At 34.0% G+C, this 144,074-nt stretch overlaps 5 protein-coding genes across 10 annotated transcripts in view; all 5 read right to left on the minus strand.

Moving 5' to 3' along the window:
* Positions 1–4,872, minus strand: part of egfl6 (EGF-like-domain, multiple 6) — a 23,333-nt gene extending 18,461 nt beyond the window's left edge. For 2 of the 3 annotated variants that reach the window (XM_058786820.1, XM_058786818.1), the window contains exons 1-3: positions 4,767–4,872; positions 3,462–3,528; positions 194–535 (exon numbers count right to left, since the gene is read on the minus strand). In XM_058786820.1, coding sequence (XP_058642803.1) covers positions 194–264 — 71 coding nt within the window. In that variant the 5' untranslated portion in view covers positions 265–535; positions 3,462–3,528; positions 4,767–4,872. Of the gene's footprint in view, positions 1–193; positions 536–3,448; positions 3,529–4,766 lie in introns of all 3 variants that reach the window. The other variant, XM_058786819.1, reaches the window with a different exon arrangement.
* A 35,102-nt stretch (positions 4,873–39,974) lies between these two features.
* Positions 39,975–41,610, minus strand: tmsb4x (thymosin beta 4 X-linked). The gene is made up of 3 exons (XM_058786824.1): positions 41,449–41,610; positions 40,551–40,663; positions 39,975–40,462 (listed from the first exon to the last, which is right to left on the minus strand). Exons 2-3 carry the CDS (start codon positions 40,648–40,650, stop codon positions 40,428–40,430), a joined length of 135 nt encoding a protein of 44 aa, XP_058642807.1. The 5' UTR covers positions 40,651–40,663; positions 41,449–41,610; the 3' UTR covers positions 39,975–40,427.
* Positions 41,611–43,152: 1,542 nt separating this feature from the next.
* On the minus strand, positions 43,153–49,889 carry LOC131546817 (toll-like receptor 8). The gene is made up of 3 exons (XM_058786816.1): positions 49,591–49,889; positions 46,053–48,674; positions 43,153–45,285 (listed from the first exon to the last, which is right to left on the minus strand). The coding sequence occupies exons 1-3, from the start codon at positions 49,591–49,593 to the stop codon at positions 44,836–44,838; spliced, it is 3,075 nt and encodes a 1,024-aa protein (XP_058642799.1). The 5' UTR covers positions 49,594–49,889; the 3' UTR covers positions 43,153–44,835.
* Positions 49,890–51,824: 1,935 nt separating this feature from the next.
* Positions 51,825–56,127, minus strand: tlr7 (toll-like receptor 7). Its single transcript, XM_058786815.1, has 2 exons — positions 55,821–56,127; positions 51,825–55,109 (listed from the first exon to the last, which is right to left on the minus strand). The coding sequence occupies exons 1-2, from the start codon at positions 55,827–55,829 to the stop codon at positions 51,969–51,971; spliced, it is 3,150 nt and encodes a 1,049-aa protein (XP_058642798.1). The 5' UTR covers positions 55,830–56,127; the 3' UTR covers positions 51,825–51,968.
* Positions 56,128–56,496: 369 nt separating this feature from the next.
* frmpd4 (FERM and PDZ domain containing 4) lies at positions 56,497–115,577 on the minus strand. 4 transcript variants are annotated; one of them, XM_058787842.1, is made up of 17 exons: positions 114,978–115,577; positions 92,478–92,597; positions 76,910–77,070; positions 76,450–76,552; positions 76,149–76,194; positions 75,236–75,340; positions 74,570–74,677; positions 73,224–73,355; positions 72,952–73,071; positions 71,406–71,542; positions 68,384–68,510; positions 67,270–67,359; positions 66,083–66,265; positions 64,552–64,678; positions 62,974–63,942; positions 61,596–62,666; positions 56,497–58,146 (listed from the first exon to the last, which is right to left on the minus strand). In XM_058787842.1, the coding sequence occupies exons 1-17, from the start codon at positions 115,016–115,018 to the stop codon at positions 58,142–58,144; spliced, it is 3,645 nt and encodes a 1,214-aa protein (XP_058643825.1). In that variant the 5' UTR covers positions 115,019–115,577; the 3' UTR covers positions 56,497–58,141. The 4 variants fall into 4 exon arrangements, with proteins under 4 accessions (XP_058643825.1, XP_058643827.1, XP_058643828.1 ...); XM_058787844.1 differs by lacking the exon at positions 114,978–115,577 and adding an exon at positions 77,888–77,957; XM_058787845.1 differs by lacking the exons at positions 92,478–92,597; positions 114,978–115,577 and adding exons at positions 77,888–77,957; positions 90,297–90,356.
* Positions 115,578–144,074: the final 28,497 nt, after the last annotated feature.

Here is a 144,074-nt window from a genome sequence, read left to right on the forward strand (position 1 = left end):
TACTTCAGATGTTTCTCCTAAATACCTAAATAATCTGACATGCATCTCCTCTAGAGCTGCAGAAAAGATCTCAACGATGTCTCAAACTAAAGTCTGCAATCCAAAGTCAGAGATCTCAATACGAGCATTAAGGTTGCTTAAGTTTTTTCCACAACAGAGGCTGTTTAACTTCAAGAAGGAGAAGGTCACTTACCTGTAATCTGCAGATCCTGAGGAGAAATAAAGCAGGAATGACAGAGCGCTGATCCACGCCAAATGATTCATGTTTTAAAGCAATCCTCTTTATGTCCGCGCTGTTCTTTTCTCTTCTGTTTGCGTTTCCTAGTGTGATTGCAGGATAAAGTCTGCAGCGTCTGTCCTCTCGTCTCTCGAGTGTCTCGCTGAAATTCCAGATGTCATTGCGTTGAGTGACAGAAGGGCTGGAAGTCTTTTGTGGGGGTGTTTCAAACATCTTCTCTCTGAAACTCAATCTGTGACGTCTAGATTGATGGAGTCACGTCAAACATCTCACTTCACGCTCCAGGAGAAAGAAAACCTGCTTTAAGAGATATTCAGAATGAAAGAATACACTCTTCTGAATCATGAACGTGAATTTGAATCAAATTAGAAACAGCATACTGGAAGTTGAATTTACTTAATGGCATTTTAAAGAAATGTGACAGTCATAATATAGAGCAATTTTTTTTGTTTTATGACGAAACTATGAATTTTGACTAATTATACCCATTTTCAAATTGATATTTTTGTATTATATTGTTGATATACTGTTATAGATTTTGTTAATATTTTAAATGTTATTTTTATATTTTCTGTTTTCACTTTAAGTTTAGTTAAAGTTTTAGTAATTTTGTAGTGCATTCTTGTTATTTTAGCATTAATTTAATATGTTGATATGTTTTTTTTTTTCATTACTTTTTATTAGGTTTAGTTTAGTTTTAGTTATTTTATACTTTCTATTTGCACTTTAATTTTAATAATAATAATAATAAAAAATAATATTCCTGTATAGTTTTTATTAGTTTTATTAAAACTAATAAAATATAATTTATTTTTAGTTACTTTTTATATATTTCTTGTTTTCACATTTTAGTTACAGTTTTAGGAATTTTGTTGCGTGTTTTTGCCATTTTAAATAGTTTGTTTATATGTCTATATTGGCTTTTTATAATGTTTTAGTTATTTTTTCTGTTTTCACTTTGATTTTAGTTAAAGTTTTAGGAATGTTGTTGTCAATTTTATCATTTTAGTAGCTTTTTTTTATGTGTCTCTATAATTTTTATTTTTAATTAGTTTTAGTTTATTTAGCTTTGTATACTTCAAGTAAACGAAAATGTGAAATTTTACCTTGAAAACTTGCTGAAATAAATTAAGTTTAAGTTTAATTTTATTTCAGTTAACATTTCAAGTAAAGTTACTTCTTTGTTAAGTTACAATGTTTGAATGGTTTAAACGTCCCCATTTTAAAGATTTTGTGGAAAATCGTCAGTATCCGCTCTGGTGTCGGTGGTGAAGTGAATTTCTCGCTCTATAGTGGAGCTGAACTGTGTTTGGGCTTGTCGTGAGCAGCTGGAACGCTCTTTGAAGTGCTTCACGTGATTATTAAGTCTCAAACCTGCCAAGTCGTTCAAGAAAAGACAATATCCATCATTACAGTAATTTTATGCTTCTAAACCCCTGCATCTCCATGTGAAGACAACGAACATCTGGTCAAACCTGACAGAGCTCTGACCCTGAGGAGAAGCTCGGTAAGGCCACAAACACTCACACAAGTGCACAAACACAGCTAACAGATGACAGGCGTGTGGTTCTGTTGTACATACTTACATGTGTTCCTGTGTTTCTGTGGCAGAAACAAACCTCAAGCCTCAAGGGGGCGGCAGAGTTTCCTTCAGATGCCATTTAACCAGATCAACATGCTGATGCTTTCACTAAGATTTTAGTTGCATTGTTTTTCTAGGCCTATTTTCTAATTCTGAAAGTAAAACAGCTTCCATATAAAGACTTTAACCACACATATTTAGTCTACTTATATGCCACTTTTAGTAGCTTGTGGTAAAAATCACCATTAATTGCATTAAAAAAGAGCTACTGTATATTCTGAAGCTCTGTGTAACGTCAACTTTTGCATTTCATTGAAGAAGGAAAATAATATGTGGCTGAAATGAATGAATGAATGGCCACTTATTGTATAGCTGACAAGACAGAATGTCTCATTTTCTTGATGTACTAAAATATCTAAAAGTAAAACTGAACTAACTATATAAACATTTAAAAACAACAACAACAAAAAGTAATAAAAAATTATAAAAAAATGCATAAAAAAATTAAACCAACAAAATTAATAAAAACAAGCTAAAACGAAAAGAAAAAATATCAAATTGACTAATTCAATACATTAATAAAACTACAATAAGAATATGTCATACATATAGAAATATATACATTTAAAAACTAATGAAAATATATTAAAAAAATTATGTAAAATATAAAACAAAAAAATAATTCAATGTTATTAAGTAAAAATAAATAAATAAGATGGTTACACTTTATTTTAAGGTCCAATTCTCACTATTAACTGCTTTAATAAACTCCTAATTTGCTGTTTATTAATAGTAAAATTTGGCAATGGGGCAGGATTTAAGGATCAAAAATAATGTCATTCAGAATAAAGCATTAAAATGTGCTTTATAAGTACTAATAAACAGCCAATATGCTAGTAATATGCATGCTAGTTAATAGTGAGAATCGGTCCTTAAAATAAAGTATTACCATAAAAACTATAATAGTGGACCTTTTTCAGTTATCTTAAAATAACATTGTAGAGTTGCTTTAATTGAATTAGTTTCATGACTGATGCATTTTTCAGCACAGAAAAAGTCTGTATTGTAAAAAGAGCTATAAATAAATGTGACTTGACTTCCCGAGGTAGTAAATGGTTATGTATTTTAACAGCATGTTGTGAGGTGAATCTGGAACACAGGGCCACATGCAACTGCAGGTTTTCTGCTTAAATGTCCTGCAGTCGTGAGTTTCTAATGCTTCTTTGTCAGACAGGATGTTTGTCGGCTCCTCCGGGCAAAAGCAGTTTGTCTGACAGGAGATTATTTCACATCATGGGGAGGAAACAAGCTTGAATTCGTCCCGGAGCTTGAAATGTTATCAGCCTGCAGAAATATGCTGATATCTGAGACTCGACACAAAGTCTGAGCGCCTCAAACAGATAAACGTTCCTTCGCAAAAACACAACTAAACACTAAAATTAAAATAAAAACATAACATGTAAAAATAAAAACTAACTCATATTATTAAGAAAACAATGGTAGTATCTCAATGACACTTTAGTATTATTTATTAGGTGGCTAAAAAGCAAAGTGACAGTGAAATAATTTCTCTGCAGTAATGTCAGGTTAAGTGCCTTGTGCTGGTGAAAGGGCAGAACAGTGCTGACCTCTGTAACTCACCAGATCAAAGGTCACCCTCATGTGGGATCAAACACTTGACCTTTGTCCTGTAGCAGGAGGAACCGCCCTGTGCAAAGAAACCAAATGAAGCAGAGCTTATATTCACACTTTAATATAGAGGTTTGACATTAAATTGAAGAAACAGTTCACGCAAAAGTTAAAATTTGCTGAAAATGTGCTCACCCTCAGGCCATCTAATGTGTAGATGAGTTTGTTTGTTCATCAGGTTTGGAGAAATGTGTCACTGCATCAGTGTCTCAGCAATGGATGCTCTGCAGTGAATGGGTGCCGTCAGAATGAGAGTCCAAACAGCTGATAAATACATCACAATAATCCACACCACTCCAGTCCATCAGTTAACATCTGGAGAAGACAAAAGCTGAAACAAATCCATCATTAAGACGTTTTTAACTAAAATGCCTGTTTATAATTCATAATAACGCTTCCTCCAGTGAAAAAGTCCATCTTGTCTCTCAAAATCCAGTCACATATTTGTTTAGAGTTGTTTTGGTCTGCTTTGGCTTGTAAACGGTGCTTGATCTGTGCAGATTTCTCTCCTGATTCAGGCAAGATCACTTTTTCACTGGATAAAGCGTTATTGTGGATTGTGGACGCATAGTTTAGCCAGAAGCAATGCTTTGAAGTTAAAAGCGTCTTAATGATAGATTTGTTTCTTATAAACATGCAGCTTTTGTCTTCTCGAGATGTTAACTGATGGACTGGAGTCATGTGGATTACTTGTGGATTATTGTGGTGTTTTTATCAGCTGTTTGGACTCTCATTCTGACGGCACCCATTCACTGCAGAGCATCCATTGCTGAGACACTGATGCAATGCTACATTTCTACAAATATGATGAAGAAACAAACTCATCCTAATCTTGGATGGTCTGAGGCTGAGCACATCTGCATTTTAAGGTGAACTACTCCTTTAACAAAACTACCCTGTTGAAAAAACCATCATATGCTGGTTAGGTAGGTTTTGAAGCATAGATGCTGGTTTGAGCTGGTTTAAGCCGGTCTTGAGCAGGAGCTAGTTGCTTAGGACAAGCACATGACCAGCTAAGGACCAACTTAAACCAGCTCAAACCAGCATCCATGCTTCAAAACCTAGCTACCTAACCAGCATATGATTTTTATTCATTTTTATTTTTTCAAATATCTAACCTGTTTGCTAAATGACGAAATGCTCTTTTGTTTTAATATGACTTAAATCCGTCCACAAGGGGTCAGCAGTGACAAAAGGTTATTTTCTTATAGTGCTCAGCAAGTCTATCAGAGTTTAGTTTATCGGGTTACGTTTTACCTCAGAGCTTCCGTTCTTCATGATAATCTGTGGAACAAATTTATCTTAAATCCCCTAGAAAACTACAAAAAAAAAGACAAAACTAGTCTCAAATTAACAAGACAACAGAAAGGCTTCCAACACTCGTGTTTTATTGTCATTGCGAGTGGAATTTTACCAGCGATCTCTGACTGAATTCGTGTTTGTTTACTTCTGGTCGCTAGAGGGCTCCCTTTGTTAGCATCATGTTTGCTATGAGGAAGTATCTGTGAGGAAGAGGAGGAGACGTTCAGCCTTGGCCTTCATCGAGTTTAAAGTCGAACGAGGAAGGAATGTGGCAGAAATGAGCATGTTCATTCATTAACCATTGTGTGTTTTCAGGAAGCAGCAGTAGCAGGAAGGCTAATATGTTTTTTTTTTCTGTCGTAGCTGACATTTAAAACTAGCGGCACATGCTAATGAGCCTCTTGAGAATAATTAAAACATGTAAAGACTCACTCCAGAGGAGAGAGAAATCACAAAGGACATCTTTGACTGTTTATCTGTGAGGGATTCACTAAGAATGAAGTGCATCTGCTGATAGTGTTTATTTGCATATGCAGTGTTTTAGCACCCAATTCACTAAAGAATTAGTGCAAATGAGGTAACATCACACCCCAGAAATGAATGCTAAAGAGTTTGTCATCTTACAGACCAGTTCTGAGTGGATGACATTGATCTGACTTTTACTGGGACTGTACAGCATTAAAATAATAGTTCACCCAACAATGAAAATTCACTCCAAATGTATTTCTCCTTAGGCCAAAGATGTAGATAAGTGTATTTCTTCATCAGTTTGGTGAAGAAATTTAGCATTGCATCAGTGCCTCAGCAATGGATGCTCTGCAGTGAATGGGTGCCGTCAGAATGAGAGTCCAAACAGCTGATAAATACATCACAATAATACACACCACTCCAGTCCATCAGTTAACATCTTCAGGAGACAAAAGCTCAAACAAATCCACAAACAAGCTCAAACAAGACTTTTTTTTATTTTTATTTTTTTATGTCAAACCATTGCTTCTGGTTAAAATATGAGTCCATTATACACAATAATGCTTCCTCCAGTGAAAAAAATCCATCTCATCTATCAGATATGGAGAATGAATGAATAAATGGATGGGTCGATAAATATAATCCACCAATCCATTTTCTCATTCATTCTCTATACCACTTCTCCACTTCATGAACTTTCACATAGGCTACTATTTTTAATTTACTGCAAGCAACACATTTAGTAACCTAATGTTATGTTATGAGTAGAATCTTTAACTTACAATGTATAACCAACATTATTTCATATAGTAACTGATTCCAGTAACTGATAAAATAACAGTAAACATATCAAAACATTCTTCTAGCGAGACAAACTTACTTGTGAAATAAAATTGCATGATATATAATTTAATTTTTTCAGAGGGCATAGCTTAAGTTGCGTATATTTTTAGTGAGGTTTATGCTTGAAACATAAACAACAGTTTGCCAGTGGGGTACAAAAAATCTATTTAAGATGCATTCACCAAAAACGAATATCTCAATATGTACTTTTGCTTCTCAATTGAATTTCTCGCATTTTTAAGGACGGTTTTAAACAGTTTTATTGTAAAATGAGATTAAGCCAATGATTTTGCAGCGATCAGGTCAGTGTGGCAGTGAACGGCTGTCAAACCTCCCACTCGAGCAGGATGTGGTCATGTCAAAACTTTCGAAATAACTCTATACCCTTATGGCCGCCTCTCCTTTTATAGGCAAAGACAGCGAGAGGCATTGTGTCTTTATCAGTCACGAAGCAATGCTCATCCTGCAGTCAGTCAGTCAGTATGGCTCCTGGTACATCATCAGGTCTTTAACTGCACAGCATTATGTGAACAACTGTGTTTAAGAGAGCTGCACACTGAGATCGTATTACTTAGTTATGTCTCAGATTCCTTGGGAGAAAAGGAATTTGTGGATGATCATTTGATCTTTGATGAGAAATCAGAATTTGATTGAGTTTGAGATCTCATGTAGATGCAGACATTGAAATCTCTTCTGAATCACCTCAGAAACTCTCTCTATTTGCTCTCTATTTAAACACACTGCTCTATAGGGGGTGAATTCACTAAAGTTGCATCACTTTTGCACATGGTATTTTTAAGATCATTTTAAGATCATTCTCATTGTGACAGTTTTTTTTTTTATTACAATTTAATATATTTTCACACCAAATTAATTTCATTTCATGGCAAAACAATCTTATTAAATAGTAATACACTACTTCATAGTATTTAAACAGCATTTATACTATTTGTGTACTTAGTATACTATACTATTTGTGTACCAGTGTTGCCAGGGTAACGGCACAAGTGGGCTATTTTGAAAAAACAGTCGCGGGAAAAATTACAGAGCCGTGGGTTGCGGTTTTTTGGGCTAATTTTATAATGTACAAAGTGTATACAGACAAATAAAATAGATCCTTTTACTAATGTGTATTATACTTGTAATGTATCCCTGGCAACTTAATGGTGAGGCGGTTGTAACATCACACAGCAGAAATAAACATGACAACAGCCACTATAGATTATATAAGATAATAAACACACGATTACTATAGGATATTTGTATGTGATTTTCTTGAGAGAATGTGTACATCTGAAATGCTAATTTGTGCAGCGATATAAAAGGCTATAAACAGCATAATTTAACAACAGTAAATGACCAAATTGCACATGTGATCGCAAAAGGAAGTTATTACAAACACTCGATGGTGGTTTGAAGTGAGTTCTGAGTAAAAGTGTACTATTAATCTCATAAATTGTCTTATGAAGCATGATGCTAATATTAGCTCTAATGCAGCTGCAGAACAGGTCCAGCTCTTCTTCTTAATGCATTTTGTCATAATACTTCATGTAAGGTCGCAAGAAAATGTTTTTTTGTATTTATTTAGAAATACTTTTGATAATAGTTGGGTAAATGTATACTGGGATTGAAGCGATGTGTCTTGGTAAACATTTTATTGCCAGTATAAAGGCTGATAATGGCTGAATAAAAACAAAAGAATAATAAGGATTATGTCTCATACCTGGCGGAAGTGTTTATTTGAACACATTTACAGGTAAATCCTAGTATTTTAAATTTGTGATTAATCATGATTAATCACAGTCCGTGACTGTGATTAACGCGATTACATTTTTAATCGATTGACAGCACTAATATATATATATATATATATATATATATATATATATATATATATATATATATATATTGCAATGTATAATTTTACATCATTTTATTTTAAGATAAATGTTACTATATGCAATCATTTAAATACATAATAAATCAAATTAATAAATGATTAAAAATAAATAAATAATAAATGTATTATGTATTACAGTATTTTATCAGTTAAAATTATTTTAATTAATTATTAAAATTATTATATAACAAAATAGCATTAAATATATGTATACACAATTTTATTATATATAATACAATTTTATAAATAAAATTAGACTGCAATGTATAATTTTAAATTGTATTCAAAAAATTTAAAAATTATTACATTTAAAACAATTATTATAAAATGATATAATATTGTATGCAATCATTTAAATAAACATTAAATGTACCATGCATTACAGCATTTTCTTCCACACCATTATGCAAACTCTTCATCTACAGTATTTTTTCTCTTCCAGCTCAACAGTTTGAGGAGAATCTGACTCAGCATGTTAGTTAAGCTCTCAGCATGTTTATACCGAGCCTCATTAATAATAACACATCCGCTTTAATGGCACAGACACCTGAAGGAAACTCTCTTATCACACTAGTTAGCATTTTCAGTAGAACCGCAGATGCCGCTGGGCCTTTTCTCTAATGTTTAACCATATTCTCCAGCACACCTGAGAACAAAGCCCTGTTTCTCCTGTGTGACTGCAGGAAGCAGCGGTTCATGTGAGGGTTACGCAGCTGAAATCCTCTGTCCGGCGAGTGTGTGTGTGTGTGTGTGTGTGTGTGTGTGTGTAACGGATGCATTAGGACGAACACACAGACAGATGGAGCAGCAGACAGAAGAATCTCATGCCCTTCCCCCCCGTCCACTGTTATGCAACACACTTTCACTATGAGCATTATGAACCAGACATATGGGACAAAACAAGGAGATATTATACTTTGTTTTGTATCATTTTCTGGTTATGAATGCTGAATTAGCATGTGAATATGATTTTGATCATAAGCATATCCAGCGGAAAAACAGAATGTGCTTCCCTAAATATGCATAATGCATGTCACATTTGACCACAAAATAAAACAAACATACAAACAAACAATAAATAAATAGAAAACAAGAAAAGTTCATTTTTGTTTTTTTTGAATAAAGAAAACAAAGTTTATTTTTAGGACCATTAAGATTTTTCATCATGACGTTATTGTTTTAATGAAAATTAAGTATAAGTATATATATATATTTTTTTTTTTTATATATTTTTCTTATTTAAACTAAAAAAGTATTTATACACTACAACATTTATATGGCAGTATTTGTTTACTATTTTTAATAGATGTTGATTTTATTTAAAAAATAATAATAATAATAATAATAATAATATATATATATATATATGTACAGTATTTTATTACAGTTAACAGTTATATATATAATGTATTTTTATAAATGAGATAATGAGATACCATTAATTTTATATAATAATATAAAATATTATATGTAATACAAATGTAAAAGACTCATGATACAAAAGTAAATATTTCAGAAAAAAAATAATAAATGCACAAAATGCAGTTATTTATATATTTTGATATTTATTAAATACAATACAATATTATAAATATATTTATATATGTTTTACCAATTGTTAATTATTATATTATTAATTATATATTATATTAATTATATATATTTTCAGATTTCTTTTTTTTTTTTAATATATTTCTTATTTTTTATAGTAGTTTTTGTGGGGTGAAATGTGACCTGGACATTTCTTCTGTGAGATTTTGTCAGATATGAAAGTCTTCATGCTAATAGATTTCAGTGTCATACTCTCACACCTCCTTACTATGGAAGGTGTGAGAGTATTCTCTTACTATTCTCTTGCACTAAAGTGCTGCTGATGTCTGCTAAAATGACCAAACATGGCTGTAACTGTTATTTAAAACACATCACATGGTTTCTACAGCAGTATAAGCTCAGTCAGCGCATTGAGTCTGTGTGTGTTTCTCCTCTGCGAATATGATCATTAAACTCAAGCCTGTGTAGAAAACATAGAAAACAGCTATTTTAAATTCTAATAATATTTCACAATTTTACTGTATTTTTGCTATTTATTTTACCGTACCTAAATGCAGCCTTGGTGAGCAGAAGAGACTTCTTTCTAAAACATTAAAATTATTCAAAACTTTTGACTGGTATAGTTATTCGGCAAAAGTCTAAGGCAGCATCTCGTGTTTCTTATTTAGACACTTAGGAGAAATAAAGGCCTCTAACCTATAAAGCTTGAGAGGAAATGGCTCTGTTTCACAGAAATGACATCATTATTGACCAGTTCCATTTATCACTTCAGTATAACCTTTTAGGCCTGATCTACTTCAGAAGACCATCTGCTGGATTCAGAGATGTTTATCCATGAACACTTTAGTGATCTGTCTGACAGTTATCTGGCTATTTTCTCACTGTTTCTGATTTTGATCTGGACATGAACTTTCTTTCAGAATGAATATTTACATTTCGCCTAAATGAAGTTAGCTCATTGCTTTATTATTTAGTAGAATGAAGTATTTCAGTGTGTTTTTGTTTTTCTGAACCTGTTGTCACTGATGGTTTTGCTCCCTCCAGGTCACTGGAATGTTTTCATTTTCCTCCCACATCCAGTCGAGTCTTCATGTCCTCACTGACAGACAAACGAGCGAAGCACATCCTCTTCATCAGGGTGTTTCTCTTCTGCAGCAAGAACATTTCAACATGGACATGGGAGATTTTTGTGAGAGGTTAGGGGTCATTTTCAAAGTTCAACACTCATAAGAGTGGATTTGTTCACCAGGCGGCCATAATAAAAATCATTAATAATTAACATCTTACCCTTCAGGAATGAGACCACATATAGATCACGGTGAGACAGATCCACCAAACAAATCACAGCTGCTGGAATCTAATGAGAGAAATGAATTGAAATTAGTTCATTAAAATTTGTTAAATGTTATTTATTTTCAAAGAAAGTAAATATGTAATATTTTAAAATAAATAATTATATATTAAAATACAATTATACACACACACACACAAACAATTATTTAATTATTAAATGTTATGTAATTTAAAGTACTTTAAAATCATAGGAAGTTAATATATTAAATATTTTAAAATAATTAATTATATACATATATATTAAAAAGCAAATTTTTTTTTAATAAATGATAGGCTATATATTTTTTTAAATATATAGCAATAAAAAGTGTGTATGCATCACATTTTTATATATATATAATTATATATAATTAAATTAGTTATTATTATTTTATAGTTTTTTTTTGTTGTTGTTTGTTTTTTTAAATTATGCATTCTTAAAGAAAGTATATATGAAGTATATATATATTAGTTTTTAAACATTTTATATATACAGTCATGGCCAAAAATATCGGCACCCTTGGTAAGTATGATCAAAGAAGGCTGTGAAAATTAATCTGCATTGTTAATCCTTTTGATCTTTTATTTAAAAAATGCATAAAAATTTAATTGGGTAATAAGAATTTAAAATGGAGGGAAATATCATTATGAAATAAATGTTTTTCTCTAATACACATTGGCCACAATTAGCGGCACCCTTTTATTCAATACTTTTTGAAACCTCCACCTCCAGCTCTGACTTTACTCCTATAATGCCTGATGAGGTTAGAGAACACCTGACAAGAGATCAGAGACCATTCCTTCATCCAGAATCACTCCAGACCCTTTAGATTCACAGCTCCATGTTGCTGCTTCTTCTCTTCAGTTCACTCATGTTCTACAGGGTTCAGGTCAGAGGACTGGAATGACCAGCAGAAGCTTGGTTTTGTGCTCAGTGACCCATTTTTGTGTTGTTTTTGAGGTTTGTGTTTGGATTATTGTACGGTTGGAAGATCCAAACATGGCCCATTATAAGATTTCTAACAGAGTCAGTCACTTTTTTAGTTTCATCTGAGCATAGAAGCCAGTCCCATTTGAAGTTCCAGTGGTGTCTGATAACTGAATATGCTGGAGTTTGTTTTTGGATGAGCGAGGAGAATATTTTTTGAAACCCTCCCAAACAACATGTGGTGATGTAGGAGATGTTTGATAATTTTTTTTAAGGGTTCCTGACCCCGAGACTCAACTATTTTCTGCAATTCTCCAGCTGTGGTCCTTGGAGAGTCTTTAGCCGCTCAAACTCTCCTTCTTACCGTGCATTAGGACGATATAGACACACGTCCTCTTCCAGGCAGTTTCCTAACATTGTATGTTGATTGGAAATTCTTAATTATTGCCCTGATGGAAATGAGAATTTTCACTGCTCTACCTCTTTTCTTAAAGCCACTTCACTAATTTGTGAAGCTCAATTATGTTTTGCTGCACATCAGAAATATATTCTTTGTTTTTTCTCATTGTGATGGATGATTCAGGGAATTTGGGCTTTGTTTTCCCTCCTATTTATATTTCTGTGAAACAGGAAGCCATGGCTGGATAATTTCATGTTCATAATCACCCTGGAGTGCTCAAAATTGTGAATATGAATGGTAATATACTTCAGAGAGATTTTACTCATAAGAATTTCTAGGGGTGCCAATAATTATGTCTAATGTGTATTTGAGAAAAAAACATTTATTCCATAATAATATTTCCCCCCATTTTAAATTCTTATTATCCAATGAAAGGTTCGATTTTTGTGAATTGTTTAAATAAAAGATCAAAAGGATTAACAATGCAGATTAATTTTCACAGCCTTCTTTTTATTTACCAAGGATGCCAATATTTTTGGCCATGACTGTATATATATATATATATATATATATATACACACACACAGTGGTGTGAAAAAGTGTTGGCCCCCTTCCTGATTTTTTTTATTTTTTTGCATGTTTGTCACACTTTAATGTTTCAGATCATCAAACAAATTTAAATATTAATCAAAGATAACACATGAAAACACAACATGCAGTTTTTAAATTAAGTTTTTTATTATGAAGGGAAAACAAAATCCAAACCCACATGGCCCTGTGTGAAAAAATGCTTGCCCCCTAAACCTAATAACTGGTTGGGCCACCCTTTGCAGCAACAACTGCAATCAAGCGTTTGCGATAACTGGCAATGAGTCTTTCACATCGCTGTGGAGGAATTTTGGTCCACTCTTTTTTGCAGAATTGTTTTAATTCAGCCACATTGGAGGGTTTTCGAGCATGAATGGATTGTTTAAGGTAATGCCACAGCATTTCAATTGAATTTAAGTCCAGACTTTGATTTGGCCACTCCAGAACCTTAATTTTGTTTTTTCTTGAGACATTCAGAGGTGGACTTGCTGCTGTGCTTGGAATCATTGTCCTGCTGCGTAACCCAAGTGCACTTGAGCTTGAGGTCACAAACTGATGGCCGGACATTCTCCTTCAGGATCTTCTGATAGAGTGCAGAATTCATGGTTCCATCAATTATGGCAAGTCATCCAGGTTCAAAGCAGCCTCAGACCATCACACTACCACCACCATGTTTGACTGTTGGTATGATGTTCTTTTTATGAAATGCTGTGTTGGTTTTACACCAGATGTAACGGGACACAGCTTCCAAAAAGTTCAACTTTTGTCACATCAGTCCACAGAATATTTGCCCAAAAGTCTTGGGGATAATCAATATATTTTTTTGCAAATGTGAGACGAGCCTTTGTGTTCTTTTTGGTCAGCAATGGCTTTTGCCTTGGAACTCTCCCATGGATGCTGTTTTTGCCCAGTCTCTTTCTTATTGTTGAATCATGAACACTGACCGTAATTTAGGCAAGTAAGGCCTGCAGTTCTTTAGATGTTGTTCTGGGTTCTTTTATGACCTCCTGGATGAGTCGTCTTTGTGCTCTTGGAGTCATTTTGGAAGCCCAGCCACTTCCTGGGAAGGTTCACCACTGTTCCAAGTTTTCTCCATTTGTGGATAATGACTCTGACCGTGGTTCGCTGGAGTCCCAAAGCCTTAGAAATGGCTTTATAACCCTTTCCAGACTGATACATGTCAACTATTTTGTTTCTCATCTGTTTATGAATTTCTTAAGATCACGGAATGATGTGTTGCTCTTTAAACATGCTTCACTTTGTCAGACAGGTTCTATTTAAGTGATTTCTTGATTCAACAGGTCTGGCAGTAATCAGGCCTGGGTTTAGCTAGTGAAATTTAACTCAGCTTTCTAAAATAATGTGGTTAATCACAGTTCTTTCATGATTTAATAGGAGGGGGCAATTAATTTTTCACCTAGGGCCAGGTAGGTTTGGACAGCTTTTTTCCCTTAATAAATGAAATCATCATTTAAAAACTGCATTTTGTATTTACTTGCATTATCTTTGTGTAATATTAAAATTTGTTTGATGATCTGAATCTTTTAAGTGTGACAGATATGCAAAAAATGTAAAAATCAGGAAGGGGGCCAACACTTTTTCACACCACTGTATAGATAGATAGATAGATAGATAGATAGATAGATAGATAGATAGATAGATAGATAGATAGATAGATAGATAGATAGATAGATAGATAATATTTAAATATTATAATATTTCTTTATATATTTTTTTAATCATTTTTACATTTTGATTTCATGTTGACTTTAATGTCAGTCACTAACATCTCGCATCTTGAAAACCCAATCGATTGTCACAATGTGTAATATGTTTTTTTGTTTTGTTTTTTTAACGGTTGACCAGTCAAAGCTGTTTTTGTGAGCCATGGCTGACATTGCATGGCCCTTTTTCACTTCCTAATTTAGCCTCTAGTTCTGCAAACTGCAACAAAGGTGCATTTGAGCGGCGGCTGACAATCAGGAATACATGCAGCATTATCTGACATTTATAGGTCAGGTTCTCTGAACTGAGCTTCTGTTCAGCTGCTGAATGAAATGACAAGGATTCTGCAGTCTTTCATTTTGAACTCATGTGTGCAAATACAGGAAATAAGCACAAGTAGGAGGAACAGAAAAACACAAACACTCACACAAAGAGCGGAAGGAGGAAGTTACTGTGCAAAATAACTTAAAAGAATGTGTTGCAGGAACTTCATGTGCTCAGCTGGGGGCCGACACTGTTCAGAGGTGTGAGATATATATAAATATGCATGTAGCTTGTCATATGGTCTCTCTCTCTCTATATATATAGGTTAATAATTTAAATTTAATTAAATTAATAAATAATGAAATAATTTTAATTAAATGTAATTTAACTGTGTGTGTGTGTGTGTGTGTAAGTAAATGTATAATAAGTTTCATTTTAGAATACATTTGAAATAATTTTAACATTTAAATGAAAACAAAAATACAATTATTTTAATGACCTATTTATCGAAAAATATCAAAATAATAATAATTTACATTAATTGTTTATTAACTATAAATAAATAATATATTAAATAAATAAATAATTGAATAATTGTAATTAAATACATTAATATTAATATATATTTTGTTGTTGTAGGTCTTGTTTTCTCTTATATTTTGTTAAAAAGTAAATGTATTACATGAATTTAAGAATTAATTAAAATTATTAATAAATGTTAATTGAATATTTTTAACATTTAAATACATAAAAATAAATTGAATTACCTACTTGTTTAAAAATACAACAACAACAACAACATTATTATTATTATTATTATTAACTGATTATTATGAGTAATAATAAAATTAATAAATAAATAAATAAATAAATAATGAAATATTATTAATTAAATTAACACAATTACAGCAATGGTTATGTTGGCTTCAAATATTTAGTTCAAAATGGATCTAAATAAAATCATTTAGGAAAATATTTCCTCCAAAATAATATTGCAACACCGTCATATGTTTGTTTTGTGTTTCCTCATTGTTTTAGTGTCTTGTTTTCGTGACTCACAGACAGGAAAAATACAATAATGACCTGTGCAATAATGACCTTTCTGAACTGGAATCTCAGATGGCAATGCGTATTAGTAAAACTTTTTCTTAAAATGTTTCAAAGAGCATTTGAACTAAAGATAAAGAGGCTTGTGTGAGTTTTATATTTCCTCCACAGAAAGAGATACAGGAAATGATGTCATCATGACTAAAAACACCATGGCTGTTCAAATCTGACAACACCACATTTCCTGCGGCCTGAAAACTCGACGTGAGATTCAGAGCAGCTGTGAGCGCAGGTTTATCGACTGCTGTTTAGACAGCTGGATTCGGGAATGAAAACCAGCCACATGCAAAACCTGATCATGATCATTTGAACTTATTGCAATAATATGTGCACTTTAATTCAGAAAGCATGTGGCCATTGTGGCTGCCATCATTGCATGTAGTATTTTTGTGTCAGATGCACTGGAAATGAACATATCAGTCATTTGCATGTTTCCTGTGACAGACTGCATGTCATGCAAAAGCCACAGACTCTTCTAGAAAACTTCATCATTGTCTTCTGCTTCTCAGATTGAGACATCAACAGCAAAAGACTGGTTCACGAAGTTTAACTTTGTTATGTCACCTTGTGTCTAGGTAACAAACATCAAGCACATACTGGTTTCCCAATGTCTGTTTAATTGAGAAGATTGTTGTGCATCATGTGATCTGATGTATTCATGACAGATCTGAAGCATTAGACCATTAGTTAACGTTTAACTTGCATTTCACTGATCTTTATTTCTCAACACCTAAAATCATGCACGATACAGATGTCGAGTGAAAAGGTGTTTTTCGCCTGCAAAGACTGAATGCTTGATTGCGTGTCTCATGGCGCCAAACCACATGACTTCCTGTTTGGCACACTCATTAGCTCTTCAGATTCCCTGTTTGTGCTACAGTTGCTCTGTTTCATGCTCATTATACAGTATGCAGTATATTATGAGTATATAACATGCATTATATTATAAGCATTATAATATGAGTATATAACATGCATTATATTATGAGCATATAATATGCATTATAATATGAGTATATAACATGCATTATATTATGAGCATATGCATTATAATATGAGTATATAATATGCAATATAATATGGGCATAGGATATGCATTATATTATGAGTGTATAATATGCATTACATTATGAGCAACATGCATTGTATTATGGGCATAGAATATGCATTATAATATGAGTATCTATATATTATGAGCATAGAATATGCGTTATATTATGGGTGTATATATTATGCATATTACAATGCATTATATTGTAGGCATATAATATACATTACATTATGGGCATAGAATATGCATTACATTGTGAGCGTATGCATTATATTGTGTACGCATAACAAGCATTTTATTATGGGCATCAATTATGCAAATATATTATGAGCATATACAACCTGTATTCCGGAAATGTTGGGACATTTTTTAAATTTGAATAAAAGGACAACTAAAAGAATTTCAAATCACATGAGCTAATATTTTATTCACAATAGAACAAAGATAACATAACAAATGTTTAAACTGAGAAATTTTACAATTTTATGCACAAAATGAGCTCATTTCAAATTTGATGTCTGCTACAGGTCTCAAAATAGTTGGGACGGGGGCATGTTTACCATGGTGTAGCATCTCCTCTTCTTTTCAAAACAGTTTTAAGACATCGTCTGGGCATCGAGGTTATGAGTTTCTGGAGTTTTGGTGTTGGAATTTGGTCCCATTCTTGCCTGATATAAGTTTGCAGATGCTGAAGAGTTTGTGGTCGTCTTTGACGTATTTTTCATTTAATGATGCCCCAAATGTTCTCTAAAGGTGAAAGATCTGGACTGCAGGCAGGCCAATTCAGTATCCAGACTCTTCTACTACGAAGCCATGCTGTTGTAATAGCTGCAGTATGTGGTTTTGCATTGTCCTGCTGAAATACACATCGTCTGGAGGGAACCATATGTTGCTCTAAAAACCTTTATATACCTTTCAGCATTCATAGTGCCTTCCAACACAAGCAAGCTGGCCATACCGTATGCAGTTATGTACCCCCATACCATCAGAGATGCTGGCTTTTGAACTGAATGCTGATAACACGCTGGAAGGTCTCCCTCCTCTTTAGTTTGGAGGACATAGCGTCCGTGATTTCCAACAAGAATGTCAAATTTGGACTCGTCTGACCATAGAACACTTTTCCACTTTGAAACAGTCCTCAGTCCTCAAATGAGCCTTGGCCCACAGGACATGACGGCGCTTCTGGACCATGTTCACACATGGCTTCCTTTTTGCATGATAGAGCTTTAGTTGGCATCTGCAGATGGCACGGCGGATTGTGTTTACTGACAGTGGTTTCTGGAAGTATTCCTGGGCCCATGTAGTAATGTTAATGACAGAATCATGCCGATGAGTGATGCAGTGTCGTCTGAGGGCCCGAAGACCACGGGCATCCAACAAAGGTCTTCGGGCTTGTCCCTTACGCACAGAGGTTTGTCTGAATCTTTTGATGATGTTATGCACCGTAGATGATGAGATTTGCAAAGCCTTTTCAATTTGACGTTGAGGAACGTTGTTTTTAAAGTATTCCACAATCTTTTTCTTTTTTAAACAAATTTGAAATGAGCTCATTTAGTGGATAAAAGTGTAAAAACTCTCCGTTTAAACTAGTGCTGTCAATCGATTAAAAAATTTAATCGCATTAATCACAGTCACGGACTGTGATTAATCATGATTAATCGCAAATTTAAAATACTAGGATTTACCTGTAAATGTGTTGAAAAAGAAATGCATGACAAACTAGTTTAAGGAAACAGTACCTTTCACACTTCCGCCAGGTATGGGACATAATCCTTATTATTCTTTTATCATTATTCTTTTGTTTTTATTCAGCCATTATCAGCCTTTGAACTGGGAATAAAACGTTTACCAAGACACATCGCTTCAATCCCAGTATACATTTACCCAACTATTATCAAAAGTATTTCTAAATAAATACAACAAAACATTTCTTGTGACCTTACGTGAAGGATTATGACAAAATGCATTATGAAGAAGAATCGGACCTGTTCTGCAGCTGCATTAGAGCTAATATTAGCATCATGCTTCATAAGACAATTTATGAGATTAATAGTACACTTTTACTCAGAACTCACTTCAAACCACCATAAGAGTGTTTGTAATAACTTCCTTTTGCGATCACGTGGAATTTGGTTGTTTACTGTTGTTAAAATATGCTATTTATATCATTTTATATTGCTGCACAAATTAGCATTTCAGATGTACACATTCTCTCAAGAAAATCACATACAAATATCCTATCGTAATCATGTGTTTATTATCTTATATAATCTATAGTGGCTGTTGTCATGTTTATTTGTGCTGTGTAAAAGCCTTAACATGTATGCTCTGCTGAAACTCACGTTGTTTGATGTTACAACCGCCTCTCCGTTTTTAAGTTGCCAGGTATACATTTCAAGTATAATACACATTAGTAAAAGGATCTATTTTCATTTTTATTTGTCTATACACTTTGGGCGGCCGCGGTACATTATAAAAGTAGCCCAAAAAAACGCAACCCATGGCTCTGTAATTTTTCCCACGAATGTATTTTCAAAATAGCCCACTTGTGCCGCTGCCCTGGCAACACTGGTTCGCTGTACCCTCTTCACACAATGATAGATAACCTTCGGGTTGTATATTATGCATTTAACAAGAATTATACAGGATTATGGGCACATAACATGCATTATATTATGAGCCTATAATATGCATCATATTATGGGTGTACAGTATATATTATGCATAACAAGCATTATATTATGGGCACATAATATGCATTATATTATGAGTGTATAACATGCATTACATTATGAGCATGATAGAGCTTGTAATATATGCTCATAATATAATATGCATTGGCAAAAGATCATTTTAAATGGAAAAAGTAAGCATTTCATGTGCAAATCTGTAAAAATATGCGTAATAGAACACGTGCATTATGCATTACTGAAATTGGTTAAAATGTGTTACTGTTAATGCAAGATAATATCATCCATATTCATATGAAAGAGATCATGAGGGAGGTGTTGTTGATTACATGAAAGTGTGTTTATTGGCATATAATTCACAGATCTCAAGGTTCCCGTCACCCTTCTAGCAGATTTAAATGTTATACACACAACATTTGATTACGTGTTCAGCCATGAATAAAAGCACAGTCACATCAAGAATGATAACTATAATGAAAACTATATTAGCATCCGCATCACTGGACCATAATGATGTGTTAATTATAAGTGTGCACTTCAGTTTTGTTGTCTGTTGCTTTAAATAATTGAGCTCTTTAAAGTCAGATGGATTTAGTTAAGTTTTAGTCATTTTAATTTTAGTTTGTTGTGGTTGTTTTTAATTCCATTATTTTATTTATTTATTTATTTTTTGTATGGTTTTTGTTTGCAGGCACAAAACACCTTTTCACAATTTTCTTTTAAAATAATTTTTGTAATTTTTTTTGTAATTTTTATTTTTTTATTTATTCTTCATTAAACTAAATAAAAATAAGTTTAATTTTTATTTTAAAAAATTTCAAGTAACAAAAATGTATGGGCATAAATGGGCCTCAAGACTGCATTTTTCAGAACGAATCTGATTTTTTGGGGAATCTAAAGTCTCTCCATCTTAATCAGCTCCTGATGTTCAAGAGAGCTTCAAGAACTCAAGGTAAAGCCTTCAAAAAACCTTTAAACCTCAAGTCTTTCTAAACCTTGAGGAACTTCTCTAGTAACTTCAGTGCTGATGTTTGGATAAAGCAGAACTGTGTCTGTTTGCAACTAAAGTTCCTCTTTGTCTTTAGCCTGTTTTTTTTTCTCTCACATAATGTGATAAATCTAAGCACTCTTCACACACTTTAATTCTGTCTCTGTCTCTTTCCACGTGAGAATATTCAGTCTTCCAGAACTCTTAGAACAAGAGATGATTGTGTGTGCGACTCTGATACGAGAGCAACATTCCTCATCTGGAAAAAAACACTAATGCTAGCCGACTTTTTTTTCCACCCCCTAATATGGTGAAAGGCCTGCGCGGCAGTGAGATAGTTCAGTGCTTACATCACCAGCATCAGCGCTCTGGAGTGAGGAATTCTGGGGGAAAATGTGTGACGTTTCTCTGAAAACAAACCCATTCCAGTCTTTTACAATAGATAAATATTACAAAAGCCACAGCACCTCCCTTATTTATGCCCTTATAAGGGACTGATTTTCACATTTTAGCACTAATTGTACGGGAATGTTATGGATTACTGTGGAATAGATTTAAATCAATGGTGCTGAGAGGATCAGGCTTTTATTGGCTTTAGATGGAAGCATGATCAAATTCAATCACAATTGTCTTTTTGTGTTTGTCTCTATTGCATTGTATAAAACTATCTATCTATCTATCTATCTATCTTAAAACAGGCAGAACAAAGCAACTACACACACACACACACACACACACATATAGTTTAACTAAAATTAAAATTAAAATGGAAAAACTAAAGAGCAAAAACTAATAAAGGTATCTCAATGATACTAAAATAACACTGATTTACATACAGTGGGGAAAATAATTATTTGATCCCCTGCTGATTTTGTAAGTTTGCCCACTTAAAAACAAAAAAAGAAGGGTTTCTCATTTTTATGGTAGGTTTATTTTAACTGACAGAGACAGAATATCAAACAAAAAATCCAGAAAAAAAGCAGCATACAAATGTTAAAAAAAGATCTACATTTTAGTAGGTCAAATAAGTATTTGATCCCCTACCAACCAGCAGGAGTTCTGGCTCCCACCGAATGGTTATGTGCACATGTGGAACACAGATTAGTCCTGTCACTTTAAGAAGATACTCCTAATTTCAGCTCGCTGTGTGTATAAAAGACTCCTGTCCATAGAGTCTGTATCTTCCATTCCAACCTCTCCACTACCATGGCCAAGATCAAAGAGCTGTCAAAGGACATCAGGGACAAGACTGTAGATCTGCACAAGGCTGGAATGGGCTACAAGACCATCAGCAAGAAGCTTGGTGAGAAGGAGACAACTGTTGGTGTGATTATTCGGAAATGGAAAAAATACAAAACAACCATCAATCGGCCTCGATCTGGAGCTCCGTGCAAGATCTTGCCTCATGGGGTAAGGATGATCATGAGAAAGGTGAGGGATCAACCCCGAACTACACGGGAGGAGCTTATTAATGATCTCAAGGCAGTTGGGACCACAATCACCAAGCAAAACATTGGTAACACACTACGTCGCAATGGATTGAAATCCTGCAGTGCCTGCAAAGTCCTTCTGCTCAAGAAGTCACATGTACAGGCCCGTCTGAAGTTTGCCAACGAACATCTAAATGATTCATAGAAGGCTTGGGAGAATGTGCTGTGGTCAGATGAGACCAAAATTGAGCTCTTTGGCATCAACTCGACTCGTCTTGTTTGGAGGAAGAGAAATCTACTGACTATCACCCCAAGAACACCATCCCTACAGTCAAACATGGAGGTGGAAACATTATGCTTTGAGGCTGTTTTACTGCTAAGGGTACAGGCAAATGGACGGGGCCATGTACTGTAAAATGTTGGATGAGAACCTCAGCCAGAACACTGCAGATGGGTCATGGATGGGTTTTCAAGCATGATAGTGACCCGAAACATACCGCCAAGGCAACAAAGGAGTGGCACAAGATGAAGCACATTAAGGTCAAGGAGTGGCCTAGCCAGTCTCCAGACCTTAATCCCATAGAGAATCTGTGGAGGGAGCTGAAACTTCGAGTTTCCAAGAGACAGCTAAGAAACCTTAATGATTTAGAGAGGATCTGTAAAGAGGAGTGGACCAAAATCCCTCCTGAGATGTGTGCAAACCTGGTGACCAGCTACAAGAAACATCTTACCTCTGTGCTTGACAACAAGGGTTTCTGCACCAAGTACTAAGTCATGTTTTGCTTGGGGGTCAAATACTTATTTGACTTACTAAAACGTAAATCTTTTTTAAACATTTGTATGCTGCTTTTTTCTGGATTTTTTGTTTGATATTCTGTCTCTATCAGTTAAAATAAACCTACCATAAAAATGATAAACCCTTCTTTTTTTAAGTGGGCAAACTTTCAAATTCAGCAGGGGATCAAATAACTATTTTCCCCACTGTATCAGGATCTGTAGTCTGACATATTCAACAAGAAAAGGTTATTCGACAAGAAAAAAAGTATTACAAGTGTTTAACATAACAGAATCGAGCCATTTGATTGGATGAGAGGTTCTGAAAAATAAGAGGAATTCATAATGTCGGCTGAAACGAAAGCCGTTTCAGATATCATGGTTAAAGATTATGTAGACAAGCTCTTGTTTAATTTGGAATAACGTGCACCGATTAGACATGCAATCTAAGACTGTGAATGTGGATTATGAACACAAACAGGGTTGATTTTGTTTTCTTGTTGACTTTAAAAGCAGCTCCATTAGTCTTTGTCAGATCTGCACAGAACCAGCGGCCAACAATTGAGCCGCTCATCATTCATAACACTCTACACGTCCCTCATCTATTCATTTATTCAATATTTTGATAAAGATTTAAGTTTCCAATAAAAAGTGAAGTACTCCGTGTTCATTTGACACATCTTGCATTGTTAAAATCCCCAAAATCACTGCAAGAAATGCGACAAAAGTCGGCAGGTTCTGTTTTTTGTGAAAGTGGAGAATTAAATGACATGTTACTGAACACCGCCCTTCAGTCCCTTCACAATGCTCTGGTAAACGTGTTGTTCTTAAAACCGTTATACATGCTTCACTGGCATGAATCAAATCCTTTCCCTCTCTACTTAGTGTTATGAATGGGTTTTGATTTCAGAATAAATCCAGGCGTCATTTGACTCTGCCTTTTCCATTTACAACCAAAACTAAGTAGATCAATAATAGGGTGACCAGTTTCACAATGTGTCTCTTTTCCCACAGTGAAACAATATTTATAAGGTATATATTTATACAGGTATATGAAGAGTTCAGATGCAAAAGCCTCTAAGTGCCGCCTGAAATTCTCTTCTAAAATGAGCAATTTTTATCAGGCTCCTATATATATGTTCATTTATTTCACCTTAATTGCATAGGCAAGGACATATACATTGACCATAAAGTGAAATTACTGTACCCACACATAAGAGCCTGATGAAAATGCTCATTTAGATGAAAATTTCAGATGGCACTTAGAGGCTTTTGCATCTCACTGTATGTGTGTATATATATAAAAGGCAACTTAAGTGCACTTAAAGAGAGACACTTTCACGGCTGTTTCTTAAAACATTTAAGTGCACTTTGTAAAAATATATGTCCCCGTTTCATCTTTTAGGTTCACTGACTTGTTTTTAGAAAGAAAAACATTCCTTTGCCAATGCAAGATGATTGCAGATGATTTGCAGTGTACATAATTGTATTAGATGTACATTTGTAGAGCACTTTAAATCTTTATATATATATATATATATATATATATATACTATATAAGGTAATGTAACATTAAGAAAATAAAAGGCAACTTAAGTGCACTTAAAGAGAGACACTGTCACGGCTGTTTCTTAAAACACACTTAAGTGCACTTTGTAAAAATAACGAGCAGTCTACTTGCTTACAACTTAACCACACGCTTTATGGGCTTTTTAAAAATTTTCTTCAGTGCTATGTTGTTTGAGTAAAGTTTACAAACCGTGACTGAGTGAAATGTACTTGAGTATTGTAGGGTAAACTTAAAACAATTAAGTAGAAATTACTCATCAAACTCTACCTGGCCACGTTAAATTTACTCCTTTCCTTTACTAATTTTAGATAACTTAGTTAAGTTTATTTTACTTAATTCCGTATTTAAAGTTTACTTAAAAATATGCATGCAAAAACTTGCGAAATAAAAATTAAGTAAATTCTACTTCTTATTTTTTCAGTGTATATATATATATATATATATATATATATATATATATATATATATATATATATATATATATATATATATATATATATATATATATATATATATATATATATATATATATACTAGGGTGCATCAAATTTGAATGGGAAATTTTAATTTCAAAATATAAATTTGGCTGGCATTGCATTTTGTTCCAATTAACATAAAAATTACTTTTGCAAAGTTTTGAGGAATTCCACTGAGATTTAGGGGTGCCAACTAACACATGAACTGGCGAAATTTCAAAAATTTGCAATTTTTTGTGTAATTGCCAAAAGGTTGACCTGGAAATGTTGAGTACAGTGAACTTTTATACAGTAACATGTTCTATAGGGTTATCAAAGTAAAAGTTGTTTGTTTGCCCTTTGTGCAACTTGGGCATTTCTCAGAATTCAACTTTCAAGATTCTCCATTAATTTGTCCTATAGACAAAATGAATGGAGGTCAATGGGACATGTTCACGTGGTCTTACCCTGAATTTTGTGCAGCAGTGATGGATGTCGGACACACATATAAAGTTTAATTGACTTTATTGTTAAACACAAGGCGATACTGACACACTTAAAAGAACAAACCCTCTCTAGTGGCTAACTCACTGGCAACTAACAGGGCCTAAATGGTAAGAGCTGACACTAACTAAACTTAAAACTTAATTGCTCAGTCTGTGCCAGAGTCTGCTCCAATGAGCAACATCATGTTAATTTACTGTAACAAATACAATGCTACTCTCAATAAACATGAGACATCTACAGTGGAGTACGGAAAGTATTCAGACCCTCTTAAATTTTTCACTCTTTGTTATATTGCAGCCATTTGCTAAAATCATTTAAGTTCATTTTTTTCCTCATTAATGTACACACAGCTTTCCTAATCAAGTCCAATCAGTATAATCAAACACAGCTGGACTCAAATGAAGGTGTAGAACCATCTCAAGGATGATCAGAAGAAATGGACAGCACCTGAGTTAAATATATGAGTGTCACAGCAAAGGGTCTGAATACTTAGGACCATGTGATATTTCAGTTTTTCTTTAATAAATCTGCAAAAATGTCAACAATTCTGTGTTTTTCTGTCAATATGGGGTGCTGTGTGTACATTAATGAGGAAAAAAAAAATGAACTTAAATGATTTCAGCAAATGGCTGCAATATAACAAAGAGTGAAAAATTTAAGGGGGTCTGAATACTTTCCGTACCCACTGTATACACTGAATATGACATTGTCCACTCTAGAATACTGTTGATGTTAAGCTATTAAGCTTAGCTAACATAGATAGCTAACTGTGGTTGGCAAACTAACGTTAGCTAGATATAATGAGCACCAAATACCTATAAATATGACTTAAATGACTTATGATAAATAAGTATACAAAGACACAACTACAGATATGATAGTAATATGTAATAATACATACCCAACACAGAAAGATCACCTCAAACAGAAAGATCACCTCAGTTTTCTTGAGCTGTAGTATTGTTTACCTCAGATCTCAATGGCGACCATTGAGCACTGTTAACCACTTTATCCAACAAAAACAGATGTGCGGTGGCACCCCTAAATCATCATGTACTGGAAAAATATTTTGCATGTGTTGTTTCTACATATATTGGAACACTTTTAGCACCCAGCCATATCAAAATTCAAGAATTGTGTTTTTTGATGCACCCTAATATATACACTATATGATGTAATGTAACATTAAGAAAATAAAAGGTAACTTAAGTGCACTTAAAGAGAGACTAAACTAAAGCACATGTTCTTGATTATACAGTAATTTATCTTGATCATGTTATTTGATATTGCATGACATTGCAAAATTAATATTTTTAAAAGTACTACATTTCAACTTCATTGTTACGAATGTGCAATTAAAAAAAGATTTAAATACATGACATACACATTTCAATAGAATTGAACAAAATATTAGTTTACCATAAATGTTCAGCAGTACGCTTTGTTTCAAAGACAATATAGAAGTTAATTGTGAATTTACATATAAGGATGTGCTTAAGTCCTACTTAAGTGTGTCAAGAAAGCACTCAAAACTAATTGCATTTAATATAAATTTAAACTACAATGCATTTTAATATATTGTAAATAACATGCAATTAACTGTGTGAAAACATTACATTCAATTCACACAAGTATATTCTTTTAAATTATATTATAAGTACTATTTTTAAAAGTATGCTAATTTTTGCAGGTACTTTCTCTCTTTCTTTCAGCAAATCAGCTTTCAAATCACTTTGAATGTGGCTCACCCAATCAGAATTTAGATTTAGTTTTACAAAGTTCTTTTTATCTGCTGTGATCAGACTGGAAAATATCACAGTGAGCTTAAAGTATGTGCATGATAAGCCAAAGCTTTCATTTCAAAATGTGTATATTAATGACACACACATCTCTTTTTAGTAACTCACAGTGTCATATGATAGCAGTGAACAGTCATTTGATTTCTTAATTGTTTTTGCTTCATAATACCATAAGACTAGCTAAACATTCAGTATTATGGTGTGAATAGGCCTCTTTAAAACTGCAGATTGGTGAAAGGTTGCGATGATTTTCCCAGGAATGGCATTGCTGTGGAATGATGATTGTATTTTAATCTGGAGAATACGGACACGACTGTTTGGCAGGCAAAAAAAAAAAAAGAAAAGAAAAAAAAAGTGGTCTATTGCATAAGCAACAGCTTGACTGGCTGCTGTAGTGAAATGCCCGGAGATTTAGGTCAGAACCTCAGAACAAGGTACTTTTGTGGTTTGAATGCTAGCGTCAGTCATTCAGCTGTCATGAGGCTAAAAACAAAACATTACAAACAAAGATATAGCTTTCTAAGGATATTTTGACCTTTGACCTGTATGAAGGTTTTTGATGCTAACAGACAAGGGGACAAAGGGTTATAGGTTTGATGTTGGTATTAGTGGGGACATTTTCTTTGGATTGTTTGAATGAGAATATAGGAAAATATAACTTACTTAATTTGTTTCCTGCTACCTAGATTTCACAATCATAAACAAAAATCTGGCCCTAAGTCTCTCTTTTCTTTATTCAAAGTTGATCTAGACAAGTGCATAGAAACTATCAAAAACTCTGTTAATCCTAAAGCAGTGAAAACGGCATCTCTATGTGTAAGGTAAAAAAACAAAACAAAACAAAACAAAAAACATGGTAGGTTAGGTAACCACATTTATTTCAGTAATTTAATTCAAATTGTGAAACTCGTGTATTAAATAAATTCAATGCACACAGACTGAAGTAGTTTAAGTCTTTGGTTCTTTTAATTGTGATGATTTAGGCTCACATTTAACAAAAACCCAACTCAAAATCTCAACAAATTAGAATACTTGGTAACACTTTACAATAAGGTGTCATATGTTAACATTAGTTAATGTATTAACTAACATGAAGGAACAATGAACAGTGCATTTATTACACTATTTATTAAACTTTGTTATTGTTAGTTAATGAAAATACAGTTGTTAATTTTTTTATTCATGTTAGTTCACAGTGCATTAACTAATGTTAACAAACACAACTTGTGATTTTAATAATGCATTAGTAAATGCTAAAATTAACATTAACTAAGATGAATAAATGCTGTAGAAGTATTGTTCATTCTTAGTTCATGTTTACTAATGTTGTTAACTAATGAACCTTATTGTAAAGTGTTACCATACTTCATAAGACCAATAAAAAAAAATTTAGTGAATTGTTGGCCTTCTGGAAACTATGTTCATTTACTGTATATGTACTCAATACTTGGTAGGGGCTCCTTTTGCTTTAATTACTGCCTCAATTCGGCGTGGCATGGAGGTGGTCAGTTTGTGGCACTGCTGAGGTGGTATGGAAGCCCAGGTTTCTTTGACAGTGGCCTTCAGCTCATCTGCATTTTTTGGTCTCTTGTTTCTCATCTTCCTCTTGACAATACCCCATAGATTCTCTATGGGGTTCAGGTCAGGCGAGTTTGCTGGCCAATCAAGCACAGTAACACTATGGTCATTGAACCAGCTTTTGGTACCTTTGGCAGTGTGGGCAGGTGCCAAGTCCTGCTGGAAAATGAAATCAGCATCTCCATAAAGCTTGTCAGCAGAAGGAAGCATGATGTGCTCTAAAATTTCCTGGTAGATGGCTGCATTGACTGTGGACTTCAGAAAACACAGTGGACCAACACCAGCAGATGACATGGCAGCCCAAATCATCACTGACTGTGGAAACTTCACACTGGACTTCAAGCAACATGGATTCTGTGCCTCTCCACTCTTCCTTCAGACTCTGGGACCTTGATTTCCAAATGAAATGCAAAATTTACTTTCATCTGAAAAGAGGACTTTGGACCACTGAGCAACAGTCCAGTTCTTTTTCTCCACAGCCCAGTTAAGATGCTTCTGACGTTGTCTCTGTTTCAGAAGTGGCTTGGTAGCCCTTTTCCTGAAGACGTCTGAGCGTGGTGACTCTTGATGCACTGACTCCAGCTTCAGTCCACTCCTTGTGAAGCTCTCACAAGTGTTTGAATCCGCTTTGCTTGACTGTATTCTCAAGCTTGCGGTCATCCCTGTTGCTTGTGCACCTTTTCCTACACAATTTCTTCCTTCCAGTCATATTTGCATTTAATATGCTTTGATACAGCACTCTGTAAACAGCCACACCTTTCAGTAATGACCCTCTGTGACTTACCCTCTTTGTGGAGGGTGTCAATGATTGTCTTCTGGATCATTGCCAAGTCAGCAGTCTTCTCCATTATTGTGGTTTCAAAGAACAAGAGATACCCAGAATTTATACTGTAGGGATGGTCATTTATTCAAACTCAAATGTAAATATTCTAATATTTTGAGATACTGATTTTTGACTTTCATGAGCTGTAAGCTCTACTCATCAAAATTAAAACAAACAAAAAAAAACTTTTGAAATGTTTTACTTTACATGCAATGAATCTAAAATATATGAAAGTTTCACTTTTTGAAATAACTTACAAGAAAAAATTAACTTTTTCACGACATTCTAATTTATTGAGATGCACCTGTACGTGCTTTTTAAAATCGCTACAAAATCGCTTCAATGTTGAAATTCGAAAATGAAACGCTTGAACTGAATAATGGAAGTCGTGAGTTTGAATCAGAGCGGTTCCAGCGTAAATGACTCACTCAATTGATTCTGTTTGTCTGTTCCTCCGCTTTTCGTGTCTTCAGTCATGTTTACACGACACTGTCAGTACTACTACTGGCTTAGCTCACTATTTTTATGACATTAACTGAAATAAGTGAAAAAAGTATGATGTTTACAATTACAATAAAAATATTTCAGTTCAAACATGTTCAGGTGAGGTAACCCGTTTAATGCTAACTAGTGAAACACTCCATTAATATGACGAGCTGCAGCTCAAAATACATGTTAGAGAAACAACGTGTGTTATGATCGCGTTTGTAGCTTAATTCACTATATTTGAAATAGTTTGAGCTGCAGTTCAGTTGCTGACAGATCAGTAGGACTTCTCCAGATGTTAACTGATGGACTGGAGTGGTGTGGATTATTGTGATGTTTTTATCAGCTGTTTGGACTCTCATTCTGATGGCACCCATTCACTGCAGAGCATCCATTGCTGAGACACTGATGCAATGCTATATTTCAAGTGATGTAATGCAAATTTTCATTTTTTGGTGAACTATTCCTTGAAGATTTTCAAGAATGAGATTTTTAGAATGTTCAGCAGTCACAAAGTAGCCAGCAGTGATGATATCATCATAAAATTTGCACCGTGAGTCTTGTTTTCCTTGCATATGCAGCCATCATGACACTTTGTTGATTCTTGTGTGCAATGACAAATGCTGCGAAACAAAACAGCAAGATATTAGTAAGTTTAAGGTCATGGAAGAGCTGATGACTGACTGACTTGAGCGAAAGGCAAAGATATTTCCACATGTTTTGGGTTATTTTTAGAGCTCGTGAGAGACAAAGATATTTCACATGATGAGTTTAATGCTATCAGTTCTTTTGGTCAGGGCTTTATTATCAGTTTTCCCATGAATATGTTCTGGAAAAAGGAACATGCCATCAGAAGTCTAAACAAACATCTTTCCCCTGAAGAATTCATGACCAGATGTGAAGTGTGGTTTAATTTAGCTGTGCAGGAGTTTCCTTTTGTCAGGAACTGATGCACAACCACCCACTACACTGTTTACAAATGCTTCATGTGTGAAATGACATAAAAGCAACAGTGTAGCATAACAAGATCACTGTTTTCTGGAATTGAAGAGGTTGTGATTAATTTATAAATGACATTTAAAAGTGAGTCTAATTTTTTAAAACGCCATTATGTCTATGGAATATTCATTATTGATTTTTGTTTATTAATATTTAATATTTCTGAGCAGACCTCTGAGCAAGTAATTTAAGTTCAAGGAAAATGAACAAAAATCATTTTGATTTGGTTGTTTGTCTCTGTTTACACTATTCTCCAAGTCTCCATACTGTTAAGTTTTATGTATTTATTTATTCACTTTTTAACGCCGTGCCAGCATCAAGGCTATTTTCATGGTGATCTCTGAATAAATTATACAAGGTATACAATTAACAAAAAAAGAGTATAAAATGTATAAAAAGACATTTCAGATGTACGTTAAGTTTTATGTAAATAATGCAGATATACAGCTTAGATACTGCAAGATAACTGATTAACCAGAAAACCATCTCGCTTTAAAAAGACCAACTACAGCTTAATGTTATCTAAAAATGCAAAACTATCAATTGGAAAACCAAATTTGGAAACAAGAAAAGCAGCCATTTGTAGATGACATAAAAAAAGTGAACTTACATTTTAATTTCAGATGGCCAAAGTCCATTTGAGTTAATAGAGCGCAACTGCGACGCCCACTTTTCAGAAGTCCTGGGTCACATTCACTTTCTCCAGAGGGATTTCAGAAAGCTCTTCAATAAAGAGCTCTGATCCATTAAACCAAAGCAATGAATCACAGATGAATCACAATATTGCAAATGCTGATTTTAAACAGCCTAAGAAAATCAGGGAAAAAAAAAAAAAACATTTTATAAGGAAATGAAACGATATATAAAGAAAAATAAAAAGCAATACATTTTAAATATATTGCATAACATTTATAAGATATTGTGTACTTGCATTAATGGAAAGTAAAACACTTTAGATAAGAGGGACACATGCTGCATTTGTTCATGTTAGACCATGAATTTCTGATCTGGGATCTGTTACTTATTCTTGGATCCAAATGTGACATGTATTGAGATTTCTGGATGTCTGACGTGAGCTGCAGTTCTTCTGGCTGACTGCAGCCTGTGGAACTTCCTTTCTTGGCCCTCATTATAGAAACCTGAGAGTTTGTATCTCGATGAGCACATGCTGTTCTTCCTGTATTTCAGGCTGAATGTTATCTGCATTTTGACTATACTGATTCAGCAAAGATGCATTAAATTGATCAAAAGTTACAGTAAAGACATTTATAATGTTACTGAAAATCTCTATTTCCAATAAATGCTGTTCTTCTGAACTTTCTATTCATCAAAAATCCTGAAAAATAAAATGCATCACAGTTTCCACAAAAATATTGGGCAGCACAACTGTTTTCAACATTGATAATAATCAGAAATGTTTCTTGAGCAACAAATCAGCATATTAGAATGATTTCTGAAGGATCATGTGACACTGAAGACTGGAGTAATGATGCTGAAAATACAGCTTTGATCCCAGAAATAAATTGTATTTGAAATTTTATTCACATAGAAAACAGTTATTTTAAACTGTAATAATATTTGCCATTTTTACAGTATATTTTGATCAAATAAATGCAGCCTTTATGGAAAAAAAAAAAAAAAAACGTACCAACCTCAAACTTTTGAATGGTAGTGTATGTGGTTATCTATGAATATAAATGATTAATGTATGAATAAACATCAAGTTCTGATAGGCTTTGATCATGCATTTTCTAGTTCAGTGTGGACAGTCATTGTGTTACACTAATTAACTATATTACTAGGCAAAAATCATTATGATTATTAATATTAATAAATATAGCTATTTATTAAACATTAGTAGATTCCATAATATTTCATTGTTAAAACAATAGAATTTTACATGAAAATGTCATTTACGGGATGGCCACATTTACTGTTGCTCAGCGAAATTTAGTCATTTCTACATTCAGGAAAATTTCGAAAAATTTCAGCACACAGATTTCACCCGTGTTCACACAAATTTGTCAACCCAAACAACAGAAAGATGCTGGGTTTGAAAGTGGCTGCAACGTGTGAGCTGTGCTTCTTGACAATAGACAATGGACCTTTTTGGCAGCAAAACCGCGCTGAAATGTCGCTAATGTGAGCGTACCTTTAGTCAGCGATGAGCTCAACACAGATATCAGTATTATCTGAGCGCGTCTGCCTGCTCTTACAGCAGCAGCCGTCACAACACTGGCAGATGGCAGCTCAGCACCCGCGGGCCAAAACCGCTCACAATCACTGCTCAGTGTGCCTGACGACACACGCACACACACACTCAGCTCAGCGTGCCTGGCATTAGCTTTCCTCTGCTGACACATTTGTTCAAAACCACACACACACACACTTTATAAAAACTAGTGAGCTGCCTTGCTGACTACCGCCTACATAGGGAGCTACCTTCAAAGGGAGCGTTCTAACTGATGGAGAATATCATACAAATCACCAGAGTTCTCTTTTGGAACATGTTGGTAATACGCTTATGATGCTTGAAATGTTCCCTAGGTAGACAGCTCACTAGGTTTCGGAACAGATCCCTTATAACAGATATACAGCAACCCCTCTCTTTCAGGGCAAGTAATTTACTGAATACAGTCTGAGAATATGTAAGGAACAATAACAGTGACTGTTGTGTGTTTTTGGCACATACAAACACACTCAAACGCACTCAAACGCCAACACACACATTTCTTTCAGTTAGCTCTATTTCTATGGACCGTCTGCTGGTGTGAAAGAACAGATTCATTCTTTGCCAAGCAAAGACGTTCATATCTAAATCAGCTTCAAAATCACTAAGCCCTCACCATTTACCACTAGAATTTGGATGATTTTTGTAGACTTGCTGACAATTAAATGCATAAATACATTTCTATATGTCCAGCCTCTGGCACTCAGACGATTGAATGATTATAAAAGCATTGATTTTTAATTAAAATATGGATTAACATGCTTTAAATCTGCAGCACTACTAAGAGTAGAGAAGAAACACATCACGAGAACTGTAGTGAACTACCGGAGGTCAGAGATCATCTATTTTAACTGGTTTCCTCTCAGATGCGGCTATTGTTACCAGCTGTGTGAAAACAGCAATATTTAAACCTGCCCTGTGTGTGAACATGAAAAAACATGCAGAAATAATGGTAGATGACTAGTGGTTAACAACAATATCACTTATATAACTATATATATATCTTGTGGACTCACATTGAAAGAGGTCCCACTTATTACACCCAAGCAACCACCAGGACAGCCCAAGAAACACCTACAAAAATCCTACAAACTACCTAAAATATAAAACTGTAGCAATGGTTAAAAATGCCCTAGCAGCAATCTACAATACAATACCCCGGCAACCAAAAAAATCCTAACAATGCCTATAAATATCATAGAAAGCACCTAGAAAACCCTGTATAGCAACACCCTAGCATCCACTCAGAAAACTGTAGTAACACCTAAAAGTGCTCTAGCAACTATCTAATGTAGAATACCACAGCAACCACCTAGCAACACCCTAGAAACCACCTAGAAAAACCTTGCAAGCCACCATATCTAGAGATTCCCCAATGAACATCTTAACCACTTATAAATGCACCAAAAAACACTGACTTTTTGTGGCAGTCTTGTTATGCATAAGCAGAAAACGTAGAAATGTAGTTTGTTGTTGCTGGTAAAAGTGAAGTGTTTAATCACGCAGTGCTGTTTGAACCCAGTATAATGTCAGCTTCGCCAGTGGTGTGAGTCTGGTGTGTATCTTTGCAGTTCAGTTTGGTGGCACGGAAATGATACACTGCAGCTTTAATAGTGTTTACAATCTCATAAATACATGAAAACAATACATGCTCTCATTATGTGCCCACAATCACACAACACTCCCAATGTCCTGCATTATCAGATCAGAGCATCTGGAGTTCACATGCGTTTCTTCACTTCTTTGTGTATTGTATGAAATCATTTTTTCACTGCAATGGCCAAAATGTGCATGTTTTTTTCCATTTTTATCACCGTCATTTTAAAGACTGGTTTGCAAAGCCTCAATAAACAGTTGAGTCAGTGCAGACCAGCCATAAGACTTTCTCAACCAAAAGCCTCTTTAAAAGTATAAATGTGATATCACTTACTCAGTGTTTCCTGTGGAAGCCCATATAAGCCACTGAATGAAGAATAAAGTTTACATCTCACAACTATTATTATTTTTTCAGAATTGGGAGATATAAACTCGCAATTGCGAAAAATAAAGTCGGAATTGAGATATAAACTTGCAATTGACTTTTTTTTCTTGCAATTGCGTGTTTATATCTTGCAATTCTGACCTTTTCTCAGAATTGTGTGATACAAACCTGCAATTGTAAATTTACACTGAACAAAATTATAAACGCAACACGTTTGTTTCTGCCCCCATTTTTCATGAGCTGAACTCAAAGATCTAAGACTTTTTCTATGTACACAAAAGGCCTATTTCTCTCAGACCAGCCACCCAGACAGCTGCTGCAACAATCGGTTTGCATAACCAAAGAATTTCTGCACAAACTGTCAGAAACCGCCTCAGGGAAGCTCATCTGCATGCTCGTCGTCCTCATCGGGGTCTCGACCTGACTGCAGTTCGTCGTCGTAACCGACTTGAGTGGGCAAATGCTCACATTCGATGGCGTCTGGCACTTTGGAGAGGTGTTCTCTTCACGGATGAATCCCGGTTTTCACTGTACAGGGCAGATGGCAGACAGCGTGTATGGCGTCGTGTGGGTGAGCGGTTTGCTGATGTCAACGTTGTGGATGGAGTGGCCCATGGTGGCGGTGGGGTTATGGTATGGGCAGGCATATGTTATGGACAACGAACACAGGTGCATTTTATTGATGGCATTTTGAATGCACAGAGATACCGTGACGAGATCCTGAGCCCCATTGTTGTGCCATTCATCCACAACCATCACCTCATGTTGCAGCATGATAATGCACACGGCCCCATGTTGCAAGGATCTGCAAGGATCCTGGAAGCTGAAAACATCCCAGTTCTTGCATGGCCAGCATACTCACCGGACATGTCACCCATTGAGCATGTTTGAGATGCTCTGGATCGGCGTATACAACAGCGTGTTCCAGTTCCTGCCAATATCCAGCAACTTCGCACAGCCATTGAAGAGGAGTGGACCAGCACTCCACAGGCCACAATCAACAACCTGATCAACTCTATGCGAAGTGTGTGTGTTGCACTGCGTGAGGCAAATGGTGGTCACACCAGACACTGACTGGTTTTCAGACTTTTTTCCTCACAATTCTGACTTTTTATCAGAATTGCATGATACAAACTTGCAATTGCAAGTTATAAAGTCAGAATTGCGGGATATAAAGTCGCAATTCTGACTTTCTCGCAAATTAATTTATATATCACGCAATTCTGACTTTTTCTCACAATTGCAAATTTATATTTCAATTCTTTTTTTTTCACAATTCTGACTTCTTTTCTCGCCACTGTGAGTTTATATCTCGTAATTCTGTCTTTTCACCGCAATTCAGAATTTTTATTTGCAAGTTTATATTTCACAATTCTGACTCAGAAAAAAGTCAGAATTGTGAGATAAAAGTCAAAATACCTTTTTATTTTTTATTCAGTGGCAGAGACGAGCTTCTATAGTTCCCTATATGCCATCTAAAAATACTTTCAATGCTGTCAAAAAGCTGCAGATGTCTGATAGCCTCATCACAATGAAACTGCTGACAGAAAAGGCACAGCATAACCATAATTTGTAATGCTTCAGACCCTGTGTTTCTCCCAGTCAGGTGTGTCTAATGTTTGCTCAGCGAATTAGCGTTAAAAATTAACAGTGACCAGCTAACCAGTATTTTAATGTTGACCAGTGGTGGATCTTGCTTCAGGAAGTTGCAAACAAAAGTGAAAACACACAAACAGAAGCAAACCATCACTAAACAACTTAATGGTAGCGCCTCGACATTATCAATAACAATTTGGCTACAGAATCCTATAAAGTGAGATAAAGAAAAAGAAAGAAGAGAAATAAAAGAGGAAGAGGAATTTGTTTATGTATTATGAAGCACATACAGTCCTAATTGTTGATATCATAAAAGCTTGGAAAAGGGCAAGTACAAGAGTTATAATCAGTGTCTGTTATCATAAACACAAGCTAAAAATAAACCATAAACATTTAGAGCTATGTGAAAAGTCCCCTAGATGGTGAGTCCAACAAGATGTTTATGTATTTCTATCATATCACTATTTTTCATGCCATAGTAACATAGAAAAAATTCAAGAGGCCTTAGCTAGATATAGTTCAGCTCTTTTGTGTTGCTGATGGAGGTAAAAGTGTCCAAAGGCAAACTGAAGGAACATTAGATGTGGTAATTCTGGATCTGGCAGATTAAAACACCATTAACAGCTCCAGATTAGTGCTTATCCACTTTAAATGAGGGCTTAATGATGCTAATGCTGCTTGAACAGACTTGCAGGAATATTTACCGTTTGCTTCCAACTTTATGCTCAATTTGAATTGTAGTTCGACTACAAGCTTAAAGATACAAAGCAAAGGTTTGATAAAATGTAAACTCATTTAAAAAACGATTAAATCTGTGTATCACAAAAAGACTGAATCTCTCTTAAAAACGTCAAAATTCACATTTCATACCAAATCAAAAGAAAAATAGAAATGAATATGGATATGGATAAAATATGGATAAATAGACTTAAAAGTACATTTTACAAAAGGGGAAGAATAACTATTTTGAGGACTGTTGGAATTTCAATGCATTATAACATTTATACAATTGAGACAAAATAACTAAAACATCAAACATCAACATCAAATCCCCATTATTATAACGCAATTAATGCAATTTATAATTCTCAATTGTGATTCTTATTAGACTCACTGTAATACAATATATTTTAAAGTAAATATGTAATTGCACATCAGTGCAAACTAATCTAACTAATGTCATGTGACTTTCAATTATGTATTATTCATTAGAAATAAATTCTTGTTTTTGGTATAAAATGTGGTTAACAGTCATAAGAAAAACAGTTACATTTGTAATGTTCTTTAAATTATTATTATTATTTGATTTTTAGCTGACTGACAAAAAAAAAAAACATCTAAAAATATCCCATGGAGTGATGTTGAAGGAGGGACCACACAGAACACCTTAGCAACCACCTAGAAAAACCCTAGAAATGCCTACAAACATCCTAGAAACCACCTAAATATAACTCAGCAACCATATAGCAACACCCTAGCAACCACCCAGAAAACCCTAGCAACACCTACAAACATCTTAGAAACAATGTGCTTGATTGCCACAATGCAAACTTTAATGTTTTTATTATTTTATTTTTATTTTTACAGCTAAGTCAGAATTCTTTCTTTCTTGTTCCTGTTCTTGTCAGTTTTGTGAAATTCACTCCAACAAAATATAAATCAGAATTGTTAAATATTTAAACCTCAAGAGTTGAACCTAATTATTAAGTTCTAGTAGGTAGGTAACGAGTTACACTCGTCACTCATGAATACATCTTCAAGGCATCGATACATCAATAGTTAGTAAATACATACAAGAGATTATAGTTCATATTGTACAGTGGTTGAAGTGTTTTTGCACTCAATCTTTTATGATGTGCAATGATCTTCAGAAAACCTCTCCAAACACAAGGAAAGCGTTTGTGTTCAGGGAAGCGTATACTGATCTGGCCATTATCAGCAGTTCCAGAGTTCAGCAGATATTGCGTCTGTCCTTGACGACTATTGACCGAGTCCTGGCATGTGCTCAAACAGATTCGCTCCGGGGCTCTTTTATGGGTCAGATGAAGTCACAACATGCCAATGTGGGTCAATAGTGGCCAACATTCACTTAACAGACAAGAGATCCTACGAAGATTTGATTAGAACTGATAAGACTGAGCTGCAGGAAGAGTTTGAGATTGTCCTTGTTAATTATTTAATGACTTAACTCAGTTTGTTTTGCTATCTAAAGTTACAAATGCTGTACTTTGTGTAGATGAACTTCTGAAGTTCCCACAAAAATGGAAATAAATACACTCATACTTACAGTACACACATAAAGGGGCATATTTGTATTTTTTTTTTTTTTGTAGATGTAAAGCCTTAAAATTGTACATTTGTAATTTCCAGGCCTCGAAAACACAAAATTATTAATTTAAAAATGCAACTACTCTTTTCTGGTCATGCTCAGCTCTAAAATGTAGAATTGGCTAAAAATGATCTTTGAGTAGCTAAAATTAATTTCACACGTAGGTCTGTATAATTTAGTTTTGTAATCTAAAGATAAAAGTGGTGTAATTTTTCCTGTAGATATTCTTCCCACGGCAATGGAAAACCTGAAAATTGTACTTTAGTCATTTCCAGATCTAGAAATCACAATAACTAATAAAAAAGGGCAGATATTCTTAGTTGATGCACATTTCTCTGGTCATGCTCAGCTCTAAAATATTATAATTGGCAAGAAAGTTTTTTTTTTTTTTTCGGTATATGAAAGGTCTAAAATAAATTTTACATTTAGGTTTGAATAATTGAGTCAGTTTTGCTATCTAAAGTTAAAAGTTATGTACTTTTTTTTTAGATATAAAACTTAATTGTACTTTTTTGTAATTTAAAAGCACAAAATAATTTATAAAAAAGTAAAATATTTTTAGTTAATGTACATTTTTCTGGTCATGCTCAAAACTAAAATCTATAACAGACTAGACATTTTTATTTTTTAATTGCAAAAAATACCTATTTATTTCTCTGTATCCTCATCTAACAATTACAAACAAATTTATCAAATTAGTTGAATTCCTTCAACAAGCCGACACGGCTGAAAGCGAAAAGCACAGAACAAACATTTAAAAAGATGTCCATCTGAATATTACAGATTTTTATTTGCATTACAAAACAAAAAATTGTGCATTCCAAGACGTCAACATACAAAAAAAACACTGCATGACTTTAAAGCATTTGAGCAAGTCAACCAAGGTCACAAGAGATGTTACAAGAGTGAGTCTCTGTTACGTGTCACTCAAACTCCTAGCCCCACCCCCTCGCCACTTCTCAAAGCAGTGAAGCTTCACGCCAGGCTCCGCCGCCTCCTCATCCATATCAACAAACTTCATGAGAATAATCAGTGGTGCGCTTTACAAAAAGAGGAGTACGTGGGCACAGAAACATAGGGCTTGTACAGACGTCTGCATTTTTTTGGTTGTCCAATCACAATGCGACTTAGGTCATATTTTTCCGTTAAAAGTTAAACAGCGAGAAGACGTGAAAAAGAAGGCAATGTGGAATGTACAGTGCATAGAAGTGTGCCGAGCGAGTTTCATGACGAACCCGCCTGTTTCTCCTGTTCGATGGCTGAAAGACAAGAGCAGAGTGTTATTTGTTAAGCCTCGGGTTTCACCGTTTTATGTGCATGCCTCAGAAAATGTGTGAGAAATCGTACTTTCTTTAGACGGCAAAGGATTTTTCTCCTGAGTTTCTGTTTTCTTCAGCTTGGTTTTGTCGAAGCTGGTCACCTCCTCGAGATTTGGCTTGTCAGACATGTTTGCAGTGGGTCTGAAATCAAATGACAGGAAATGGCTTGCTGTTAAGGATGACACACACACAAAGAGACAAATGCACACAGACACAAGGCCTTATGACTAATACAGAGGCATTCAACATTAATATTCATATTAGTGCACAGCCAATGTGGGCTTTTCCAATCCTTTGTTTCCCTGATCTGAAGTATTTGGTGTCCTAATGTAACAAAATGCACTTAAATGTGCATTTCAAAGATAATTAAAAAATGCAACAAAAAGAACAAAAGCTAAAGTCTTGCTTTAATGCGATATTGTAATAGCTGGTCAAAGGAAACGCTGGTGTTGCATCACAGTCTTGAGTATTTGGTATGTAACCACCGCCCTTTCCTGCTCATTCTCGCGCACATTTCACTTCATATCAACATTTCTCTCTGTAAAAAATCATTTTAGCTTTTGCAACGATCTGAGCATATTTGCAACTCGCATTTATGCAATATTTCCCATTTTGGCGCATTGAATAAAAACTAATCAAGCTCATCATTCCTGAACAAAGAAACTACAAAGAAACCTCATCTATTGTCTCTGACAGATACATCCTAAGAATCACATTTTACATACAAGATATTTAAATTGTGTCACATTTTCTAGTCGTGATTGTAAAACGGATGCATTTATACTGTGGTGCATTTCGCCAATTATGCATAAGAGCGAAACAAGATTATAAAAATGCATTCGGATTGACATTATAGACTATAACCTAAAAGATAAGTAACGATATATTCGTGCATTCTAAAAGGGAAAAGCGATTGTCGTACTCACCAGAGTTTGTTGTAGTTGAAGTGGTTTATTCTCCAGCGGATGCAGCAGTGTGAAGAAAAGCGCAGAATCACTGGATTTATAAGCAGAGATATGCAAATCACGTGACTGACGTCACCAGACCGTTAGACGCATCCTAACTTCGCCGATTCCCTAGAAATATTATAAACCCACCAACTACATAACAAGAATAAAGCTTTTAGTTGAGAAACATTGGAAACATGCATGTATTTGAGAATTTAGGCAGTGAGAAAACGCACGAGGACCTGAAGTGAACGCCCTCCGAGAGCAACGCTGCTGTTGTGCGACAGCGACATCTGGTGGACAATCACAATACAACTACACAATCTTTAAATAAATATATAATCAGAATTGTTCTTTTTTAACGGAAAAGTTTTTATTTTTCTATTGGACAAAATTCAAGTACAAACATTTATGGCATACTTCTACTATAATAAATATTTTGACATGGGGAAACGCAAGAAACTAAAAGCTCACAAGATTACAAACAAATATATTATCTTTCTTTTTTTTTCTTTTTTGGATATTTACCCAGTAAAGTCAGTTCAACAAGACCAGATGCAGCAAAAATTGAGCTGTAAATTGATTATTTTGTGGAAATACTGCAAAACTCCTGCCTTTTGTCAGGCTAATAAGGCTAAACACTCTTATGGCTCTAAATAAATGAATGAATGAATGAATTAATTAATGAAGCGTATTGTTTTGTGTTAAGTAGGCCCATACACCAGACTTGTACTGTATAAAAGAAACCGTATTTTAGCTGGCAGGGAAGGAAAGCCGATCTAGACTGTAACAGGAAGTGTGTGTGATCAGTTCCTGTTAGCTGCTAGCAGACTATTTAGAGACATTCGAGCAGTTCCTTGCAAAATTTGCTGTGCTTTTTCATCATGTTCTGATGAAAATAGGAAACAGATGCTCCTTGTTAAATGTTTCTTTGCATCTCTTTTATTGAGTGTGTGTTTGCAAAGAGAAACAACGAAGTTTGAATTGGATTTTTTAATTGTTTGTTTTAATAGTTTGAATTTACATTTTTCAAGATTTTATAAGTGATATTCTACCTTTAAATAATGAAAACAAGTAGGCTATAAAATATTAGTGACTGAGTCAAGGATTCATATTGTGCTGCTCCTTTTCACTTTCAATTTCAAATGCATACATTTTGCTATAAAAAATGACTGGAAATATCCAGCTTTTTAATTTTATTTATTTATTTATTTATTTTAAATAAAAGTGAAACAGATGCTCCTTGTCAGAAAGTCAAAAATACAACAAACTAATGAATTAGTGAGAGTAAAGGATTAATCTTGTAGTCATGATAGTGCAGCCCCTTTCCACCTGAAATTCAATTTTACAATAAAAAAATAACTAACATGAAAATTTCCTGTGCTTTCTCATAATTTTATGATGAAATATATGAAAATGGGTGCTGTTTGTTGCTCTTGCTTGTTTGTGCAAAGGGAAATAATGACATTTGTAATGGACTTTTGTTTTAATGGTTTGATTTCACAAGATTTTACAAGTGAGTTTGTGTTTTAGATTACCCAAAAACAACAACAACAAAACTAATATATATACACACACACACACACACACACACACATATATATACACACATAAGTACAAAAATAAAATAATAATAATAATAATAATAATAATAATAATAATTAAAATGAATGACCAACTGAAAGATTGATCATGCGAGTCCAGCTCCTTTCCATTTGAAATTAAAATTTTACAAAAAAAAAAAAAAAAGAGACTAACAAGTAAATTAGGAAAATAGATGCTCCTTGTTAATATTCCTTCATATCTTCCTATGTGTTTGTGTGCAAAAGAAAAAGTTTGGTTTGAATGTTAAATACCTTTGTTTCAACTGATTGCATTAACATTTTACAAGTTAGATTTTCTTTCAAAAATCTCTTAAAACATTTTTCTCTGTGCATTGTACTGTTATGGATGTTTGTTATTTTGTCTATTTTTATTTATTTATTTTTCATAACTTAAGCAACCATGGATTTTGGAAAGGCGCTATAAAAACTAATTATTAGTAGTGTACAATGAGGCTAAAGGCACACCCTAAAAAAAAAAAAAAAATGTGCTTTTCACTGCGCCCAAAGTGTATATGACTGCAGAAAAAATATATACCTTTGTACTGAACATTAATGGAGCAACAGATTTTGTGTGAAAATAAACCACACAAGTCGTTTATTTTGTTTAAAAATCTTATAAATGTATGCGGTGGCAAGAGGGGCCTATTACCCCACACACAGGGCACACGGTATCGATACAAATACTTCAGCTAAAATAATGTTTTGTTTAATAATGTCTAAGTTAATACTTGTTCAAATAATCACTTTAGCAAAGTTTGTACTATTTTCTGCTTATTTTGATAAATATAAACTAATTATTGTTCAATAAATATACTGTCTTTAAAATATGTTAATATAACACATTTTAAAATACAGAAACAAAATCATTTTAAAAAGTAATGATTCTGAAAGCATTGAAGGAGATTCAATAATAATTTAATATATATTTACAGTAGTAACAACAAATGATATTTTATTATATGATTAATATCATGTTTTTAAATATGATGGTTTCATTCTAAACATGGTGATTATCTCTAATATGGACACATACATAATATATATGATATTTACCACCTGAATCCAACCATGTCATGTCAACAAATGGAAAAGTCAGCGATCTATTAATGATCATGTTAATTACTTTGAGAACAGAAGGGGCGCCTATTACCCCAAATACCATACTTTTACATATTCTTTTGTTATTTAAAAACTGTTGCTTTAATTAAACAAAACTGAAAATCGTAAAGAAGACCTTTGTCTTAATAATATATTCAATAGTTTTAGCGATTCTCATTTGCTACTTAAATTTACAACATTTTAAAAAACATCAAATATTAGATCAAGTACGCACAGAATCAACTTTGCGCTGCTGAGCACGATCGCGTCAAGGATCAGACAAATTTGCACGTGCATCTTGAAAAGCGGATGTTTTGGAAGGAGCTACGCCAAGTTTTTCTGCCATCTAGTGGTTTAGAGGAAAATAATATCAAAGGCACCTTTTACCTTGGGGCGCCTTTAGCCCCATTCTACCCTATTATTTTAGATTAAATGTGCAGAAAAAAAATTTATTTTCTGGTGCAAGTTTGTTTACTTTTGTTCTTTGTTTTCACTTTATCGCCTACAAAAATCTAGAATAATAAAATATTTCATCGAGATTCATGCTTTCTACTATGTGAATTGAATCTATGCAATTCACAAATTGCCACAGGGCTCTGTTTCTGTAACTAACATGGTATTAATTTTGTTTCTATAGCTCAAACCAGTTTATGCATCATTCCTCCTACATAGTGGTGAAATATCTGCTGTAGAGGTCGCTGTAAATGGCCTGGTTGTCCACTCGTATGGCGTTGCGCAGCGACTGCCAGAACCAGGCCTCGGCGGAGGGCGAATGCGGCCACTCCAGAATGCTGCGCCCGCAGAGCCGTCTGCGCAGCCGCAGAAAGTGCGAGTTCTGCAACACGGGCTCCAGCAGCAGCAGCACGATCACGTCCTCGTTATCCTCCAGAAGCCTCTGGTGCGCCAGGAAGATGGCCAGCTTGAAGGAGCCGCTGTTCACGTAGCGCTCGGTCAGGATGAAGACGGTTTTGCGGCTGTGCTGGATGCTCTGCGTCAGACTGTCCAGAATGGGAGAACCGGGAATCCAGTCCCGTTCCTCCAGGCAAATGGGCAGGAATCGCTCGCCTTGTTCCTCCAGCTGCACTCGCAGGTGATTGAGCACCCAGTCGGACACCTGCAACATCGACACTCATTGAACTGAACTGAATCAACACTGAACTGAATCTAGCTGAATAACGACACTGTTGTCTTCTGTAGAGCTGCTGAGTTCTGGACTGAACTCGTTTTATGATTGATGAACTTAGTTATTGAACTGAGCTGAATAATGACACCCATGCAGCTAACAAAATATGTTCTAAAAACATTTTATTTCCATTACATTATAAGAACGTTATTTCTGAATGTTCTCAGACATTTTTGAATTATTGAAAAAAAAATTTTTTTCTTGTTTATGCAAAGGTTAGCAAAAACATTAAGGGAATGTTCCACTTTATAATTTTTAAAAAACATTGGAACACTACTTCGAAAAGTAGTAAATAGTAAAGTTAAAAAAATTAAAAATAAAATAAAAACCTTAGACGAACAGCCAACTAAAACATTCCATGAAAGATGCATGAATAATTTGAGAACATTAATAAAGACCAGATAAGAACATTTAAAAATGTTCTAGGAATGTTTCAATAACATTATCATTAAGTTATGAAAAATATTATGTCCAGATTTTAAATGTATTAAAAACATTTTTTCTTGGTTTTGCAAACAGTATTAAATTAGCAACTTTTGAAAAGTTCCGAGAACAGTTCATGTTAGTTGGGTTTACATCAAAATTAAAATGTGTCTCATATTTAATGAAATTTGCATCATTGATTCTGTTGTTTTCCTGTGTATTATTTTGTTCTGAAACTATCTGCATTGTGTAAATGCAAAATAAGGTGACTCAACCTGTGTGTCCTTGGTGTCGTAGGTGATGAAAGCATCGTAGATGCAGCTGTCAGAGCTCAGTTGCTGATACCCAGTAAATCTGGCTTTCAAATAGTAGAATAAGTAGGAAACGTCCCAGTAGAACAGGTGCATTGCGACGGCCACAAAAGTAGTGCAAATAATGCAAAAAGTGGAGAAGAAGTACGCCAGAAATGCCAGCTGGTCATCAATGCATTCTGTAATTTTGAAACCTATCACTGCTTTACCTTTCCTCTCTTCAGGCATGGCACACGTCACTGCAGTCACCAATCTGGGGAGCTTCACTTTAGTCTTGTAAATCCACAGAATGAATTCAAGCAGGTTGCATGTGCAGTGGAAAGGGTTGCCATAGAGCGACAGCGTCTTTAGATAAATCTCGGCTTCAGATGGAAATGTGGACTGGTTGATTGTTATGAGGTAGTTGTGGCTGAGATCAAGCCTCTCTAGGTTTACCGCTCCCTGGAGGAATCCACTGGAAAGCTGGTATATTCGGTTGCGCTGCAGATCAAGGAACTCCAAAGAAGGAACATCATTTGACAAGTTACTAGATATTTTATCGATGTTGTTGTTACTTAAAATGAGCTCTCGGAGATTAGGGAATTGTCTCAACATTTCCCAGCTAACGTTCGTCAGGTGATTGTGGCTTAATTGCAACCTTTGAATGGTTCTGGGAAGATTTTTATAAATCCTAAAAGGGATCTTCTCAATATAGTTATAGGATATGTCAAGATAGGTCAGATTGGTCAAGTCTTTGAACAGCCTATCGTAAGTTCTGTCTTTCAACCTCCACATCTTGCCGAGGCTATTGTGCTGGAATTGCAGCTCTTGAAGAGACTTGCTTGACATGGTTTTGGTGGTTAATGTATAGATGCTATTGGAGCTCATATTTAACACTTTCAAAGAGGGCAAATATTTGAGAAAGTTCAAATTGTGCGTCACACCTTGCACGGTGAAGTAATGGGGGTTGTAACTAAGATCTAGCACCTCAAGACTCTGTAACTCTCGGAAAGCATAATCGTATGCCAGGTCAATTTTGTTGAAGGACAAGTCCAGATATTTGAGGTCTGGGAGCGTTGTGAATTCAGATCCATTGGGAGCCGTGGCGAAGCCATTTCTTGAGAGATTGAGGCAAGATATGTTCCCGTAAAACTGAAACTGTTCAGGGGAAATTAAGAACAGGTTGTTTTTGCTGAGATCCAACACACGACCGGTGGCATAGCACTCTGGTTTTACAAGATTTTTTGGATCGTCAAACAAATTTCCTTTAGGATAAGGTTCTGACATGGAAGGCATCATGGATGAAGATTTTAAACCAACGCCTGCATCTTTATGCAACTCTCCATTTACGGTCACTGGGTAAAGTCTGTTTTCTGAAAGATAGATTAGTTTCACATGTTGAAATTTTTCAAATATGCTTGCTTGTGCACGGACAATAAAGTTTATTCCTACATCCAACACCGACAGATTTTGTAAACCAAACAGAGAGCCGAAGGTCTCGATTTGGATTTCTTTAAAAACCAAGCCTCGAAGGTGCAGCGTCCTCAGCGAGGTTAAGTTTGCAAAGCTGGGCGATAGTGTAACTGTGTTGGGGTAAGCCTTGAGAGCGTAGTTAAACGAGAGGTCGAGTTTTGTCAGCAGTGGCAGATTATTCAAGAAAACATTATCTTGAACAGCTTTGAACAAGAAATTAAACGACAGGTAGAGTTCCTCGAGCTTTGAGATATTTGCAAACCAAGTAGGATCGATTTTCTCGATCGAATTCCCAGCGAGGTGCAGAATCCGCAGCTTTGGGAGGCCGGCAAAGGCTCGTGGATGAATTTCAATGGAAACATTTTTACACGGGATGCATGGATATGGAGCATTGTGACATCGTGGGCAGTTCCCTTGGATTTTTAGACTTATCAGATTGTCGAGTCCTCGGAAATCATGCTCTCCGACGTACGATATTCTGTTTGAAGCAAGCTCAAATGTCATCAATGAAACAGGTAATCCTTTGGGGACTTGAGTTAAGTTGTTGTAAGACAAAGTAAGATGTTTCAACCTGGTCAGGACAGAAAAACTTCCGTCTTCTATATGATAATATCTTGAGCAAGGATTCCAGTAGTAGCAGTTTCTCGAAAGGTAGATGAGTGACAGATTTTGCACATGCCTGAAGGATGTTGAGTTTAACCGGGTGATCTTGTTCTCAATCAGCTTTAGTTCTCGCAGATCCTTTGGAATATCTTTTGGTACGTCCTTTAGACCGATCCCGTTGAGCTCCAGTGTACGTAGCTTGGTCAAATTCGAAAACACCCTGCCGACAAACAGAACCTCCCTATTCTTATTGAGCCAGTTTAGATTTAGATTGGTCAGATTCACCAGGTCTTGAAAATCTGCTGCTGTTAAGTTCTTGATCTTGTTCTCAGATAGATCAAGGTAGGTTGTGTTCGGTAAGAATGCTGGAACCTTTTTGAGTCCACGTCCATGGCAGTCGACCACAACTGTCATTGTGGTTACATTTTCATGTATATCGCAGGGTTGAGTCTTCAGATTCGTCGTGTCCTTTTGACAAAGGGCTAGTGTGATCTTCAGTGTCATAATGAGCCAGATGTCTAATTTTATCACCTGTGGGATATGAAACACAGAGCTGTTAAACGGCATGGAGCAATATGAAAAATTGTGACAAAAACATTTTTAGCTTATTAAATTATTAAAATGCATTTTTATGTGCATGACATGCAATTGTCTTTGTAACCATGAACAGCATACAAAATCTAAGAGCAAGGCTTCTAATTTTATCACCTGTGGTATGAAACAGAACTGTTAAACAGCATGGTGCAATAGGACAAATTGTGGCAAAAACATTTTTAGCTTGTTAAAACAACAGATTTTTATGTGCATGACATGCAATTGTCTTTGTAACCATGAACAGCATATACAAATTATATATATTTATAATTTTATCATGCTATTATTACAGCAAATTCACAAAACATTTTGGTGAACTATACCAAAATGATTAAAGCAATGCATTTGTATGTGCATGACATGCATTAGGTCTTCGTAACCATGAACAGCATATATAAAAGTCTAAGAGCAAGGTGTCTAATTTTATCACCTGTGGTATGAAACAGAACTGTTAAACAGCATGGAGCAATACGACAAATTGTGGCAATAACATATTTAGCTTGTTAAAACAATGCATTATTATGTGCATGACATGCAATTGTCTTTGTAACCACATACAGCATATACAAAAGTCTAAGAGTAAGGCGTCTAATTTTGTCACTGATGGTAAAGCGAAATTGAGCAATTATCATTGCAAATCAACAAAACATTTTGGTGAACTATACCAAAATGATTTAAGCAATGCATTTTTATGTGCATGACATGAATTTGTCTTCATAACCATGCCATAATGCCATAAACTTGAAAAAAGCTCATCTCTTTAAAAATCAATTATGTATCATACATAACAATGAATAACCATATAGAAAAGATAAATGTTAGCTCATTAATTGAATGAAGTGCACTTCCTTACCATGGTAGCAATGTCTATGTAATGTCCAGGTTCAAGCTATGCAATGCGTAGAGCCAAAATAAGCGGCGTCTGGTAATGCACACACAGTTGCATTTAGGAAACAGGAAGTTTTGGTTTAACAGTTAAAGATTATTTTAACACTAACAGCTCTAAAAGCTGCTTTTGATCGCCACCTGGCAGTCCACTAATATAAATGGTTCAGTTTCTGTTTAATGCTGTTTGTTTTATGTTTTTTTTTTCATTAGTCACATCTTACTGGTCGCTGTGTGGATCAGTGCAGCCACAAAGATGAAAGTGGTTTCGTCAGTTGCCAGAATAAGTGAGGAAGTTCTGCCTATATTGTTCCTTCTTGTCTGTCACAGATCACATGCACATTTACAAACGTTACAGGGACCCTCTTTAGAAATCAAAACTGGAGGAGTCCTTCTCTGTATACCCCCAAATCATAATTTAATTTCAAGACACAATCCCAGCGTTTTCAACATCAGGTATATACTCAGCTTGCTTCATTATTTATCTGTAGTTCAAGATATGGAAACATATTTTAAAGGTGAAGTGATTTTTTTCAGTGGTAAGAACAGTTTCCCATATCAAGAATCACTATATGCCACTGCAATGTGCAGCGTCACTGTAAGTCAAACATTTTGTTTGAGTGTTATTTTTAGTGGTTCCGTTTGTTGACACTTCTAACACAGAAATTACACACTTTATCTTTATAACTTGAAATTTAATAAACAGCATTTTTCTAAAGTTATGTATTTTGGCAGAACAACAAATTGCCTATTTGCATATTCTCTGTGAAATGACACTAGTATTATAGCATATAAAATGCACTTGTATAATGGGGATTTCCACTATATATGATTATGATGAAAATTTAGTAACACAAAGCCTTTATGCATAATGCATTATAAAAGCATTCATAATGTACATTGTAATGAATTATATCTTGTCATAAAGTGTTTTGACCAAAGTTAAAATGCATTATAATATTTGCAAATTCCTTGTTACATTTGAAATTGGTCATATGTTTCAATGCATTATACTTTAAGGTGTAACAATGAATAGATAAGTATTACAAGGTTTTAAAACTGTGGTTGCAATTATTCATGAGATCATTCCGTGCATTACAGGGTGCATTACAAGGCAAAATTAATGCATTAAAATACTTTTATAATTAATTATATTTTAAGGCTTCAGGTGCTACTGAAAATTCAATTCTTATTATTTAGGGCACTGTATAATTCAACTATATAACTCTTTTTACCTTCATTAACACATGCACATATATTCTCTGTTTTTGTGACATTATAAAGAAGTGAAATTGTTATTTTACCCATAGATCAAGGCTACGTATATCATTAAATATATATCTAAGAATATACCGTTTTTGTTTCGTTACCTCATATTTAAGGCAATGACACGCTGCTGTGGTTTTCTCTTTTAATCACTTTCATACCGGTCCCACGAGGACCCTGGGTAACACGTCTTTGGAGACCAGGGGAAAAGCAGATGCCTCGCAGTGTTTCATTTTTTAATAAACTGAAATATACTTAAATACTGTACATTGATTTCTTAGCATGAGATTCGAAAATCCTTTGTTCCAGAAAAACAGCAATTTCTAAGATATAATGATGGAATTTTAGTTTGGATGACAGGATTAATAAAAAACTTTGTAATTTAAGACTACAATAATTTGACCTGGACAATTAAAACCAACATTACAACAACAACAACAAAAAAAAACATGATTAGCATCCTGATTGTTGAAATGACTGTAAGGATTTACAGTAAGCATAAAATTACTTAAATTAGCATAAACTGCTACTACATACTACTAAAATAACAAGCTAAACCTCAAATAATGTAAAACTATATAAACGTTTTTTTTAAAAAAAAAAAGACAAATCAGACAAAATTAAAACTTTAAAATTAAAATTAAAACAGGACCTAAAAATAAATGCTAATTCAAAGTATTAATAAGCTATAATGGTATTGTAATGATAATAAAATAACACTGCTATGAGTATTTATTTATAATAATGATACTAATGATAATAATAATAAAAAAATGATCAATAAAATAAAGTATTTGTAAAAACATTATTATTATTTTCATAAAACCTGTATACATAATAAAATAAGCAAAATGCTGTTTTAAATGAAGCTCAATCAAGTCAACTTTCCAAATATGTCAACTACCAAGGAATGAAAGTGTATGCGATCAAATCCATTGTTATTTTTATTTGTAGTTATATGGACAATAAAACAAAGTCTACCAACATTAAATTAAAGGTGGTTTTGAGGAAGAAGCTTTCAAATGCAGAAATAAAGTTAACGCTTCAGATGTGTCAGCGAGTCCATGGAGTGTGTCCCAATCACAGAGTTTCCTGGAAGAGTGTGTTGTATTGCTGACTCTCAGTTGCCATAACACTTCTGAGACTGAACCAGAAGTACCTTTGCGCTTGAGGGTTCCTCGGCCACTCGAGAACTGATTTTTTATACAACCTCTTTCTCAGTCTGAGGTACTTGGAATGACAAGGTATTTTCTCCAAGAATATCAGTACGATAACATCATTCCTTTCATCCATGAGTCGCTGGTGGGCCAAATAAAATGCTGTCCTGAAGCTGCCGCTCTTGATGTATCGTCCAGTCAGAATGAAAACAGTGCGTTTACTCAACTGTATGCTTTGGGAAAGGTTTTCAATGAGGGGACATCCAGGAACCCAATCCCGCTCTTCCAAACAGAGTTGCATCCTCGGGTCACCCTTGTCTTCCAGTTGAACGCGAAGCTCTTGCATGGCCCACTCGTGAACAGCTGGATCAGTCGTATCGTAGACAACAAAGGCATCGTAGACAGTGCTGTTGGAGGAAAGCCGACGGTATCCCTTGAGTTTGGCCAAGCAGAAGTGGTAGATGTACCAAACATCCCAAAGAAAGAGATGGCTGGAGATGGTGAGCGTGAGGATGCTGAGAATCACAGATGTCAGTAAAATGCAGAGGATGATGGATAGGGAGTTGTGTTGGCAGGCCTGGATGTTGAGGAAAATCACACTTTGACCTTTTTGGGCACTTGGTGAAGCGCAGGTGACGTCCATTGCAAGGCGTGGGATGTTCACAGACGTCCGGTTGATCCATCGGACAAACCACGTGGCATTGCAGGAGCACACAAACCGGTTGTTGTTCAAGTAAAGGGTCTGCAACTGGTCTATAACATTTCCCGGGAAGCTCGACTCATCGATGAACTGGATGCGATTGTAACTGAGATCCAGGACCTTGAGGCTGAATGCATCCTTGAGAAAATTGGGAGTCAGTTTTACAATGTTGTTCTTGTGTAGAACCAGAGTTTGGATTGATTTTGTATAGTTAGACAAGCATGCAGGAACATCTGTCAGGTGATTCCCACTGAGGTCTAACAGCTTTAGGTTTTTAAGGTACACAAGGCCCTCCCAATGAAATGACTTTAACCGGTTGTCAGTGATGTACAGCTCTGTGAGGGTGTCTGGAAGACCTTCAAAAACGTCTAGTGGGATGAAGTTTAGGTTGTTGCGAGAGATATCAAGAGACTTCAAGGCCAAAAGTTTCTTAAAGTAGTTGGCATACCTTGTGTCTCCGTCTCTCCACAACATATCAAGACGGTTGCCTTTAAACTCCAAATGCTCCAGAGAAAAACTCTCCATTTCCGTGTTGGTAGATGTCGAGATTTGATTATCGTTCATGATTAATTTGTTCAGCTTACCCAGGTTCTTTGTAAAATTCAGCATGTGAGTTAAACCCTCAGCCACAAAGTAATGGCTGTTACGGCTGATATCCAGAACCACCAGGCTGCTCAGTTCCTGAAATGCTGAAGAGAACATCAAATCCAAACGATTGTCTGAAAAGTCTAGATATTGTAAATTCTTCAACTGGACAAACTCAGAACCGTTCAAACTCTGGCTCATGGCGTTCCCAGAGAGATTTAAACAATTCAGCTCTTCAAAATCCAGAAATCTGGAATGAAGGAAAAATATGTTATTCCTACTAATATCCAACGTTTTCCCAAAGGAACTACATTCGTTGTTGAAAGGACTTGAAATCCAGAGTTCCTTGTCCTTGTATTTGCAGCTGCGTGCATATTCGTCATAAAGGAAATAGTGCATATCCTTCACTTCTCCATTGTGGTACTGTGCACCTTGCGACATTGGAGAACTATAATGGTTTTCTCTGTGGTTAGAAAGCAAAGTTTCTCCTTGAGAAGGCATTGAGATTTTGTTGTCGGACAAGTTGATGATTTTGAAGCTTTTCAGGTTCCTCAGGACGCTGAGATGTGCTATCTTTATGAAGTTTGTGCCGAGATCAATGAGCTCCAGTTTGTTCAAATTAGCCAACGGTTGGATGTCTTCCTGCTTGAGTTCTTGAAAAACATACCCTCTGATTCTTAGGACCTTCAGAGATTTAAGGTGATGGAATGATCTTGAAAGGTTGAGGGATGTAGGATACACCTGGAGCTCGTAATTGAAAGACAGATCCAACTCTTCCAGATTAGGCAACAACGAAGGAAAGGAGGTGCATGTTATCTCTTTAGCCAAAAAGTTGCTCGAGAGGTCTAGAAGACTAAGTTGAGTCAGGTTTTGAAACCACTCCAAAGGGATGTGTGTTAAAGAATTACTATGAAGCCGAAGAGTCTTTAGGTTCTTCAGGGTCTTGAAGGAGTTTGGATGTATCTGAAGGGGAGCATTATTTGGGCATGGAACGCATGGGAAAGGTGCATTATAACAACGTGGACAATTCCCACTCAAGTCCAGTATCTCCAGCTCCGTCAGGTTGTGAAAGTCCATTTCTGTTATTGTCTGAATATTGTTGTTGTACAGGTACAGCTCTTTGAGGCTGGATGGTAGTTGGTGGGGGATGTAGGACAAGTTGTTAGACTTCAGAGAAAGCAAAGTCATCTTGTCAAGCTGCACAAATGCATCCTTTTCGATATAATATGATGTGTTGCACGGGTTCCGGAAGTAGCAGTTCTGGCCGAGATACAGTGTTTGGATATTCGTCAGTTCTGTCAGATTCTCCTTAAGGATTGAATAAATACTATTGACCTCGAGACTCAGAAGCACTATGTTGGGAGGAAGGCCCTTGGGTATGCTGGACAGTTGGTTGCCATCCAAATAAAGCGACTTGAGGTTCTTTAGCTTCCAGAAGGTGCCATTGTCAATCGTCAAGCTCTGGGTGCAGACGCGGTCTTTGGGTCCGACCTTGATTGGTACGCAGTTGCAGCGCAGGTCGATCTCAGTGATGTTCTGCAGTTTGTGAAACGAATCATTCGTAATATGGGGTATGTGGTTGATCGTTAGGGTCAGGTTGGTGGTATTCGTTGGGATTCCCAAAGGAATTTCGGTTAGTTCTCGTTCAGTGCAGTTGACGGTGACCTCACTCCCGTTACTAACCAGAGAAACGTCACACTTCAGACTTTTGGGGTACCACTCAGCTGCATTCAGCAAACAGATGAGACCAGCAAAGATGGTGAATGTCTTCTCTGTCATCTGACAGAGGAAGATGGTGTGTGTTAAAACGTAGAATAATGATAAAACAATAGACTCATGAGTCTACATACAGTAGGCTAATTGTCATTCACAAACTTTACACATTTCTGCTCATTATGCACTCTCAGAAAAAAAGGCAAATAGCTGTCACTGGGGAGGCACCCTTTCAAAAATATATACATTTGTATCTTGTGTACCCCTAAATTGTGCATATTTGTACCTAAATGCTACACATTACATTTTGAAAAGGTACCATAAGGTACCATGTATGAAGTATGCTTTTTTTTTTTCTTTGTGAGCTGTGGCAATGGATAATGATTATGATGGTATTATGAGCTTTATCTGTGTTAAATTACATTTAGCTGGATTCAGATTTATGACATTAGCTTGAAAAATGACACAGATCTTTACATAACCCTGTTTAACACATTTTACATGTTTACAGTGACTACATACATGTTCCCCCAAATCAGTGCACAAAATGTAAAAAAAAAAAAAAAAAAAAGTTTTAACTGATATTTCTGGCATAGTTTTACATTTTAATAAAAATTTTCAATCATTCAGGAAATAAACTAACATTTTATGAATGCATTAGCTGCATATTAAGAAAAAACGCACTTGCAGTAACTACCTCAGTGCATCTTTGTTTTGAGACAATCACAATATGAGAGAGATGAATACTGTAAATGAAATAAACATTCAATTACTCACCATCATCATCAGACCTGGGGTTCTTTTTTGACGTTCGTGACTTGTTGTTCGGTACTTTTGCTGGTTTTTCAAGTTGCACACCCTGTGCTACTTGAAGAACAGGTGTTATTGACCAATGTTAACCCCCCAATGTTGTAAAAAATTACAAACAAAAGTGAGAGTGGGTATATTTAAACGTAACTTCCCCTTGAAAACAAAGTTGTTCTGAATCTTTTTCCTTGTAATTCTGCAAAGTGATTATATTACCAAACTACAACCTATCAGCATTGTTATCTTAAATTTGTGTGATGTATAATGGATGAATTATATGTTATTAGAACAATATTGCCACTGAAACACCACCATAAAGAGGAACATCATTACTTTCATCCTTTATCTCAAGGGACGAGTTTCTGTACTAGAGATTAAGCAAAACAATGTCAGGGGTTTGCTCAAGTTCTGCTATGATTTCCTCATAAATGAAAGCAAAACCAGAAAAAGTGAAGCACTTCAATTATGAAATGATCAAAAATATTCTCTCTGCCCAACATAACAGTTGCTTCTTCAGCACACAAGTACAGGCAGAAAAATTGAGAATAGAAAGAGGAAGAACATTTCAAACAATGTAATTCACATGCTATTTATAAATTAATTACTGGCATAAGACAGGAAATAAAATGACTCACTAAGAAAAGAAAGACGAGATCACAGTTTTCAAGCTGAAATATTTAATGAAGATGATTCAAATAAAATACATTACGATTATTATTTAAAGTCAACATGAAATCAAAATGGACCTATTTACTTTCTTAAATTACTTTCCTGGTCTTACTGTGAACAATTCTTAAGTGCAGGTTATTCTAAATAAATAATAATAAAAAAAAAAAAAAAAAGTAATAATATTTCAGCAAAGCGTGGTAACTTCACCTCAAAAATGATTTATCAAACACTCTCTCCAGCAAATCATGGATAAAATTCTGTCCTACACTTTTCTTGAAGACATTACACTGGGAAATACATCAGATGACAGTAGTTAAAATCGATTGAGAACGACGCTTCATGTTGACTTTAAATTGTTTAAGTAAATGTATGCATTAGCCAGTCAAATAAGAACAGCAAATGAAACGGTGCAAGTTGAGAACAGAATTACAGTTTACAGATCATATAGTGGCTTAAATTGATCTTATTTTTGAATGTGAAGCTCTTCTGGTATGAAGACTAAAATAAACACATGGAACAAAACGGATGCGTCTATCAGGTGCTGTGATTGATATATATATATATATATATATATATATTGTCTTTTAAAAATTCTATGTATTGTAGAATACTTCCTTTTCATTTTACATATTACACAAAATATACACAAGCACTGTTATCACAGTGGATCGCAATGGCCGGATTATCTCGATCTTCATGACAAACGTACAGTATGCGTGATATCATATGGCTTTACTATGGCTAAATAAAAGCAGTGATTTTCGACATATGGCCATTGCTGCAACCAAATAACAGCGTACCGAATGCTAATTAAGTTTTGCTTTGGTCATCAAAAAATATCTTTCCAAAGCTTCCACGCAAAGTAAATAAAGTGACTTCCCGAATCGCTCCAACTAGCGTTTCGAAATGTCCTTTTGCTGCTTAACAAAAAATCCTCAGGGCATAACCCGCACATGCAGTCTTAGAGAATGTGGCTAAACGAGACATATTAAGTGACCAGTGCAAGAATTTCTCAGAGCAATGCACAGTTCTTATGCCTGGATTGTGTGTCGTCCAAAGGAATCAGGAGATGGACTTGCCTTGTTCCAATGCTTGTTGTCTTAAACTTGTTTTCTGTGCTGACTTCTGTAACGTCAAACCATCTGTCATTCGCTTCCATTTCAGAAGATTAAAGTCAACAAGAAATCTAAATGTTATCCCATTTACTTTCTTCCTCATTCCAACTCCTTCCCTCCAACCATTCTGGCACAACTTTTCAAATCCAGTTCTGGCGGATACATCACATTAATGGAAGCCAAATGGGTTTTGGGTTTCATGTTGACTTTGGGAATGACAGTGTTGTAATCGGCTCTTTCAAGGGTTGATTGGGTGATTACGACCAGTTTCCATAAAAAGTGTCAATGCTCCCTGAGCCAATAGTTGTCTTATTAAGATTCCTTTTCTGCCTCCCTGAGGCAACCAGAGCGGGGGTCATTTGAGGCCAAGTGCAAGAATAAACAGGGAAGCATTCAAGACCTCCGATCACCTCTGGTTTGGCACATAGGAAACTGTGCTATGGATGAATATGGACATATTGTGAGAGAAGACGATGATTCTTCCGTTTTATCTCCATCTGCAGCATGCTACACTGGGGGAGGAAAAAGAGAGGGACATATTAGTCGGCCAGTATTCAGTCTCATAATTTCATGCTTCAGGATATCTGAAATCCCCTCAAAGTTCCTGCTCATCCTGATTCAGCATGATAAGGTAATGACTGAAATGAATGACGTCAATGATAAGCCTGGGCAGGATACTTCGGAAACGTTCTACACAAGGCTTAATGTTCCAAATCAGGAAATTCTAATTACTTCCTAAAACTTAAAATCTGCAGAATAGTAATTCCTGATTTGAAGGTGAAGTGGTCCATGTCTGCGCCACTAATGGTACTGTATAGTAGGGGTGGGCGCTATACTGGTATTAACGTGACTACCGGTATTATGTTGTGCCATGATATGGATTTTGCTATACCGTGAATACCGTTATATATTCATGGATTTCATTGGATGGACAAACTACTTGATCAGAGAGAGAAAAAGAGATGCCCCGCTTGATCAGACATAAATCAGAACCGGAAACGAACAATAAATATTTTTTTCTACCTAATAGATTGTGTTTTATTAATGTCTACACCTAACCTAAACCTACCCATACAGTAATGCAGATACATAAAATATTGTTGTTCAGCATGAGAAAAAAAGACACAACATTGATGTTCACATGCGCAGTAAGCCCTGGTAGGAAAATCTGACGGGTAGGATAGTTTTTGCTCCAAACACACGATCGGCTTTTCGGAACTGCACACAAACTGGATTGCAATAATTTCCCAAAATGTAATTTGTGTGGCAATATTACTAAGTCTGTAAACGGCCATTAACACAGGACAAAGACGCAGGACACGGACACAAAGAGAGAAAATACTGTAGGCAGGCAGCGCAAGATCACTGTTCACAATACTCGAAATATAGGAAGAAAAATATAAATAATGAACTGGGGGCAGGGGGTTAATATTAATGAGCATCTGAAGGGATCTTTCTTCAGAAAACTTTAGAAGGCATTTTCTCATATTCTATTTTTGCCTTAGATCTAGAAATCGTGTTTTGTTTTTGTTTTTTTCTAGTTATACAAGGTTAAAATGCATATTTTGCCTGTAATTTAACTAAGGTCTACTAAAATGTGATTCCATTTTTTTTTTTATTGTCATAATATCTATCTATATCGTCTGGACAGTGGAAAATATCGTGATATGAATTTTAGCTCATATCGCCCACCCCTACTGTATAGAATTGCAATCTGACTTTTTTTTGCAGAATTGCAGCACACTGACTCTGAGGAATGAATAGTTTCACTTTTAATCAATATTAAACAATTTTAATTCATTTGCACTGCTATTTTCACAACACAAAACCACTGCACCCTTAAATGTAGTTAGCTACTTTTCATTACTAACTAAAAGTGTAGCTAACTACATTTTAAAATGGTAGCGGAAGGGAGAGTTCACCCAAAAATTAAAATTGCCATCATTTACCCATCCTCATGTTGTTCCAAACCATTTAGAATCCTTTCCTCTGTTGAACACAAAAGAAAATATTTTGAAGAATATGGGCATTGACTTAGTATTTTTTTTCCATACTACGGAAGTCAATGGCTACCAGCAACTGTCTGGTTACCAACATTCTTGAAAGTAGTAAATGACAATTTTACGTTTTGCTGAACTACCCTTTACCTGCAGTTTATCTACTTTTAAGTTAAATGACAATACTTATAAACAGTATTGACATCCCCTTGAACTTTTTCATTTTTGTTGTTTTACTGCATTGAATCAAAGTACATAATCTGGTCAACAGAAAAAAAGTGAAAATACATCTCTATGCAAGTAATCTACAATAATTAGCATTATATTATTATTTAATATAACGTCAGATTTCATCATTGGTGCAACCTTTTTATTGTATGTTAAATAGCTTTTGTGTACTCAAGGACTTTCAATTGATTGTAGCATATATGAGTCAGCACTGTGGAAGACCATGAAGAAAAAAAACCTCCACGCAGCACTATGAAACAGTAATTGAAAAGCACCAGGCAGGGATTTCCATGTCATTGAGCTTCCCTTGGAGTAGCAGTTAAATCGATAATTAAGAAATGGGAAAATATGACACAGCAGTAAATGCACCAAGAGCAGGGCGTCCTCAAACTGTGCGTCATCGTGCAACGAGGAGACGAATGAGGGAGGACACCAAGAGACCGATGTAACAAGCTCCAGACTGTGCAAATAACAACTGCTGCTGCCGCTGAAGAGAAGCTACTGTTAAAAATGTCATGCAATATCTCGGATACAGATATGCCAGAAGACTAACCTATCAGACTAAACAACATGTTAATGTATAACCAGAAATACACCATATCCACAGTGAATCATGCTGTGAGGATCCTTTGAAGGTTTTGAGGCTGGAGGGCCAAATGAATGCAGCAAAATATAGGAGTCAGCAAGACACCTGGAACTCAAGGAGAATCAGATTTCCAGCAAGACCACAAACACAAAGCCAAAGATACACAAGAAAGACTTCAAAACAACAACATTTATGTCCTTTAGTGGTCAAGTGTTTAGGGGCCAGTTGCACCATCTGGGTGCAAGTTACAACTTACCCTAGTTTTGACTACTGAGTACTAAGTTACAACTCACTGTATGCACTACAAAATGTTTTTCCATTGCACTTGTAAATTTAGTTGAAACAACTATTCATAAACAAAATATTTACGGAAGCCTCCAACCAGGAGTAACGGATGGAATAAAATATCGGACTGAATTGTATCAATAAGCTCTTGTTTTACCTGACAAACTTCAATTCTTTAGACATACAGTATATGATAACTTTGACATTTAGACTTGTTTACATTTCAAGAGAGATGACATTATTTCAATAGATCTCTTTTTAATGGCTCTTCAACACAAACCCAACATCATTTATGCTCTCTTTGTATGAGTATTTATTTATTCATTCTTATTCATTTCAAATACAGTTTTATGATAGAGTAGTATTATATTTCAGTGGAACTGTATTTTTACCATTAGTTACACAATGCAAAAGTTTATACTTACGCAAATTATTGTTTAATAACTGTTATACATGTTTACAAAGAAATAGGTTTCACTTTGAGTTGATCAAATCCTAGATTCCATGTTGTAGAGAAATAAATAGCCAAGGGGTGTGAATACTTTTTTTTTTACAAGCACTGTATGATCAGCTTACAGCTTGAAAGGCTAGTTTTAGGGAAGTTTCCCCAACACTATGTGGGACAATTAGTCGAATTAGGTTAGCTTCAGTTTGAATCCAGACGAGGGCTACAAAAACCCTTAACTTGCTCACCAGCTCTAACTAAATGTTAAATGATTCAGATGCTGACCAACAATGTGAGTCTCTAACTCCGCATGGTCAAGCTTTGCAGTTTCTACATAGCAAAAATGAACAGATAGATAACGGTGTCATTAGGTTAGTTAAAGATCACATTTGACAAGTTAAACTTTCAAGCTTGCAGTACCTGTAGTTTCTCTGATCTTGGGCAACCTTTGGCATCCCTCTCGGCCTGACTCTTGGCCAGCCTGTCCGTGGTGCTTCCGCAAAAACGTTCCATCTACGTTCTGATTTGGATATCCGAGACCTTTCAGAGAGGACTCTCCATGCAGATGGACGCTATCCACCGTGCACAGAGGAGAGTCCATTGGCGTCACGGAGCTACTGCTTCCCGTACTGCAGCCGGCATCGATGGACGAACACTGGGAACTCTGGAGGGAATGAATTCCCTCGCTCTGTAAAGACGACATCCTTTTGGACAAGTGGTACTCGTATAACCGTGTCACTTCTTGTTCGGATGAAGCTGCCTTGCTCTGTTGATGTTCATTCCGGGCTCGTTCAATCATAAATTGTTCTTTGGCGGGGGAACTTGTGTTCAAGTCTATCGAGTCCTTCAAACTAACTTTTTGGGTTACCCTGTCTGCATGCGACGGACCGCCGTCACCAACTACCTCAGAGTAAATGTGCTCTTCAGATTTATTATTCAGAATCATATGCAATCTTTGATTGCTTTCTTGAAACGCATAAGACATCCTTTCCAAGTCAAAGGGACCTGAACGCTGGGAATCTCGTCCATTGAAATTGTTGTACATCCCAACAAGATCCTCTGATTCTGTGATGTTCATCTGACGGGCTTCTGCTTGGGCGCTCAATTTCATCCCACCATCTTGCTCCTCGATCTTCCCCTGCGGCATTCCCATCATCACGTCCCTGTGCATTTTGTTGAAGTAGTCCGTCAACGACTTGGTTTCCATTGTTTCTGGCTCCATCTCGAAGTGGTCCGAACGGAGAGTGGCAACCGCGGCAGACTGGGAGTCGTCTAGAGACGCCCGGACCTCACACGGCACCAGTCGAAACTCAGTCTCCTCTTCTGCTAGAGTTTGGTACCCTTCGGCTGTGGCTACTAACATTTTCAGAGAGTTTTCGGAGAGTTTCTGAGCTGCGGCCAGCTCTGAACTCTCCGTCATTTCGGATGAATTTGTCTCATTCCCAGAATCAGAAGAGGACTCGGGGCTAAAGGACCGAGATATTTCTACACCTGTGTGTCACAAAGAGACAAACATTTTAGCCATCACACCATACACACGTATACTTTAAAATAGTTTATTTGTACAAAACGTTGAAGGCTATGAAATGCAACAAATAAGAACATAAATAATGAAATACATGAACAAAAATGAACCACAAATCATAATGAGATCACAATTACATTTCTAATAAAACAAATGCACACACAATACATGGGGTTTGCATTGAAGACAATGGAATACGGAGAAACAAAACCAAAATAAAGGAATGGCTGGAAGGTCAACGTCAATGAATAAACGTTACAATAGTGTAAGAACCTGAACTATTGTCCGATTGTGGATGAGACTGTTCCTCGGAGGCCGCCAAGGCCTCCAGAGCTTGTAATGTGGAGACAACAGCGTCATTGAACACTTCCTCGGTCCCACCGGCCACTTGCGTCGGAACCGAATCGATCAGCGACACAGGGATGTCGTTTTTTAAGCCTTTTCGCTCTTGGTGGTCATCTTCATCCGAGCTATCCCTGAACCCTGGTGGTGGAGCGGCGATCGCCAAGTTTAGAGACTGCAACAGGTCATCGCTGTCCTCCTCGTCGTCACCCTCTGGTGGCGGCGGAAGCGAAGTGAGGTCAATAATGTCGTCGCTAGATTCCGAGAGTGACAGGAGAGAGTTCGCCTTGTCCTTCATCTCCCCCATCATCATCATCATGTCCTCCTCGCAACTAATGTCGTCGTCGTCCTCGGCGTCATCCGTAGTCTCGGCGTAGCAGATATCGCGCAGCAAAGGCTCCTCGATGCCTTCCGTCGTACCGAAGATCTTAGCATCGCCGTAGACCATGTGGGAACCGTACTGGAAGCCATCGACCTCCAGTGACGCTTCCAGTGGCTTGTAGTCCTTCTGTTGCGCATACATGTACCGGTGCTCCTCCAGCACTTCTGGGATGTCCTCCATCAGTCTTTGGTATCCCAAGTTCTGAGGGTTCACAGAGTCCAGCGGAGGATCACCGAATATAAAGGACACCTTGGCGCTTCTGGGCGACTCTTGAGGTTTGCCTTTTGGGACACTGAAGTAGGGCTGAGGATGCATGTGGCTTGCTCTGCTCGCCCGCTCAGCTTTCTCGTCCCCATGCATGCGATGCTGCAACTGGTGCATTTCAGAGACAGTGGGGGAAATATCAAACTCTCTTCGCCCACAGATGGCGTATTCGGGGTGGGGCTCGTCACATGCACTGCAGGAACCGTAATTCCAGTCGATTGCTTGGTAGTTGTGCTTGACCCTTGAGTCTTGTCCTTAGACGTAAACAAAAAAGGAGAAGATGCCGTTGTCAGCATGTTATTAAAGTATCAGATTCACAACAAAACAATTTAAATAAGGGGATTCTTAAACTTTTTGATTCAAATGACCCCCACTGTCCGATGTAATATTCCAAATATTAGCCAAAAATATCCCATTATATTGGACAAAATATATCTGTCTGTAATTAAGACAAAGCTGGCTGTTTTCAAACTCTTTATTAATAAACACCAGAAGTATTGATAAAGTATATTAAATTAATTTAATCATGGTTGATTTTGTGATTACAGAAGTTTCAAGAACTGTGTGTTGTTCAATAAAATAGTTATTGAAGTGGAAAAAGAATAATGATTTGAGTTTGCATCTTGCATGTTAATTAATTTAGATTTTTTAAAATATAACAATAACTTTTCATTTGTTAACATTAGTTAGCATTTATTCTTCTTAGTTGATGTTAATTTTAACATTCATAATTTGTTATAACAAATAAATAAAGTTTGCTGATGCTAAATTGAGTTGAGAACCACTGCCTTAAAAAATAAACAAGCAACTATATCAAGCAGACAAATGAATTGTTATATTGTTATATATGTGCATGCTCTTACCTGCAGTGTTACTGTTGTTCGCCATGTTGAAGATGGACCTCCGTGAATCGACCAGCAGCCTGTAATAACCAGCAGTCAAACAGGCCAGGTTCATAGCGTCACTGGATTCCATTATAAGTGTGATGGGCTACAGAAAGAAATGCATAAATAATCAGTAAATACAGCATTAAGCTATGGGAGGCTGCACAATTTAAATGATTTTACGGTAGCATCTGCAAAAACTGTTTTTCAATCAATATTTACATTCATTAATATTAACAGTTTTTAGTTCATGCTTGTAAAGCAATGTAGCAAACTTAACGTACTGCATGTATTGTCTTATGCATGCTTCATTTTAAAAAACATGTGTCAGTAACTATGAATTATTAATTCTTTTTTTTTTTTATAAGCACTGGATGAAAGGGATGTTGAACTGTGTGTTACCGTATATACAACTGGTGTAATGCATGTGGTAAACAGTCAGTAAATAGTATTTTTCAATAATTTATTAATAATCAAAATAATCAGCTAGGTAATTTTAACAGTTTTTCGTTCATGTTTGCACAGCAATGTAGTAAACCTATTATAGTGCATTTATATTTTCTATTGTATTCATTGCCTTAATTATCCATTTTATCAAATGATTAACTATCAATCAATTATTAATTCATGTTTTCATAATAAGCATTGGATAAAAAGGATGTTGAATTGTTATGTGTCCTTTATGTTGTATACAATTGGTGAAATGCATGCGGTAAATAGTCAATAAATAGTTTATTTATCAATAATGTATATTTTCAATATGCATTTATTGACTTATCTATCTGTTTTATAAAATGAAGCATTCAAATGTCTGAAAATATGAATTATTAATTCGCATTTTCACAATAAGCATTAAATAAAAGGCATGTTGAATTGTTATGTGTCTTTAATAATTTATACAACTGGTGTAATGCATGTGGTAAATCGTCAATAACTGGTATTAAATGATCAATGATTTATTAATCATCAAAATAATCTGTCATATAATGCAGTTTTTAGTTCATGTTTGTAAAGCAAACTTAATGTAGTTGTTTTATATTTTCTATTGCATTTATAAAATGAAGCATGTAAAATGTCTGTAACTATGAATTATTAATTCATATTTTCAATATAAGCAATGCATAAAGGGATGTTGAATTGTTATGTGTCATTAATACTGTAGTGAATAGTGAATCGTTTAAATTGATCAATATTAATAGTCTAAATAACCTGCCATGCAATATTGTTTTAGTTCACACACGCAAAGCAATGTAGCAAATTTAACATATTGCATACTGACTTAACTGTTTTATAAAGTGACGCATGTAAGTGTAAATATGAATTATTAATTAATGATTTCATTATCACAACTGGATGAAAGGGATGCGGAATAAAAGGGATGTTGTCCTCAATGCTATTATGCAATTCAACTGTGGTAATGCACTTAAAATATTTGAATGTTATCGCATTAGATGGAAAAATATTAAACTGAATGCTTTCTGCAAACAAATGATGTTTTTATCCATCGCACCTTAACATCCAGGACATGAAGCTCCACTCGCACGTTCCTTTCATCCTCCGTGTACATTTCGATGCGGTTGACGTGGCTGAAGTCGGCCAGCAGCGCCACCAGGTTGGTTTTGGTGTTGATGACGTGACTGATGCCGTAGCGCGGCCCCACCAGCAGAGTCACCTCCGTGTGTTTCTCTCCTTGCTGTCAGATCACAAATACAGCGGTGTGAAACAGCTGCTTCACACGCCTTCAGACTATATGTACTAAAACTATATATTTACATTAATACTATGTATTTTATAACAGAGGGGAGTATATGTTAATGTGAAATCTATAATGTTTGCACAGTGCTCAGTAAAAAAATATTTATCCTTGATCTGTCAACTTTAGTTAAATACAGCAAATAGCATATGCATTTTTTTTTAACAAAATAAAGTCATTAGAAATAAAGTTCTCTTTACTGAACAGAAATAGCAGCAAAACTTAAAATGAATAAAAAAAGATACAGAAATCTATATAGAAATCATATGAAAAATAATGCTAGGAAATGAAAATACAGTGGAATTACTTTTGATTTGTTTATAATTAAAAAAAAAATTTGAACAAGAAAATTATTATAAATCATTAGAAATAGAAATGTATCTTTACTAAACAAAATAATAGAACTGCAAAACTAAAAAAATTAATCACAACCTCACATGCTAGAAAATGAAAATAGTGTGAATGATTATTGATTTGTTTATAATGTTACAATTATTTAACAAAAAAATAATTAAAATCATTTGAAATCAAGTTCTCTTTGCAAAACAGAACAGCATCATTTTAAAATAGTTCACATGCTAGAAAATGAAAATATAGTGTGAATGCTTGATTTGTTTATAGTTTTATATTTAAAAATAAAATATTTTTAGAAACCATATTTTCATTACAAAACAGAAATAACAGCTAATTTAAACTAGAAATTATTAATAATTAATAAACTATAATTAATTTAATTTGAAAAAAAAAAAACATTTAAAAAAAAAAAAAAAAAAATAGTAATAGCAGCAAAACTAGAAAAAAAAAAAAAAAGACATACTTCATATGCTATGAAATTTAAATGCAGTTTATTCTGAAATACACCTGAAGCTTTAAACTCTGGATCTGCATTGAAAGGCCTCAGCTGCTGAAGTAATGACTCTGTGAATGAGTGTCTGTGCACTTACGACCAGCGTGGACTTGAACACTTGTCCTCCGTACAGCCTGAGATCACTCAGATATTTCAGGTAGTGGACTTTCGCCTGCAACGCCGTCAGCTTCAACACACAGCACAAATCCCAGCAGAATTAGGGAACAGAAAGTTTAAATCACAGAAATAGAGCACTCTTTATTCCTCTTTTTGAAATGTGCCTCTGGGAAAAACAAGTTCAACTAGGTTTATTTGCAAAGACAGTCTGTGCTCACAAGATGCTTTAAATCACAATACTAAAGTGCAATGCACTATAACATAAAATATAATGTAGTACATTATATCTGATTGTTTATTACATTTTAACCATTGCTTTAATTTAATGTAATATTATATATGCTTATAGTTCACATATATTCTAAAAAAAATCATACAAAATAAATTTTTTTTAGCATATTCAGTATGATACTGTATATAAGCAGATATAAATATAATTAAATTACATGTATATACACACATTATAACTGACTTGCTAATATAAATAAAAATTACTACATATAAATAACATTAAAATTATAACATGCATATACATGCATTATAACTGACTTGTTAATATAAATAAAAATTATACATATTTATTAACATTAAAATTATAACATGCATATACATGCATTATAACTGACTTGTTAATATAAATAAAAATTATTATACATATTTATTAACATTAAAATTATAACATGCATATACATGCATTATAACTGACTTGTTAATATAAATAAAAATTATTATACATATTTATTAACATTAAAATTATAACATGCACATACATACATTCATTTAAAACAGACTTGATATATAGAATATTTATATATGCTTATAAAAGCTAAAAGTTTAAAAGCAATATATAAATAAATATATAACGTATATATTTAACTACAAGTCTATTTATATATGCCAAAAATGTTTAAATAAAGTGTTACATTCAACAACATACAGTATTAGTCTTTGCTGTGATATCTCGTGAAATTTCACTGGTGCTCCTAAAGCGTATTATATTATGCATTGAAAAATCTGGATTTTCAAAGGCAGCTGAAAAGATCGATTTTAATTGCACTTTTCATATGTACATCAAGCTGTGAAAGTTTCTTTACCTTTTTGCCTGGAGGCACCAGGTTCTGGTTGGTTTTCAGGATGTGTGTGAGCGCTTTCTTGATGTTCTTCTCTTTCATGCTGGACAGAACCGCCGAAGGCAGAAACTGCGCCAGACCCCACTCTTTTCTATAAAGACACGGCGGGAAACAAGAGCTTTCACGCTGAATTCAAACACTCTTCACAACAGTCAAACACCTTTCATCTTTTCTTCTCAGGAACCGCCACCTGAAACTTTTTACTCGCTCGAATCAAACCCAAATCATTTTCTTTATTTGGTGAAACAAATTGAGAAGGTTAGGAAGAACATTTGAGCTTCTGCTGTCCATAAAATGAGAAAAATATTTGTCAAAGTTGTAAAATAAAGATTATTGGAGTGCATTTTTTTCAAGAAAATACTATCAGTCTTTTGTGTACTTCAGAATTTCACATCTAACCCAGTTTTACTCGCAATTTTTAAAATTATTTGTGGACTTTACTAGCAATTTCTACAGAAAAGGATTAGGGCCAAGCAATAATAAAATAAATAAAACCATCTAGAGAAAAAAATAGTTAAATTTCGAAAAAAATTCTAGATAAAATGTTGAGAATAAACATTAAATTGAGAATAAACTCATTCAATTACGTGAAAAAAGTCGAAATAAAATGTTGAGAATAAACATTAAATTTTCATAAAATTTTAAGAAAAAAAAACTTCTTAAATTTAGAGAATAAAAAGTCAAGAAAAACACACTCGTGTCATGTTTATTTCATTTCGTATTATTCAGTGTCTGCAGTGGCGGAGGCTGGAGAGTAATCTGCTGGGGAGTAGCGTATGATGATCGACTGGGTTCGAGTCCATCTTTTGCCAAACTCGCTTTTCTTCTTTTCTCATCACATATCTCTTCGGAAAAGTGGAAATCAATTGCTTAGCGAGTGTTTCATAATAATGTATTAATTAGGGGTAGGCAGGCTATAGGGAGGGCTTTGCTGTACCAATAAGGCAGCATTGTTGTTAAAATCAATGTTATTATTGCATCCTGTTAATGTACAACAATACTGAGGTGCAAATAGTATCTGCCACTATTTATAAGCATAAATAGCATCTAATTAGTTACTATTTACACTTATTACAAAGATCTGATACTTTTACATAACGTAAATAGAGTGGCTATTTTCACTTAGTGTAAATAGCACATATTTAAAATGCTGCTGTTGTCAATTAGAGTAAATAGTACATATAACTATTTTCACTTTAAATAGCATCTATGACAGGGGTGTCCAAAGTCCGGATGCCGCGGCACACATACGGCCAGTGGCTGAATTTCAAACGGCCCAAAGCTTGTCTATTGAAATGTAGGCTGTTATATGTGGCCCGCCAATCAAACTTTACAAATCATGCAGTTAACAACAATTTGATAACTCATATGCGCTGTCATTTCTTTAGTGCACCGAAAGAGATATGTGATGAGAAAAGAAAAAGCGAGTTTGGCAAGATGGACTCGAACCCAGTCGATCGTAATCTTGCAGAATCGTCCACGTTATGCATCGATGCAGTAATAGACCATAATCGATTATAGCCTATGACGTTATTCACATATGCGCTTGTCACATGAGTATTAAACATGCACTCTCCATTTTAAAATCTGAGCTTGGCTTTTCTCCGCATATGGCACGTGTGTGCGCTAGAGACAAACGCGGCGGGCTTCACTGCACAGAATATGCGCTGTGAGACATGTGCATTGCTCGACAGTAGTGTGTGCTTCCACTCACTGTTTTTTTAGTCTTACTTTAGATATGCTTTCATTTCTGCCGTTTGGAATTCAGTATGTATTAGTTGCACTAGACTCACGTACTGACAGACTTTCGCGTGCACTTTGTGTTTGTTTGTCCTGAAGCTCGAGGCTGCGGTTAAACGCACTTGCATCTACTTTTATGATACGAAATTGATGTAAACACAGTCAGTTATGTTTTCAGAACATGACAAAACAAATCTGTGCATTAGTGTGAATGCAGTCTATTAAAGCTGCCAGTGTCTATGATCTCATCAGTAATAAACAAACAGCAATAATGCTGAGGAAAAAAGAAAAACCTATAACTATGATTATCTGTAAACTTTCAATACTTAAAGCACTCCCAGATACTGAAAGTGCTTTTTCTTCATCACTTGTAATTTTTCTCGAAATTTAACAACTTTTTTCTCGAAATTTAATGAGTTTAATCTCAAGATGGTTTTATTTTTTTATTATTGCTTGGCCCTAATCCTCTTCCATAAATTTCTGAGTGAAATTTTTTTTTTTTTTTTAAGTGTACAGTGAAAGTTTCTCACCATAAAGGACCAAAAAGCACCAGAAAAAAAAAGCACTGTATTTTCTGTTTTCATTTTCATTACACTTTATTAGTTTTTATTAATTGTTTTGTAATTTAGTTTTAATTAATTAGTTTTTATTTGCTTATTTTTCCTTTTCATTTTAGTTTGTTAGTTTCAGCAATTTTGTTGTGCTTTTGTCATTTGTATTAGGTTTTTTTATGTTCATATAGTTTAGTATTTTTTTTTCAGCTTTAGTTATTTTAGCACATCAAGTTAAATTACATTAAAATAAGAAATATTCAACTTGCTGAAATAAAATAATTTTTACAATATTTTATTCCTGTTAACATTTATTTTATTTCATTTCAAGTACAATAACATTTATAATAAATAATAACCCTGACTTCTAAGTCTACTTATATGAAGTTATATGATAGTTTTTTTTTTTTTTGCATGGAACAGACTAAAATTTAATCTTTAACAAATTTTAAGTGCTTGACAAGTAAAATACATTTCTGTAATGCCTGTTAGTGCATATGGACTACTTTAATTTTTTTCCTTTAGAGAGTTCGACAGTCACTGCAGAAATAAAAGCTGCATGAAGACTAAATAAATTTTTTTGTGTTCCACAGAAAAATAAATAAATAAATAAAATCAACTCCATACAATTTTAATAGTTGTCTGTACTACTCCTTTAATAATTGTGAGCACAGACATGAATGTTGAACACTCACTCAATGTATTTCAGGGAGACTTTCTGCGTTTGTTTGGTGCTGAGCGTCAGGATGTACATCTGAAGAGCAGCCAGGCGAAGCGCCGTGTCGTATTTGAGCTCAGAGCCGAAACGCTCCTGCACCACATCCTTACAGCTCTGCATTCAGACGAGCAGAGAACCAGAATTAACACACAGTGTCCTTTAGCAGACATAACCTTTCTCTCAGATGTGACACACTGAAAGGAACAGTTCAGCCAAAAATGAAAATCTGATGAAGATTCATTCACCTTCAGCTCATTCAAGATGTAGATGAGTTTGTTTGTTCATCAGATTTGGAGAAATGTAGCATTGCATCACTTGCTCAGCAATGGATGCTCTGCAGTGAATGGGTGCCGTCAGAATGAGAGTCCAAACAGCTGATAAAAACATCATAATAATCCACAAGTAATCCACACCACTCCAGTGGACTGTTTTGGCTTGTAAACTGTGCTTGATCTGTGCAGATTTCTCTCCTGATTCTTTTTCACTGGAGGAAGCGTTATTATGGATTATGGACTCATATTTTAGTTAAAGTCTTCATGATGGATTTGTTTCAGCTTTTGTCTTCTCAAGATGTTAACTGATGGACTGGAGTGGTGTGGATTATTGTGATGTTTTTATCAGCTGTTTGGACTCTCATTCTGACGGCACCCATTCACTGCAGAGCATCCATTGCTGAGACACTGATGCAATGCCACATTTCCCCAAATCTGATGAAGAAACAAACTCATCCTAATCTTGGATAGACCTGAGAGCGAGTAAATTTTCAGCACGTTTTCATTTTCGGGTGAACCATTCCTTGAATATTAATCCCAAATTAATACAAATACAAAAGTTAATACTGGACAACAAACAACATTTTGCTTCACTGTTTATACTGCATTAACGCCAACTATATTGTAAACAATATATACTTTTAAAGTGATGCATCTTCCCTTACTATTTACAGTAGCAATTTTACATGCATATGCTGATTATTTTGTATTACACAGTTGCACAAACATTGGATGAAGTTAATGAAGCACAAACATGAGGAATGTAAACCTGATAAACAAACAAACTGTGAAAGAAATTCAGGTAACACTTTACAATAAGGTGTCATTTATTAACATTAGTTAATGTATTAACTAACATGAACAAACAATGAACAATGCATTTATTACACTATTTATTAATCTTTGTTGATGTTATTTAATGAAAATACAGTTGTTCATTGTTTATTCATGTTAGTTCACAGTGCATTACCTAATGTTAACAAACACAACTTGTGATTTTAATAAATCATTAGTAAATGCTGAAATTAACATTAACTAAGATGAATAAATGCTGTAGAAGTATTGTTCATTCTTAGTTCACGTTTACTAATGTTGTTAACTAATGAACCTTATTGTAAAGTGTTCCCGAAATTCATTATAGGTTTCTGATATATCAGGCTGAACAATATAGAGATTTTTTCTGAGGAAGAGAATGAGAAAAGACTGAAAACTAACGTCCATAAACTGAGCTGAACGTCACAGACGTGTTACCTGAACGTAGAGGTAATCGAACGCCACAGCGTCTCTCCTGAGAAGATCCACCGGATCTTTTGGAAGGAAGCTGATGCGGAAAAAGCACTTCATCTTATGTGAGCCCGGCCTTTGGGTCACCTAAAAAAAAAAAAAACAGGAAATCATGATCATTTTTCTCTGTACTCTGGCTATCTATTCTCTCATCATATTTAACTGCTTGAAGATTCAGCATAATTTCTTTTTGTGTGTCACTCAGATTCAGTAGCGGCTCATTCACCAGCACAACAAACCTGCGTTAGCATCTCCTGCTCGTGCAGAAGCATTAGCTTTGTTGCAGATCCTTCCATCTTGTGCTCCAGCATCAGAGAGAAGTGCTCAATGCTTTTAATAGACAGCTTCTCTTGCAGGGTCAGAATAACATCCTTTCAAACAGAAGAACATCTTTGTTCATCATGTTCAACACCACCAACATGTGACTTAGTGCTAACGTCATTAGAAATGTTTGAATAAATAAGCATTTTATATTATATACAGCACTGGGTAGATTGCTTGGAAATTGTAGTCCATTACTGATTACAAAATTGCATGATGAAAATTGTAGTTAGTAACAATCCATTAGATTACTCATTTTAAGTAATGTATTCGGACTACTTTTTAATCACTTGTTTATCACACAGATTTGATTGTTGTGTACAATGTAGATTCCATTCTTTGTTTTCAAGAACATGAAGTGCATTAAATATCACATTACATCAGTGTTTCCCAGACTGGAATAGAGAAAAGAGGAATTACAGAGAATCAATAAATTATGAATAATTTACTGCCATTGTTTGGATATGCAGTCACGCAATCCATAAAGTAACTGTAATCTGATTATGATCATTTTAAAATGTAACAGTCAAATTACAAGCAAGTCAGAGTATTTAATTTTGAAATTAATATTTGCTTTCGTACATAAGTGTACACATTTGTACATTTTGTATAGTTGTGTAATATTAGACTTGTCAGTTATCGGTTTTCAAATATGTTTGGTTTACCTTTAAATTAATATTGCATAAAATGCGCTACTATTTAAAGGTTTGAGCTCGTTAAGATTTTTTGGGGCTCACCAAGGCTGCATTTATTTGATCAAAAATACAGTAAAAAAAATAGAAATATTATTAGAATTAAAAAAAAATTCTATGTGAATATCTTTTAGAATATAATTTATTTCTGTGATGCGCAGCTATATTTTCAGCATCATTACTTCAGTCTTCAGCGTCACATGATCTTGAGAAATCATTCTAATATGCTGATTTGCTGCTCAAGAAACATTTCTGATTATTATCAATGTTGAAAACAGTTGTGCTGCACAATATTTTTGTGTATATTTTTCAGGATTCACAGATGAATAGAAAGTTCAAAAGAACAGCATTTATTTGAAATAGAAATCTTTTGTAACATTAAAAATGTCTTTACTGTCACTTTTCAAGTATTTAATGCATCCTTGATAAATGATAGTATTAATTTATTTAAAAAAATAAATTTTGCTTGCTACAATAATATTTTATTGCATCATATTTAATGTATGCACAGCAGTATTTTTGCTGATGTGGTGCATCGGGGGTAATTTGTAAATACTGCAATGCTAAAATACCTTAATGGAGGTGTTGCAGTCAAACTTAAAGGACTTTGTTTGTCCGTTTTCCAGATACACCTTCAAGACGTTTGGCATGAAGAGCAGAGAATTATCCTTCACAGTCTCCTGCGGATGAAAACACTCCGTCATGTTTCTAATATCTCTGAGCTGCATGAATAACATAACTAAACTGGCTTTTATCTGTTCACTGATCTGTCAGTGATTCACATCCCTGCGATGATATCAGCACAAAACACATGCGGCTGCATATTTTTAATCATTAACCTCTTGTTGTGCCACTAATTAAGACATACAGTATGCGAATGAACACTGATTTATGTAACGTGCGTCTTCATAATCTTTCATCACAATGCAATAATTTGCTCCAGAGCTAAAATCACTTCCCGGCTGACGACATCAATCCTCTTATTCTAATCACATGACTCTATTCTGGTGCATAACGTCCACTTTTCACAATCCAATCAATCTCAGATGATTATAATCAAACCCTACAGTGCTTCTCACTGAATATCTGGTTCCTCTCAGAGATGTCAGATTATGGAAGTAAAATGGGTTGTAAAACACAATTTAGATCTTTAAACTTAAAATAAACCCTTTAAAACGGCTGTAAATACTGTAATATATATCATGCTTTTTAAGCAAAACGTGTCATTTTTCACTTACAGGTACTTGTCCGTTAATAATGACTTCTTCAGCAAAGCGCACTTTGACCGGATTGGATTTCAACTTGGCCTTTTTAGCTGCACTGATGAAGGCAGATTTGGGCGACTGGATGGGAATAACAGAGGAACAAAAGCAGAGAAATTACTGAATATCAATGCTATCGAGTCATTATCTTCTGCCTGAGAGCTCAGCCAGAAACTAATAAGCAGATCCAGATGGAATCCGCAGCAGGGTTATTAACGTCAACTAAAACCATAAAAAGAGAAATAGTTTTGTTCCTTGACATAAAATAAATGTTAACAGAAGTTATCTATCCATCTAGTAGCTGAAATAAGTTGAAGTACTAAAATAATTAAATTAAACTAATATATTTAAAAAAAAAAAAAAAAAAAAAATACAAAATTACAAAAGACACAAAACAAAAATGGTGCCTTGGCATCTAGTTGAAATAAAACAAGTTTAAGTATTAAAATAATTAAAACTAATAAATAAAAGTGGATCAAAACTATATGAACATTAAAAAACCCTAATAAAAATGGCAAAAACACAAGAAAACTAAAAAATGGTGCCTTGGCAAATAGCTGAAATAAAAAGTTTAAGTTTAAATACTTAAAATTATTCAAACTAATACAAATTAATAAAAACTACATAAACATTTTTAAAAAATTATAAAATAGTTTTGCTTGTATTTGTCACTTTTATTAGTGACAGATATAAAAATTCAACAAAAAATATATTATAGTATAGTATAGTATATCACTGATAAAACAACATAAAATAACTAAAGTAACACTGATCTGCAGATGTTTTATTAGTGTTTTCTCCATTGAGTTTGTGGACTTTAACCACAGTCTCAAATTAGCCAAAATATGGACAAACTAACGTGCAAAACATAGTCAATATGTAGACTTACAGGGTACGGCTGCACCACGGTCAGGATGATAGACTCCTTACAACATCTGCCAAAAATAATGGGAAAAAGACATTAAGATTATGAAATTCTCTAGATGGAATCAGGGATTGTTTGCAAAACCCTGATCTAATACAACGGCATTCAGACATCTGACTCAGGTGTTCATACTCATTTTGGGACCACAGTATATACGGTTATTGTAGACAGAAACTGCTAGTCTGTCAGCATGTAACGACTTCAGGTGAAAAACACATGTAGTAGATGAAGAGCGACACAGTAACCGGTTGATGGAGTTCAGTACCTGACCAGGTCAATGACTCGTTCCCGTGGAGCCGAACTCACAGCCTCTTCATTTATCATCACTATTTCATCTCCTGGGATCAGCTTCCCTTCTGAAGGCCCTCCTGCACATTCATCACACACGCACACATCACATTTGTGTTTATATTATATGCATTTTTGTAAAACAATGAACATCATGCACCACAATAATGCACTTTTCATTTGGCCATTAAGTTTCCTATCATGATCCTTTCTTGTCGTTACACAATATAGATCAATAGCTTGGGGTAAGGGTCAGTTTGTTTGTTTGTTTTTAAGACATAAATACTTTTATTCAGCAAGGATGCATTAAATTGGTCAAAAGGCGAGCAGAAGAGACTTATGCTTCCCGACTAGTTTCTTAGTCACACTCATGTTGTATGAAATGACTCAATTGTATGAATACATGCAGAAGAACCAGTCTTGGTTAGCTGGGATACCTGGAGTAACCGATCGAACCACCACTGGTTTCTCGCTGCCTGCCACGAAGCCGAAGCCGAGCACCGGGTCGCGTCTCATTTCCACCTTTCGCGGTGCAGGAGGGACGAACTTATCCACATCAACACGCACTTCCTCCAAAGAACTTGACTGCGAGAGGTGACTGAAAGACAGATGAGGATAAAGATCAAATTAGTTCAATGTTAACATGTACTCAAAACTGACTGCTTTAACCCTGTACAGCCTGACATACGAAATATAAATATACAAAAAAGATCATTTTTGAAATTGAATGGTTTATAGAACCTTTATACTTTCTCTTTCTCTATAATACACAAGTTTGTGCATGTCTTTTTGTTGAGTATCATTATTTGATCCACACTATAGATGTAGTCTTCGACACTATAGCTCATGACATACTCATAGATCAATTACAAATCTATATGGGCATTCAGGGACAGGCTTTAAGATGATTTAGATCCTACCTGCATGACTGTTACCACTTTGTTTATTTAAATGGGGAATCATCTCAATTAACGTATGGAGTGCCACAAGGATCGGTCTTAGGCCCTCTGCTATTTTCAATAAACATGTTGCCCCTTGGTAATTTTATCAGAAAATATGGAATTAGTTTTCATTGTTATGCTGGCAATACTCAGCTATATATTTCAACAAGACCTTCTGTCTTTAATGGCTCATTTAGACTGACATATTTAGAATATGGTGGGGAAAAAACAACTTGAATTTATTCAGACACTCAAACTGAACAAAAATATTCAATTTGGTGCAGATTCTGATATTTATATGGACAAAAACTGATGAAATTCTGATGCTTTTAATGTAAATCAATGAGATATGTATAGCAGCTACTCACATAAAATGATATAAATTAGTCATCACTCTATATCTCCTATGCTCAAAACATAATGAAATGCAATCCAATGATGATTGAGAGATTGATGATCAGATTTGAGACTCACTGATTTTTCAAAAAAATGATTCATGGAGAATCGGGTAAAGCAGAGCTGCTTCAGTCCAGTAAGTGTTCATCTGGAAAGATTAAAGTTATTTTTACTTGATAAAATCAGTAAAGATTTGACAGCAAAAAGACATGAAGTTGATGATTGATGATGATAATTTAGAGGCCTTAGAAATTGACTTCTGATACAGCATGTAAGATACAGTATGCAGAAAGCTTGCAGTTTCCATCAGGTGTCCAGATTACACAACTCTGACTGACCTCGTTCATAACAGCAACATGTGAGACGCAAGGTTTGACATTCTCCATTAAGACACAACACAGTGGAACTGAACACAATAAAAGCCATGGAAATGATCGGCCTCCACGGGAACATCTATGCTCCGGCTGTCACAGTTCTCAAAGCTCCCGGGAACCGTAATTTAGTGGGAGGTGAACAATGACTTTCTAGTACAAAAGGTTGATGGGAGAAAGTGCTACAAGTGAAGAAACTGCTGCAAATGTTGATGACCCAGTTACACACTGTAATCATTCAAAACTGTCGGCTGGTACAGTTGAGTCACCACACACTTCAACACGCCATATCATCTGAGATGAGAAGAACTGGATGCAAAGGCACAGACTACTCGAAAAATGTGGAGATGCTGTCTGAACGCTCTCATATTTCTAAGTATGGTTGAATGATGTATCGAAACCAATTTGATTGTGACAGTCATAACACGAACTGATGCGACAGTCATAACATGAAAGCTGTGATTGTATTAAATGAGCATGCATGAGCTGCATGTAAATAAACAGTGCCATGCATCACTCTCAAACATGCAGTGCATATGTGCATTCGAGGCAAACCGCCAAAATAGAAGCTTGGTTTAATGTAATGTTTAATGAAAATGAATGAAGAAATTAAGACATGATTATTAGTATCGTAATTTTACAGTTGTAACAAAAAAATGTAAAAAATTAAAATAATAAATAAATATATATATCTCGTATATCTCGTACAATAGTATTATTACAGAAATTTAATTTAAACATTTAAAAATTCATATTTTAAGTCTTACTAAATATTTTAGGTCATACTTTTTTTAATTTACAGTACATTAGCAATGTTGAAATATATTTCTTATTTTATTTTTAACAACAGTAAAAACCAAGTTTTAGTCAAATTGAATGTTTTTTAATTTATTTTACAATACTTTAGTATTGCTGCAATATATGTCTTATTTACTTTAAATAATACAGTGTGAATCATATTTTAGTCATTGATTTTTCTTTTACAGTACATTAGTATTAATGCAATATTTCTTATTTTTATATTTTTAATAACTGCAAAACATGATATTTTGTAGTCAAAAACAGCGGGAATATGTATAATATTTATTAATTTTGCCTTTAATTCACGTTTGAATTATTTCAGGAGGACATTCATTTTTGCTTATGCGTAGCAGAAGCAGTCCCAGTTAATTAGTTAGTGCACATTTAGTGTATCGTTTATGAATAACACCTTGTCTGGAAACACTATGCATTGGTTTATGAGATGCATACTTGTGCAAAACTACATTTCCGAACATCTTCTGCAGGTGCATGTGAAGTAAAACACAAAGCATGATTTACACACCTAATGTACTATAGCTTTACCTCTTCATTTTCTTGCATCAGTGCTAAAAAAGCTTCCCGTCATAGTCTGCCTCTGAACAAAACACAGCCTATGGTCTTTATGTGGAGCTCGGTGTCCAATTATCTGTATTTTATCACTCAGCATAAGATTTTATTGTGAATTTAATAGCATTATGTTTCCACGTTCCGCTCAGGTAACCAGCAAATGGCCTTTACATCACATCTTCTCGCGTTTCACTAATCTAATCGCCGCTAGTTGCTCAGCTATTGCTCACTCTTTATATCATCTTGCATTTGTTGGTCTGTGAAGCGTGAGCTCTGTGCACGTCGTTAGCTAATTAAAGCCGTGGGCTGGAGGAGGCGGCGAGGAAGCGCCATCATTCTCGACACATGTTCCAGCGCACCGCGAAGGGCTACAATTAATCTTTCAAGCCACGGTGAGAGCGCGAGAGGTCATGTGTGCGCAGCATGAGATGATACTCAATGCAGCTACAACAAATCTGTAAAAGGCCATTAGTTCACGAACAGGTCTTTGTTTAATAAATCTAGGATGGTGCAACACTAAGGTCAAGGGTTCACTTCCAAAAGAAATGCATGTATTGATGAAAAGCAGTGGGTGATTTGACCAAAATCTTTTGCACTAAATGTTTGTATTCCAAAAGTCAAGCAAGTCTTATAGCTGATATACACACACACACACACACACACACACACCTATGATGCTCAGCTGAATCCTGTAGTAATTCAACAAGTTGCAACATTACTTTGCTACATTAAAGCAAGACAGGTGAAAATGATATGGTTCAAATAGTTTTATGGTTAAAAATTACAAATAGATATCATATTTTCCCAATTTGATCAAATTACATTAAGACAAATGTTTTCTATAACAGGTTTACTGAAATGCTTTGTTTAAATAGTTAACTAAAAATGAAACAAACATTTTCGTTACCTGAAATAAAATAAACATTAACTCATTTAACTAAAAAGTTTTTTTTTTAAACTAAAATAACTAAAAACCCTATAAATTACACAAACACACATACATACATGTATATGTACATCGTATATACACATCGTGCTCATAATTGCAGATGAATCGCCTGCGATAATGAAGGTGATATAGCGTAGCTTATCAGTGAACTACGGCTCTGTGTATTAAATGCCGCTCCATCTGAAAGCACATGTTGGAGATTTACGACTAATCACGGAACCGGCTTTACTGATGAGATGCGCATGACAATCGCATGCAATATATCGTGCAGCCCAGACATATAGACAAAAACAAAAACATGCAAACATTACTAAAATTTCAAAATGAAAATGGATTCAAATATTACGATACTTAAATGACACTGCAAATTAGACATCATCTAATCAAATATGTAGTTATTTATGCAGTAATTTGCATAAATCTGGATAAAGCAGGTTCAAAATTCATTTGATTCTGTTGACAGAATAAAGGTTTTTAAAGAGAACTTTAAATTTCTCTATTATGCCTCTATAACTCAGAAAACACTGTCAACAGCTAGAAAAAAAAAAACACAGTTTCACCATGTTTTTAGGAATAAAATGTTTCATAATTTAGTCCGAATGATACATAAACCCCTCAGTAAAAGTCTTCAGAAGATATGTAAATTCTGGTTTATGGCTTTATGTAAGTGGCCTCTAAAGATATGTAATCTACAGGTGCAAATAGATAAAGTGCGATAAAAAACACCTAAATGTGTATTCTGGATGTTTTTTTCTTTCCACTAGCATAAAACGTCAGCATGTTATGGAAGCAAAATAGTCTAAAATTTCTTTTTTTTTTTCCTTGTCTTAACATCTTGATTCGTTTGGGACGCACCCCGCTCTGCATTATTGACATTACTCCATGTTTACTCATCTGTCTCAGATCTAAGTGAATGTAAGCAGTACAAATTGACATTTCTACCATTGCAAAGTAAACACTGTCACACCATCCGGCCATAATAAAGGTATACCTCAAACGCACTGTAAATCTCTCTGGATAAATGCATCCACCAAATGCATGAATATTAAATGCATTCATGCAGCAATGACCAAATTATCCAGGTTAATGCTGGATGATGGCAGTGAGGCGAGAGCTGAGATAAAAATATGAATGGGATTTGTGCCATCACTCATACATACAAACATATGGGATGCAGGAAACGCATCGCCTTGACTTCAGCCACGACCAGCTGCTATAGATGGCCGGCGTCCCAAAGTCTTGAGCACTGCGGACACTGATGACCAGTGTAATGTGTGTGAAAGGGTCTAAGCTTTAAAAGGGTGTTTTATTGTTAAAATCATCAACAGGTGACTGAATAGCTGGGATAATATTTTATATTAAAACTAAGAGGAAAACTACCAGTCAAAAGGGTTTTCATGTTTTTTAAAAATAATTGTTATGCTCTCCAATACTGCATTCATTTGATCAAAATACAGTATAAATTGTGAAATATTATTACAATTTTAAATAAGTGTTTTCTATTTGAATATATAGTAAAATGTAATTTATTTCTGTGATGTGCAGCTGTATTTTCAGCATCATTACTCCAGTCTTCAGTGTCACATGATCCTTCAGAAATCATTCTAATATGCTGATTTGGTGATCCATTATTATTATTATTATTATTATTATTATTAGTGCTCAATTATTAATGATGCTTCTTATTGTCAAATGTTGAAAACATTTTTGCTGCCTAATATTTTTGTGGGAACGTGAGGTTTCAAAATTTTTAAAAAATGAAATGAATAAATAAAATTAAAAATGCCCACGCTAAATGAAAAACAAAACAACAAATTAAACAAAAATAAATACAAAAATAAAGTAATCTGACCTGCGTTTGTGTGACGTCTCAGATAGCAAATGTGACCCTGGACAACAAAACCAGTCATAAGGGTCAATCTCGAAATTGAGCTTTATACATCATCTGAAAGCTGAAAAAAAAAAAAGGGTGCAAAAAAAAAAAAAAAAAATCGAAATACTGAGAAAATCGCTTTTAAAGTTGTCCAAATGAAGTCCTTAGCGATGCATATTACTAATCAAAAATGAAGTTTTGATATATTTATTGTAGGAAATTTATAAAATATATTCATGGAACATGATCTTTACTTAATATTCTAATGATTTTTGGCATAAAAGGAAAATCAATCATTTTGACCCATACAATGTATTTTTGGCTATTGCTATATACCCGTGCTACTCATGACTGCTTTTGCGGTTCAGGGTCACAAATTTTAAATTAACATGGAAGCAATGTATCTTGTTTAAAAGTATTGTTTATTTGCAAAAGACAAAAGAAAATTGATGGTTGCACTGTCATGCAATACCTTCTTTAGATCTTAAGCACTCAGAAGAAGGTTGAGCAAAAATCTTAAGAGTTATTTGCAAACTAAAACATAAGCCAAAATGTAAAATGCAATAGAAATGCATCCATGATATGAAATCGAAAACCAAAATGCTCATGCAAAGGACTAAAATTAAAAATTGAAAGTATTAAAATTAACTGATTATAATTAGCAATAAAATCAGGTGAATTATACATGAACAAAGCCTAAGTAAAAACCTACCGAATATAGATGTGAGTAAAACTACGTTTTGCCTGTAGTGTCTTGCTTTAAACAACATCTTATAAACAAACCAAAAAAAAAATTCATTGCTCCAACTGACTAAAATTAACTGATTGAAAGCATTAAAATAAAATGACTATGAAAACTATTATAAATGTGTTGAATGGGCAGCTGAACAACTCAAATCAGACGTATATTGTTTCTACCTGTTAGACGGTGTGAATAGAGCACTAATGATCTGTGATGATGATTATTGGTGATTTCTCTGACTGTTGTCTGAATTGATGCAGCGATGACTCACGTCATTATTCTGTCTCATTCAACCGACTCATCTGAAACATTCACAAGACAAAAGACACACAAATCACGCGTCCCTCGCAGGAAGCAAACGACAGCCGAACAAAAGAGCACATCATGACTAAATGCCAAAGCAAACATGCAAAACTCAATCTGAATGCTGCTGCTGAGAAACGACTTTATTAACCAGCAGGGAGCAAATCTGATCAGGCGCGAGAGCTCGATAATTGCGTTACGTGAATTATTCCGGTCAAAAGCTCACGCTAACTGCTTCTGGTTAATGGAGTCTCTGTGAAGGTGGACATTACAGCATCTCATCTTACCTGACCAATCAAATTAAGCAGGTGAGGTGACTGCGAGACGCTCTTACAGCTCTTAGAGCTGTCTATCGGCTACATAACCAGCACCTTAACTCCAATAAAACCTCATTTGAAACACTCTACATAAGCAGCGATCCTGTGCATTATAGGAACAGACTGAAGCACACGTGAAACCTGATGCATAATTGATTTCAATGCAGTTATTGTTAGTTAGAGCCAAGTTAGTAAGTGTAACACTTACAGCCTTTATATATATATATAATGCATTACAAAAGTATTTCAATGCATTAATTAATGCAACTTATAATGCATTGTGTGCGCTCACAAAAAAAAAAAAAAAAAACTGTTATAATACTTATCTATTCACTGTTACAACTAGACAGTGTAATGCATTAAAGCACATGACAAACAGCTGATCTCAATATTATAATGCATTTTAACTTGTAACAATTATTTCAGAAAAGATGCATTACAAATGTACATTATGAATACTTTTATAATGCATTATACATAAAAGTAAGGCTTCAAGTAAGATGTTATCCAAAACTCCAAAATAAAATTCACCAAATGCATCCAAAAAGCTCATGCAATACACCAGAGGTCCCTGAAAGTTTCAATGCGAAGGGCCAAAAATAAAACATGACTGATCATGGTCCAAAAGTAAATGCTGCATTATAGCCAAGTATATTAAAATATATATTTTTAAAATGTTTATATTATTATTGTTGTTTTTTCATTTTATGCAAAAATAATTGTAATTATATACATATACACATATATATGCTTCAAAGGTGCATTTTCCCCCTCTTCTTGTGACATGGCACGGTGGGCCAAAAATCGATGATCGTGGGTTAAAAGTAAATACTGCATTATATTAAATAAATTAAATTAAATGTAACATTTTACAAATAATTAAAAATAAATAAATAAATTTTTTAAATGTCTGAATTATGTTTCAAATTAAACTAACTTGTGTTTTATATTATTATATATTTCAATGCAAAAATAAAATAAACAAAAATAAATAAGGCACAATCGGCCAAAAATCAAATCAATCATAGGCCAAAAGTAAATGCTGCATTATATCCAACTACTGTATATTATATCAAAATTGATTCAATTTTCAACATTTTCAAATAATTAAAACAAAAACATTTACAAATTTTATTTACATTTGTTATTATTTTTTAAGTTAAATTTACTACAATGCAATAAATAAATAAATAAGCTTCAACTGCATTGTGTTTTTTTTTTTTTTTCTCCATATTTTTTCTCCTTTTCTTGCAATATGGCATGGTGGAACAAAAATCAAACTTGACTGATCATGGCAAAACAACATAAGCAAATGCTGCAATCTATATTATATTAAAATGTATTAAAATTACCATTTTCATTTTACCATTACCAGTTTTACATTAAATTCACCTTTTTTTATATTTCAATGCAAAAATAAATGAAACAAAACTTAATACAAAAATATAAATGTGCTTTACAGGCATGGTTTTTTTTTTTCTTTTCAGTTTGTTTTCACTTCCTCTTGTAATATGGCACGGTGGAGCAAATCAAAGGTCATTACAGGTCAGCTCTGGCCTGCAGTCGCTGGTTTGTGCATCTTTACACACCTTTCTGAGTACTTTCTGTTGATGTGTTAAAACGCTGCCAACATAGCTGCCTACAAGGTTTTGGAGTGAAGCCCGTGTGTCTCTTATGTAAACTGTGGCGTGTTTATTTGATCAGCACTGTAGTGTTAAATGATAGCAGAAACCCAATGCACAACCATTTCATTTCCATTTTCAAACCGCTACCGACACGAACAGGGTTTGAAAAATGTCCTACTTTACAAAGACTCCAGAATACGTAAGCGCTCTAATTTCTCTCTATACTCTAATTATAAATGGTCCGCTGCACTAATAGAGAAGGATTGCAAGATTTAAAGGAGGCGCTGATCCAGCTGGCCCAGATCTGATCTCTCTTGTTACAAAACACTAGAAACAAGAGCCAGAAACAGCAGATCATCTCACTATACTGTAAATTAGATTTTGACAAACAGAATTTTGCTTTGTTTTCTACAAAGTTATGTCTACGAAAAAAGGAGAACGTAAATTTTTGCTTTTACATGCTGAAATGGTTAAATTGCACAAAATGTGGCCAGTTGGCTTATACAATTAAAATAAATTTGATGTAGGATTCGATTTTCATTTAGATTGCCAGTAATTTCACCACAATTGCAAAGAAATGGCAAATTACATTGGATTAAATGTGAAATTTTGAATTTGAAAGACTAAAATAGCATTTTCTTGTAAAACATACTTCAATAATCCTTATTTACGACTTGAAAAAATCATTTTTTACAATGTCTGCGAGTCTCTTCCAGTCTGTTGGTGGTTTTTGGCAAGAATAAACTGCATTGAATACAAGATTTAATGCCAACTGTCTAATATCCGACTAAGGAGACTAATAAATTACACATTTGTGACTCAAAACTGCATGTCACAAAAACGCTGGAGTTTGTGTGGGATCTCAGAGAGCAAACCTTATATAAACTTAGGAGCAATGTATCTTGTGGCATTGAAAAAAAAAACTTTGCTTTTATGCAGAAACCAAGGATTATTTTGAGAATGCACTGAGAATGGAAACAACATCATGCACAATTCATTTTAAATCTTTATAATCAGCATTCAACTAATTGCTTAACTATAGTATTACTACAACTTAAGCTAAATATGTATTTATGAAATAAAAACTATAAGCATTGTTACAAATGACTAAAGCCGAACTGAAATTGAATGTGAGGAAATCATTATGATGCATAAAACTACAATAGCTGATATTATAAAAGCTGTAATGAGGACCAATTGTGGATTTCAAATGTCAAATATCTGCATAAGGACACTAATAAATCATACATTTTAGCGCAAAACTCTCGATTGCATGTCAAAGAAATCCTGCTTACAAACAATCACCGGAGTTTGTGTTGGATCTCTGAGAGCAAACCTTATGTTAACATAGGAGCAATGCATCTTGATTCACTGAGAAAAAAAAAAAAAAAATGTTGCATGCTGAATGTGTAAAAGGCAATGAATATTTTGAGATTGCACTGAAAATGTAAAAAGAGTGTCATGCAAAATCCATTCCAAAACGTAATAATCAGCATTCAACTGATTGATTAACTATCATTACAAACTAAAACCTAAGCTAAAATGTGTCAAATATCAGAAAATAAATGTCACATATCAGACTAATGAGGAGACTAATAAATTACACATTTAATAAATGCAAAACACTCAACTGCATGTCACAGAAATCCTGCTTACAAAAAAGCATTTTGTTTGGGATCTCAGATAACAAATGTTAAATCAACATAGAAGCAATGCAACTTGTGGCAATGAAAAAAACATCACATATATGCAAAAGTTAAGAAATATTTTAATGATTGCACTGAAAATGCAAAAGGTGTCATGCAAAATTCATTTCAGATCTTAATTCTGAAAATGAACTGATTGCTTAACTATAAATACAAACTTAAACCTACGCAGAAATACCTAAATATTAATAAGAAATATATCTATGAAATTTAAACTAAAAGAATGATCCTTGAACTGAAATGGAAAGAGAAGTTATAATTTATCATTGATAATTTATTATAGTTTTGCTGATCATAATCATTTTGTTATAAAATAAAATAATTGTGATCAGAAAAACTATAATAGCTGATAAAAAAAAAAAAAAAAAAATAGCTGCATGAGGACAAGCTATAATGCCAAATGTCAAACAGACTGAATAAAACAGACTAAAAAGAGACTGAAATACTATTTTCTTGTAAATACACTGGCATAATCTTTATTTACGACTTAAAACACATTTTTGGTGTTTCTTGGCAAAAAAATAAATAAAAAAACTGCAATGAGGACCAGATTCAATGGCTAAGAGATCACACATTTACAAGCAAAACTCTTTTTAACATAAAAGTAATGTAGAGTATCTTGTGGCATTGGGGGAAAAAAAAAAACAATGCTTAAATGAAAAAACACAAAATATTTTGATGTTTGCACTGAAAATTAAAATCTTAAGAACCCAAATTTTTCCAGCCCTTAGCTGAAAGTAGAAACTAAACTCAAGCCAAAATATGTACAAATCAAATGGAAATCTATAAACAAACTAAATCAAAAGAACAATCCATAACTGCAACTAAAACGGAGCTGAAATTTAAAGCATTAAAATTAATTATGATCAGCAAAACTTTAAAATCCTGATATTTGACATTTACCATCTATTTTTTTTTTATCAACTAAGGAGACTAATAAATCAGATTTAATAGTGCAAAACACTCAGCTGCATGTCACAGAAATCCTGCAGTCGCTGCTGTGATTTGTGTCCACGTGACTCAGACGAATCCTCAGCTCACCCACACGCTGTCTGTCAGCACAGACTACAGATCACTCAGCGCTCGGAGCTCGGGTTCGATTCACAGCTCAGACGCACAGACACAGCTTCAGCCGCTCTTCATCACTCACTCACTCGTCTCGTCTCATCTCGTCTCGTCCAAACCTCTGAAAGCCCGGGGCACAAACACTTGCCCTGAACAGCAGATTTTTTTCATTTTCTTTATTTTGAAGATGTTGCTTCTATTTTAAGACTAAGAGCCGGCGAGCAAAGAGGGATTTGACCAATCGCAGCCCGACTGAGAGAACGAAAACATGCTGCTTTGAGCACCAATACAACATCATATGAGCAAAGGAAAGCTGGGCTTTCTTGAAGGATTGTCCACTTTATTCAGACTAAAACTACTTGAATGGTCAACATATCGTAATTACAAACATTTGCAGTAAAGTGGCGCACCTCAAAAAAAAATCCCAAATGTGTGATCATCTATATGTATTACCACACACACCAAATGCAATCAAAACTCAAAGATCTACGTGCATGTTTATTCCTAGTTAGAAATCAAATTGTTTTCATTCTGTCCCTCAAAATGTAAAAAAAAAAATAAATAAATAAATAATAATAATAATAATAAATTAATTAAAAAGCAGAATTACTTTTGTTAATTTTGTTTCCCATCAACTTCAAAATGCTATATATAGCAGGTGGTTAAAATAGCAAATGTTAAAAAGATTCATTTGTTTTTTTTAATATTTATGCATTTTCAGTTCATTTTTATTTATGTTTTAGTTATCAAGTTAAACTAAGAGAAAAAAAGGGCTGATTTGGACACTCGCTAAAATAAAATAAGTTTAGTTTTATTTTATTTGAATTCATTTATTTTTTTTCTATTTGAGAACGTTTCCAAAGCATCATTTCTCATTTTCACTTAGTTTTACTTGATAACTAAAACTAAAATAAACATGAATAAAAAACATAGACATGTTTAAAAAAGGACAAAAGCAAAACAACTACTAAAACATTAACTAAAATGAAAACAAAAATAAAAACCAGCTGAAAAAACTTTAATAGTATATAAATGATACTAAAATAACACTTATTTGGATTATTTATTATATACCTTTTTACATAAGAAAAATATTTATTGTTATACTACAGCCCTGAAAAGTACACTTAAACCATGCTTAAAGTCTAAACAAGACTGCATTAAATAAAATATCAAAAACAATTTTAGCATCTATACGTATTATCAAACATGGACCAAATGTAATAAAAATTCAGAGCAATAGAAATATGAGTTGATTCCTATTTTGAAAAGAAAGAAAAAAAAACATTTTCTTTTACAAAAAAGCATATTTTATTTGCTATTCCCATATGAGTTTCCCATTAGCCCCTCTTAAACGTAAAATGAATGAAAATCTTTAAAAGAAAATACAATATCTCTATAATATCGTCAACATTCAAAGACGTCACCAGCAAGTGATGCCACGAAAGAGAAAACAACATAACACTTGCTATAAGGCAAGTCATATACTTCCCTACAAATTAAAAAAAATATATTTTTTTTTTGATACAGCGTGTACTAAATGTACACTTAAACTATGTTTAATGTCTGAAAACAAAAAAATAATATACTTAAGAATAGATGATAATATCATATAATACCTGTATATGAAATAAAAGCAAGTGTCATTTATTTTAAAGGATGCACAATGAAGTTCCATTGGCTTGAAATAAATAATAATAAAACAGATCCAAAATGAAGAACTTGACCTTGATGAGATATTTTGTATGTAATGCAGTGACATTTTGAAGTGAGACTCAAGTATCCCAATACTTTTGCAGCCAATGTATAATTTTTTTTTTATGCACACAATTAAATGCTAAACAGCATTGCATTAGTTATCATGGTAAATAACACATCACTAGTATTCATTTGCAGCAGGCATTACATACACAATGAATCTCTCATCAAGTGTTGTGCAACTAAACTGTCAGATTCAGCCATGCTAGAGCCCTTAATAGTGCGCCACCCTAAAACATTCACCGCACCTGACCGACCGCCCCCGTTCCTGGAAGCATCACATGCCGCAGTAAACAAACACAAATCTTGCACATATCCGATGAATATTTCAAAAACAGTAACTTCTATGGTTCGAGTCAACATCAAGAAAAGACTTCCATACGGACGTGAAAGCATAAATTATTACACACCCGAGTATGAAGCTGCATCTCAGCCAAGGAAGCAGACAGACCCGACGGGAAGCTCCTGCTCACAATATCCCGCATCCGATGTGCATGTGCCCAACGCTGTGTTCGATTTTTACATAAATGGCCCCGGCCGTAGACCCTCATGTGTGACAAACCCCGCCCTCTGTTGACGAGGCGGCTAATTAGAAATCAACTAAATAAGCGGCTTTCACAGCATGAACGGCAACATGAGGACCAGAGGAACATTTAATGCATGGGTGTTCATGGGATGCAGTCTTGTGTCGAAATGATCATATAGATCGTATAATAATAGCATAGTATAAATGTAGATATTATAGATGACTAACCTCAGGATGCTCCAGTCACTCTAATAAGCAAACAAAACATTTAAATTTGATAAAAGATTGCTTTTTTGACTTCCATACTAAAATCTCAATATGAAAATGAAAGCATTGCCTATATGTAATATATAGATAAAAAATAAATAAATACATAAAACAAACAACAGTGTTCTTATTCATTAAAACAATATAACAACTAAAAATAATTTCCAGAAAATTAAATAAACTGAAACAAATATTACATGAATAAACAAATGAAAACTATAAATCCTGCATTGGCAAGTAACTGATATGAATAAGTACTAAAATTAAAACCGAAATTAATAAACGAAAGCCATAGGCTATATAAATATTTAAGAAATCAAAAACTAATAACAATGGCAAAGGCACATAATAAATGACTAAAACCTAAACTAAAATTAAAATAAAAACTGAAAATATAAAAAAAAAAAAAAAAAATATATATATATATATATATATATATATATATATATATATATATATATATATATATATATATATATATATATATATATATATATATATATATATATATATATATATATATGTTAAGCATGGAAATAATACTAAAATAAAACTGCACTTTACAATAAGGTCATATTTGTTAACATTAGTTAATTCATTAGCTAACAACAACAACAACTAACAATGAGAAATATATTACAGAAAAATTGGTAACATTTTAAAAATAAATTAGCAAATGTTGAAGTTAAAATGTACTAAGATTACTAAATATTGCAGTAGTTAATTGTTAGTTCGCTTAGTTCATCTTAACAAGCGAAGTCCTTATCGTGAAGTAGTACCAAAAATTATACACAACACTCATATTATTATTATTAATAAACTAATAAAATTATTATTAATACAATAAAATAAACTAATAAACGAAATATAAACTTGTTTAAAATTATAATGACTAAATGTGAAGTTCACACTGTATACTAAATGAGGAGCATCAACCCTCTACTACTGACCAATAAATAATTAAATAATTAAATAATTTAACCATTAAAATAAAGAAACTTTTGAAAAGTAAAAAAAAAAAAATATGAAAAAAAAAATGCTTTAGAAACTATATATCTATATATCTATAGATAGAATGATAAATATTAAGGCTGGGAAAATAAATCGATGCATCGCGAATCAAGAAATGATTCAGCATCTTCTCTCATGCTCTTCTTCATGAGCATTTGAGTGTGGATAAAAACTAGATAAGAGCGCCATCTGCTGTTAAAATCTAAGCTCAGAATCGATTCCAGAGAGAATCGCGATGCATTCGTAAGATCTCAGAATACAACCATGAATCGATTCTGCATCAATTTATCGCCACAGCCCTTGTAGGGCGGTATTGGCACAGTGGTTAACCAGAAAAATGTAAAATGCACTAGATGGAATATAAGAACACCCCTAACATAGTACTTTTAGAGGCAGATGTAATGCATCTATATTCCTATATACAGAAAAAGCCAAAGTGTGTCTCCTTGTCGCTCCAACCGAAGCAGCTGTGGACTCACATGTTGCTCTTAGCCTCCTCGCATCTCATTCATCTCATGCCAGTATAGCGGAAAGAAAAAAGCAGCATTAGTATCTTTTACCGGTTCGTCACTTCAGAAGGCTGACGTGCGTTTCTGCATGCAAATGTGCTGCATGAAGCTTCGGTCGAGTCTTAAGCAGATCAAAGCCGCTGTCGCTCTCAAACTCGCGAGGAGGACGGAATCAGTATTCGGGACGCGCGGACAGAGGGAACGTGATGGGTTATGCCAGGAAGCGTCGACAGTCAAATATCTGCATCAGGAGGAAGGCTGAATGCAAACACACTCACTTGATGTAGCAGTCACGGGTCTCTCTAGAGGACGACATCTCCCAGCCATTGGAGGGTCCCTGTGCGGACGGCCAACTCCCAGAGGCCTGCGGCGGACAGCAGGAGGACTTGATCCTCTGACTGCAAGACAAACACAAGATCACAGCGGTTAGGAGAAGACGACAGAGACGCTGTAAGGAGGAAAAACCGTGTTTAGACTGCGCTTCATACAACACAGTCCATCTCAAAGCAGTTTCACAATAAACAGGAAAATAGTGAGAATGTGGCAGAATTCATCCATCAAATGAAATTCACAATAGTTGTCATTATTCAATGTTGATTCAATTCAGTTCAGTAACTGTCAATGTTGCAAAATTCAATCAATTTGACAAATTCAACGCAGTTTTAAAGTAGCTCTACTGTATTGTCATTTGGCTTAATTCAGTTCAAAAGTTGATTCAAATCAGTTAAATAAACAAAGTTGCAAAATTCATCAACTACTGAACACATTCTCAATTTCATTATTCAACTCCAGTGTTGGGTGTAACGCATTACTAAGTTACTGTAATTAAATTACTTATCCACTGAAACAGTAAAGTAAGGGATTACTGCTCATTTTTAGGTAATTTAATTACAGTTACTTACAAAGTACTTGCGTTACATACAGAAAATAATTTCAACAGTTCTAAAATCAATATTGAATTTGAAATCTAAATTTACCGTCTAAAGATAAAATTTAATGCAGCGTCTTTAACCCTCTGCGCGGGTTGTCTTTAACATTGTGCTTTTGCAAAATAAACAAAACAAACAGGGTGCACTTTTTGCTGTCTAGGTCTCCGTGAGCAACTTTCTACGCATCACAAACTCTGCGAATATTTGACACAGAGACATGAGAAATATTCGATTATATAATCCATATGAAACTAAAGCGAGGTAGGCTACAGTCTTTCCCGTATATGAAGCTTGAAGTGTCTATGTTTAAATGAAAGAATTCAAATCGAAAACAAATATTCCTGATTATGTAATCAGTATGAAATCGAGGCACAGTCTCTCCCGTATATGAAGCTTGAAGTGTCTACTTTTAAACTGAACAAATTCAAATCGAAAACGAATATTCTCTGATTATGTAATCCTTATGTTGTGTTATTTTTTACATAAACCTGTATGGATTTGACTAGTTGGGTTTTTCCTGAACATCTTGCCAAACTGAAATGTATTGTTTAACTTTTAAGCTTTTTTGTTATTCATATATTTTGTTATTCAGAGTATTTCTATTTGTTAACCAAAGAAGGTTAGATTTTTTATAAAAATGTTTAAGTATTACAGTTGTTTAAAAGCTAAAAGGCTAAACTATTCTATGTTTGACTCAAACTGAAAGAATAAAGAGTTTAATTTCTATTAAGGTTTATAGGGATTTTAAGATGTAGCCTAATTAGCGATTTGAATAATTAAGTTTCTTATTGAGTAACTAAGTTACTTTTCAGACAGAGTAATTAGTAAAGTAATTTAAATACAATATTGATGATGTAATTAGTAATAGTAATTAATTACTTTTTGAAAGTAACTTACCCAACACTGTTCAACTCTCTATTCAATGTTTGATTAAATTGTATTCAGTGTCAGTTGCAAAGCTCATCAATTGAGACAAATTCAATTTCAGCTGTAAAGCAGCTCTACAGAAGCCAATAATTCATCTTAATTCAGTTCAACACTAAATTAAATTCAAAAGTGTTGATGTTTCAAAATTTAATCAATTGTGAAACTAATTCACAAGTGTCATTCTCCAGCTCAAATCAGTTAAAAAGTTGATCCCATTCAGTTCAATAACTGTCAAAGTTGCAAAATTCATCAATTGAAAACATTCACAATTATTCAGCTCAATTTTGAGTAAATTATGTTCAGTGTCAGTTGCAAATTTGATCAATTATGAAGCAAATTCAATTTCAGCTGTAAATCAGCTCTACAGAAGGCAATAATTCAGATTAATTCAGTTCAACATTGATTCAAATTACTTCAAAAAGTGTTGATGTTGCAAAATGTAATCAATTGGTGAAACTAATTCACAAGTGTCATAAACCAGCTCAAATCAGTTCAAAGGTTGATTCAATCCAGTTCAATAACAGTCAATCTTGCAAAATTCAATTAAAAAATAAATTCACAATAGTGCCATTATTCAGCTCAATTCAGTTCAGGTTCCAAAGTTCAATTATTAAATGAATTCGGTTTCAGGTCTACAGAAGACAGTAGTCAGTTGTACTGTAAAATAAAATTGTTTATCATGCAGCCCTACTTCCCACTATATTGAATATTGCTGAATCCATTTACTTTTTAATACTGAATGCAAAAAATAATAGCACATATATGGAGTTTTTAGCCGTAGACTGTGGGCTTTTTTCTCCTCTCTAAAGCTGCAGAATATCAACCACTAACAGCCTGGACTTCATTTGTGACAGTGATTTAATTACATTTATTATGTAATGCAATCATCCAAACCTCAAGATTGTCATGCTTCAGTCTTGTACGCTAAGAGCCATGAAATTTATCTAATGCTGAACTGCTGGCAGATTCCTTAGAAAGCCTGATATCCAGTGGGCCGTTTGATCAAAGCTGTGTCAGACTGAGCTTCACATCATATAACAGATCACTGAATGCACACATGACTCACTGTATCAGTGTGGAGCTCAAGGGCAACATTTACACTAAAGTGCAGCAAAGATGGTTACAGAATCCAAACACCCACCTAAAGTCAAACAGAAATACAGATGATGATCCATTGAAGCAAAACTGCGCCTTAGAATAGAAGCACTGGCCGCATGATTTCAGCCTTTAAAATTCAATTTACAATTATATATAGAATTTTTATTCATTATTATTGATACAATTTTAGCTTTATATTTGTTATTACTTATTAATGTAATATATTAATGTAATTATTGATGAACTTGATGTAATGTTTATGAATCAATGTCGATAACTTCTTTTTTATATATAGTAACTTACGAAAAAAATAAATAAATAAAACACTGATTATCATCAAAAAAGCTGAACAATATCAACTATACTTTTTCAGCAAGGTTTTACACAATTTTAGTTTTATATTTTTTACTAAATGTAAAACAATAATGTAATCGATTACTGTAACTTATCAATCAATATTGATACATTTTTAATTTTAAATATTTGATTACTTATTAATTCTCTCTCGCTCACACACTTATACATACACACACATACATATATACACACATATACATACATATATATATATATATATATATATATATATATATATAATAAATATACTCTGCATATGATCAAAAAGCTGAAAAATATCAGCTATTTTTTTCCTCAGTGAGGTTATATCACCCAGACCTACTTCTGAAAGAAAATAAAACCTGAAAGCAATTTTTTTTTTTTAAATCGATTTTATATAATGATATCAGACAAAAACAGCAGGATGCAGACAGGAATATGATCTTAAATGAGCTGCAGTCTGTCAGAGAAACCTAGTAACTGAATTACAGTAATAAAATTCAAATGCTTAAAATGCCATCAAAGACTTCTTCCTCAACTGATGCGCACATTCAAGGGGAAAAACTTCTGAACTTCCTCATAGGATGAATGACAAAATGCACTTTTAGAAGATTTTCTGACTCGTTACTGAGATATTTTGCATTTATTATTTAAACACAGCTCCTGTAAGGAGCAACTGCACCATGATTATGTGCATTAGTCATGCAAGAAAGCACTGAAAACTCACAAACTGATTCATAATAAATGAACATTCAACCTACTGTTTTCTCAATATAGTCCTATATGCAGCAAAGTGTGTATTTTATTTATTATTTACATATAAAAATAAAAAATGTAAAAATACTGCAGATTATATATAAAAATGTATATTTAAAATATGTTATAGATGACATCTCTTCTAACAGAAGTCATCTCATTTTGCACAGATCTTCATTTTAAAGCATCGCCTGTGGCAACGTCTCATTTATGCACAGTATTATTCTGAAAACAAAATTATTCAGCAGCAAAAAAGCAGAGGCAGCTAATTGTGGAATAGATTTAAAACAAGTAAAATGCATGACAGTCTTACTGGAGCTGCAAGCATTATCATCAAAATCATACCATTTTACCTTTTATTTAAACAACACTGTAAAAAACATTTAATATACAATTTATAATGAGGTAAAACAAATAAACAAGCGTAAAAGGCTTGGGTTTATGTATATTAGAGATTTTTTAATGTATATCCTACAGGTACAGATTCAGTATCTCACAGTCTGACCTGAACACCAGCGGTCCCTGTGAAGCCTGTTTTAAGACCATTAAAATCTATCCACTGTGACTTTATTCTCAAGACAATTAAACATATTTTACCACCAAATTCTCATTACAAAGCTGGTGTGACATGTCTTGAGATGCTAATTAAACAAAAAAAAAAAAAAGAAGCTACTGCATGACTTGGACCGCTATGAAATTTTCCTTTGGATGGAAAATACATTCTGCTATTCTTTTCTTTGCAGAAAAAAAAATTAAAAAACAGGTTTGGAATGCCATGAGGTTGAGTAAATGGAAAATAATTGCTGATTTCCAAAAAAAAAAAAAAAAAAGGCCTAGTATTACCTGATTTGATGATGCGGAGTTAAAAAGACAAACAAATTCTGATTTTGAAATCAGGATTATGCATAAAACAATGTCATGTCTGAAAACAGGCTGAGAATTGATTAAATAGTTAAGAATGTAAACCGGAATCATGTGGTTTGTGTGTTTTTCTGTTGATTAAGGGAAAATACAAGACATATTCACCTTATGCATTATTATCAAATGCAAAAATGCATCAAATTTTGCAAAAGTGTGACATGAAAGAGCAAAACAGACACTATTTTTGAAATCAGCAGCACGAAATTAGTAAGAAACAAGTATTGCATGATGCAGGGTGATGTAATGTTTTTATTTTTAGGTGAACTATCCCTTTAAATGTTTAGAAACCACTTTTAAACATGGACTTTATGCAATACTTTGCTTCCATGCAAACACTTTGTAGATGTGATTAAGCAGAAGGAAGCATGTGTTGCATACAGCACAGATATTAAAACAGATGACAAGTTTTCAGTAAGCAAAAGATACTGGGGTAAAGTCATCGGTTTCATTTTTAGAAAGCAAACAAAACAATCAACTCACAACGTCAAAGGCCAGGTCTTCAGTACAGAATGACAGACGATCAAAACACTTGTCCATTTTCTCCAGCAGCAGCTTCATTAACTCGCTTTTCTCGCCGATGTCTCGTCTTTAATGCCGTTTCATGATGGGGATTTTCGGGAGTAACCGAACCGGACGGAGAAACACAAGCCACTCAGAGAGCCATCAATAAATGATTACCGCGCCGTAGCCAAGAGCCGTCGCACACTAGTGAGGGAACATCAGCTGCACAATTCATGAAGAGCACTAAGCAGAGCAAGTGTTCAAATACCGTGGATTATTCATGGTTAAAGGCGGCGTACGTTACAGCTTACTGTATACAAGTATGAAACTTTTGATTCTTATGAGGTGAAAACTGCATTGTGATCAAAAATAATTCAAACATCATGACTGACCAAGTGATTATCTCCAGACTACACTGCTTAGATCAAGCTAGATAGTTGTGCGTAGCTATCAGCGGCTAGACTGCTTTGCATTGTAAAAAGTGACAAAAAAGCAACGTGAAAACATTTAAGAGTAAAAGAGGAATATTTTATGAGAAAACGTGATGAACATTTCACAGCGGCTTCAAACACATCTATTATGAATCTAATCAGAATTCAAACTATCTACGTCAGGGTTATTACAGTAAATTCAAACCATAAAAATTATTCAAATAAACAAATAAATACAATTATAATTACATATATAATTTATATAAATTATAATTAAAATTGAAATTTTATTTTAGCAAGTTGCCAAGGAATCATTTCTCATTTTCACTTCGTTTAACTTGGCGTACAAAGATAACCAATACTGAAATAAAAATAGAAGCTATATATAGGCATATTGTTAACAAATAATAATAATAATAATAAACTAAAAAGAAAAATATAAAAATGAAAGCTAACTCAAACTGAATTAAAATTAAGATTAAATAATTCAAAAATAATTCAAATTATTAATAAAAACAAGTAACGCTGATCTGAACTAGTTGAGGTCTTATTCATTTGTTAGCAATAATCTGATATTTTAGTTTGTGTCCATCATGTCTCAAATAAAGAGAGAGACTAATTCAATCAAGCAATTTCTTTTAATGGATTATCCAGAATTATAATGTAATTAAATATATTAAGCAGCGTTCTCTTATTTGTATTTATTTTTTACTATTATAAATCATTTTCGGTAATAAAAAAAAAAAAAAAGCTAAAATAAAATAATTACTACATCAACTTAAACTTAAAAGAAAATTAGAAATGTTGCCCTTTCAACTATCAAAAATAAGTTTAAATACTAAAATGACTAAATCTGAAATAAAAATGAATTATAGCCAAATAGAAATATTGATAAAATGACAAAAGCACATAAAATGACTAAAACTTTAACTAAAATTTGAAATTAAAAAATAAAAGCCAATTCAAAATATTAACAAATGCTATAATACTAGTATATAAACAATACTAACACTGATTAAAAATGTGTGGTGATGTTTATGGTTACTATGGTAAATCATTTCCTTCAACTGACGATCTTATGAATTTTACTATACAGGTATATTTCACAATCCTTCTAGTTTTTGCAGTCGTCTCATTTATGATAACAGCAGAGTGAAAGTAAGCCCTTAGCCGGTCGTCTTCAGGATTCACAGCACTGAAATGACTGATGTACCATAATATGTAAATGAAGCTGGCTGCCATGGCAGCACAAGCGTCTGTCTGTCTGTCTGAGAGGAGAACGACAATCAAACGAATATCTAGTAATTAGTAGCCTGACGTCTACCCTGCAGCGTCAGTCAGTCAGTGTGAATCCCACAGAGAAACAGTCCAGTGAACAACAGGGATTCACTCTCTGACCGACAGGATCCTCCGAAATCAGACTAAAGCTTAACTAGCTGCTCATCAGTTCAGGATCAACAGCAAAACTAGTCAAACTACTAAAACTACGAACAAAAGTAGCTTTAACAAGGCAACACCTTCATAAATATCTGATGATAATTTCTCTTCACAAATCACAAGTATTTATCTGGTACAAAAACACTGAAGTTCTCAGTTAAACAAGCTGTTCATTAAATGCAATAAAATAAAATAAAATAAACTCATTAGTATAAACAAACTTAAAATACAGAAGCATACATCAGCATTTAAGTAACATTTAATAGTGCATTTAGATATTTAATTGCACTACACAAAAGAATATGTAAAATTAAGTATTGTTTATCTCTCTGAATCTTTTTGAATCAATTAAATGAGCCAATTCACTAAAATGAATATAATATTAATTACACAAGGTTTTACTGTTTTTGCAAAAAGTTGCTTCTGCTCACCAAAGCTGCATTTATTTGATAAAACAAATACAGTAATGGCATGAATTAAATAATTTTATTCATCAAGGACACATTAAATTGATCAAAAGTCAGAGTAGACATGCATAATGTTACAAAAGATTTCTATTTCAAATAAATGCTGTTCTTTCGAACTTTGTGTTCATCTGTGAATCCTGAAAAATAAAATGCATCATGGTTTCAACAAAGATATGTTAATAATTTAGCATATTAGATTGATTTCTGAAGGATCATGTGACAATGAAGACTGGAGTAATGATGCTGAAAATTCAGCTTTGATCACAGAAATAAATTACATTTGACAACATATTCACACATAAAACTGCTACTTTAAATTGTAATAATATTTCACAATTTTCACAGTATTTTGGAGCAAATAAATCCAGCCTTGGTGAGCAGAAGAGACTTCTTTCAAAAACATACTTATTCCAAACTTTAGCGTATACTGCAGTATATAACAAGATTATATAATTATGTGGGAAAGCATTTCAGGATATCACAATGCTGCATGTTGCAACAGAAAATGATGAGAAGTAGTGAAATGGCATTTTTGTTCTCATTATATTAGCTAAAACACACATCAAAATTCCCTCAAACATACGCTGTGCTCATTTGCAGACAGATATCGATTTTTCAGCAGACGGAGGTAACGACTAGAGGCTGGTGTGGTTGACATAATGCCAATATATACTCTTACATAATATAATTATAGCATACACTGACATGATTTTCTATTCCCGCAATATTTGCACAAAAAAAGCCTTTAAAAAAAAACTCTCCTCCTTTACACTAAAGCCATTATTACACGGTCAACTGTAAAACAGTTTCCTCCTGGACAATAACGCCATTATACAACCATAAATGTTTAATATCTTGGCCTGCGTCTGGCTGTAATTACTGCATCTTTTTGTTTGGCCGTTGAAGAGCCCCACAGAAGTAGGATTCCAGCACATGAACCTGATCGCTCATGTATGCGCAGCATCAATAATTCAGTCTAGTGCAGGAACTCATGTTCCTCCAGTCAGATCTCCATTCCACCGAACGGCCACACACACGTCTCCTCCTATTCAACTAGGATATGTGTGAAGTTGTGGAAAGTGTTTTCCTTTTCATTATAATATCATTAGTGAGCACAGACTGAACGGACCCACACTCTGTAAAAAAATAAATCTGTAAAAATACGGCACAATATACTGTATAATTTGAAGGAATTTTTCTGTATTTATTTTTTACAGGTGTTTTACCAGTATTTTGAATTTCACACTTCATTGCATTGTGTTTTAGAGGTACCAGAAATGTCTGTAAAATTAATGTAAATTTGGGTGAATGAATCAAAAGTAGGGCTTCAGATTGTGATATGGACTAGTGTTATGAATATTAAACAGCAAAAGACTGCTTTTGAAATATGAAGTCTGAACATATGAACGTCATCTCTAGAGCTGCTCTCAGAGTCAGCCCACTAGATTATTATATTTGAGGGGAAAAAAACAGACAAAAAACTATCATCAGATACACACGGATGATCTTTACTACACCCTGCCAAAATAAAAGTTTGGGTTTACTTGAAGAAATTATGACAAATATATTACTATTGTACAATAGAATGTACTTCTCAAAGTAATAATATTACAATTATTAAAGATTTATTTAAAAATGACAATTTTATCTCCATGTTTTAATTTTAACAGTAAACCTCTGTCGTGCAGCAACAAAATAAAAAGAGCTGTTAAAGATTAATTAATTTGTTAATGGTTTATGACTTAATATGACGATAATACATTAAATTACAAATACATTATTAAATCAAATCTAGAAAAATTAAAACATTTTTTTTTAACAATAATACAAATATTTTTAGGAGCTTATTATTGTTGTTGTTGTTGTTATTATATAAACAAACTTTAATAAAGTTATTTTACAATTATGAATTTAATTGATTAATGAACCATTATGTTTAATTACAAAAATTTAAATTGAAAAAAGAATTTTGGGGGGGGGAAGGGCCCTAAAAATGTAATTGTTAAACTTAATAAATTGCTGTTAAATTATATAAGCTTCATTATTTCCATCAATTAGACAATTAGAATCATGAGAAGAATTAAACAAAAACAAACATTAGAGGAAAAGTTTAACAGACAACAGAATTTCTAAAAACGTAAAATATTTTAAAGAGCCGTGTTATTATTACTTTTAATAAATTGTTAACATTTTATGAATTAAATTGATGAGGCATGCTTAAAATGGAAAACATGGAATTTGAGAAAAAAAATAAAATGATCTAATGGTAGAAAGCATAGTCAGCCAGTAGATAACATGTATACTGTGGATTACATTTTAAAATGAGACAAGAATAAAATAGTCTTCTCAAAAAACAGCCTCCCAAACTGGCACTTACAGTACAGACAGATTTGTTCAATATAATGATATCGATTTAGCTGTCGTGTCGCTCGAGACCCGATATCAGTAAAACCAGCACTAGCTTGCAGTAACTCATTTAGCAAAGCAATGCAAAGCAGAGGCTGATTACACAGAAGCATGCAGGCGAGATGATGTAACCCATGGACAGATGGGAAAAAAAAAATAAAAATCACAGCCCCATCTCAGAGGAAGACAGAGACGGTCAGGACGATCGGCTGGGGAAATGAATCTGTCCTGCTACTGCAAATGGGTTGCTGTCAGGTAATATGCAGCTCCGCTTCAAGAACACTTCACAGTCGCGTCTGGAGACTAGTGTACTTCACTTAAGTGCTAATGATACCCAACCGTCAGGGACGACCACATCACTGAAACACGGATGAAAATAGCTTCAACTTAAAAATAAATAAGAAAAATTCATGCATACAATCAAAATATACTGTAAACAATAACACCATAAACACACACAGTCCTGCATTGCTGAACACAGTTTTCAAATTTAAAAAAAAAAAAAAATAAAAAATTAATAGTAGAAAATGTGATTGGTTGTTTGACCAAATGGAGAAAAACTAATTTGGAAGTTTTTAGAATTGCATGAAAAACAGTATGTCCGGCTATAGACAGGCTCTAGAAGCTGCCAGGGCTGAGCATATCTGCAAACTCATAAAAGAACCAAAACAATCCAAGGTTTTTATTTAGCACAGTGGCTAGATTAACAAATAATCAGACGCCAACCAATCTAAATATTCCCTCACAGTTTAGTAGTGATGACTTTATGAATTTCTTCACTGATAAAATAGATAGCGTCAGAAATACAATAACAAATGCAGAATCGACAGCGTCTTGTAATTCAGCTTCATTCATTGCACCCAAAGAAAAACTGCAGTGCTTTACAACTAAAGGACAGGAAGATCTACCGGTAAATAAATTTATCACTGCATCTAAACCAACAACATGTTTATTAGATCCTGTACCCACTACTAAATAACTGAAAGAGTTGTTACCTGTAGCAGAAGAACCGCTTCTCAGTATTATTAACTCATCGTTATCTTTAAGTCATGTCCCAAAACCATTCAAGCTGGCGGTTATTAAGCCTCTAATTAAGAAACCACAACTAGATCCTAGTGAACTGGCAAATTACAGACCCATTTCAAATCTACCATTTATGTCTAAAAGTTTAGAAAAAGTTGTGTCTGCTCAATTGTGCTCCTTCTTGCAAACAAAAACAAAACAAAAAAAAGATATCTATGAAGAAATTCAGTCGGGCTTCAGGCCCCATCATAGCACTGAAACTGCACTTGTTAAAATTACAGATGACTCGCTTCTTACGTCAGACCAAGGCTGCATCTCATTGCTAGTTTAACTTGATCTTAGTGCTGCGTTCTACACTATAGATCATGACATACTCATAGATCGATTACAAAACTATTAGGGATGTGCAACAGCGATCGAGTACTCGGCCGTGACAGCGATGATCGATCATGAAAACGATGATCGTGGGGGGAAAAAAATTCTGATTGGTTATAGCAGCACTTTGGGCGGCACCCTGAGCTCTGATTGTTTAGCTTGCAACAGCATGCGATTCAAAGTATAGACATGAGAAGAGAGAGAAGCTTGGCTTTGAGGTCACGTAGTGATGTCTGGGTTAGCTACATGCATATCTGATTAATCTAATATAGGATGCGTTGGGATATTAACATATGCTGAATGCGCTGCATATTACCAGTGTTTAGTTTCATGCTCAAATGCAATGCATGAAATTGACTGAGTTATTTGAGACGGTCCTATTACTTTTAGATGTTTCTTTTTTAAAATACCGATCCTATAATAATGCAGCAGTGATTTTTTTCCCCCTCATATTTGTTCAACAGTAGGCATAATTCAATTAAAATTGTTTTTCGTACGGCTTTGAAAACATGCAGGCGATTTTAGGAATCACTTGATAATGTAAATGAAAATATAGCACAAATCTGCCATAAACATTAATGGCATAAGCATTATAATGATAACTTTACAGGATGTGAAATCTATAGTAAATACTGTCCTTTCCCGTGTTTCAGCGTGTTGTTGAAAGTGCATCATGGCGGGAGCTCTCTCTTGCAACTCTCTCGCTCTCTCGCTATAGCGCGTAACTTAATGTTCACTGGCATATGCATCCTTTTGTGCAGATACAAGTTGTAATGTTACATCTATGTTATGTATCCAAGTTATCTGATTAATATCATAGGATGTGTCATAGAACGGGTTTCAGTTTATTGGCATAAAGTCAGCTTCACCTCAGGCAGCTATTCGTTTTTAGATGCTTCTTTTTTAATAACATTGCTGCATCATAATCATAATCTAAAAGTGTTTTAATCATGTGTTCATGTTTTCATGTCATATTTTTAACATTCATTTTCATAACAGCCTTCAGATATTTTCATTATCTCCATTATGACCATGCCCCCATTTCCGGTTTGGATCCTACCTTTCCGATCGCTTTCACTTTGTCTATTTAAACGGGGAATCATCTCAGTTAAATCTAGTAAAGTATGGAGTGCCACAAGGAACTGTCCTAGGCCCTCTGCTATTTTCAATACACATGTTACACCTTAGTAATATTATCAGAAAATATGGGATTAGTTTCCATGGTTATGCTGATGATACTCAACTATATATTTCAACAAGACCAGATGAAACTTGTAAATTATCCAAGCTAACAGAGTGTGTTAAAAATGTAAAACACTGGATGACCAATAATTTTCTACTATTACATTTGGATAAGACCGAGATATTACTTATTGGACCAAAAAAAAAAAAAACAGTACACAGAATCTCGTAGATTACAATTTGCATCTAGACGCATGTACTGTTACTTCCTCTACAGTCAAAAATTTGGGTGTTATCTTAGACAGCAACTTGTCTTTTGACATATTTCCCATGTTACAAAAACAGCATTCTTACATCTTAGAAACATTGCCAAGTTACAGAACATGCTACCTGTTTCAGATGCAAAAAAGCTAGTTCATGCATTCATGACCTCTAGACTGGACTATTGTAATACACCGTTAGCTGGTTGTCCTGCATCTTCAATAAACAAACTAAAGGTAGTCCAAAATGCAGCGGCTAGAGTCCTTACCAAGTCAATAAATATATGATCATATTACCCCAATTTAACATTCTCTGCACTGGCTACCTATTAAGTTACATATCAGTTACAAAATATTACTACTTACTTTTAAGGCCCTAAATGGTTTATCTCCTGCGTACCTAACTAGTCTTCTATCACGCTACAATCCATCACGCTCCCTAAGGTCGCAAAACTCTGGACTCTTGGTAGTACCTAGCAAAGTCCACTAAAGGAGGTAGAGCTTTTTCACATTTGGCACCCAAACTCTGGAATAGCCTTCCTGATAACATTCGGGGTTCAGACACACTCTCTCGGTTTAAATCTAGATTAAAGAAACATCTCTTTAGCCAAGCATTCACATAATGTATCTCATAACCTTGTACTTCAGTTACATCTGAGCAAATGCACGTTTTCATTCTTTTGCTTGGGTTGAATACATTTTTTTGATTAGTTGGAACAGCAGCTACGCTAATTTCTCTCTATTACCTTCTCTGTTTCTGGCATCCCGTGGAATTACACAAGCTTCAGTCTGGATCCAGCCCTTACAAAGACCCAAGATGACAGAACACCTGAGAAGAGATGATGCCAACCCAAAAATAAAAATGGGGGGGGGGGGGTTGGGGTGGAATTTGGCTGAATTTTTTTAATAGATTTTATAGGACAATTTTGATCCATATTTCTAATATAAAATGAATTTGATTTATAATCAGCATTTTTGATCCATCCATCAGCTTTTTTATTTCACTGTGCCTGTCACAATGCATTCTGGGACTGTCTTTTCCATAAAGCACACGTGTGATGCTGCCTTTTCTTTTTTGCTAAAATGAGGTATAATTATGCTGCCTACTATTTGGAACAGCCTTCCATGTCTGGAACAAGTCCATGATGCCTTAAAATGCTACATACGTAGGCAGCACATTACGTTTGGAACAGTGCAACACTTTCTAAAACGATAAATTTAAGACTTTAAATAAAGCCTCGTATTACATCAAATCTGCATTTCAATCTTCAACCATAATATTTAAATCCATCTTGGAAGCACTGCAGATAGCGGCGCGGTGGAAGCGACTGTGATACTGACAGTGATTACAGCGCTAGAGAAACGCCGGCAGCCATTCACCCTGTTATTTGAGAGCTTCATCAGAGGTGGATGGTCCAGCTGGGGAACACCGACAATAACACACAGCGGCGTTAATGAACGCTTCACAAGCGCATACTCCACTGTAACTGACGCCTGTGGCTCATCACGTCAAGTGCCGCTCAGAAAAACACAACGCTGCTGTTGTGTTTTAATTCAGCATCTAAAACGCAGATTTCCCACTGCCTTCCCATTATGGCGTAATTAGCATAATCACGAGTTTCTGTCATTTACTCGACCTCGTGTCGCTCCGAACCCGTGTGATTCTCTTTCTTTCTCCTGATGGTATTTTGAAAAATGTCTGTTTTATTTTCTTTTGGTTCGTACAATGAAAGTCAATGGGGCCCAATATTGTTTGGACCCCTAATGTTTTTACCGAAGCTGAAAATAAACAGAAATTGATTGTTTAATCAATTATTTATTCAAATTTATTTAATGATCAAATTTAAATTTCACATGAGGCACTTTTTAAATAAACTTTTTAATGATATATTTATGTTTCTACTCCAAATTGTTCTTGAAAATATTAATATTTCATATAATATAAACATAAACAGTGACTGTAATGTTGTCATGACAGACTTATTCAAACATACATTAAATAATGAATGAAAAATTTACTAGCAAAAGTAAAAGTTGTACATCAGATTTTATTCAGTGTAAAAAATATAATATTGTTGAAAATATCTATACTAAAAACAGCTCTACTTGAAATAAATTAACTGAAATATAATATACAAAAACTAGATGCCAAGGAAGCATTTCTCATTTTCATTTAGATTAACTTGACGTAGTAAAATAACTAAAACTGAACTGAGAAAACTGAAATTAAAAAATAAAAACTATGCATTTAAAAATAAATAAAATTCCTTCAAAATAATTATAAAAACTATTTTGGTATTTATAATAGTATTTCAGTGTTATATTTTTTACACTGATTGTTCTAAGCATCTACTATTGTTTTCCACAGAAGAAAGTCAGAACAACATGCAGGGGAGTAAATTATGTGAAAAACTTGTTTTGTGGTCAACTATCACTTTCATGTGCTCAAACTTTGAAACGGTTACTGTGAAAACATTCATTACAGAATCGGAGTTGTCTTGAAGTACATGACAATAATTCACCTCTATGTACTTTGAACAAAAGGAGGAATTCTGATTGGATTAATCACATTCAAATCTTTTAATAAATGCAATTATTTATTGCACATCTGCATCATTTATCATATTGCTTACTGTCTTAGGCCTAAGACACAAATCAAAATTGAAATATAGCATAAAACATTTATGAAAAATTGAATATTGCATAAAACATGCAAAAAGTGGAATATTACATGAAACATTTGAGGAAAATATTGAAATACAGCATAAAACATTTACAGAAAATACTGAATTATTGCATAAAATATTTGTGAAAAATTACATTTTCTTACCATTCTGCCTCAATTGAGCGCATACAGTAAATTTTTCGTTTGCATTTTGCAAAGATTTTATACGCATCTTGGCATTTCCATCCAGCATTTTTTATGCAATAAAAATTATATGGACGGAAACATAGCTATTGCGGTTTTCTGAAATGTGTCAAAAAAAAGCAAATTATAATGCAGCACAACCTGCAATGCTTTAGCTAATCATTTGTGTCTGTTTTTGTGCACTTGCACCGTTTCTGGCCTTACTGCTTTGTCCTGAAGTCCTTGTGGTACGAAATATTTCAAATCTGACCCCTTACTGCAAAACTTATTGTCTGCTTGAGCTCATAAATATTCTGCACATGCATCACTCTCTGCCTGGCACATCCCGTTCCTTCTGGTGTGAACAATGAACGTGAAGAAACCTTCAGAACAGGTCACACGGAAAAAACAACAGGCAGCAGCAAACCATGCATCTCATCATAACTGAACGCCAGACAAGAGTGCATTCAAATCACAGCCAAACTGACCAAAACCTGTTCACTGGTTAAGACTTTAACACGTTTCTTGCATTTCAGCAAATGTTGCACAGCATTTGTGTGGGAGAAACCTATCAAGAACGTGTTTAGGTCACAAGAAAAAGCCTATTTTAAAACCATTAAGATTTTTTTGCATTATTTTTGTGACACTTAAGCATATTTTCTTCTCTATTTTTTTTTATTTTATTTTCCCCCATGCATTTGGCCATTTCCCTTTCCCTTTTTTTTTTTTTGTTGTAATTCTAATTCTCGGTGTTGATTCAAACAATTAACTAAATAATAAAAATGTAACATTTTACTTTCTTTAATTTTATTGTAATATGTGACATGGGACAGCGCTGTTCTGTTACAGCAGTTAATGCACAAATACAAAAGAAAGATGGTAATTTTCATTTGCACAAATCCCATCGAGGGGGAACAAAGAATTTACACTGATAAATGTGATTATAATTGTAGTCATAATGGTAATTGTTAAAGGCCAGAGGAAAATAAAGCCGTTTGGATCCCATCTGCTGTGAGTTTGGAGATGATCTCAGCAGCAGCACTTCCTACAGCTCTCCAAATACTACTATAACAAGAGCTTCACGTCAGTTTTATACACAAGGCTGTCAGTAACAGGCCATTTCTATGGTTAGACAATAGTTCACCCAAAAACTAAAATACTGTCATTCTTTACTCATCATTACCAAAAATTATAATGAAAAATATTAGTTGGTGACTTTTGTCTAAGATTAAGACAAGATGACACGACAAACATGCAATATCTTCGAAAAAAAAGATGAGACAAAAATGCTGTTTAAAACAAAGACTCTGTATATCCAAAATGTATGTTCACTAGCTATATTTTCAGCAAAAAAAAAAAAAAAGATCCATGCATGTTTTCATGCTTGGGGTTGCCAGATGTCAAGAGTTTAAAATCTCCCTATCAGAGCTTTTTTCTTAAGACACATTTATGCCCTGTGTTTTATTTTATCTCCTGAAGTATTGGAATTGAAGTTAGGGATTTCACTGTTTTAGATTATGAAAGAAGCTTTTTGAGCTTTATTAATCAGGATTATTAGTCAACTAAAACGGAAACTAAAATTTAAACCATAAAAAGAAACCAAAACATTTTATTGAAAAAAATAAATAAATAAAATATTTTTTTTTTTTTTAAAGATAACGTTAACTAAAAATATATATGAAATAAATTTTAAAATAAAACTATTAAAATTATTTTTTTTAAAAACGGAAAATATAAAAGTGAGATTCAAAATAGTAATTAAAATTATAATGGCATCTTCAATGGTACTAAAATACCACTCTTAAGAGTTTGCATGATTTAGAGAGTGTGTTCATTTATATGATAATTTAATAAAACAGGAAACTCTATGAGGTAAAATAAACAATGTGCATGAGGTTATAGTCACAATATTAGTGCTTATAGGTGAAAGTGCAATAATTCTGATGTATTGTCTGTAATGACAACATTCATGAGGATCAATAATTTTCAGGAAAATAATTGTGATTATCAGTTTAACAATTATGCAGCATTATGCATCTAAAATATGACATTTTTATTGACTAAAACTAGACCAAAATTCATAGACTACTATTCAGTACTATTCAAAGTCAACTAAGACATGACTTACAAAAAAAAATAAAATAAACAGGATTCGCTGGCTAAATATGATAAAAACCAAAAAGGACATTTGACACAGGGCTAAGACTATAATTTTAAAAAAGGTGACAAAATTAACACTAGTCAAGCTATTTATATCATTCTTCTGTAGAAAACAGAAAATCTGTCAAGAATCAGTTCATTGCTTGTTTGTTATATTTAACTAAAACTAAAACCATTTCATAAAAAAACAAAAAAAAATTTAACTTGAAATAAGCATTAACTATAATAAAAATACTAATATTTAAAATAAAATAACTACATTTTTAATTAAAAGTAATTAAAATATATATTAAGTAGCTTAATAAAAACAAATTAATAGAAATTACAAACAAAATTACTAAAACTTTATGGAAAATAAAAACAACAAGTCCATATGACATGTGCACTACATCTTCTGAAGTCAACCAAATATCTTTGGCAAGATTATCAGTGAATAATGACTAAAATATCAGCATATGGGTTTGGAACAACATGACAAAACTTTCATTTTTGGATAAAACTTTCCTTTTAACAGCACTCCATGACTTCAGTGACCAAATGACTTCCCTTTTAAAGATGTTAAGATGAAAACATGCTGCACAAGATCCAGCAGCGACATGAGTTCAGCGACTGCTTCAATGTGAAAGTGCAGATGTGAGCAGAAGCAGCCAGACATCAGTCTTCTTGTTGTTGGTCAGGGCTGTTTCTGCTCCTCGTGCGTACTCTAATCTAGACTCTATTCTCAGCACCGCGGAGAGACGCATGAATTAAAGATGATGCTTTCATAACTCTCCAAAGTGCTGCTTTTCATGCACTGTCTCAGAAATAAGATGAAGCGCTCTTTAACCTTCAGCCCATCTTGCCAAAGTCCAAACACGGCCAGATCTGCGGCTAGAAGCTTTTACACTGGAAAATACAATCAAGCATTTGCCCTTTGGTGATATGTTCAATTTAATTCATTTAGTTGATTATGTTATTTAGTCCCCTGCGTCTGATATTTTTCTTTTGTTTGCAGGAGATTAGGAATGTAGCAGATTACAGTTCATAAGAACAGCAGGATGGCTTCAGAAAGATCACATGACAATCAGCGTGCCGTTTAACGGCAACCAGAACGTTCTTTCATTATTCATTCATCCTCATATTGATGCAGACACATACAATAGTTTATATTGACCACAAATGTCAAACTGAATTAAAAAACATAAAAATCAGTCATATGATACAGTAACTACATAGTATTATATATCATATATACAATTATATAGCACTATTATAGTTTTTATTAATATTTTGAATTCATTCTTTTTATATTTGTTTTCATTTAAATTTTTAGTAATTGTTGTTTGTCATTTTATTAGTTGTTATTTTAATGTCTATATATATTTTATTGTCATATATTTTTATTTTAGCTTTAAATTGAGTTATTTTAGTATATCAAGATAAAATAAATGAAATGGAGTTTTCTATTTACACTAACTCCGCCCACCAACGTGTGATTGAGGTGCTTTTGAACCCACCTTTTGCCGAACTTTTTTCTCCCTATCAAAACAGAAAGGTATTTATTATTAAAATAAGAAATATTGCAATAGTAATATTTTGTTTTTAATTCAGGTTTTTTTTTTTCATTTTTATTTATTATAGCAATAATAATTATTTTATTTATACATTTATGTATTTATTAATTGATAAAGTCACAAAATTTTGGCCAAATTGTGCAGCCCTACACACAAGCACAGCAAACCAGGATTTTAAAAAATAAAATAAAAGTAAAAAATAAAAATTTAATTTTTAAACAACACTAACAATAATTATAAGGGGGAAAAAATTATTTTTCCATTTTTTCCCCTCAAATTGTGCAGCTCTAATAGAAAACCATATTCGGAAAAAACCCACAAAATTTCCATATATGTATATGTATATGTATTCCTCAAAATTTCCCATTTTGTGTTCCAAGGAACCAAAAAAAACTACCTGGTCTCTTGGCATAAAGGTACCTAGGGGCACTTTTTAGCGAGATGCGAAATACGTACCAATAAGTACATATCACTGCAGTTTCCAAAAGAAATGAACACTAGAGGCAGTAAAACTCAGACGCCTTTTATTCCTTTTCACACAAATTTACAGAGTTTCAATTAATAAAGCATAATTTTCGCACAATTACTTGAAGAATATCATGTTATGACTTCAAAACAATATTAATATGCTGGTAGATTTGAAAAGTGATGCTTTTGAACGTTAGCATCACACATACCCAGCTTCATATCTATGTGTTTTCATAAACGGTCGGTGTGTTCGGTAGCTCACGGAGTACGGTTTTGCATAAAATACAATTTTGAATTTGTCAACACTATCGGGCAGGTTTAGGGTTGGGTTTGGTGTAGGGCATATTTCTAACATAATAGAGCATTAATTTTTAGCAACGGTCCCCAGATATTTGAATTCTGAACCGCAGCAATACGTACCTGAAGCAACGTAATAAAAACGTGCCACGTATTGAACCCGTGTTTTAGCGCCACTCAGTGGACATTTCTCTTTGAAACTGCGGCGAAACGTGCAGTAAGGTATGTTAAAACGGTCTCGCTAAAAAGTGCCCCCAGGTACGTTTATGCCATGAGACCAGGTTGAAAAAAAAACAAGGAAAAGACTTGGTTTAGAATGGAGAGTAAATCGAGAGTAAATAATGACAGAATTTCCATTTTTGCAGACTGCTTATTAAAACATTAAATCATAAAAGGGTTCTCTGCAGAATTTGAACATTTTGTGAAACATTTCAACACGAACATAAAATATTCCCCATGTATCACAAATCATCAGCCGTTCCATTAAAACATCCACCACAGACACATCTTGGCCAAATATCCTCACAAACTCACATCAGTCTACAACAAGCAGTCCAAGCAGGCCCTTCACACCAACACAATCGCTCTTTCACACACAAAGCTGCTGCATGAAATAAAGAGCTCTTCTATACATTTATAATCTGTTTTAAAACTGCGTGATTATTTTGGAGAATAAACAGGCTGTCATTATGAGCACTGGATGGTGGCGACGATGCCAGCGAGATCCAGGGGCCAATCCTTTAGGAGGATTAGCAGGGATAAAATCAAGAAAAATCAAACAAGCCAAACAGGTTATGGAGTTTAGACAGTCACAGGATGAAATGAGCTTAACCGGACAGCACTGCGCATGCACACGGCTTATATGTTACGCCACGGCATGCATGGAGGCAAATTAAATCTCAAAACACCATTCTCATCATCAACCTGGGCATGGGCTTTATAATGGTCCATATACAGAGCAATACAGAGTAGAGCGGCTTATATGGTCATATACAATACAATGACAGACAGAAAGCTACACAAAAATGCTGAAAATAAATGCTTGGTTTGTTTATATACAATGTATATTTTTTTTATAAGAAATTACACACAAATAAATACTGTGGCAATACACCAATATGCAATTTGTGATATTTTTGTTTTGTATAAATGAATAATAAATTGATCAAATTTATAATAGGCCTACTTGTGTTTCATCAATATATTTTGTCTACTGTTGCCACGGTAACCTCTAAATCTACAAATCTGCTTAGTCAATGGATAATGCATACATCTCTGTTCTTTTAAAAATACTGAATTTAGATAAACACTATGTAAAAAAAAAATAGAAGTTATAAATATTTCTAAATAAAATGTGTACATTACATTTAAATATATAAATAAAAATAAACCTTTAATTTATATATATAATAAATAAATTATATAAATATACTGAATGTTTATATTTTTTATAATATAGTTTGTCCATTTTATGTAAATTATATGTAAATAGCTTAAACAATAAATACGTAATTTATATAAATATATTAATAAATAAAAATATAAATTTAGAAACAAAATAAATATGAATTATATAAGATAAATAAATGAATAAATTGCATATAAATAACTACTGAATGTTTATATTTATATAATATAGTTTGTCAACAGTTACTACAGTAATTTCCAAATCTCCAAATGTGCTTAGTCAATGGATAATGCAAATTTCTATTCATTTAAAATACTGAATTTAGATTAAATACTATGTAAAAAAAAAACTGTTTAAATAAAATATGCATATTAAAAGGTACATAAAAAATAAATATTTATAAATAAAGTATATAAAAACAAATACTTTTAAAATATTTCATATATGTCTACTGTTGCTACAGTAACCTCCACAACTGCTGCTTAGTCAATGGAAAATTCAAAATACTGAATTACAAAAAAATATATTATTTAAAAAAAAAAAATAGCAAAACATATAAATAATATATAGGCTAAATAAATGTTTATTTTTATTTCAGAGAATATATAGCTACAGTAACCTCCAAATCTACTGCTTAGTCAATGGAAAACGCGCAGATTTCGAGCACTGTGAAGTGATTGACTGTTTTCTGGAGCTTTATAGATTCATTTTCACCATCGCATTGAGCGGCACCTGCAACATTCAGCATTGTTCCTCAGTAAAAACGCGTTTGAAAGAAGAAGCATAAGGAGCCTTTCCAGATGCACTCAGCTCTGAATGAACGAGGAGAGGAGATGCGACAGCGGCGTTATCCATCAATTCCCCTGACATCACTCCTGCATGTTTCCCATACCGCTGACAATCACTCAATGCGTTATACAACGCGTTACACGCGCGCGTAAACATGTGAAGAAAGTGAATTGGTGTAAATGACTGCGGCTGCGTCTCAGACTCACCCTGCTAGTTTGGGCATCCTGACGAAGCTGAACACGTCCATGATTCGGATCGCCTCCGAACTCACTTCGATTCCATTCCGCAAACGTCTCGGCGTGAATCGTTTACTAAATGAACGCGTCGGAGGTTTCCTCAAGTCAGCGCAAGGATCTCCTGCATGGCTGCGCGTTTACGGCGGCGTCGTTTGCGTGAAACCCGATCCCCGTTGCCCTCAGATTTACATCCTTCGCGGCTCCAGATGCCCTCGGCCAACTTTATTCAATTTCCCATCGCTGTGGAAACCGACGGAGACGAGCGAGACGAAGCGAGAGACTGAGCGGAGGAGGGGAATCTCAGCTGATAGATGCTCCATCTAATCTCAGATGTCCATTTATAATGAATAATCTCGCGACGCGTGCAAAGGTCAGCGTCATCGCGCGACGCGAGACTGGAGGGGAATGGAGAGAAGCGCGTGGGTGTTCCGTGGAGGAAGAGGAGGAGGAGGAAGATATAGAGATGAGGAGGAATGGGAGGAGTGAGAGAGGAGAGAGGAGAAAGTTATTAGATGAGCAAAGAGAGAATAAACACCTGTGCGCGCGCACGTTCTAATCTCTGTTAATGCATCAAGGTGCGACAAAATAAATTGCACCAAAAATCGGTTTAACCAATGGTATGAGTTTGGGGCGGGGCTATTAATTAGCGTGACCAATGTCAAGCGGATTGTTCCGGAAACCTTTTGGAAACATGTCATAAATTTCGCAAATTTCGTTTGGTGACCGGTTGTGCAGAGAGTAAACAATAGCGCACAACTCAAAGTCAAGGATGTTTTATTTTTTATGAATATACTGTTGATCTCATTGTATATGTGACCCTGGACCACAAAACCAGTCATGAGGGTCAATTTTTGGAAACTGAGATTTATATATAATCTGAGAGCTGAATAAATAATCTCAGTTGATGTATGGTTTGTTAAGATAGGATAATATTTGGCTGAGATACAGCTATTTGACAATCTGGAATCTGAGGATGCAAAAAAATCGAAATATTGAGAAAATCGCTTTGAAGTTGACCAAATGAAGGTCAAGGCATATTACTAATCAAAAATTACGTTCTGATATATTTACGTTAGGAAATTTACTAAATATCTTCATGGAACATAATCGTTACTTAATATCCTAATGATTTTTGGCATAAAAGAAAAATCTATCAATTTGACCGATATAATGTATTTTTGGCTATTACTACAAATATACCTGTGCTACTTATGACTGCTTTTGTGGTTCAAGGTCACATATGGAAAATTCTTTATCTACAAATGTAAATGGACAGTGAAAAAAACAATTAAAAATTTTACTCATTTTAAAATAGGTCACTACCTGTAAACGTTAAATGAAACAAGAAAAACTGTAATTTTTTTAAAAGCCTATTGTTTGAATAATTTGTAGCTCTTTGTACTTATTTATGGATATATGGTTTTCTTATTGCTTCCCTATTATTTTTTATTGTCTTTGTTTATTATTGTATTTGTTTTGAATTGCCCTTGTATGTTCGTTGTTCTAAAAATTGCAATAAATAAAATAAATACATTTAAAAATAAATAAATAAACAATAGTGCTCAACAGTCTGTTCCGGAAAAACGATATTCATTTTCTCCATATGGAAATTGATTTGAACGATAACTGTCCCCTTGTCCAAATACCCACTTGCGGTCTTGACCACTTGACAATGTATTTTGTGTATTTGGGCCAAGTTTTCGAGTGAGGATGAAGACCACAAGTGTGTGTTAAACTTTTCATTACCTGATGGGATACACTTATAGTGTTGTAAAAAGGCAAGTGTTTACATAGCTTAATTTTTTTTTTTAAATACTTTGCATTTTAAAATCAACTTCTAAATGTCTGTTCAGTAGTCCCTATAACATGACATAATTTAATTTGTGGTGCTTCTAATTAAGTGATGAAAAGCAGTTGCAAATGTTGAACAAAATAAATATCAAATATTTTATTGGTTCATCTTTGCACCAATAAAACGTGCAACACTTTGTTTTTTCTACCAAATTGTAATAATATCTAATTATTATATTAATATTTTACTTTATTAATATATGACCTCTCGCGAGATCTCAGCAAAAATCGCACGATTTATTCCAAAACATGATGCATGATGGGATACACTAAAAGCCTCGAATAGGAGCAACAAAAATCGGTTTATCTCCACCTGCTCCCATGAAGTACCACAAATAACCTAAGTAGGTCTCCCAATGCTCTCAAAACAAATAAATAGGCCTATTTGTTTTATATTTGTTACATTTTTAAATATAAATAACTGTTTTGTGTTTGTTTGTTTTTTTGTTGTTGTTGTTTATTTTTTTAAGTTTTTAATGCTGCGATTCTCCTTGTAGCTGATTGGTTTGGTTCAAACTTTTTTTTAAATCCCTATGGGAAAAAATTAATGGAAGCAGCACCTGTGAAAAAGTGGGCGGGCACTAAAGCACTCTATTCATATTGCAATATTAATTTTTTTTTTTTTTTTTTCTGTTATCTGATGGAGTTTGGGTTCCTTGCCACTGTCACATATAGCTTGCTTAGTTAGGTTTAAAAAAATACTTAATATTCAATAATATTATGGATTTGATGGTACTGACAGTATCAGATGAGAATAAATTTTAAATGAATTGAGCTGAATAATTAAACTATTGTCTTCTGTAGAACTCAATCAATCAAATTCCTTTCATAATTGACAAATTTTGAAACATCACTATTTGTATTGAACTGAATTGAATCAACATTCAGATAAATTAAGTTGAATAAAGATACCATTGTCTTGTGTTGATGTTTATAGCTGAACTGAATTAATTTCATAACTGATGAACTTCATGTTTTTGAACCAAACTGAATCAAAACTAAACTGAAGTAAACTAACACAATTGTTACGAAAAAGTCAGCTACTTCTACTTCAGCTTCTACAAAATTATGAATAAAAATGCACATCAGGTGTATTTTTGCTTTATATTTGTATTCCAATTTATGAGGGTGCTGTAAATTGAATCGTTATTATTGCGTAATTTTATAATACTGTCATAGTTTGTACATATACAAGCTATTTGTAATGTAAATGGAAAAAATAGTCCTAACCCAAACCAAAAGGAGTTTTAGCACTGAAAATGTGTGCTTTATTAGATAGATCACAGAGATTGTAATGAAGAAAAATATTCCTTTTCATCCTGTAGAAATGCATGTCACATGTGTTTGCCGGGCGGAATATCAAACAGCTTTGTTAATAATCTAAATGTGAATCAGAGTATTAGACAGAATCAGAAAGTGGGACGAAAGTCATTGAGGAAACATTATATAATGTGTCATAAAGCAACAGTTGAATATTAAAATTCCAGTGAGGGGAAATTATTATTTTCAAGCGATGATGTATGATGGACACCTTCATTTCCATTTGTGGAAGTGATGAAAAATGACTCTGCAGGTATGACCGTGCATTGGCCTTCAGCTCAAATCATTACTCCATGTGCACACAAATACACACATGCAAACAAAGGCTGCTTAGAAGTCAGTGTGATGGTTGCCTTGTGCTATTTTAACAATATAATTTCTCATAAATTAAAATATGTAACTTCCCGACTAGATGCATTCATTTATAATGTATAGTTCAGTTATGAACTGAAAAATGTAGGTCTTTGAAGTTAATATAGGAATAAATAAGTTATGAAATTGACATTAGTCATGTGTCATTCAAGTCAAGAGAGTGCAAAAATCAGCAATTTCAGTTTTAGCAACATAAGATATATTCAAGCTCTACCTCCAGCTCAAATTACTCTGACAGCAATAAGAAAAACACACATACATTTCATATCCTGATTATATAAAGTTGCAGAACATGCATTTGTGTGTATTACTGTGAATTGCGTATTCGTTTTCTTTTTTATTTTATTCATTCGTTTATTTATTTATTGTCTTTATTGTAATGCATGTGCCACGCTTTTCTGATTATGTTTGGCTGCTACAATACATCACAGACGTCCCACATGGGATTACTAAAACATCTGTCTGCCTTTGTGGTGAACTTCAGCACAAACATTACATTAGACACTCTCGACTGCTGTTCAAATGGAGCATGCTGTTGTTTAAGGCAAAACTCCCCAAGTAAATGAGGTTAAAATTTTAATTAATATCATTTCCCAGTCCATTAAATACATTAAGAAATGTAAACATTTTTTGTATTACAAGTTTTCTGAAATATTATATTTAAATTTGCAAATAAGGCATTATCTAATTAAATACGCATTACTTTGCATACATTTCCAGAAGATTTTCAGGTTTCAGGTTCAAAATTATTGTTTGATTTTGTTGCCATTTTAGAGTTAAATGTTTTACAGAGGGGATTTTGGATTTCTGTTTTAATGACTCCAAAAATCGAAATATACTGTTAACATGTTTTTAGGAATAAAACGTTATAGAAATCAGTCTGAATGATATATGAACAAACCTCTCAGTAAAAACCTTCAGAATCACTGTAAAAAAAATTCTGTATAATTTACGGTAAAAAAACGGCAGCTGTGGTTGCCGGAATTCTACCGTAAAAAATACGGTAACACAATTTTAGGTTTTACGGTTTTAACTTAAATTTACAGTTAAATACCGTAATTTCATTAACTGATATAATGTTAATATACCAACCTATTAAAGTACTGAAATCTGTTTTGTACCTTTGAAATACACTGATAACCACCAAATGCAGGCGGTGATGAGAAAGTCGCATGATGAACCAAAGCCCATCACAAGCAGCTTTTAAATAATAACATATAAGGTGCACAGTGTCATTCACACAAGCACTAAACACCATCATGGTGAGACTCATTAAACTAAAATATGCAATAAACGTTAATTTAACATCATTAGATGTAACATTCAACCATAATAAACATAACTGATAAGAAAAAACTAAGAAGAAACAGTTATTTCAAATAAAAAACATCAAATTCAAACAAAATTTGAAATGCAACGCAGGGAATTCTGGTAATGTCAGTTTACGGGTTTTCCCTTTAAATTTTACAGGAACTTACCGTTAACCATTTAGCAGGTTTTTACTGTAGCATTTTCACAGTTTTTTACCGTTAAAATCACAGTCATTTTTTACAGTGTAGATAGGAATAAAACTGTAAATGTCGGTGTTTGAAAAAAAACTTGAAAATCTACAGATGCAAATAGTCAAAGTGCAAGAAAATAAACACTTAGAAGTGCATTTTGTGTGTTTCCACTTTCTACAATAGTCTGAAGGAAAATATGTTATGGAAGCAAAATAACCCAAAATTTCAAAACTGACCAGTGCATGAAAATCAGTGTTTATCAGTGTCTTAATGCTGAAATAAATCATGCTTAAACAAGTCATATGTATTTGTACCCAACCAAACACTGTATCATTACCGTAGTGGAAAACTAAGAAAATGTGCCACAATATGTAGGTCACCATAAGCCAAAGCTTTTCAGATATCCGTCACAACACACAGTCACACAGAGCTCAGGATATACCGTAAATGTGCGTCGGTCAGACATCAAATTGGAACGTTTGGGAATATTAAGGTCACGCGCTCTGCTTCGGCCGCTCTGGACTCTCCCCTAAAGCCAAAAGCTGCTGATTTCATTCATTTACCAACTTGGGCTCTTTAAATCCGTCCCAGCTTAATTCAGCAAGCACTTGATCAAAATTTGTTTGATGTACTGAAGAAACTTTCAAGTAAGCTAGAAGACGTGGAGGGAAAATCTCTCCAGGGATTCAGGTTAGTGTTTAAATTGACAGACGGCTCAGTGTTTTAGAGATCAAAAGCATAAGAAACAAGCATACCTTCACTGTATCATCTGTTGAATACATAATTGTTGCTTGTATTTGTACTAGAAGTCAAATGTTTGGACATATCTAATATCCCCAATTTCCACATTTTATAATAATAGTAAAGTGATGTCTGATAATTATGTAGTGAGCAAAACAACTGACACAAATGAAACCTTTCATATTTGATGAACACTTTTGTTTTCACGAAATTAAAACTTGGATTTAAGCTTAACATTCATCAACATACAAGAATGAGGCGTATCCTGGGATGCTTTTAAACACTACTGAACATCTGCGATGAGCACAAGATGATGCTTTTACTTCACATCTGTTATGACTCATATGTTTCAAACTATTTATTTGAATTAAAATGTACATTTTGTGAAGAAATTCAGAACCAGGCACACTTTATTTTTGTCTGCAAAACTGCATTTAGACCAAAAGATTTTAAAGATCATGAGAATTACCATAATGGCAAAATAGTGACAATAATAATAAAAATGTACATTATTTGAATGTCTAAAAATTACTATATATATATATATATATATATATATATTTTTATTTTATTTTTTTTTTTTTTTAAACACAATACTGTATTTTCTTGCTTCATTTGATTTTGTTTTGAAAACAGATATAGACATCTCAAGATGATCTTTCTTATAGCAATTTTGATTTCTCATGCTGAAGTTACAGTACGCTCTTTAAACACACATTATCAGTCAATGAAATGCATTTATGCATAAGACCTGAGAGAGGTACGCAAAACAAAAGTGAAAACTAACTTGTCAATTAAATCACCAGTTTCCCAGCCAAAGAACGTCCAGCATTAATCTGCACTAAATATAATAACAGATCAGTACTGAACTAGACACACTGGTCACATATTTGTCTGGTTAAATATTCAGTGCTCTCCTGTTTTGGGCAGTTAAAGCGATTATTAGTTGAATCTCTTATACACACATGATGATTTGAAACGAAAAGAGAAATGATGTGGTGCTCTGTAAAATGTACTTGATTTGCGGTTTAGTTCATTACAGGAACTTCTCTAAATTGATGTAAATAATGCCACATTTTTCCTCTCTGGGTTTCACTATTATAGGTGACCCAGCAAACAATGTTTCATCAGGGTTTTTGCAGGTTTATGAAGGTCAACTTTTTAAAGAACTTTAAAGAAGACCAAGTAAAGAAAATGAGCAGAAAAAGAGCTGTATTAGCAACAACATACAACTTCAAACAGTTGTACAAACGTTGTTTGAAAATAACATTTCCATTACTTTTTAATTTATTTTACAAAAAAGCAAACTAGAATATGGAAATTTAAAAAAGAACAAGTATCTGACAATGAGGTATATGAAAATGTGTTTTATCTTTAAATTAAGTTTAATTTTTTTTCAGCCCGCAGGCAAATATTTGTTCTTGTTTTAATCATAAACTTGTTTCATTTTGATCAGTTTCTAAGAAAACAAAGACTTTTTGCTTCTCAATGCATCTTAATTTAAGAAAGTTTAGATGTTTGTACTAGAAAACAGGACAAAAAAACAAATTTTTATTCTTTGTGGGGTTTTGTTTGTTTGTTTTTTGCAGTGAGTGCAACATTTAATGCCATGATTTCATGAATTTAAGACTTTCTGCTCTGATTTAAGATCTTAATTTGTACTAGATTTTTAGGACCTGCAGAAACCCTACATTGGTTCATTTCTTTAAAGTTTTGTTTAAAACTGTCCAAACACACAGACTTACACTAGAAAGGAAGAAAAAGCTTGTCTAACAACACGGAAGACACAACAGATGCTGATTGGTCAGCATTATTTTTAGGCAGAGATTAGCAGTGCGGGGGAGTTACAGAGAAATGGTTTCCCAGAAAAACTTTACTTACTTATAGTTGACTCTGCACGTTAAATTAGAAGAGACAAGAATGAGTTATACACATCAGCAATAATATAAGAAAAAGCAAACAAAATGAAGGTGTAAAATTGTCACACGGGTCAAAGACAAGCATTCACATTCCTCTGCTGACTATCAAAACACCCGAAAAACAGCGGCGCTCAACCGGTGGATCTCAGAGGAAAACTAGGCAAATGCAAACAAAAAATACAACTAACCGTATAATCATGACTGCAAAACGACCTGACCTCCAGTATACATTTACATTAATAGCAGATGCTTTTATCTAAAACAAGTTGTGCACCTAATCAAACTCTAACGCATTTTGGCACAAATGCATCAGAATTAGACTGATGACAAGAACAGGTTGAGTTTCACCCTCATTCTCAAAAACATCAACAAAACTATACAAGATGAAAGAAAAATACACTGTAAAAATGAATTTTCGAAGTTATAAATAAAACAAAGATTATTGGACAACATTTTACAACAAAATACTATGTTCAATGTTTTACCTCCTGTGCCTTTGTAACTTTTTGTGAAATTTACTAGAAATTTATGAGTGAAAATTGCTTCTAAACCAATTCAGTGTACAAAACAACATCTAATATGCATACACTTAATGAGAATAAACATGGTTTATCAATGTGTTTTGTGCTGAGAGCATGAAATCATCAACATTTAGAACCTAAAAGTCAATCATTTTAACAAATTCATGCAATATTAATTACTTTCAATGCAAGTAAACAAAAAACTATTTTCAGTTAGAAATTGCACTTTGAAACTTTGAAACAATTTTCACTTAAAGATTGCAAAACTTTACAAATAATTACTAAGAAATGGCAACACAGTAACAGGGTTGCCAGGTCTGTGAAACAAAACCAGCCCAATTGCTCATCAAAACTAGCTCAATCATGTTTTTTTCCCACAGTGGTCCCCTTCGTCAGGGGTCTCTTATTAGCATTTCTGGGAGATCACTTTAACCTGTGGACTCCGTATAAAAATAGCCCAATTCCGCGGAAAAAGCGCAGACTTGGCAACCCTGCAGGGAATTGTAAAAATTTAAAGTAGAAATAGTTTTTTCTTGTAAAAAAAAAAATACTTCAATAATCTTAAAAAAAAATAATAATAATCAACTACCACTGATGAAACGCACGCATTATTGAGTTGGTGATTTATATCTAAAATTGCCAATGCATTTAAAAGCCAAGCATGCAAAATGCATGAAATCTGCTGTAAAATTTCCAATGCAATAAACACAGAAAAGCATCTGTGTGATAAAAGCTTGAAGGAGAGTCACTGAACTTACTGTATGACAGTAAAAACATCAAGTTCTTCACTGGGCTCGGCGTCTTCAGCGGCCCGCACTTTGTTTTGCTGTCCCTTTGGCATACTTTATGCTTTTAGCAAATCCTTCCAGTGACTTCCCTGTGTCTTATGGAAAAATGCAGTCAGGTGAAATCTCAACATCTGAGCCGGCCCAGATAAACCGACCAACTAACTCCTCACTCACTGTGTGCCCCGGTCTGGGCGTGTGAGGGACGAGCCCTGAGGCAGAGAGAGAGAGAGAGAGAGAGAGAGAGACTCAATAATGAAACACCATCACATTACGGGCCAATGCATCAGTAAGCCACAGGGATCAATGCTTACAGCTGCCGTCTGATTGGCGCTGGCTGTGAGTGGAGAGAGAGAGAGGACAGATAGTGCCAGCATCAGAACAGCAGCGGTTCGATATCAGAGTCACACACCAAACACTTCAGCACACACCGTATAACAGAAATGAGCCACTTCAGGACGCACTACAGGGATTTTAGTGCAGGTAAAGTAGAGGACACAAGCTTCAGTGGCTGATTGCTTTTATGAAACAGCAATACTATGAAAACACCAATATTAAATAAATAGATCATTGGAATAATTCTCCCACTGAGTTAAATAGTTTATTAGTCTGACTGTATTCATTTAAATTGACATTATATTTACATTTAGTCATTTAGCAGACTGTTTTATCCAAAGTGATTTACAAATGATGACAAGAGAAGCAATCAAAATCAACAAAAGAGCAATAATATGCAAGTGCTATGACAAGTCTCAGTTAGCCTAACACACACACACACACACACACACACACACATATATATATATATATATATATATATATAACAAAAAGAAAACAAGTAGATAGAATAGAAGAATAGAATATAGAAGGCTAGTGTTAGAGGCCTTTTTTTTTCTTTTTCTTTTTTTAGAAAAAAAGCAGTTAGAAAACAAATAGAGAGTGCTAGAGTTAGAGGGTCAAATAAAGATGGGAGAGATGTGTTTTTAGCCGATTCTTGAAGATGTCTAAGGACTCAGCTGCGTTGGGCAGGTCATTCCACCAGGAGGGAACAGTTAATGTAAAAGTCCGTGAAAGTGATTTTGTGCCTCTTTGGGATGAACAATAATGCACCATTTTTACATTTACAGTTAGTTTGACACACCAATATATAACGTGCAATCACATAACTATATATTTTTATCAAAACTGACCTATTTTATTTTATTTATTTTTTTTTTTTATTTTTATCTTTATTTTGCTTTAACATATCAGGGGAGCATTAATAACAATGGACAATATTTTCTAATATGTTCTAATATTACATTAAGTAAATATGAAATACGAATATGAAATAAATCCTCAATCTGCCATTTTTAAAAATAATAAAACTAAAAAACTTTTCAGTTAATCAGCTATGTATACACTATATATATATATATATATATATAGAAAGCTAAATAAATACAAATATACATGTAAAAATAAAACTTCAAATGATGCCAAAACAAACAATGATTAACTTGATAACTAAAATAACTAAAACTAAAACTGAAATAAAAATAACATATATTAATGATAAATAAAAAAAATATTAAAAAATAAAACAATATATTTCCAATAACGACATCAGTAATAATAATAATAAATATAGCTAAATTCATTTAAAAATTACAGGTAAAAATAAAACTAAAAATGGCAGCTTACTCAACATGTAAAATTTCCTATGATAATATTCATGGAAAATATTAAACATATAAAACAAAAATACCATAAAATATTAAGTGCATTACAAAAAAAAAGAGGATGTAAAATCACGGTAATTCTTTCTGATGTGGTTGTTTTGTATTGTATATGCCACGGATTATGTAAGCAAAATGCACTCATTTCAATTTTTTAATCTGCCGCACTGTCCATATGTATTCAGTAACAAAGCATGAAATATGCATAATGTGACCTTTCTGTCATTCCTGCCACCAAGACGAGAGCTGAATATAATCAAGAGAAAATATGCATATGCAATATATGAACTGAAGACAAAATATGAGTAAAATGATAAATGTGTGCTGTGGATGTGAGAAGACGCAGGCCGCTGCACTGATTTGATCCGCAGGGCTTGGGCGCTGCAGATTACGATTATGCTGCGGACTCCTCATGCGTGAAGCCAATGAAGTCTTCCATTAGTTATGAAGTTAAATGTGTACAGTACAGCGGCATTCTGGGAGTGCGGAGAGTGAGATTACATAAGTATGAACAGCTCTCAGGCCGTCTCAAGCAGCTGAGCAAATAAAGCTCCTCATGCAACATTCATCAGTTTACATAACTAAATGGTGAAAATGATTACTTTCATCTGCTAGGCAATATTCTGATGTATTTTGGCATATTGTTTGGTAAAATAACAATGTTGAGCGGCTGTTCTCCACAGAAAAATGGTAACATTTAAGTTAAGTGGTTTTATTAAATTCCAAAAATATTATTTAACATCACTGAATCAACTAACACAAATTTTTATTGGTTAAATCAGGTAAAAATTGCAATTGCAGGTTACCACTTAGTAAACATGCAAAGTTGGGGCAAGTTGTCACACGTGTTTCATATGTTGCACTCTTTTGATCATTGCTTAAATTAAAATTCATACAAATCACTCTTGAAAACTCTTGTTGAAAAGCATTAAATAAGCGTGCATTAATGACAAGTGAATTTTGACAACTTTCCCCATATATTGTGACAACATACCTAAGCCACTGGGGCATGTTGTCACAAAAAGTTGAGCTTTGTTTTCCTGGACGGTAACAGTGGAAATGTTTTTGTATTCAAGACTTTACAAAGATAATATGAAAAGATTTATCATTTAAAAGATTAATTATTTCTTAGGGTGGGTCAGGGTTCTTATAGTTAACTAAAAGCAAAGCTAAAACCATGAAACACTTTTATTTTTATTTTTTTGTTATTTGAAGTACGATAAATATCAACTGAAATAAAGAACGTTTTTTTGCATTTTATTTTAATTCAACTAGTTATCATTTTATTTATTTTCTATTTTATTTGTATTTATTTTAGCATGATAACATGATTTTTAAATATCTAAAACCCTAATAAAAATAATAAAAATCTATGTAGAGAAAAAGTATAATAAAAATGATAAAAACACACAAAAATACTAAAACTTTACCCAAAATTAAAATAAAAACAGAATATATAAAAGTAAAAACTCTTTCAAACTAGTAATAAAAAAAAATAGAATACCATCTTTTTTATATTGAAATAATGATGATATTTAAATATAATCTTTTGACAGACAAAACATGATTACCAAAACAAAACTAAGAAGACAGGGAGTTATGACTCTAAATTCTGATAGCTTTTGAAGTTGCTTAGCAACAATTAACAGCCTAAATTAAAAATGATTTTCTCAGTTGTAAATAAAAGAAAGATTATTGGAGTATGTTTTACAAGAAAATACTATGTGAGTCTTTCTATTTCATCATTTCAACTTTAATTCAACGTTACTTGCCGTTTCTTCGTAATTATCTGTGAAATTTACCAGCAATGTTTCTACACCAATTTTGTTTCAAACTGCATTACTAGACGGAATCATTTTGTCATATTATTATTATTAGACCTTGTCTAAAACACCCTACATACACTTTCTGCTTTATTACTCGCCTTCTCATTCATCCATACTGTGCTCATAATCTGTCAACTCATATTTTCATATCATATTGACACTTTCACCTCATAAATTTATGGAAGTAAAACCTCAAAGAGCTTTTAGAGTCAGTCAGATAAAAATAACATGATTATCTCCTCCTGTGAAATGAATATTTAACATGAATCCATCCAGTCATGTGGCATGACACAAGCCCCGGGCCATGAAGAACAGCATGACGAGCACTGGCCTGCTTTTCCATCACACACACACACACACACACACACACATTCACACGCATCTGCTGCAGCAAACACTGCTGCTGTATCCCGGAGTAAAGGCCAGGAGAGTGTGTTTATCTCACTGTATGACACACTGATCAATACATGGAACATTCAGAGATCCAGTGGTTTACAGATGCAGTCAGAGAGCATGTCTCAGCGCAGATCTACTGCATCTTCACACTGATACACTGACACTTACTCTTATCATTACACCACAAATATAGAGGTAACTCGCCAGAGGTATCAGGTAGTATCATTTATGACTGACAATAGAGAACATAAGAGCTAATAATTAATAATATCCAATGCAAAATGCAAATAAATAAATAAGGCTGCACCAAAATCGCAAAATAGTGCAATTTAATTAAATAATTGTACAGTCTGATGCTCAAACTCAATCTCTGCATGTGCTGCGAGTTTACTTGGTTTACACATTCACATCATGTTTGTGGGCATTTAAAATAAAAGTCAAAATAAAAGCTTGCGGGTTTGAAATGTTTTAAAGCTGGAGCGTTTGAAGGTTCAAAAGTGAACAATTTAAGACATAAATTAATAGTCTTGTAACTTGTAGTGTAAAATTAAATGATTAGAATTATTATCAAATATGTATCTTTATTCAATTTGATTGGGTCAAAATAAAACACTTACTAGAAAAAAATATATATATTTTATCAGTTTATTTGCATATTGTTTTACCATTAATTGACATAACCGTGAACATGTGTTGGTACATTATTAAATATATTCATTTTTATTTTACAGTTCAATTGTAATTGTGTACTTAATTTAAACATTAATAATAATAATAAATAATAACTGTGAACATGCAAATGTATTATTAAATTATTACGAATATAGTCAATGTTTATTTTATTTCAGTTTAAGAAAATGCTTATTTAAGGTTTTAATTAACTATACAACAACAAAGTGACACCTGATTCTCACCCGCAGACAAACACCACTTGCTGCACTAGTTCAGAAATTGTAAAAATGTGCTTTTGCTTCTACAGTTTAGTCTTGTATGATTGGAGATGACATAGATCATGCTTTTAAAGGTTTGCGCTGCTCCAGTTTCAGAATTTCCCAGAGTTGAACCCATGACTGAGCGCTGCGAGTGTCTTATGTCATCAGTGTCACGCTGTAGTGCTGTTATGTCATAATGTGCAGAATACGAATCCTTACAAAGCATCAACAAGCACAGCTGCTCTCCTCAGCTGTTGCTATGGTTTCAGATGCTCGCGCTCGTGATGCTGTGGCGCAGCTGTTTGTCCGAGGCTCTGAGCATTACGTAAGCTCGTAGTGAAGAGCTGGAGTATCCCGTTACTCTATCGATCGCACGCACGCGCTTCTCATTGGCCGGCAGAAGCACGGGGAATATTGGGTTCAGAGTATCTGGCAATTATCTGAAATGTGGGAGAAGAAATCAATATGCTTACAGAAAGCCGGTAAGGTCACAAAAAAAGAGACGGAGACACACTAAAAAAGCACAAACCGTCTTCCACGGCCGAGTAGAAGAGCAAATCTCTGAAATCCTCCCCATCGCTTACAGACACTGACAGCGCCACATAAACTGAAGTCTGCATTTCTCTTTTGTTAAAGTCTTTTTCCAGCAAAGCTTCATGGCAAACCTTAAAATGCTTTATATGATACTAAATGAAGGGTCTTTTCAGGAGAATGAAGGCAGGTTGTGAATGCAGAAAATAACAAAACTGGTCTGTAATCAGAAATCTTTAACATAAACAACTAAAACTAAATGGCTTCTTGCATAAATTGGTGGATTTGTTTTTAATATTAATAATATTTTTAAGTTAAATGGTCATAGACATCACTCACACTTCAGACAAAAAGTCATCATTTTGTCCTTTTATGTCATATTATGTCATAAAAAGTCATAATGCTGACATCATCTGACATAAAAATGTATTACCGCAATATAAGAAGTTGAAATGATGACATGCAATGTTATTATGACATAAAAAGCCAAAAAAAGACATACAAATCACAAAAAAGTTACAAATTATGACAAAAGTCAACATCATAATATAAAAAGTTGAAATTATGACATATGTCAGAATTAAGACAAAAATAAGTATGACATAAAAAGTCAAAATTATGATATTAAATGTTAAACTACAACAAAAACTCATAATCATGAAATAAAGTTGAAATCATGACAGACTAACTCAAAGTTATGGCATGAAAAGTCAGCGTTATGACATAAAAAGTCATTAGATATTATGGCAAAAACCCGAAATTATGATATAAAAGTCAAAATTGACACAAAGTTGACATTGGCGAAGTCAATAAAATTACAAAAAGTTAAAAATAAAGACAGAAAGTTAACATTATGACATAAAAGTTGACTTTTGTCAGAACTTTAACTTAATTTGAACCTTTTGTGTCACAATTTTCCAGCGATATCATCGATTTGATTGCACAGATACTATTTACACTGAACTGAGCTGGACGATGACTTCACTGAATTCAGTAAATGCCTTTAACTGAAAATTGAGTGTTTAATAATTTTACATTACTGACACACTATTTTCCTGTTCTGATATTGGAAAGTTGCTTTGACACAATCCGTATTGTTAAAAGTGCTATAAATAAAGGTGACTTGACTTGACTTGACAATTTCAACTTTTTATGTCATAATTTTGACTTTTTATATCATAATGTTAACTTCTTACGTCATAACTATGACAAAAACATCAGAATTACGACAAACTAAATCAAAATTAAGACATAAAAAGTCAACTTTATAACATAAAAGGTTGAAATTATGACATTTTAAGTCAAAATTATGACAAAGTCATAATTAAGAAATAAAAAAGTCAATTATGATAAAAAGTTGAAATTATTCAAAATTAAGTAGTGCTGTCAAATGATTAACGGCAATTAATCACGTCCAAAATAAAAGTTTTGTTTACATAATATATGTGTGTGTACTGTGTATATTTTTTATGTACATTTAAATACACACACATACAGTATATATTTTGAAAATATTTACATATATATATATATATATATATATATAAATAGCATATTTTTCTTAAATATATACATACATGTGTGTGTATTTATAAATACAAAATAAATATACACAGTACACACACATATATTATGTAAACAAAACTTTTATTTTTGATGCGATTTATGGCGCTTAATCGTTTGACACCACTTATATTAAGTCATAATTACAACAAAGACTTTTACACCATAAATATGATTCACCAAAGCATTATTATTTTCTTATGTGGCAGAAATGGGCTTCCAGAGACATGAGCGCAGGATGAGTCATCAATATTTTTGCTCCATTTACCCAAAATGGAAAGACTATCCTTTTTTAATGAGCATATCGATTTTTAGTCACACTCGCATGCAGATGAGCTCCATTCTGGGTTTGTGGGTTACACTGTCCATTCAACATCAGATATGAACCGTTATATCTCACCTATCAGTGAGTGTGTCGGTGCATGTTAGTGCTGGATTAAACACACTCACCGTTTCTGCTGTGAGCGAGTGTGAGGTGGGAAGAGTGCGAATCACAGCCCTCGGATCTCACACCTTCAAGACGCCAAGGAATGCAATCTCCTGAGTCTGTCAACAGCTAAAAGAGACTGGAGTTAACAAAGCATCCTTTTCTGATCGCTCACATCATTACTCAAACGAATAGTCCACCAAAAAATGACAAAATTGTCATTATTTACTGAGTTCATGCATGCATGCTTTCTGTGAAGGAGAACATGTCAGGAATCTTTCTCACAAGCATTAAAAATCAGAATACTGCCATGCTAAACATCAAAATGATACACCTTGAAGCAACTGCATAATTGCATGAGTAACTGCTGATGCAATGCATTGCATTAGCTTTCGTGCATAAACATGCAAAACAAGCTATTTGTCAAGAAAACCTGGTGCATTAGAATAACGACCAATAAAACAAATATTATTGAGTGCAACAGCTGGGGAATAACAACTTCCTAAGCGTGAGTCATTTCATGGAGTCATTAAGAATCCACTTGACAGCGATGATTCACAGAAAGCACTTTTGATAACGATCAGGCTCTTTTCCCACAGCAGATGAAGATTCCTTCTTACCGTAAGCACTATTGTGTTTATCATTTCTGAATTCTCTTAGTGAGCTGTGATGCAATTCACGAATAACATGAGTTATTCGAAAATATCTCTGTTATGAGTCAGAACCACGGTCTGTGCATGCGTTTGTGTTGCAGTTCAAGCCATTTTATGGCATTGTAGACGTGCAAAGGCTTTTTTGGCCAAATTCTAAGGCAGCATCACGTGTAGCCTTCAAGGAGAAGCCAATCCCAGAATGCATTGCATAACAAAGATCTCCCTACAAAATGTTGTTTAGATACTCCACTAGAGGGCGAATGAAGCATGCATGTGCAATAAATTAAGACCTGCGTTTGTGCGATGTGCATGCATTAAACTAGCTCAATGCATCACACATAAATGGAAACACGATAAAATTGTCCAAATATATTAGTTTTACAGTATAATGTATTTGGAGCTGAGAGGTATATGGGAGAGGGCCCCAATCACATTGTGATTCTGTGAAGGCAAACTGCAGTCCTCCATTGGAAAGGTCATTGCTTTTTTTATCAACCAGCAGAAAAAGGAGTTTCATATTCTTCATAACGCTGAAAACTCACCGTAAAGGTGAAGTGTGTCATTTCCACATCATTTCTTTGAGACCGAGTCGTGACTGTCAGGATATTTCACACAGAAACCTACAAAAAATAAATAAATAAAAAATGAAATGGTTATTTATTTACATTTTGCTTTTGAAAAACATTAATTTTATCAGAATACACATGACAAATGACAACTAAATAAGTTGCACAGGTCAACACCAGTCACAAATTTCTACATTTGTTTTGCTTCTACAGTGTGTGTAATTGTTTTGCGGTTTTAACCATGCACAACATTTTGACATAACAAGTCATAATTATGAGATAAAAAGTCAATATTACGACATATAACTTTTACAAAAAGTCAAAATTATCACATTAAAACGATAAAAAGGAAATTATGACATACTTATGATGAAACAAAAATGACACTGTACTAAGAATTATTACATAATAAGAACTATGGCATAACTTGAAATAATGACAAAAAGTATAAATTGCAACATAAGTAGAAATGTTATGACAAAATCAGAATTATGACATAAAAATGTTAATTCTGACAAAAAAAAATTGACATAAGTTGAAATTATGAAAAATGTTGAAACTTGACAAAAAAAAGTCAGAACTATGACATACTGATTATGACAAAAAGTTGTAATTATGATAAAAAGTCAAAATTATGACATGAAAAGTAGAAATTATGACAAAATGTTGAAATTATGACATAAGAAGTTGAAATTATAACATAAAAAGTCAAAATTGCTGTACTAAGAATTATGCCATGAATTGAAATTATGACAAACAGCTGAAATTTTTACAAAAAGTCAACATTGACATAAAAAGTCAAAATTATAACATATGTCAAGACTGACATAAAAAAGGTCATAAATATGACATAGTGGAAATTATGAAATTCAGTCAATATTTGTGCTCTACTGACCCTGAAGGGAAGGACTGTCCTTTTTCAATGATCGTATCTGCTAAAAGATTATTTTGTCAATTTTTAGTAGTAGAGATGAGCTCAAAGCGAACACACAGTGGGATTGTGGGTAATACTGTCCATTCAAGAGCTTTATGTTCCATGTTCTTAATAACTGCTTCATGACGCTGAAAACCTACCTTAAAGGTGAAGTGTGCTGTTTCCACACCATTTATTTGAGTCATGACTGTCTGTACATTTCACACAGAACCCTACAAAAAAAAAAAAAAAAGGTTAATCTGGTCACTGGTAGATGTTTGTGATTTATATGTTGCTTCAATATACATATATACAAGCATATATAAGCTTTGTTGAAAATAAAGCATTAATAATAAATAAATAAACTTAATACATGACGTCTTTGAAGTGAACGTCAGTAGAGAAACATGCACTTTTCGGCCAGATGGTGTATTACGACACCTGCCAGCAGGAGCTAACTGACCCAATAACCAGCCAAACCTTGACCCTCTGACTGAAGAAATGACAAAAACCTGCATTATGCATTATGATAATAGGACTTTGCGGGAAAAATATTTGGCAAGAAAACAATGTCACATTGAAAAGTCTCAGAGTCTCATACTTTAGATAAAAAGTCATAATCATGTCATTAAAAGCCAAAATTATGACATAAAGGTTATAAACATGCCATAAAGTTGACATTATGACATATTATGTTGGAATTATGACATAAAACTTATGACACAATTATGACACAGAAAAGAAATCAATATTAGCATAAAACCTCAGTCTTATAATGTACAATATAAAAAGTCATAACTATGACATAAGTCAAAATTGATTTGGAAATGTATAACTATGACATAAAAAGTTGAAATTATGACATGCTATGTCAGAATTATTTTAAAATTATGACAAAAAAAAAATCAGGAGAAAAGTCCAAATTATGACATACTGAGACTTATGACAAGTATAGTACGGCGGAATCATTACATAAAAAGGTAAAAGAATGTCAGTAAAGTTAAAACGACAAAAAGTCGAAATTATGATATGAAATGTCAAAATGATGACATAGAAATTTAGAATTATAACATAAAAGGTCATAACTATGACATAAAAAGTTGAAATGCTTACATAAAAAGCCGAAATTATGACATAAAAAGTTATGACAAAAAATATTGAAATTATGGCATACTTTTTCAGAATTATTACTAAAAAGTTGGAATTATGATGTGAAAAGTGGAATTATGACATAAAATGGCAAAATTATGACAAGTCAACATAAAAACTCAATACTTGATGTAAAATATAAAAAATCATAAAGACACAAGTCAATATTGACATGAAAAGTTATTATAACTATGCCACAAAAGTTGACATTATGACATACTAAATAGAAATTATAACAGAAATCGTAAAAGAATCTAAAACAATAAGGTTCCATTTGTTAACATTAGTTAAAATGAACTAACAATAAAACATACTTCTAAAGCTTTTACAGTATTATTCTCACTCAATGTTGATTTCAGCATTTACTAAAATATTAATGAAAACAATGATTGCCTCTGTTAATATTATTTAATGGACCTGAGCTAATATGAACAGCTGTATTTTTATTAACTAACATTAACAAAGATGAATAATTACTGTAACATGAACGTACAGTATTTAAAGTATGCCAGATTCACTCTGTGATTTTTGTTTTGACAGCAGCGGTTGCAAATACAGTGTAACAGCGCAGACTAGTGCGTCATGCTGGAACTGCTCTGCGCTTTATTCCCAGAACTCACACTCACGCAATGCTCCTCAGGACACTGATGCGGAGTGAGTAATGTCGTGTGAACAGAGGCTGATGGGGTTAGTCAGTGGTTTTGTGCTGGCGTCACCGGTGTGGGCCGGTTCTCAGGTGTGTCAGTGAGGGGAAGGAGCTGGCACTGTCTCTGTGTGTGTGTGTGTGTGTGTCATCCACTGGTGGCCTTATAAATCACAGTAGTTAAAACCACCGCAACACACACACTGCACATCACTGGCGTCTTTATGGGAGCTCAGAAACACTCACATCTTAACAACTACCCACACAAACACACCCAAAAAACCCAAACCACTCACACAAAAGCATCAATTATTCATCTCTTTTTGAAAGAGTCAAAATTGAGTGAATTAATTACCGAAATGCTATTTCTTTGTGGGAAGTTCTTTAAGGACAGCGGTTCTCAACCAGGGTTATTATTGTTAATTAGAGCTAAACTAAAATCATAAAAAAGTTTGATACTTGAAATAAAACAAACTTTAACTGAAAATAAAATAATACAAATAAATATAAACGTGAAATCTAAAAATAAATAAATAAATAAAAATGAAATCTAAAACTTGTTTTATTTCTGCTAGTTGTCAAGGCAATATTTCTCATTTTTATTTAGTTTAACCTGATGTACCAAAATAACTGAAGCTAAAACTGAAATAAAAATCATTAAAAGCTGTATAGACCATATCAAAATAAAAATGAGAAAATACAAAAAAATTATCGAAACTTTACCTAAATTAAAAAAAAATAAAATATTACAATAAAAACTCATTCGAAATATCAATAAAAATTATTGAACTTATAATTAAACTGATTTAAGGAAAAATTAAAACTAATCAGAATTTGAACATGAAAAGCAAAGTTTTTCCAGACAAATTATGAATGCTGGCTTGGCAAAACCTGACAAAGTAAAAAAATAAAATAAATAAATAATAATAATAATTATATATATATATATATATATATATATATATATATTTTTTTTTTTTTTTTTTTTAAAGCTTTAAAGTTTTAAGATAGATAGATAAATATTGTATCTCCTGTTCGTGGTATTTAATAAAATAACATTTGTTGAATTCACTCAAAAAATTATTTCATGTTCCTTAATTTAAGTGATTTTTTTAAACCACAATTTAATTGATTTAATTCAAATTCATTAATTCAAGTCAGTTTCATTAGATTATCACACTTTAGTTGGATTAGGTCACATTAATGTAAGTGTAAATTCACTTTATTAGGTTTGTCAAACTACATCTTATTTTGTCTCTCCAGTTTAACTGAATGCATTTACTAAGGTTTATTTATTTAATTCATTTTATTATGTTGGTGCTATTTAATTTAATTGATTTACTATAATTTAATTAATTATCTTATCTTGTTTATCATTTAGTTAAATTTCTTATGTTGGTCTAATTTAAATGAAAAACTATATAACTGTATGGAATTATGATATTGTTTTAGAAATTATGCTGCATCATTTTTATGAGTCATTTGAAGAAATTGTGCAAGAGTACTCAAATGCAAACCATGCCACAAATCAGATTTGCAAACACATGTACTTGTATTTCTAAACATGCAGTTAGTTTCATGTCTCATCATTTGCTTTCATCATTGTTTGTCCCTGCCGTCTGTGACCAATTATAACAGACACGAGACTCATTTATGGGTCAAGACCCAACAGAAATATAAGACCAATAATTCATTTTTGTTACTGAACAGACTGCAGTGCATTTTTGTCTGTCTTTGTCATTTGGTTTATTTCTAAAACAAAGGCCAAAATGCGTCACGTCAGTCTAGTTTCCCCTACATCCAGGCACGAACCTCAATGTTTATCATGTCGTTGTAATAATGTCCTGCCAACGCTGGTGTCTTAAGAGTCTGAATGCATTCAAACTCAACAGCTTGCAGTTATTGTGCAATCAGTAAGTTGAGCAAGAGTCCAGACGTGAATACAATAAATTGACTGAAAAATATAATGGCATGAAAGGGTGTGTCTGTCTCAGGTTTCTGTTTCTTCATCTCTACTTGTCTTTTTAATTAGGTTGGCTTGACAAAGTAAACATACAGTTATTGTGCACACTTTTTCTTTCAAAATCCCTTAATAATGTGCAGCTCTTAAAGTATTTTAGGTACAAAAGACCTTTTTAACTTAAGGCATGACTTTGTCAAGCCAAAATTCAAATTTGTGACCCTGGAGCACAAAACCAGTCTTAAGTCACTGGGGTATATTTGTAGCAATAGCAACAATACATTGTATGGGTCAAAATTATACATTTTCTTTTATGCCAAAAATCAATCGGATATTAAGTAAAGAACATGTTCCATGAAGATATTTTGTAAATTTCTTACCATAAATATATCAAAACTTCATTTTTGATTAGTAATATGCATTGCTAAGAACTTCATTTGGACAACTTTAAAGGCGATTTTCTCAATATTTAGATTTTGTTGCACCCTCAGATTCCAGATTTTCAAATAGTTGTATCTCAGCCAAATATTGTCCTATCATAACAAACCATACATCAATGGAAAGCTTATTTATTCAGATTTAAGATGATGTATAAATCTCAGTTTCATAAAAATGGACCCTTATGACTGGTTTTGTGGTCCAGGGTCACATTTTGTCTTGATGACCTTAACATTTCTAGTTTTATCAGGGCTCAAAATGGTGACTGTTTTGGTTGCATATGCTCCCAAAATTAAATCAGTGTGACCTCAAAATATATTTGGGAGCATTTGTGCAAGTGCAAATAATTTTATGTGGGGCAACCTGTTTTCATTTCTCTACGAAACCTTCACCAGTTTCTGCAAATGTGTCTGCTGTGAGCTGATATAGTGACCCGTGCACCTCTCTATCCAGCATTACATAACCAATCAAACTTTGTCTTTACATTCTTAACTTTAATGCAGATTTTAAATTGGTTAATATTAGCCAAAACCTGGTAAATTGGTAAAATAGGTAAAAAGCCAAAACGCAATATAGCTGCTGTCATCTTGCGAAAATGGCGTCATTTGGAGTCTGAGTTTGCGCAGTAGCGGTTCATTTGACACTCAAATTTGCGCAGTAGTGATTAATTTGGCACATCAGTCTGCACAGTAGCGATTGATTTGGAGCCCGAGTCTACACAGTAGTCTGCGCAGAAGCAATTCATTTGAAGCATCAGTCTGCGCAGTCATGATTTGGATCATGATTAAAATGGAGTGTTTGCTTCTAATTTTAAATGGCTATAGAGTCTGGCCTGTAATAGAGCAAATATACATGAACAAATCTTGTTCATGTACTCATATTTTCATTCTTTCTTATCTCTTGCTTAAACACACACACACACACACACACATATATATATATATATATATAATTTTTTCTTTTTTCTGCACATAATCAGCCCATTTGCATGTAAAACAAGGGGCTCAAAACAAGATATTTTGAAAAATGTCTCAGTGTCTAAAGTCAGTGGGGTTAAATTTTGTTTTGAACCTACAACATTCAACATTCCTTTAAACATATTTTGTGTCTCAGAGCAACAAAATGCATACAGATTTGGGACAACAATTTAAAAGCACGTACATTTTAAGTCTGAATATTACAGACTATTCAATGCTGCTTCTACAAGCGATCATTGAGTTCTAATTGTAACTCCATTGGTATCAATGTATTACTATTGTATATAAAAGACTCATTTCAATTATAAGCAAAGATGTTTCTTATACATCCATCCATCTTTACTGTATAGAGACCTTTTGACATGCTCTCGGTTACACCCTTATTTGTTTACATTCACAGACCTTAAAAGAGGTCTTTGGAGATCCTTTTTCCTGTGCTAAAATGAGATAATAACCCCATGTCGGGAAGCTCTGGGGGTATCATGTAAACTCTGGAATAATATGTTGCAGATCTAACACAGAGTCTTGTCTCTTTGGGGAGATTTGATGGCTTTTATTGTGCCTATGGTGTTTTTAAGCTCTATTTTCTTCTTCTTTGTCTTCCCCAGCAGTCACATCCATCCTATTTCCCCATTGTCAAGACTGATCTGAGTTTTTATGAAGTCATGCAGTGTTATGATATTCAAATTAAGATGGATTGTTCTATTCTGAAGGGGAAAAATGGTTTATATTTACGTGTACAGCCCTTGAGGACTGATTGCTGACATGCTATGAGTATAAATTAAGCAGTGTTTGGGTGTGGAAGTGAAGAACTGTGACCAAAGCTTATATTTTCTGAAACTGAATTCTCTGGAGACCATTGTACTGTTGCAGTGAACAAGCAAAGCAGTCAACATTACTCTGTTAGTGAGTTGCAGGCTGGAAACATTTCCGAAGAATTGGCTTCCTTTCCATTCATGATTTGGAAGTTCAAATGGAATGACAGGAAGAAGAATTGCTTAAGCAATTCAACAGTCAAAAACATGCCACTGAGCTGAGGCATGCTTATGTTTTTGTTTTAACCTCTTGTTTTATATTCACATGTAACGCATGCAAGTGAAATTAATAAAATAAAAGTACATTTTAATATAGCATAGCTTGAAATAATGCAACATTTGTTTCCTTAATCATGTTTGAATTTGGCTCTGCAAAGTAAAAAGTTTAGGCACCTCTGGTCTTATGCAACAACAAAATATAAAACATATTAGTAATGTTTCTTGTAAGCTACTTAATGATGTTTGACTTTTGAAGGCTTTGGGTAACTGAGAATTATGGGAAGTGTAGTCCCAGTCCCAGTCTCTTATATATATATATATATATATATATATATATATATATATATATATATATATATATATATACAGGTGAGGTCAAAAGTTTACATCCCCTTTCAAAATCTGCAAAATGTTAATTATTTTACCAAAATAAGAAGGATCATACAAAATGCATGTTATTGTTTATTTAGTACTGACCTGAATAAGATATTTCACATAAAAGATGTTTACATTTAGTCCACAAGAGAAAATAGTTGAATTTATAAAAATGACCCCGTTTAAAAGTTTACATCCCCTTGATTCTTAATACTGTGTTACCTGAATGATCCAGGTAACAACACAGGAATTATTATAATATAAAGAGGAACTATTCTGAAAAAATAAGGATTCAATTCTCTTCAAGTGACTCAGCATCAGTGTGGAAAGGTCTGAAAGAGATCACCAACTACAAGACACCATCCCCCTGCACTGAGGCGAATCAACAACTGGCAGACGATCCGAATGAGTTCTACTGCAGGTTTGAAAAAACACCCCACGCCTGCCCTAAACACACCTCCCCACACAACCATCAACACCTCCAGCAACCCCCCTCCCCCCCACACCTGCACTTCAGATCAGTGAAGACGATGTGCGCCAGGTCTTCAGGAAGCAGAAAAGGGAAAAAGCACCAGGCCCAGATTGTGTTACACCAGTCTGTCTGAAATCCTGTGCTGAGCAGCTGGCCCCCATCTTCACACAGATCTTCAACAGATCACTGGAGCTGTGCGAAGTCCCTTCATGCTTCAAATGCTCCACCATTATCCCCATTCCAAAGAAACCCAAAATTAGAGGACTAAATGACTACAGACCTGTGGCTCTAACGTCTGTGATCATGAAGTCTTTTGAAAAACTGGTGCTGGCCCACCTGAAGGACATTACTGGACCCTTACTGGATCCTCTTCAGTTTGCCTACAGAGGTCTGTGGACGATGCAGTCAACATGGGACTGCATTATGATCTGCAACATCTAGACAGACCAGGGACTTATGTGAGGATCCTGTTTGTGGACTTCAGCTCGGCCTTTAACACTATCATCCCAAACCTCCTTCTGCCCAAACTAACTCAGCTCTCTGTACCCACCTCCGTCTGTCAGTGGATCACCAGCTTCCTGACAGACAGGCAGCAGCTAGTGAGGCTGGGAAAATACACATCCAGCACTCATACGATCAGCACTGGAGCTCCTCAGGGCTGCGTTCTCTCCCCACTGCTCTTCTCCCTCTACACGAACGATTGCACATCTAAAGACCCCTCTGTCAAGCTCCTGAAGTTTGCAGACGACACCACACTCATCGGCCTCATCCAGGACGGTGACGAGTCTGCTTACAGACAGGAGGTTAAAGAGCTGGCTGTCTGGCGCAGTCTTAACAACCTGGAGCTGAACACTCTCAAAACAGTGGAGATGATCGTGGACTTCAGGAGAAACCCCCCTGCTCCCCCCCCCCCACTCACACACTATTTATACACTTATTTATCTAACACACATACTTAGTCTACATTTCAATTTGCACATAATATACCTGTACCTGCAATTGTCTATTTGTATATTTTTATTCCTTATTTACTTGTTCTAATTTTTTTTTTTTATCTGTTTTTTGTTCTGTCGCTGTCATTCTGTTGCACTGTGCAAGCTTCTGTCACAAAAACAAATTCCTTGTATGTGTGAACATACCTGGCAATAAAAGCTCATTCTGATTCTGATCCACAGCTGTGTTTTTTTGTTTAGTGATAGTTGTTGATGAGTCAGTTAGTTGTTCACAGTTAAACTGCCTGCTGTTCTTCAGAAAAATCCTTCAGCTCCCACAAATTCTTTGGTTTTCCAGCATTTTTGTGTATTTGAACCCTTTCCAACAATGACTGTATGATTTTGAGATCCATCTTTTCACACCGAGGACAACTGAGGGAGTCATATGCAACTCTTACAGAAGGTTCAAATGCTCACTGATGCTCCAGAAGGAAAAAACATGCATTAAGAGCTGGGGGGTGAAAACTTTTTGAATTTGAATATGAGGGTAAATTTAAAGGGGTCCTATTATGCTTTTTCAGTTTTTGAATTTTAGGCAGTGTGTAGTGTGTATGTTTGGGCATAAAATGATCTACCAAAGTTACAAATCTCAAAGTCCACTCCAAAGGGAGATATTTTAGTTTTAAAAAAATCCCTTTTCAAGAACTACAGCGAACGGCTTGTTTGGACTACAAAGTTGTTTTCCTGTATTTGTGACATCACAAATTGTAAATCCCGCCCACGGAAATTTGAATGGTTGGCGGGTGGAGAGAAGCTTGGTTGAGTTCTGCACATTTCAAAATCGAAACCCAGTGCGGGTGTTTTTATATCACTGTATTTCTGATGGAAACCAGCTGTTTTCAGAAAATTTTGGATGTCATTTTCATTTCATCTTGCAAGCGTTACCGGGGAAACCTCGCTCTCTCCCGCTCCAACAGCGCCTCCTGCTGGCAGAGAATTAATTTGCATATATATGCCGCCACAAATAGTGTAAGTCTGTGGGACTATGGTATAAATAAGTTCAACTGTATAACAGTTTCACTGCAATTCATGTTATAATGTTAGAATTAAAGAACAATAAACATAATACATATTACCGTTGCACTTATCTGTACAGTAAATGCAGTTATTTTTAAGCTGTTGTTGACATCCTATCTAAAACGTGATTTAGCCACAAAAAAAACAATAATAACACTACCACTCTAATATGTCTTGCAATATCCGTGCGTGCAAATGTTCTGCGTGATCCTCTTGTTCAATATTCTCGGGGTCTTAATTGATATAGCAATATTGATGAACTTGCTGCTTTGGCAAGGGGCGGGGCAGTACTGAAACACCATCTAAGCTGTTCGCCAATCACAACGCACTGGGACAGCTAACCAATCACAACACATTCCATTTTTCGGAAGGCGGGCCTTCATCAAACCCGGAACTAATCGAGCCGTTTGTGCCAGGCTGGGGAGAGAGGTGTTATAATAATGTAAATTATGTGAAAAATAATGCGATTTTCGAACCACCAAGCATGAGAGCATGTTCTAGTACACCCCTAAAACAAAATCAAGACTTTGTAAAAGAGCATAATAGAACCCCTTTAACTTATTTTGTCTTCTGGGAAACATAACTATCTTCTGAAGCCTTTGAAGTCCTAAATGAAAATAATTATATTTAGGCAAAATAAGAAAAATGTAGGCCTACACAACTCCATTCTGTTCAAAAGTTTTCATTGCCTGCAAAGGATTCTCAAAATATTTATGATTATATATATTTTTTATTATGAGTTTATTTATTAATATATTTATTTGTCCAGTTACATTTGAGCCCCTGAAAATGGTTATAAAAATGTGTCTGTTGCAGCTTTAATTACGTCGCGAAGGGGGAGGGGCTATCAGACTCCGATTATTGACAAAATAACCTTAAAAAATTAATACACTATAAATACATATTGCATACGAACATAGTGTATAAGCAGGGTTTAAATTGGGCTGGGCCGTCCGGTGCACATGGACTCCAGGGCTCGACATTAACGCTTCATTAACGCCAGACAAGTAACATGATTAAAACATCAATAACCAAAAATAACTAACTATCTAAACACCAAAACGCAAGTATTATTCTGATTTTATTAAATTTAGAGTAAGTGGCGAATAGTGGATATAGCTACTGTATATAATGCATCTATTGACAGTATAAGGTTGCGCTGCTGAGGCGAGGTTCACACAGCTCTCCAGGAGAAATCAAAACACGCAACACTAAGAAACTCGGCATACTGAGGTAAAAAATCAATTTATTTAACAGTTAGTTAGGCAACATCACACATTTTCACCATTACGACTGTTCAATGGTTCTATAAACAGTTAAATAAGCAAATACAATAATATTGGGTCACTTACATTTTAGGCTGAATCACGGCGATTCAGTGTTTTGAACGAATCGGTTCAAAGTTTCATTAGCCCATGTATAAGCATCTGATGAATCTGTCGCTTGAACTAATCATTTGAATGAAGGACTCAAT

Source organism: Onychostoma macrolepis, chromosome 09 (assembly GCF_012432095.1).
Source record: "Onychostoma macrolepis isolate SWU-2019 chromosome 09, ASM1243209v1, whole genome shotgun sequence".
Taxonomy (NCBI): Eukaryota; Metazoa; Chordata; class Actinopteri; order Cypriniformes; family Cyprinidae; genus Onychostoma; species Onychostoma macrolepis.

Coding starts and splice junctions, on each gene's coding strand:
- frmpd4 (XM_058787842.1), bottom strand. CDS start 115,018: ATGGACGTGTTCAGCTTCGTCAGGATGCCCAAACTAGCAGG. Junction 67,360..68,383: donor TGGTGCCTCCAGGCAAAAAG/GTAAAGAAACTT, acceptor TGTGTGTTGAAG/CTGACGGCGTTGCAGGCGAA. Junction 63,943..64,551: donor GAACAACAGTAACACTGCAG/GTAAGAGCATGC, acceptor TTTACGTCTAAG/GACAAGACTCAAGGGTCAAG.
- tmsb4x (XM_058786824.1), bottom strand. CDS start 40,650: ATGTCTGACAAGCCAAATCTCGAGGAGGTGACCAGCTTCGACAAAACC. Junction 40,463..40,550: donor TCCTTTGCCGTCTAAAGAAA/GTACGATTTCTC, acceptor CTTGTCTTTCAG/CCATCGAACAGGAGAAACAG.
- LOC131546817 (XM_058786816.1), bottom strand. Junction 45,286..46,052: donor ACGACACCAAGGACACACAG/GTTGAGTCACCT, acceptor TCGATGTTGCAG/GTGTCCGACTGGGTGCTCAA.